The sequence below is a fragment of the Pelmatolapia mariae genome, linkage group LG1 (assembly GCF_036321145.2).
Source record: "Pelmatolapia mariae isolate MD_Pm_ZW linkage group LG1, Pm_UMD_F_2, whole genome shotgun sequence".
In the NCBI taxonomy this organism is placed as follows: Eukaryota; Metazoa; Chordata; class Actinopteri; order Cichliformes; family Cichlidae; genus Pelmatolapia; species Pelmatolapia mariae.
Genome location: NC_086227.1, coordinates 33,465,812 through 33,568,557, shown reverse-complemented (window position 1 = coordinate 33,568,557; position 102,746 = coordinate 33,465,812). Strand labels below are relative to the sequence as shown.

Genomic DNA, 102,746 nt, shown 5'->3' with positions numbered 1-102,746 from the left:
CATGAAAAACAGTCCCTCCTGCATGTAACGTAACACCGGCCTGCTTTCTGAGCCTCCTCTTTAAATAACCCAGTGGTTGCCCTGCAGTGTTGGCTGACATGTTCATTTGACTTTGTGAAATATCAAGGTTCCCTGAGTCGCAGAGAACATGTTTTCTGCACCGCTTGTCAGCATGAATTTACATTTTGCTCTTGACATTTCACCTCCTCGTGCCCTGGGCCTGCGGCCTGCTGGTTACCAGCCATGGGGGGGAATGTGCCAACACACATCCCAACAAGAAGAGGGTGAAGGGCCTTCTGGCCCTTGTGAGGAGTCATCATTATAATCTGTGGTAACGTTCGTACCTGTATTATTCTCTCTTCTGCTGTAAATCTGCAGCGAATAAATGAGGAAAAGCATTAAATCTGCACAAAGATGGAACACTATGTTACAATCAAAGCTGATAGGTGGAGAAAAGGTTACAATTTAGCAATTTTAATGCTCTTTTTAAAGCTGCTCCAATCAGTGTTTTCATACTAACAATCCATCAAATGAATGTAAGATATTTTACTCGCCAAAACAATATGAAATTATCACTCAGCTTTGCAGTGGTCTCTCAGCCCCTGGAGCTTTTTGATCCATTTAAAGTCTCTGCATCTTTTCAAAGCATTTAAATTAATTGTTAAGTTTTGTCTTTTATGTTTCACTGACGCTTTTTCTTTGACAAAAGTCAACCAACTAGTCAACACTGCTAAACATGTAGGTATAGTAAATTTCAAGCAGAGTACACTGAGCTGTAAATACAGAACTGTTAAGTCCTTAAAGTGAGTGAGTGAATTGAACTTTTTTTATACTCGGCCTTGGTTTATCTGCCTGTTCTGGATTATCGGAACTTTTCACCTGCGTATTTGTTCAATTTTGTTTTAATTAGATTTTTCCGAAGAACAAATAGTTCTGCAGAGGCAAGCATAAAGACTCATGGAAATGTTAATGCATAAGTTTAAATAATTAACTTAGTTTTATTGGGATGATTACTTTAAATATGCTGTGTCAGGGCTTTGATTGTTGTAGATGTGTGGTCTCCAAGTTTAGCTAGCAACAGGTCGCCATGCCAAAGAGTCATGCAGCGATTAATCACTTCCAGAAATTAAAACAAAAAACAAAACAAAAGAACAAACAAGTATTTAGGTGTCTGTGCAGTTCTTTGAGCACAGGTAAAAATAAATAAATAAATATGGCATTTTACAGTCTTAAAGGAAATAATAATTTTGTTTGTTTCAATCAGCTCAAGCTAAAATTAAGTAATGCTGACTTACCTTGACAGTTTACGTGACTCATCCTGTATGCGTTCCTAATTAAATTAAGGCGCGACCCTCAAAAAAGAAAGTTATTAAACTCATCATCTCTAATTTTACTGAATTTTTTAAGCAATTGTTTCATAACCATTTTTGTAAGTAAACTAATTATATTTTAAAGTGTAAAGTCCACAGTCGCTCATTTACATAAATTTATCTGGCACCACTTTTGATAATTGATTAAAGTCAAACGTATTATCAATCAGGGGTGTTCAGAGGGGGAGAGGGGCGGGTCTGACTGTGAAAGCGCATGCTCATTGGCGAAATGTCAGTCACAAGTTTAGCCAATGAACATATCCTAAATAATCCATTTTTATTTTTTTTTATTCAGTATGACCAGTATGAGTGACTGCTGAGACCATAACTCAGCTGGAGCGTGTTCACAGAGCTTAAGTCACAAAACTGTCCATACACTTCTATACTTTTGAAAGTCTACTGAAACAACAGCTTTTGCCCCCTGTGGCCATTATAAAGAATGCAGGTTTTAAGTGCTTCTGCGCTGACTTAATTTTTCAGACCTGGAAGCAACGTCTGTGTTTTATACGATCTGTAGTCCTGCTCACCATTAATGCGGCAGTACAAGAGCTGCTGGAAACTGGAGTTATGGTTAGTTTGCTCAGTGATTTGCACCAATAAGAAAAGGTCCTATTTGAGATGTAATGTATTGAAATATTAGTGGGACTGCAGAACGAAACCAAATCAAGGCCTCACAACAATCACTATATCGCATCAACATAAACATACTGCAAAATGTTTCAACTCCTGGAAGAGAAAGAGGAGACATACTAAAATTAGACCTTTTGTCATCCCAGTGTGCCGGCTCAGTCGGTAAACATGAACAAACGGAGTCTAGTTTGCTTGACGTCACCTCACAGGATTTATGGGTTTTGAAGTTCAAATAGTTTCCACGGACGGCTCGTTGCCATTTGGAGACGCTAGTGTGCAAAGTTTGCTGGTTCAGCTTGAAAGACTCTTCTCTCCTGACAGCCTGGCGCCTGGCAGATGATGTGAGGTTTGATGAATCCTCACAGAGTGAGTCAGAGCTATAGTCTGACATTTGCTGTCATTCAGAAGTAGGAGTTTGTTATCACTTTTTATAGACGAGGAGCAGGCTGGGTGGCAGGCTGCCTGAGCAGATGACGTCTTTGTCTACCATTTGCAGTGGGTGTACTTGACAAACAAGACACAGCACCTTTCTATACAAAAAAAAACCCTGTAAGGAACACACAGGATCTACGAGGCACTAATAGGTGCACACTAGTTTCCAAACAGGATTTACAGATAGAATTATTGACTTGTAAATATTAAGCCAGCCATAAAAACATAACTATATATAGCCTAATAGCCCATGTTGACATGCCTGGTGTGACAGTTGCAGAGATGTAATGGATAAACTGAAAAGGAGACGTCTGAACATTTCCTGTCTCGAAAATGAATGCTGTGTCTTTCGGGTTTTCCACCCTCACAAATGACCCAGGCTTTGTTTCTGTGACTTTGTGAGCACCCACAGAAGACAAACTATAAACTATTGTGACACATGAGGATCTGCAGCCAACCGCAAGTAATGTTAAGGTTCACAAAATGCCTGGGAGACTGCAAATAAAACCGTCCAGTCAAAGGCTTGTCACAACTGTATGTTCACAGTTATATTACTGGATTTCTTGGGTGGATGTTTGTAATTTAAGGCCTGCCTTGAGGTCAGGGAGGACATCGGCTCAGTCCTGCAGCAATGTGTATGAAATACCCTCCACTGTTTTCTTCCAAAGCTTGAAAAATGTTAGCGTTTAGGGAAAAAAAACTTTGGCAACTAGACTGATTTTCCTTTGTTTGTGATTACAAATGCATGCTTTTCAACATTTTAAGAAGAGGCCAATTGCCATGTGCGCTCTCAGAGCTCCCACCTTGTCTCCCCATGTACCCACGAGGGTGACCACACACACCGTCTGAATTTTACTCCTGCAGCCTGGCAAGGAGGGAAGGGGGAGGAGAGACACAGATGAGGACTGAAAGCCTGTGCAGTGCTGTTAGCCAGATCCTCCTAGAAGCACAGGAGCTAATGAATGCAGCCAGAAGTCAGTGTGTGGCTCAGCAGCTGCAGCTCTACAGCACACACTACCTCACAGAAACAGCTCTGAAAATGAAAATAAAAGAGGAAAATGAGGAATGGCTTACCAAGTAAAACAAATGACCAGAGATGTGTGTTGGATACAAGGAGAACATTCTTCCACGTTTATAGGCAGGAAAATGTCTGTAAATAACTCTCTCGGTGTGTGTTTGTGTGTGTGTTTCCTGCTCTGTGTGCGAGTGACATAACAGCCCCTCTACGGTGGGCAGGAATGACTCCGGGCTGCTCCAAGCACATTCACATTAATTAAATTGATGCATTGTGGCAACTCACATGTGAACAGACATGTATAATCACGTAGCCGCGTCAAAGCAAGCTGCTAGCAAGCTCACATGTTCTCCATGTTTTGGTTGTTTTTTTAAAAACAAATAAAAGATGGTATGCAGGAGCCTTTTTCTCAAAAGATCATATGGATGATTTGCCTGCTCTGTTCTCTTGTATACTTTACCTCAAACATAAAGTGCACTCGGGGCAGCGCTTGACCCTCCCACTTTGCCCCGTTGTGTTCTTAATTTAATGGATCACTGCTTCAGTGGTATTGCTGTTGTATTCCTGTGCCGATTTGTGGGTCTCATACTGTACTTTTCTGTGGCTTTATTTGAGGATGTGTTGTGTGGACCCTGTAATAATGTGAGCATTGGAAAGCATCTATTTATTATCATGTTGTTGATCATCATAGCATGCTGCTACCTCTGCCTTTTTCTATCAGTGTGTGTGTTTGTGTGCATCTACATTATCTGTCTGGTAGATTTTGCATAATTGTATGATTATAGCCACCCTCATCACTTTGTGAACTGCAGTAATTATGATTGCAATTATTGTGCAGCATTTTGGGATTCTTCTATGCACATCCTCATTATTGAGAACCAAAACAAACAATAAATACCCAACATTTTCTCTTCTCTAGGGCTGAAACTGACAGTTTAACAAAATAAAGGACAATTTTCATAATCAATGACTCTGCAGGCTGCCTTCTTGATTAGCAGACTGATTGTTTAATTTATAAAGCATCACAAAATTGTGCAAAATGCCCTCATGGAAACACCAAGAATTCCAGGATGGTATTAAAAAATCAGCTGAATCCCTGAATATTAAACAAAATTGTGAAAAATAAATGAGTCCATAATCAAAATTATTTCAGATTTGTTTTAATGTCAGTCACTTATTAATTAATTGCTAATTGCTTCAGCTCACTAAGTACTGATTGCTCTCCCGGTCTTGGTGTGATTACTGTGACTCTCTGCCATTCGACCTCTGTGACCTCGGTCAACTAGTACATTTTACCTAAGAGTTACACGCAACCTCTGCTGCTCCTGAAACCTGATCCCAGTTTTACATCATCACTTTTGTGTTGAGTGACATTTTGGTCACGTGACTCAAGAGTTTATTCCTGTCCAGCTATCTGTAATACTATCCTATTATGACATTATGTGAGTCGCGCAGCGAGACGTGATACTCCAAATGTGATCAAATCCATGTTGTACATTCAGATTTTATTCAAGGTCGCTCACTGACTCCTTTACTCTCATTAGTGTTGCATTAGCAGTGTGTTTACCCTGATCTGTGCTTTAATTTTTCCCCACTCCACCGAGATTTGGCTTCAAAAGCTCGCCTTCTGCCTGAGTCCAAACTGGATTACTCATCAGCCCCCCCACACAGACGTAGGCAGTGATGTCTTGCGTGACTCACGTGGCTCCCAAGAATGTTCATTTTAACTCTACGCTGGCTAAAGGAGGGGGGAGTGTTAGTTGTGACCTCAGTGTAAGTTGGAAGGAGTGAGATGAAAAAGGTTCACAAGGTTGGAAGTGATGCACTTTACCTGAAAACCCATTATTAATGATTAAAGTGAACCAGTTACTACTTCCACATTTATACATTGACACTTAGAGCTGCCAAGTCCTCGTCTCATGGCCACTTTCCAACTACATTAGAGAGCACTCATAAGGATTAAAGGGGAATTCATACGTTTCCCAGTTGAGTTTTTTTCACAATCTACCTGTGAAAATATTTTTTCGTGGAGTCCACAGGGCTTCGTGAGTCTAAAAATCTGTGAATCCTTTTTTGACAGTCCAGCCCTCGTGTCGGCTACAAACTGTTGCTTTTACTCCACCATGATCCTCTTAAAACAGATCATGTCATCTTTTACCTCTTCTCCTAGCTCATATCCTTTCTTGACAGGTTGAATCACCACCCTGGCACATCAGCAGCCAAAATAGATCCTTACTCACTGGAAGCTGTTGCAGAAACATTACTTCAGCCATCAAATTTTGTGCTTTTGGATACAAGAACAATTTGTATCCTGAAGGAGGATGGCAGGAGATTGGTCAAATGTTTATCTTTAGACTTGGGGATGAATTTGGAGAAAAATGTCAAGAAAGAGACACACAGAGCGCTTCCATCATCTCTCATAACATGTGACAAGAAAAGCTGTGAAAGCACGGCTGTCAATCATGTTACATATAGCAGCTCTGTGCATACATGCCTCAGAATCCCTTTTTTTAGCATACAAATAACACATATCTATCAATCAAAAAATGACAACTTTTAAGCCTGAAATGCTGCTTCTGCAAAAAACAAAAAGATACTTAAAAAGGTTTATGGTTATCCAGTGTGCCTCGTAGCTGTCTGTTCAAGCTGACCAATCTAAAGTTCAAAATGCAGCCATGTCAAGTTCCCTGTGCTGTACTGCAAGTAAACGATGCCTATATTAGATGCGGCCCTGCTCCTTGGAGAATCACAGAGACGTTATGTTAGACATCCGTGATGCACAGTGCAAAACTACAAACCTGCCCTTCCTGCCCTTTATATCAAGAAAGAAACTTTTGAAATCTCTTCAGATTTCAAAGCATCTTCTTATAATTTTACCGGGGAATAATCTCCTGCTCCTTTTTAGCCATCTTCTTACTTTGTTTACATGATTTGTGTGTTTGTTGTCATGAAAAGTGTTTTGTTCACTTTTGTATTATTCACAGCTACAGTTGGTGCTAATAAAGCATTTTCTTTTTTCCCTGTTGTTTATATAACTGCTGTGTGATGCATCAGCCAGGTGTGCACTGGAGTGCATGGACTGTGACAGATCTCGTGGTTAGCGGGGACAGGTCGTGACGGACACCACTGGCTTGGAGAGAAATCTATGCAGCCTACCTATGCAGTCACTTGGCATGGAGGCCATAGCTTTGGTGGGATCCATGACACCCAGAAATGCTAACGTCTTCAGGCAGCCTGTCACATAAATCCAACGTTCGGCCCTGACTCCTGAGATGTCAGCGGCCTACTTCAGCAACTAACCTTACCTTCACCTTCAGCTGTGATGGGTGCAGTGACGCTCTGATTGAGCTGGAGTTGATTGAATTCAGCTGAGGTTTCACAGGAGGAGAGGGTGAGACGTTAGCGCTCCAGCAGAGATGGAGATGATGAGTTTGCCTTTGGGGTGAGGGCTTGATTCAGTAGAGCATATGAGCTGTTTTCAGTGGGTTTCATCAAAGCCAGCCTCATGTTGTTGGAGTGGAGGGGTGGAGGATTGGGCAGATTCATTTACCAATAGACGGGATTTTATGTAACTATTCCTTGCGCTGTTCTGGGTGAGCTATTATAGAGAAACCTTGCTCAGATGTCAGAGGAGGGCAAAATTCAGTGTTAGAATAACTTTTCTATGAGCAACATTTTAGAGGGTCACATGAATGACTGGTTGGTGGAGGTTTTTTTTTTAACCCACTAGAAAGCACATCACCTAACATAACATATGGTTATCAACTTTCTCTGTTAAGCTGACTTTCTGCTTTGGGTTCGTGCACACTCACATAAAAAGTGATGGTTCATGCATCGTATGACTCTTCTTGTACACAGGATGGTCCCTAGGAGAGCAGCCCATTGGTGCAGCCTGCTCCAATCAGAGGCGTTATCAGATGTTGATGAAAATGTTGAAACAAATAAAAACCGACGAAAAGCATGAAAAATGTAACAGAAAAATGCAACACTGTTGCAAATAACACCAAAGATTAATGGTTCATGTTGTTACCATGGTGATTTAACAAAGTCTCTTCATAAGACAGAAAACTTTAAGCTCAGCTCACTAAGCCATTAAGATTCTGTGAATGCCCCCCCCCCCCCCCCCCGCCCCCAAAAAAGCAAGGCAGGATTTAAACTATGTGCAGTCTTTTGAAATGTAAGTAAGTTTATCTCCGAGACAGCTGCAAAGGTATGTTCTTTAATAAATGAATGACAGACAAGACAGGTGTTTTATAAACCTCCTTAGGGCCCCCATCCACTTAAAATAGTATGTTTTATCAAAATACCCCACAGGAAATGCAGAATTTAAATAACCACAAATAACCACGGGTCTTTGTGTTCATTTTTCCTTGTAAGGAAACAGCCTTGAATAAAACAGTTGACAATAAATTACTTACTCTGGTCTGTGGACATTCAATAATAACTCTGACATTGCAAAGATTACTCATAGTGAAAGTATTTTAATGACCATAGTTATGTTCACTATTGAGGGACTGGCAGAGGAAGAGGACTCTGTGGTCTCTCTATCCTCTTCATTTCTGCTCTCTTTGCCCTCATCCCTTGACCAGTAGTAACAGATGGCTACCCTTCTCTGAGCCTGCTTCTCCCAGAGGTCTCTTCCTGTTAGAACTGAGGTTTTTCTTTACAGCTGTCGCCAAGTGCTTCTCATAGGGGATCATTTGATGTTTGGGGCTTTTCTCTAATATTGTGGGGTCTTTACCTCACTATATACTATATAAACTGTTGTAATGAACTGGCACTACATAAATTGAACTAAAATGAAACTGATTTATAATTGCACTGGTCACTAAATGCTGTCACAATGGACCAAAAATAGAGTACATAGAAAAGTGCAGCATAACCTAGCAGGACAATTCGTGCCCCATTATTGATGCAAGCTACTACATGGCACCTAAAAGCAAGCAAAAGCAAACTGACTGCACTTTATGTAACAGTGTCACTGATATCAAACTTTTGCAGAAAGCAAATTTTCCAAAATTCATGTAGAAGACTCACTTGAAAGTGTGCTGCATTTGATATTCACGAAAATCAGTTTCAAGATAATAGAAAAATAATGGTCTTCCTACTCTATTTGTATTTCTTCTAATTATAGGTCAAAATAACACAAGTCTAATTATCACACTTATTGTGGTGCAAGTCAAAGCAATTATATCTGCTGTACTTTCCTGAAAGTCTGGTCTTTTGGCACATCTAGCAAATCTTTTTGAAAAACAACAGCAGCTGATTGATTTGTCAGCAGGTCTATAACCTATGTACATAGTCTGTTGTTTATCTGTACAGTCGTCCGAGAACCTGTGCAGACAGAGGAACAGAGGAAGTGACAGGATGAGGACGATTTAGCTCCACCTCCGCCCACCATAGTGCATGTGCACACAGACACGCACACTGACTCATACTCCCTCCTCACATGGGGAACAACATAGCTTCTCATTAAATCACTGCGTGTGTGTATTTCGTGTTTACAGATATGAGGCCTCTACGGATAACTAGGATTCAGAAGCAGCGATGTGTGAGGGCCGAGATCAGATGAGGTCATCAGGGATGGCGAGCTTAGAGGGGTCTGTCCTGAGCTGTGTGAGGAAGTCAGTGGTGTTTGTTTATTAGAGGAGCAGAGAGGGAGGGGGAGAGGATGCTCTTAGATGGAGCATATATTAGGATGCCGACATTTTACATTTGACTGCTGATAGAAAAGAAAATGTTTAGGGTCAAAATTCTGCAAAGTGATGACAAAATTTCCTTTTTTTCCCCTCCGTAGAAACAAACTATTTATAGCACATACAGTAAGACAGAGAGCTGTTATCGTGTGAATACACATGTCATCAAATATAGGCATTTTCCGCCTCCACTCTTATCTGTCCTAACTCCATCATATTTGCAGTGGTTCAGCTGCTCATAGATTGGCCATGTCCACTGGGAGCATGTAAACATGAGCACTTGAAAGCTTCCAGTGAATGGACAGACAGAGGCTACACGCAAAGGCAAACAATCATACACACTTGGGCAGTGAGGATGTATTAGTGGAAGCTGGGTCAGTGTGGCAGACAGTGTGAGCTGTAGAGGCTCTGAGCGTCGAATCTTTGCCATAAGGATCTCAAAAAGTCCAGAAAATTGCTTTCTTTCCCGAGGCAGATGCTTTGTCCTCTGCCTCGCTCTTCTTTTTTTTTTTATCTGTCTGAATCCTAAAATTTTGTGTGAGCCTAAGTAACACCAGACCTGAGTGCAGGTTTTCTGAGGTTGAACTGTAAGAGTTGCTGATCACTCTGTAAACACACCAAGACTGTGTTTATTTGAATATAAAAACAGTTCCACTGTGGCTCTTGTGCATGTGAGTCTGGCTGGGAAACGTCATCATGTCAGTGACAGCAAAGCCTTCATGTATGTGTGAGCGTGTGTTTGTGAGAGAAATAGCAGAGAGAGACGTGTGTTACAGACTTGGGGGTCATAACTCCTGTCATAACTTCTCATTGTGCTGGTTGGGGAGGGGCGTTATGTAACGGAGAAAAATGGATGCATGTTGCCGTCATGGCAGCGCATGTGGGGACTGGGTAAATTTATGTGTCTGTGTGTACATCGGAATACTAACACCTCCCTCATAGCTGCTGTAGCTAGATGATGTTGTTGAGAAGTGTTTGCCTCTGTGACTATTTTGAAGTCTGCTTGTCTGTCAGTGTATGTGTGAGAGAAAGAGAAACAAAGCTGGAACTGTGCAGCACACTGAAAACAGATGGAGTGCTTCAGGGAGACCTCAGGGTCACAACAAGATGACAAGATGTATGGAAAAGCTACGGCATGATGCATCACAGGGGATATAAAGTATGCACACAGCAGGCTATATAATGTGTAATGAGTCTGCTGAGGATTGTACTGTGGGTTTGTAGAACCTTTTTGCAGACGGAAACCACACTAATGACATGAAATCAAGAAACACCAAGTTTTAATGGTTAATATTAGGTAGAAAATTAATGCAAATAGGTAGAAATGAAAGAAAGTTTAATCAGATGACATTGGTGTTTCATTTGCACCTGGAATTAACATGCAATCTGTAATTGCTAATACAGTGTTGTGAATATTGTTTGTGCTATTTGTGCTATTATGTAAAATTTGCTTTGTTTTGTTTTTCCCCCCAGTGTCAATCAACGTTATTCCTACTACCTGTAGCTTTATGAGGAAAAAGTGCCAATTAAGTGAATGTGAGACTGATTCTGTGCCGTCTGACAACTTGTCTGGCGATTGCATCCCAGTACATTTGCATGCATTTACACCTTCTAGATCCAGATGTGGGTCACATGTTATTGTCTGAGTTCTGAAAGCTTTATTTCCCAGAATTTGTCAGTAACATAGAAACTTGTAGTACATAAGACTTTTGATGCATACTAATTATATATATAAATATTTCCACAATACTAAGAGAGTAATAAGGTAATAGTTAGCTACAAAGCTGTCTCCATTCCTGTGTGTCATCAGTCTCTTCTCATGTTTTAGCATTCTTCAATGAGCCAAAGCCACAACAGTGATTTTGTGTTTATTTAAGGCCGTTGTTCCCTTTTCCCCAGCTGTAATTTTCTTGGATGCTTCCTAGATTTTTCCATCACACAATTTGAGGGTTTTTTTTTTTTATAAGTGTTTGGGAATCACAATAATTTTTATACATAACCCTGCCCCTCAATTGTTGGCAGCTCAAAATTAATTCGACAACTAATTGACAAGCAGTTTCATGCCCAGGTAAGGACTGTTTCCTTGTAATTTCATGACAAATGATGCAAACATGATATCTGAAGTTGGTTCAAAGTGTTGAATTTGTATTTGTATTGTATTTGTCTTTGTTTGCCCAAAGAGATGTTAGTGGAAGTGAGGGAGACTAACTGAAAAAACTAAATAAATCTATCAGAGAGAGAATGCAAACACTTCAGGAGTGGCCAAATCAATAATGTGTTACATTCTTAAAAAGAAGAAATGCACTGGCAAACTCAGCAACACCAAGGATAAGAAAATCTGCCCTCCAGCTTTAAACTGGACCTCGTATGCTGACTGTTCCTTTGTTAACAGCTCGGCCAACCTTGGGAAGGAGGCAACTCCTCAGGTTGAACAGTCAGACTGTTCAGAAGTCTATGAAAAATTGCCTAAGACTCCCTTGACCTTTGATCTCAGTAAACACTTTCCTGACAGATTTATGGTCTCAATTCTTAGTTTTAAATCTTAGTGACTGAAACACACTGCTCACTTTGGGAGTTATGGTTCATATTAAAGTCAAAAGGAAACAACAAAGCATGGCGTCCTTTATCCGTCAGGGGCCCATTTTGCGATTGACAAGTTGCTATTGTAAAATGGCCTGCATTTGTATAGCGCTTTACTCAGTCCCTAAGGACCCCAAAGCGCTTTACACGACATTCAGTTATTCACCCATTGGCAATGGCAAGCTTCAATGTAGCCACAGCTGCCCTGGGGCGCACTGACAGAACACTGGCGCCACCGGGCCCTCTGACCACCACCACCAGTAGGCAAACATGGGGTTAGTATCTTGCCCAAGGATATCTGGCATGCAGCCAGGATGCAGCCTGGGATCGAACCACCGACCTTCTGGTTAGTAGCTGACCTGCTCTGCCACCTGAGCTACAGCCACCCATTGTTTATTGTATGGTTGTGGGGTCTCTTAATTAAATCTGGTAACAGCATAAATCAATCACAGACAAACTCCACTGACACAGAAGAACATTTATCACATATAAAGATAATTCAACTGGGTTTTAGCGCTTTAACACTGCTAACTGGCATCTAACTAATACTTTTGGAAAGTTATTAAGTACGTTTCAATTAAAGAAGTGAATATATTTAAAGATTATTGACTTCCTTCTTAACAAACTAAGAAGAAAATCCTTTCAAAGCTTTAAAACCTCAAACTCAACATGAAATGTTGATAGTTTATGTGTACTTTGAGGACCTTTCCCCTAAAAATACCATTTACACAAGCACAAGATTATGTGCAGTATATTAATAGTACAGTATATTAAGTTGCAAATGTCAGGAAACAATTTGTTGTCAAAATGACTTCTAGGATGAGTTTCAGTCACTCCTCCCTGCTCCTTCTTTGACCTTCACCCATCTTCAGCCACTTCATCAGCCATTTTTCTTCCATCCTCATCTCACTCTTCTTACTTACCCAGCCCGGTTTATCTCATGCTCCTCTGCCCCGTTCACCCTCACACTGCCGATTGTTTGCATCTATTCATGAAAGAGAATTTTCCGGTTTTCTCATTCCATTTAAGCTCAGCCAGCACTAACCCATTGTGCTCTGATGTTCCTCTCAGGCAAGAGGTCTAAATCAGGCAGGGGAGACGAGGGAAGGGGGAGGGATGGAGGAAGGATGGTAGGGATTTGAAGGAGCGGTGGGGTTGAGGAAAGGGGAAGGAGGAGGGGTGGATAAGAAGGACGGGTTAGTAGAGGGGAATGGGAGTGAGTAAGGCAAGTGTGTGAGAGCAGCAAAGGAGAGGTGTAAAGAAGCATGAGAGGAAAGAAAACGGAAATAAGTAGATTCATTACAGCGCCTGAGCAGGCTTAGCAGCCAGCCATATGCTCATAATGTGAACTCAGAGCTGACCTGTGATCTTTGCTGCTTGCCATCCTCTCTCTGTCTCTAACATCACTTTTAAAATGGCTACTTTCCTTATGTAACATGCTAATATCTGAGTTTTGCATAACATTTCATCTTCACTTTAAGTTTATATAAAAACTGAACAACTAAGGGTCATTTTAACTACAATTAAATATGGATACAAATCCTGACATTTTTTTTAAATTATCTGATGCACATAGAGTGTCTCACTGTGCAACGACTCGGCCTACTCGGTAGCCAAGCAAGGCAATAAAGCCGCTATGCTTATAAGGTTTAAAGCCAGCAGAGCTACTTATACTAATACAAGTTCATGCATTTGAATGCAAAGACTTGGAGCATGCTAATGTTAATACTAGTCGGTGCATATATAGAGATAGGGGTTGCATTTGATGTGGGTTTAAACAGGTTGGCAGCAGTTAAAAGCACAGCACATGGATGAAACAACACTTGTTCAAACATGACTTGTGTGTGTGTTAAGAAATGTACTGCAGGCCACGTGCAAGGGGGAAAAAAAGCTCCAAAACTTCACCAATAAAAAAACAAAAACTGTCTCCAATTTAAATTTTAGACTTTCTTTTAGAGAACCACATGTGTATCTCAGATTACACCACAGACCTCAGATTTGTGCAGAGTGCACACACAGACTTTCATCTTGAGGATCATCACTGGAGACCACACAGAAGTGTCTTCAAGATCCCACAGTGCTTAAGCCTGTGAGGCAGTTCATGAGATCAGTAGTGTGATCAGAAGCATTTTCTTGTTTCTTTTTTATTTTTTCACACTGAGTCTCACTGTAATAACCTGAGATGTCTATGAGAACATTTGGTACACTCTGTCACGTGCGTCAGCAGTGATCCAGATGGTCTGTCGTGGTGAAGAGAGAGGTGAGCATGAAAGAGAAAATAGCAATTCCCTATCTTTACCTAAGGTCATAAGCTGTGGATAGTGAAAGAAAGACTGAGACCACAGATAGAAGCAGTGTAAATAAGCTTCCTGATGGTGAGGTCTTCAGAGTACAGCTGCTACTCAACCACAGCAAAAGGAGCTAGCTGAGGTGGTTCAGGTATCTAACTAGGATGCCTTATATATTTATATATATATAGGGGTTAGGGTCATCACCAATAATGACTTAGACCTTGGACTGACTAACATGCAATGCATGCATTTGCATAAAAAAAGTACAGCCAGAGTTGTTGTGGACTGGCGAGATATTCAGAGGCACCCTGACAGCTATTTCTTTGGCAGAATTGCTTTTTAGGAGGTTTTGGTGCCTCTCTTAGACGAGTGAGAATAGGTGAGAGTTTCCACTGTCAGAATTGCAATTATGTTTGACGTCCTGTTTTTAACTATCTATTGTCATAAGGTGAGGCTGTTTAAGCAGATGGTGTTCTCAGCAGCATCGGCTGAAATACTTTGGCATTGTCTTTGTATCGAAAGGGTTTCAGCTTTTATATGTAATACTGTTTTGAGTCTGCAAAAGACATACTTTTTCATAACAGTAATCACAATGATTTACACACTCCCTGTGATAAATTATCTTCCTAATTTTCAAATGTGCTTGCAGTTTTGGAGGCAGCTGCACACATTTTGAGTCCTTTTTTCTGTTCACACTCAATTTCACAACCTATTTCAGTTTGAATCCTCTGAACATTTGTGTTACATCTTTCTCACTTTTGATCTGCGCCTCCTTCTGCTGTGAATTCTGTCACCGAGTGTGTCTCTTAGCGGCTTCTTTTCACACTTTAAACCACGCCAGTATGTAATGAGAATTCCAGCCTTGGTTCCTGCTTTCAGCTTTTCGTAATCAATATACAGCATTTTCCTTCTTTCTGAATGACTCATTTCCTGGCCATTGTGCCCATGCAAAAGTATTCATGTTAAATTCGAAGGGACTCTATGAAATCTACTGAACCCACAAAGAATACTTTGTCACGAGGTCGAAATGCAAGCAGGGAGCACACATCCGCTGATTTGAATGATTTCATTCACATTCACACAACATGGCACATCCTGGTAATGTGAGTAAAACTGTAAGAAAAAAAATACTTGAAGCTGACTCACAGAATGATTTTTATAATAATATCTTGCTCACTGATGGTAAAACATGCTTGGAAAGCATCTAAGTAGGCCATTTCTTCTCACTTACCCTTTGTGGTTTGTGGTATTGTTACAAGCAGGTATGAGATCGATATGAACCCATGGAGGGTGTGTCAGCTCAAGATTTGGTCTCGAATATTTCTGTCATCCTACTAAAAAGGGAAGTTGGACCAGTCCATCTCTTTTGAGGTGTTTGAAACTCAGAAAAAATCTCCATCGCTTTCCAAAAACTGTGTCCCAATTACCCTGGATAATCCACAGACTTCCCTGTCAACCCTTTCCATCTGAACTACTTTCTACTGAAGAAACAGTCTCTCTGAAAATGGTTGGCAATCTGTTCTGTGGCTCATCCAATTTAGCTGAGGCACAGTTTCTGGAAAGAGATATTTCATTGAAATTTTTAAGGCAATATTTTTGTTGTTGTTGTTTTTTGTTTTTTTGTAAGCCCCACAGACAAAATTCCATCTGCTTCCACTGTATTTGGGAAAAGGCAGAAATCCCAGAGGGAGATATCTATCTCTGACAACCTGAGCAAATAAAATCCAAATTTTCTGCCTGGCTGAACTGATACAGATCGGGCTCTGTGTAGGTTCAAGCATCAAGTTTAAATGGTTTCTTAAAAGGCCATAATATTCACATCATGTGGAAGTAGTTGATGTTAGCTGGTGGGACAGCTGCCATGCTGACATGTGGTGTAGTTCAACACCTTCTAGACAGCCTGCAGTGCATCAAACCACCTCCCCTGGGGTGACTTGCCTTTCCACCATTTGATTCCATGCTTTTGCGACCCCCACTTGTCTGTTTTGATTTCTGGTCCACCCCTGATGCAGGTAGAACAAAAACAAATTCTTGCAAATAGTGTCAGATGCTTGCTTGATACAAAAAAAATAGTTTTGTCACTGAGCACACAGAGCACTTTGCACTTCTAATGGGATTAGCGTGATATTTGTCATCTCACGAGGGGGGCACCACATACACACTAACACGCCCACAGCTTTCTTTAAGACAGGCCTCCGAGTAACTTGCTAATGGCGTCATCTCTGCCTGTGTGCATTTAAAAACTCCCTGAATGTGCATATTGTCTGCTGCAGGGCACATTCGTTTGATGAGTCTAATCCCTTGTCTGGAGAAACAAAGGTGTAACACTCGGCTGCTGAGGATCAGTGAGCGTGAGTGATGGTGTACATAAGCCCATCTCTCCCAATCCCACACAGCCTCCTAATCCTGAAAGATCAAGTGTAACCAGACTGGAAGTGTGACTGGGTGGAAGCCAGCGTGATGCTTTCGATTATGTTCACTCACACCGTGATCACGACAATCACATTATGTCACGCCTGTCTAACCTTTTCTTACTGCTGCCTGAAATTTTCTTCTTATTTGTAATGAAAGACCAAATACTATCCCTACTCCACATTCATTTTACTAAAGTGTTTTTTTCTTTACTATAGACTTTACTATATGGACTTTGTACCACAGATGTTTGAGCAACGTGTGCAACCACGCATGAATTTTATGGTAAACATCTGTGTAGAGGCTATGCATGCATTTATGCGTACATATATAAAGCATGTATGCTTCATATATGTCTTACAAAGACCTTGGGGATTGATTTCCATTGTACAATGAAACATCAGTCAAATCTGAGTAGGCAGTAATACGAACTGAGCACCGGCAGCAGCCAGGGAGCATTAACATGAGTCTATTTTTAAATCAGGAACTGTGAGTAATGTTGTTTTCCTCCATTTGACTAAGAGTGTTTCATTTCAATCCCATATGCTCTTATTTAACAAATACAGCTGATTAGGTCCTTCTTAATGTTTCTCTTTTGCAAGTGAAGGCTTGATAACAGTCTATGATTTGAGATACTTTTACTGAAACAGCAACCACATTTTTGCTTGCTTTTGTTTTCAAGAATATTTTGACAGGATTCAGTGTTGATATGATTTGGCTTTTCTTTAGTGCTAATATTCTCTTCAGTTTGCTTAAGTTGCAGGATACAGTGCTTAAAAAATTTCATGAACATTTGTAGATCATGTATATACTCTAAGTATGAATAAACAATAATATCTACATGCAGCTATACAGGTTTTCTGGATAACAATATATATGCTGACACATCTTTTGCTATGGAATCTTCTGAACTTCTGTCAGTTCTCTCAGTAGCAAAATACATCTAAACTATAAGTGTTTAGGCTTCATTTGTAGTTTCATATGAATGGCATCACCATGAGACTGACAAATTGCAGGAATAAACTGAACTGTTGACCACTACATTGAGGCGATCCTGAGGTTGAGTCTCTTACCACTGTTGTCTCTAGTGGGACTTTCCATGCTACAGTCACAGTAGAGACAACAGTAGTGGGAGACCATATTTGACTTGCAGTCTTGTTACCTGTACACTGGTTGCTTTGAAGATGGAGACCAGGTCCAAAACACCTGCCATCTTCAAACCAACTTTAGTGTGCCAATGATCATAAGACTCAGTCAGTCTGCTATTAGTCTGTGAATGAATGGGGTCAAGTTGGCAATTACATGAAATAATCCCAAATCTATGAAATCTGTTGACACAGAAATTATCATTAAATAGAAATTCACATTAACTTCTTGCATTCAGAGTCCAGCCACAATGTCATAGATTTAAAACAGAAATATGGATATTCCGCTACAAATAGTGGCAGAGCTGCTGCAGGACAGTGGTTTAACTACAAAATGACATAACCTCGCTTTTATAAAGAAATATAACCTGAATGCAATCAGTTGGCAATCAACTGAGTCTTGTATTGCAAAGAGATGTGTCACAGACAAGTTACACTTATCTGCACAGACTGACTCAGATTGGTTACAGTGTGCTGGAAAATCTGTCTGCATTTATAAATTAGATGGCAGCTATTTGTAGACCTTCACCAATCTGTCTGAGAATGAGTCCAGACAGTCTGAGCTGGAGCGAGACTGTTTGGATACAGGTTGCCTCCCACTAAGTGACCTCTGCAATTGTCACTTAAAAGTGTTCACCTAGAGGTTAAGGGCCCTGCATGCTCAGTCTCTGGGTGATCAGTTGATCATAGCAGTTACTTGCAATCAGTTTCTGAATCTGAAAAAATTCAGTGCAATCAAAAAGCAACCACTAATTTTTGCTAGTCGCCAGAAGGTTGCCATCCTATTTTTACTCCAGTGTGACTGAGCCATTATAGTCACTACAAATCAATATGAAGTTGCTGTGAATGATCACATTCAAACTACAACGAAATATTAATTTGAATGAGTGTTTTTTTTTTTCATGTTTTGACCTTTACAGTCACCAGCTTTCAACCCACTACATGAACACCTATGAGAGATTCTGGACTGATGTGTTTAACACCTCCACACATTGGAAAGCTGGTGGTCTATACTCTCAGTAGGCCTGCTTTTTGGGGCCTCTATATCTGCATTATAACTGCTTTGGCCGGTAGATTGCCGGATACCTCGGGAATCAGCATTGAAGATAATATGGGACATTTGGTAACCCAACGCCTTAATGAGACGCTTTATGATTGTGTTTCCTTCAATTTGCACTTGTCTGTAGTTTCATCAGTAATCAAACCCACTAGGTCAAAATAGTGCTATGCTGTGATTTGAGCTACATGCTATCAAATCAGTTCTGGACCCAGAAAAATCGTCATTAATAACCAACAAACTAGCACTGGAATTATGAATTACTGGAATTCATAGCGCTTTGTAAACCAAAATTGTAGTATTTAAAGCATCTTTTTATTTGTAAACATGGTCATTTTTAATCCTGAAAAATCACAATAATAACACAAATTCAGTTCAACTAATTCCATCTATCCTTTTTTTTTAACTGCTTACGTAAATCATGATCATGGGGAGGAATGTGTATAAACTAAACATGTCACCAGTCTATCACAGAGCTGACACAGAGTGAAAAGCAGCCACAGACCTCAATTCAGAATCACCAATAAACCCAATGTGTTTTTGGACAATGGCAGGTAGCCAAAGCTGACTGAACTGCAAACTGAAGAGGAGCACAGACCACAAACATTGCACAGGACAACATAGAAAATACTGAAAAACTGTCTCTCTGTGTCTTCATAACTTGGGTGATAACAGTGATGACAGAGCATCACAAGTATGGTGTGAAAACAGCTGGTGTATTTCTCATAAATTTGTTGTACTTGCCAATAAACACGCCGCCTCGGATCTTTTTTTTTTTTTTTTCACGCTGCTGTGATTGTTCTGTGAAGCTCAGCCACCACATGTCCTCATGAGAGGGATGTAGTCAATCTTTACAGAAATTTATGAGTTTTAGCATTGAGCTATGTATGTCATATATGTTATCTTGGATTAAAAGCTCCTGCTAGAGCACCTGTAGTCAGGGCTAAGTGATAATCCAGAAAAAAAGTGATTGGGACCTGCGCTTGGAACAGATCCCTTGGGTTTGAATATCAAAAGCCGAAGGATATAAATTGATGTTGAAACATGCTGGCTAGGCAAATTCTTTCTTCTTATTCAATTTCACAGAGATTACAGTTTTGATCTTATTCACTATGTTACGTTTCAATCTATTCACCAATGGCAGCTTTGAAGTTGGAGGGAGATTTTAAGCAAGGCAGGTATAGGCTAACGGGGCCTTGCTAAGCCTGTCACAAAAAGACACTGAGACGGGCTCTGTCTCTCCTGATCCACAGGGATGGGGAAAGTAGGCCAGGCTCGGTGTCAGACTGCTGCGAGGATCAGGACACTGGAGTTGTTGACTTGTGATCAAAGTTGCTTTTCACACTTTGGATGTCAAGAATCTCACAGGAAGAGAGATTTAAAGCATCCCTCACACACATGTAGGTCATATTTTTAGAAATGAGGCTTTCTAGTTGAGTGCTACGTCATCTCCAGTAACCTCAAGAAGCAGCCAGCCTTTCACTAAAACACATTATCTGCTCATGGAAGTTAAACTATTCACCCCATCTGCCCCATCAAAGACACACTAACACAGCCAAACAAGCACAAAATACTGACATTACAACCTCACTTGCAAGACTTTGGATCAGTACAGTATTGTGCTGTATTACTGTGATGCAATGGAGACAAATTTACCAACTCTAGTCCAGAGGAATTGATATTTACAAGGGTGCTGAATCTGCCCATGCAATGCACACAGACTCATATTGTTGGAAATGGAGCCTGTTCATGTGCAGCAGACAGAGAGGACTCATCATTTCTAAGCAATTAGACCAACAAACCAAGCTAATGCCGTGGGTTAACAGACAACCATCCCACTAATTTGCAATTAATACTCTGTTTGTCTGTTGACAAACTCTGTAGTAGGCTCCAGCGCGCAGATGACCCTGACAGAGACCAAGGCACCAAAACAGCCAGGAGATACTGTGGCTCGTCACGTGTTGTTTGTCCCCCCACACCCCCTCCGGAAATCTGTCTGAATCCATTGCGAGTTATAATCAGACGGCGAATCACGGGATCCCGCGCAGCCCACGATGCCGACGCGCGCTGTGCAAGCGCACACCGAGTCCGGCGGTGCTTGGGATTGGGTGGAGGGAGTGGTGGCTGCGGACGGAGTCACAGGATTGGTAGAGTTCAGCGCCAAAGTTGTTGACTCATAGCTGAGCAGCTCCTCTCCATCCTTCTCGGCACGGAGCTGTCCAGGGCCAGTGGTGCTGAAAGTCTCAGTCTTCGACGCATCGTCGGAATCATTTCCTACTTTTTACGCTTTGACTGCTCTCAGTCATCCTTTGAAAGTTACAAGTCTCATACTCGTTTAAACGGCACTTGGTTGATATCTGTCCATCATCGCTCTGTCCAAGAGCGCATCGCAACTTCAACTTCTTAACCGAACAAATCGAGGACTCTCCAAAGCGCAGCTATGGCTTTCATGGTAAAACACATGGTGGGAGGACAGCTGAAGAACCTGACAGGAGGACTGACGGAGGAGAAATCCGAAGGGGAGAAATCAGACGCCGCCGCACAGGGAATGACTCAAGAGGAATTTGAACAATATCAGCAACAGTTAGAGGAGGAAAAGTAAGCCAATGATTGAAGTTTCTGATTGTAAAGTTGTGATGAAAAAAGCCTGTGTGTCGGGGGTGAGGGGGTGGAAACGTGGCATGCTTAAACAGTGTGTTTTTCTGTGTAAATAGCAGAAAGCCCCCAGTGCGCCGCGCGCTTTTTTTACGCACCAGTGCAATAATATGAACACTCCACGCGCAGCTGCTCCTCTCGCCCAGGGAGCTCTCCGTCTCTTTGCTTCGGCAAAAATGTGTAGCGCCGTCTTTAATTTGGGATTCCTGGAATCATTCTTCCACGGAAATGTCTACAGGGATTCGTGCCTGTGGCAAAAAATGTTCCTAATGCTGTGCGTGCGGCTGAATAATGAAGCGGACTGTGTGGTAATTAAAGTGGTGATTATTAGAGGGCAAATAACCAACAATAATACAAATTAGTTTCTGCTTTGTATGATTGTCATTACAATCATACAGAAGTAACTATTCAAAATGACAGTGATTTAAACCAGGCGATGCCTGCAAAAATATGTCAGATATTGCCTTTCACTTAAATTGTTTTATTTAAAGTTGTAATTCACTTGATCTTTTCCACTTTATATCATTTCAATCTTTCCCCTCTCACCTTCACCTCACCTTCCAAAGTTCATTCTTTACACGTTGTTTTATTATTATATTTATCATGTAGTTTAATTTCAGAGTGCACTAGGCGAGAATATAAGGCAACAACAAGGTCATTTGGCAGAGTTCACCCAGGAAACAGCAACTCACTATTGATTAGTGTGATCCTCAGAGCAGAACTCCACGTCATATAATAAGCTACTATAAATAATCCAGGATAAGGATTCAGATCTGGTTTTTGCAGAAAAACAAAAGAAATAAACCTGATTTTATTGGTTTCTGTCTGCAAGTTTGTTCAGAACCCAAACAGTACTGCATACTCTGTCCTGTTGTTAAAAGGAAATTATCCAAATGTATCGTCCCCATCATCTAACACGTCTATCCAAAGTGTTTCACTGTACCATGGGCAGACATTTTCAAAATGAGTGGGAGGTGAAGTCCTAACTCTAGCAGTATTAACACTCAGCTCAGCCCACTGAGCTCCATAGGAGGCATGACGAGATGCTTAATGCTCTTCCGTCATAATGTGACCTTCATTGGAAGTGAGTTATTAGTCAGAGGTGCTGAACATGAGGATAGGTCACTGAGAAGCTCGTTCTGCTCAGAATGAAGCAGAATATGGTTTGTGAGGGCAGGTTGGTGATACTGACGTGTCACATACACACATTTTATTACCCTCAACGCGAAGGCCACAGAGACGACCCCGGTCATCTAATGCCCTTGAGAAAGAAAGGCACAAAGCCCCGGTCATTGGTTGCAAGTGAGCACCACATGGCCCCTTGGTGTTTGGCCTACTCACGTTGATATGAAGTGAACTCAGGCTTACATGGACGCCTCCATGAATGCTGCAACGCCACATAAAACGACCTTCCCCTGACACATTGGGTACAAACACTTTGTGAACCATGCCGCTGGTCTTGGAGTGTCCCTCTGCTTTTAGATGATGCTGCTGATCTAATCCTTTTAGGCATGCAATGCAGCCTCTTTCACTGTAGCTTTGCTTTGATTAAAATCATCAACAATGTTTGTGTTTGTATTGCTTTTTGTTTCTGTAATCATGCTATGCTCAACCTCAGGCTGTACACACAAAATAGTAAAAGATTATATCTGCTGACTCATAATTTATAAGAGGCATATCAGCTAATTTAGCAAATGATGGGGGACAATTATGAACTACACTAAAGCCATAAATATTCCAGTGACACTGAATGGCAAAGGCACTGCCAGGAGCCTACAGCCTGCCCTCTGCTGGAGGCCTCATACACTGTATAATGGACTGTTTTTAAGAGTTTTAAGAGATAAATGTAAGCAGGCTAAAAGATATTTGATGTGGCCCAACATTCAGTTTCACCAAGATAAGTATTTTTAAATGTCTTAGTACTTCCTATGTATTTGGTTTAACTACCTGTTTTGCAGAGTAACTCACTCTTTTCAGGTTTTCCTTTACAGACTTAAGGTATTTAACATGAATGAGGCTCATCAGGCAGACCATGCTGTACCGCTTAAGTTAGTAAGTTCAGGACAGACTGACAGCATGTGAGTGGTAATGAGTGTGGATCTAGTAGTCCACAACCCGAGAAAACTGAAATCCCTCAGAGGAAAGCCGGACTGTCAGGATGCTGCATCTGGGGTTTATAAGCATAAGCAAAACATGTCTTGCTTTTCTCCCCATGGCGGCACTGCTGCTGCTCCACCTTCTGTTCGCTGTATGCCCTGTAGTTAGCGTTAGGAGGACACGGGGTAACGCTAGGCTCCAAGGCCTCCATGATCCAGATTCAGAAGAAGCCTTATGTTTATTTTACAGCTGAGATGCAACTTCACTTGACTGTAGAGAAGTACCAGATTTATTTTACGGCATATTTGGTTTGTAATATTTGGTGCGATACCCAATGCAAAAGTAAAGATCTTGGAGTTAACATTTGCATTTTCTATGTCTCATTTAAATAAAAGCGCATATTAAAAATGTATATATTTATGTAGTCACCTCTGGTTGGAACCTAAGCTTCACTTTTTCAATTGTGCCCCAAAAATATTTTTCGTCCTCTCTTGCAGAAAAGAACGAGAAGCTAATTACGCTCAGAAGAAAGCTGAGCGAGCCACAGTTAGAACTCATTTCCGGGAAAAGTACAGACTACCAAAGGTAAATTAACTGAATATCCAATAATCTAAAGAAAGTAAAGATAATCCTCCCCTTTAAAATCTGTATCGTGAATAGGCAATAGGAATAATAGTACTATGTTAATACTACTTTTAATCAATTGCTGAGCAATGTTCTTTCTTTACAGAATATTTAAGTGTTACTGATTCATTAATTTCATGATGTAAGGTGACCTTGAGCATCATTATTACTTATTATTATTTGACAGAAAATCACATATTCATATGCTTTCCAAGGCATGGAAGAGCTTGTCCTTTCTCGTGTTGGTCCTGGTGGACATGGCTATACGTCAAATATATATTATCTTTGTCCATGTGTGTCCACCTCAGAATGAGATGGATGAGACCCAAATCCAGCAGGCAGGGGACGATGTGGTGCTGCCCACAGAGCTTGCCAAGATGATCGCCGAGGACAACGAGGAGGAAGCACACAAGCAGTCGGTGCTGGGCCAGCTGTCCAACATCCAGAATGTGGACATCGACCAGCTGAAAGACAAAGCCCAGGCCACACTGGAAGACCTCAAAAAGCAGACGGAGAATTGCAGTCTGATGTGATCTGGCCAACTCCAAGCCCAGGAGATTAGAGTTTTTCTTGTACAAATATTTTCAGAGGCAGAGCTGCTCCGGGGGTAGACATTTTCTCATTGCTGTAGTGGAATGTCAGTTGGCAGAGCCACATATTAACAGTTTTTTCCTGTCGTGCAAAGTTAAACAGAAGCCTTATAGTACGATATCTTGGCCACATCTTACTAACCTACAATACAATTCTAGCCACAATGACAACTAGGTGAAAGGGCTTAATTTGCTTGCCTTTTGACTTCCCAATATCTTAAAAGGTCATGAATGCCATGCATATTTTTACATAAATTGCCAATTAGCCAAAAATGTGGCTCCTCTCACTGAGATTTAGCCAATTAAAATATCTCTGCCCTTAGAGCAGTTTCACCTCTGAAAAAGGTTTTTCCAGTGTATTAAATCCTTTACTCCCTATAACCTCCCCAGCTCTCTGTACCTCATGTGACCTGTGATAACACAATATGATTCTGCAGCAGAGGTCGCAGGTGTGTGTGTGTGTGTGTGTGTGCAGGATTTTATTGCTTCCAAACACACAGCAACTGATTTCAGTGATGAACACATGCACTTTCAATAAGCGCATCAGTGAGATCAGCTGCTTCGTTGGAATGAAAGCACACATAAACGAGGCTGACACTGATTGCTGTGTTATGTTAAATTTGGGGGAGTTAATGTAGGTAAAATAAAATAAAAGCTCGCTGTGTTTATTTTTCATGTACAAATGCACAACATGGTAGAAATGGGCTGATCTTGGTCAAAAGTAGCTTGCTAATGTTGCTGCATCAATTTTAGATATTTTCATAGACATATCATTTAGATTTTTCTGTACTTCAGTGTGCCTTGGATGTCCGTACAAGGTTGTCTTCTTTTGAGCTCCAAAATCTAAAAGCTACTTTTTACAAAAACACGCCTTCTTGATTTTTTTTTTATTTTTGGAAGAAGTTTCAATTTTTTTCTTTTCTTCTTTCCTGTTCGATTAAAAACCATTAATAATTACCAAGCAAGCACAGATGATGTCTTGCTGAAAGTCCAGATAGTTTTGCTGCATGTAATTCCTGTGTTCCCAAATTTAACCTAGCATCAATATCAACTATACTGGAAGTATTTCTGCACATATGCTGCATTTATAGGTTAAAAGAATAAAAGCTGCTCAGTTAGAAGAAATGTAAATGCTTTACAAGTTGTATGCCAAAGCCTGTGTTGATAACACTCTGACCAACATTAAGGAAAAGGCACAAATATGTCCAGATGTGTAACGACAGTGTGTGTATAAATCCAAATACAGAGTCCGCATTCAAGTATTTATGTTCTGTGAGATGTACAGGTATCTGTTTGCCTATACTGTCAACAGCGAGTCATTCTGTTTCCATCAACTCACCGGGTCTTGCAGTGTTGTCAACCATCAGGTGACCTTTGACCTGTCCTCCATCTCATTGACCCCTCCGTCTCAGTAGTGCTCTTTCGTGCTGGTGGATTTCGTGTTGTTTAGCCAGTGTGATGCGTCAAGTGGTGTCTTTGTAAAACAGAAAAAAAACCCTCACCCTCTAGCCGGGAGTGCTCATCGTAGTGTTACAGAGCACTCAATCAGTGTGGGCTTACTGTGGTATTGTTGATTAATAGCCAAGTGTGAAGGTAGGGGTGACATTAGGGAGGATGCTGTTGATGTTATGTTACATTCATATATGCTACATTTTGCCAGTGTTCAGTTTATGTAGCAGTGGTGATGAAGGTGATGTTGGCTTGATCTCACATCTGTCCCCGATCTCATTCCTTTTATGGTTCTACGGCCAAAATCTTTTTTCCCCCTTTGTGTTACTTAAGATTTTTTTTTTAAGTTTAAACTGTGGCCAAAAACATTTTGTTAATTTACTGTATGAGTTTTAATTTCCTCACTGTAGGTGCCACACTACTACTGAATGAAAACGGAGGCAACATTTTTTCACTACAGTGATTATTGTCATCTGTTAGATACACAAATATATATATATATATATATCTATATATTCAGAATATTTCAGTAATACGAAGAAGAAGAAAAGTTGCAATAAGTCCTTTTATAAACAGAGCTACTAGAATATGTCATGTTTCATCATGAGACAATATTCATGGGGGGAAATGAAGCCATAAAGCAAAACTCTTTGCTTTGTATGAGTGTTTGTGACTTGAAATAATAATTCAATAACTCAATAATAATAACAATATACACATATATATGATTTCTGTGGTGTCATTCTGTGGTACAGATTTTTCAGGAAATGGCTGCCATGACACGCAGTTTTTCTCCTTTGACCTTTTTTTTCTTTCATTGTATCTCTGTCATTCTGTTGGAAAGTATTTCAGTGACTTCTGCGTTTTAACTGCAATAAATTTTTTTAATTATATTCTATTTATTAATTGAATTCATTTCTACTGTGTGTGAGTTTAAATGGCTTCATGGTTTAGTGTGTCATTTGTGCATGTTGTTAAATGTGCAGCAGCTTGAACACCAGGGGGCGATAAAAACACACTCACAATTACAGATTTGTTCATGAGGGAGGCTTCTGGGTGAGCCCCATAGATTGTGACTGACAAGTCAAAGCCAGGCTGTATTAACTAGTATTAGTGTTAAAACTAGTATTAAAAGATGTTAAGAACAGAATGTAATATTTCAAATGAATCTAAAAAATATCCTCATTATCTCTGGCAGCAGTGTGCTGACCGAATGAGTCAAGTAATCCACACATGAAAGAGGAAAGTTTAAAGGAAAAACCCGAACAAATAAGTGGAGAAACACAATGAATGCATTCACATATGCACCAGTTCACAGCATGCATACACACAGTAATAATTTTTAGCTCAGGGATGATTCTCTATGTGAATGCTATGAATGCAGTCATGACTTTGAAATAGGGTCCAAGCACTTAAAGCAGGAGCTTCAATGATAAAAACTACTCAAACAGACACTGTTTCAACAGGAACAGCGACTACTGTCCATTCATCCCTATAGCAAAGACAGTAAGTATCCAAGGACTCAGAAGCTACTTTTAACAGCTATTTGGAAGGGGGTTACCACAACAGGTAACTCTGCTTATTTGATTTAGATGCCCTTCCTGACCCAGCCCCGATGGGATTTGGGGTCAGGTCCTACCATGATTGAACTAGGGAGCTTTTCCTTGTTAGCAAATGTGTACACTACCATATTGTGGAGTCACTCTTCAAGTGATTGAGAAATGTCACTGTAATCAGACTGTCAATAAGAATAATCCGTTGACAGATTCATGGAGGGAACTCTATGGTGTGGTTGAGGGCATACACACATCAGAAAGTTCAAAGGTGCAAAATCCACAAAGACAAAGGATGGCAAAGATGGGGAAAATGTAGAGTCAAATGGGCATACTGCATATTCCAAAGAGTGAGTGAGTGGATGGTGTGCACCTGAGAACCGCTACAGTCATGGAATCTGGTGGCTCTGATATCCTGTGGGGGGCTTTTTAATGGCATGGTCTGGGTTTACTTTGTCCTCTTACAAGGAAGGGTCACTGCAGGTCAATAAACGGGTGCTCTTATCCTACGATGAAATGTTTCTATCCTGATGATAGTGTTATCTTCTAGAATGAAAGGGGGGGGGGGGGGGGGGGTCACTGAGGATTTTAGCAAAAGTTACATTTCAGACTGGTGATGTATCCAGTGTGTACCCTGTATGTCATCCTATTACAGATGAGATAGACTCAAGTTCACCTGTGACCCTTGACTCTTGACCCTGAACTGGAAAAGCAGTTAAGAAGATCTAAAAAGGTGGATGTAAGGATGGATGGTCGTTTTTGGTGAGGTATTATTTATTATTATTATTTATTATTATTATTATTATTATTACATAGGTACTATTATTTTTGTTCACTTCCTTCATTTTAGAAAGCGCCTTAGTATAAATTTATATACTAAAAATAGTGTAGTTAATCACGTTTACTAATCATGAATACTGTTAAAAGGCATTACTATTCATATCATTAGATTATAAAATAGAATTTAATTATATTGCACTATATAATTGATAATAACCCATAACTCATTTCATTATTCCTATTTACACCAAAAAAATTTCTATGCTATATTATATATTTGTTAATGATTACCAGTTGTTGTTGTTGTCGCCGTTGTCGTTGTTGTTGTTGTGTAGGTAAGGTTTCATTAGCTCAGATTGGCGCTGCAGTTTTAAAGTGTTGAAATCTTTGAACTTCAAACATATGCCTTCAATCTGGCTTTTGACTGAGTGTTCTTTTCAAGAAGTTACTTTGTTTTTATTACCTCATTGTGTCTAAGTTGTAGGTTTATTTTATTTTTAATGCTTTCATTTTAACTGCTCTCATCACAGCATTTTTCACAGATTAGAGCTGGCTTGTTCCCGTACATTGTGTTTTATTTTATTTATAATTTGTATTGCTCTTAATTTAACTGACATACTTTTACTTTAAAGAATATTTTCTTTATGTTATTTCCATGATGTTTTATCTTTTTAGTTTATTTTGAGTGGCTTTGACTTATTATACTCTGTTAATCATCTGTGAGACACAGTGAACTGCAGTGATTTGCATGAAAAGTGATATGCAAATAAAGTTTTTTAATTGACTGATCTCATATATATGCACTAGCTGTCTTTTTGTGTGTTGATCTGCATGTTTTCTCTAAAATGTCTGCTCTTGTCCAAAACGTGATCAACTGGTTTTAGTGTATAAACCCAACAAAACAAAATTATATTTTAGCACTTACTTAAACTCGTTTTAAATAATAATTGCCAGTTACAGCTTTATAAATTTCATCCAAACATTCATTTAACACTAAAATAAATTAAAGTAAGTTAAACTAAAGTTTAAAAAGCCCCTAATTTACTATTTAAAGTGTTACCTCCAGTTCCAGTGCTGACTCTGCCCCTGTTAAAGACACAGAGCTGCAATAATTACCAGCATGTTATCAGTTCTTTTGCATTCTTGCAGATTTCAGGTTGGGCACCCATCTGCTCTGTGTGGTTTGTGCAAAACTGGCACAGCTCCTCTGTGAGGGCAGACCTGAAGCTAGAAAAGTTCGTTTCCATTTCAATGGCAGGAACGCCTGGGCTATTGGTAGTTTTCAAGTGTGGTGTGAAAGGGAATAGCTGTAAAATATATTGATGCTGAACCCCTCTCTATTGATAGGCTGCAGTGCGTGAACAATCTTCAGGCTGGAAAGACACTGGGCCACTGCATGGCCAATCTGACACAATTAGGGTGAAACGGGCCAGAAAATACTATTCTCTCCCTTTCTCCTCTATCAATCGAGGCTTAAAAAACTCTGCAGAATGGGGAGACGAGGGAGGGAGAGGGGGAAGCGCGACATTTAGCGAGAACCTATAAGTGAAAATCCTCATCGGCGAGGAAGCCATCACTGAGGTTTGTCCTTGCTCCGGAGGAACAGATTTGTTTTTCTTCGCTGAAATTTGGAGCAGTGAAGTTGCAGATGTGAGCTTCTTGCAAAGGAATGCATTTTGCAAGCTCCCCCTGCCTGCCTCCCCCTTTCACTTATGTTTTGCTACAGGAGGACCACACAGATCCTAGGTTTCATACAAGGAAAATTATAAACAGTTTCATCCAGCCTATCTCGTCATATACTGAGAGGATTTGTGCTCAGAGCTGTGCTGCTGTAGGCCTGGAAATGGGTCCCACGGCTGACTCCTCAGTGACGACCAATCGGTGGCCAGGATTGTAAATGAGAGAAGGGGAGGGAAAGGGGCGACTTTTTCTTTCTTTTTTTTTCGTGGAGGAGGGGTGTTGTGGGGAAATGCTCGGCGGACCGTGAAGCGTAACAGCCAGGAGAAGGACAAAGACGCACATAGCGGGACAAAATGGGACTGAGAGAAATAGCTCTCAACTAAAAAAACACAAAACAACAAGTTTGGAATGAATGCGTGGATGGATGTTAAAAGTAGTAGCCCTGGGAAGAATCGAAACTAGCAATGGCAGGAGAGATGAGTTCTAGTGTAGTATCTGACTTGTGTACATTAATTGTAGTTAGAGCGCGTGTAAACTTTGGATAGCCCAATGGCGCGTTTCAGTGGCCACCTCAGATTTGCACCGGTGATGCGGAGACAGACTGCACTTTGGAGTTTGGATTTCTCGTTTTTGAACGGACATGCTTCCCGGAATGACTTTTCCGTTTCTTGCAACTACGCGTGGTGAATCCCCCGAGTCAGATCCTGACTTCTACTGTTGCAAATCTCACCGGGAGGAGCCAAACTCATCCAAGGTGCAAAAGTGAGTGGAGAATTTTTGAAAGAGCTGCGCTGGTAACAGGTTGTTTGTTGCGAAAACTCGGATGAAAAGAAAACTTGTATGAACTTCAGTGTGAAAGTTTCTGTGCCTGAGTCGCTCTGATCCTAATGTGCTGGTGGAGAAAGTGCACGTCACCGAACTACAACTCCATCCAAGCATGAAATGTTGGTGCAGCGCCCTGGCACTTCTCCCGTGGGTGCTGGTGGCCTTGGATGCACAGCTAATATGCTGGCAGGCGCTTCTCCGGTGCCACGACGAACCCGAGTGCGAACTTGCATACAATCAATACATGACAGCATGTGAAGGTAACATCAAAGGAACTAGAAAGCAATGCCCCAGTCACTGCATCAGCGCGCTGATAAGGCTGAATCACACCCGCAGTGGGCCAGATCTGGAGACCTGCGACTGCGCTCAAGACCTAGACTGCCTCAACGCCAAGCGGGCCATAGAGCCGTGCCTGCCCCGCAGACACCCGAAGGACGCCGGAGGTATAGGGTGCATGGAGGCCCGGCAGCGCTGCGAGGAAGACAGCAACTGCCACACCTCCCTCACAGCCTACTTGTCATACTGCGGGCAGCTGTTCAATGGCCGGAAGTGCTCCTCCAAGTGTAAAGCCACCATTCAGCAGATGCTGTTCATCCCAAACGGCATGCTTCTGAACCGCTGCATTTGCGATGGAGTGGAGAGACCTTTTTGTGAAGTGGTCAAGGAGAACATGAGCAAACTTTGCTCCATAGGAGACCACAGCGTTGTTTCAGACCCGACTAAAGATTATGAAGATCCATACGAATACGATTACCCTAAAAATGACAAAGAGGTGGATTTTAGTGAAAACTCCTCTGCTTCTCAGAGCTTATCCAGAGGCGTGTTGCCCTTGTTTCTTCTTACAGCACGGATATTATACTGAGAGGATGGGTATTTTTTACAGTTTTATGAATAAAATGTACTGTACAAAAGTAAAATTATCCCGTATTTAATTTAATAAGGACTTGGTAACTTTCTCAAAGACACTTGAGCGGGCGATGCTTTGCTGGCAGAGGACTTGAATTCAGGTCTGCAGGATGAGAAAAGTTATTTTTTCGTCCCTGGGCCCCTCAGACTTCTCGTGTTAGTTTCTTGGTGACAGAGAGCACTGTAATGGTTTGTGTAAAATTTCCACAACCTTAGTAATTCTGCATGCACATCTCACTCATGAAGTATTTCCTTTCGATTCGTATACTGTAAATGCTCCTTTTAGTTTTCCGAGTTAAAATTCCCCACCTGTTTAAGTTAAAAGAAAGCTTTTGTCAAAAATATCAAAAACATTTTCATGTGGCAGTGAGAGGAAATTAACCAGACCGTATTTTGTTGAAGCGCACGGCCACTTTGTTTGCCCTCAAACAGCTCCTGTTTATTTGGTTTGCTTTCAATGGTACTTGAAGTGTGGCCTTATTAAGACCTTGGACAAACATTGGACCCATCCAGTCTCTATTTGCTCTGCTCTCTATTTCAGGGGCCTTTTCATTGTTGCAGCAGCCACACTTCAAATATTTGTAGGAACAGTGAGAGGACAGGCAAGGGTGTGTGATCAAGTACTTAAATTAACTGAAGCGCCTCTCCAGCACTCTGTCTTGTTCCCCTCCCCCATTTGAGATTGTTTTATTGAACTTTTCCTGAGACCACCCTCACCCCGTTCTTCCTCCATTCTACTGCCTACCCCATTTGAGGCCTCTAAGGAGACCCCTATCTTTATTACTGCTGTCACACTACTGCTACACTCCAGGAACAACTGCCAGCTGCTGGTGTGAACAAGTCGGCGTACAACATCTACAGTTTGTCCACAAGACTGCTCACATCTACAGGTGGTCTGACAGTGCTTTGCTTTCTTTTTCCAAAACACAATGTTGGATTTAAGCCACATATATGTAACAAACTGTGCAAGTTAAGGATGAGTCCTTAAAGTCAGGTTTTATGAACTAAAAAAAATTTGCTGAACAAAACATCTAAAGTAACACCAAGCAACACTAAAGCAGCAATGCAGTAAATGGTAAACAAAGCAGTGTCATGACAGTGTGTGAACATCAAGAAGTAGTCTTGTTGTTTACTGTGAGCAAACATAGTTATAATTCCTTATATGTTCCTTATTTTATGTCACACAGGTTGGCTTGAAGTTGAAAGTGTTTCTTACTTCATTTTAAAACGTTTGTCAGGATACTTTTAAATTAAATGATTTTACCCAGTTATTTTCTAAATGACACACAGACACACAGATAAACTCAAGTTAATAATATGAGATTTTTACAACTTTTACTATTTCATGTTGGGGATCCTTTCCTCAGTAATTGTACTTTGAAGTCTTTTGTGTGTTTCGAGGCTGAAAACGTCAGAGCAAAACATCACATTCATATTTGTACTTGCACACATTGCTTTGAACAGCTGCTGGGTGGTTGATTTTACCTGTTTGCAGGTCCAGGGACTGAAACCAGCAGATTTTCAGTCTGACTTCTTACTTCCACGTTATGCTGTTTAACAAAAAGGGAAAATTAAAAACAAAGTTTTTGTTAGTTTTGATCACTTTTTCTGAAGTTGCCAGTTTGTGTCTTTGCCACTTGAAATGCAGTCTTAAACAATGAATGTTAAGTGTTAAATTATGAAGCTATAGTATGAAGAATGTGTATATATTTTACCGTCATATGCAGTAAAACAAGTGTTGCTTAAATGCTTTTAATATAAACAAATGTAGCTCAAAGTCTGTTCACAAAACCTGTTTTTTGGATGTAGTTTTCAATGTTTCCTCTCATTTTTTGGGAACATAGCAGTAAACACTTCAGCACATCTTCCTTCCTCCAAACTGGAGGATGTGTTTTATAATAAATATATGACCTAATGTAGCCCAAGAATAAAAAGGAATAAATAATGTTGAACTTTTAACCAATGTGTGCTTGATTTTTACATCATTTTCCTGTCATATTTTGGTGATCGTACATTACCTCAAAGTCAGTGGAGCATTCATGACTGTATGTGCATATTTAATGATAATATTTTTGAAAAAGTAGTGTAGAGGATCCATGCTGTAGATTTCAACCCATTCACCTTACACACAAAAGATCTGCGGTCCAACACTCAGAGGAAACAAACTCAGTTTCAGGGGCTCGCAAGCTAATGTACTTAATGCTAGTCCCAAAGCTGGATAAAAGGGAAAAGGAAGGGCATCCGGCATAAAATCAGTGCCAAATCAAACATGCAGATTCATTCATTGTGGCAACCCCTTGGGAAATAAGGGAGCATCCAAAAGTGCCTAGATATTTCAGTGGTGTATGTGGCATGAGCTAAATTTGCATTAAAGTGGCTATAATGTGTAAACCTTCACATACTAGCACTTATTAAATTTTCATCATATTTCTTCACATTAAAGTTTCACTATAAAATAGTTATATGACGTTACCATTTTGGGTTCCCGGAAACAGTCATCCTCAAGTCAGCTAAGGGACTGAGTGGGTTTGTTTTTTCAGTATTGCTTTCAGTACTGGATCCTGTGTTAATTTTACCTTTTGTTAATTTGAAATGGGCGGTAATGGTCAGGTTGTAAGAGTTAGGAAGTTCTGAAGAGTATTATATTGCATTTCAAACACATGAGTCACAGTCACGTAGATGTAAAGCACCAAGCCTTTAAAAGGAAAAAGGTAGAGAAAAGCAGCTAAGCTGATATTGGAAAGCATTATCATATAGCTTCAAATTTTCCCAGTGTCAGTGTGACTTTGCTAATGACTGAAAATATAATGACCTACTTCAGAGCAAGCCACCATTTGGTGCTTCCTCCACAGTTACTGAGGTATTTGCAAGTCATTAACAAACTGTGAAAAGATCATTAGCATTAGCAGTTAGGTGTGAGCTGAGCTGCACACCTGTTCTGCAAATGTTACTTTAGTCATGTCCAAATGGTACAAGCAGTGGGACAAACAAAAAAGGAATAAACTGAGGAGTAAAGTTTTTCCACTATACTTGCGTGACAAAACAGACCTACATTTGTTGAATAAATACGTTTTGGAAGTTTGTTACTTGAGTTAACAGGTGGCAAATTTCAGTAACATCCCCAAGCCTGGAGAGAACTTCTACACAGCCTTTACTGATTTTTTTTTTTTTTTTGTAAACCACAGGAATTCTCAAGTAGGTCCAACTGTCTGCTGTCATAAAAACAGCGAGATAGAGAAACAATGCAGCCTACAGCTACAATATAACACGACTCTGTCTCATGTAGTTAGACTGTCTTTGGTTCAGTCTGTCTTAACCACTGCCATGCATCTTAAAGTCCTCCAAAAAAACCACCCTGTCCCCCCAATTCTGGGAGCAAAGTCAAAACAAACATGCACAGAGGAACCTTGGGGATTGTGTGTGGAGGAGAATGGGGGGTGGGGTTACAGAGGGAGCAGTGTGCTGGAGCCCATTTTCTAAATTATCTTTATTCAACATTTCTTTAAAACAAACCCCCCTGTTCCCCCAACTCCAAAGTGGGGTGACCCATGGATTTGGGAGGTTCTTATGTCACACGCATACAATGTTCCATTCATGACAGCCATGGAGCCATAGCAACTAGCCGACCTGCTCTCTATGTAGAGGGATGATGGAGTCAAGGTCACCCAGCTCCTTAGGGACCAGAACATACAAACCCCTCTTTATAGGCAACAGTGATACCAGCACTACGTGTGTAGCTTTAACAGTACCAACAGAAAAAGAGGGGAGGAAGGGAATATGGAGACTGATCGAAGCCACAATGCTGTAGGTCGTGGTTTAGGAGAGGAGGATCGGTGATGTTTTGGAGGATGGGGTGGTGGGATAAGTTTTCCATCTAAGAAGCTCCCATTCTGGGCTGCATTACTGTAAGGTTATTCAGCAGACTTTTTAAGAAGGCAATATAAATTGGCAGTACTCCCAGAAACAACAAAGCAAGCACAAGGGTCAAAATCGCATCCAAAGTTTTCCTGGCAGCAACATGCTCGCGCTATGATTAAAGCAAAGAAACTGAGCCAACACCACGGGCACCGACAGCCAATTACAGCCCCCTCCATAGCACAGCCACAAACTCATCACCCAATGGTTCTTCATCCCGTTGCTTCGGGGCCATGCTGTTTCTGCTCTAACCATACGGTCTGGTACTGATTTACACCTGGCATGACCAGGTGATTGTTATTAGCTAAATGAGAGCACAGAAAACAAACATTAATCTGAGTCCTGGTTTTGAAGGCCGCTCGTAAACCTATGACAACCACAGCTGCAGTTTTTTAAGATATCAAAATACATCTCTTTCAGATTTTCACAAAACGTTGTTGTCTTTTGATCTACTGATCCAGTTTTTAAATGGGCAATTTAATATTGGAAATAAGTTGGAAAAAGTGAACGTGACAGAAATAAAAAAAAAAGAATAATCAAAGAACTGTGGAAATCAAAATTCTTGGCTTTTAGAGTTTAGCATGAATTAAAAACACACACACAGAATCATACATTTCCATTAATGGAGCAGTACTGTGTTTCACTGGAAACTGCATGGTAAACACATCTTTCAAACTCCACACTTTCACTTTGTAAGACAGGCCTTGTTTTCCCCCCAAAGAGGCAAAAATCTTATTTTGGGGGTGAGTGGGACAAACTAAGTGATCTTTGTGTGTACATTTTACTTTTCCAAAAAAGATAACAGTAAGCCAAAGCTTTACAGAATAAAAATGTGGATCTATCATGTTAGGTCTTCAACTGACATAATTCTGTGAAAAAACCTGGCTGTAGCATTCTTGGTAAAACAGATTGTGCAGATGAAATAAATTCCTAACCATTCTCCAGTTTTTGTGACATTTTCTGTTTCAGTTTCTGTAGTTTCCAGTCTTCTATATGAATCATATTATTAACAAGTATTCTTACTTTTCCCTTCCCTGTCTCCACCCCTCGTGGACACGAGCCAGCTGTTTCTACAGAGCGCACTTCCAGATGATGACGGTGGCGAAGAACCAGAAGCGCTGTTCACACGAAGACAAATAAATCTTTGCAAAGATTCTGAAAAATGAGCGTTTGCGACGTGCTGCTGACAAAACTTCAGACTGCACAATTTTTAAAGATTGTGATTTTATTTTGAGACAGAACTGTCATTTGTGATTTGTCATTTAATAAATACATATTAAAATTCACACTGTATAAAGAAATTAAATAATGAAACAGTACAGCAGAATGAAAATCTTGCAAACAAACATACAGTATAATATTTTTGATAATTGTATTAAAGCTCCCTTTTGGAATATTCAAATAAATGAAATCTAAACGGTCCGTGAAGACCTACAACAGCGAGGATCATTGGCTTGCCACCATCTATTAAGTTTTTTACCGTTTCACAGAGGCCCAGTTATGAAGGCTTTACTTGAACTCCACAACTCAGTGTATCCCTCAAATATAAAGCCAGTGCCAAACCTAAGAAAATGCATGTCTAGTGTAAATAAGGCAGAGGCCGCACCTCTCCAGTTTTCCCCTCATAGCGGTGGAGAGAACTCCATCAGTGGAGAGAGCATGGTGAGTCTGTGGTTCACCCACAGTAAAGGCAGTGGGGGGAAAAGGGGGGTGCGGAGGAGTATGTACATGTTTGTACAGGCCTCTATATCATATATCGTACATATATCATCTATACTATTTGCTGAAAATGCTTTTGAAACATCTTAATGTCACAGCTCTGGCTTATTTGTATTTTCAGTTTTTCGCAGGTTTAGTTAAACTTCAAATACATTTGAATGTTCTGCACCAAACCAAAATGCAACAGTGCCAGTTGCGTTTTGCCGTGACAGTGTTGTATTGTCATACAAGCTGTCCAGCATTTACATATCAATGGTGTGCCAGTAGGAGGGGATTCAGGCTAAGCAGGGCAACAACAGTGTAAAGAACAGGGAACTTTCACATTCAGCAGTGTGCAAATCCAAAATTCAAGAGTTTCTTACCAGCCAATGTTTTTTTTCTGAAAAATAATAAACAGAAGTTCACTACCTGTCCAATCATTTCATGTAAAAACTTTACAGCATCAGCCAAAACATTGACCACATTTGGCTGGCAAGTGCAATATCCCACCCAGATAGTGTACTCAGTTGGTTAGGATGTGGTGTGATTTGGCTACAGCAGAAACCTGGTCAGGTGAAGGCTCTGTGTCCAACCTGTACACTGACAGACAGCCGAGGAGTTCCAGTCTTCCCACGGTGGCTGTCCTGTTTACTGCAAACAGCAGGCTGAGAAGACAGAAATGTGTCAAGCTCCACTTTTTCAAGATTACAACACATTTCCTACAACATTTGAAATAATTATTCTCTATGGGTTCGGTAAACACATCTGGCATTCAAAAAGATGAATAATATTTTCCAGAGTTGCTTAGGAAACTTTTATGTTATTCATTTCGACTGATTAAAGGAAAACAGTGTGTTAGACTAAACAGCTTCAACATTTTTCTAAAAACAACTCTTTATAAACATTTAAAGTTTATTTATAAATTAATTATCTAACTTAATGCGCGTTTGTGTTACTACCTATGAGCTTAAATGTGATGTCTTTCTCCTTCTCCTGCTGTGTACAGAAGTGCACATCAGCAGCCCAGGTGTTCTTTCTGTGCCACTGCATACTTAGCAATCACCGTTACACTACGTAGATATCACTTCATCAATCAGTTTTCTGAATCTAAATTCAATTGTGAAACTTTAATGAAAGTACAGGCAGATTAAAGACCAGCTAATGTCCGAATTGACTGCATCAGATATTCAAGTCCTCACATGCGTCTCTGTTAGGTAATACTTAGGAGAGTCCAGGGCTGCAGTGCATGTGTGAAAAGTGCTTTAGTGTGTTGCCTCCTGTCCACTCTCCAGCATAGACAGACTGGCATCCCACCAAATCGTATATGTAGTTTGCAGTATATGTATACTCTTCTTGTGTTTTTAATACTGATGTTAAAGCAGTGACAGAAACTAATAATCAGCTGCATTTAGAATAAAATGTACTCTATGCTTATTAGGCCTGCATCAGAATTCTGGCATGATCCCCATGTTTCAGATTTTCCATGAAAATCCAATTGCTTATACTTGTGTATTTTTTTTCTTGCTGATATTTTCTGCATCAGGGTAACAAAAGAAGCTTTGTTATAGAAAATAATTCAATCTTCTTCTGAGGTGTTACAGCTCTAAACCAACTCATCTTTGAACAAAGCCAGTACAAACAGCCACTGACACTGATAAAATATAATTATTTTTGTAAACACACTAAATTGTGATCTTGGAGGAGATACGAGTCCTCTTTTACTGTTTGTTGCTGCATGAACTAAACAGAACATGTCCAGTCCTTTTCCATAAATAAACCTTTATGTAAATGAAATTATCAGATATTCATCTGCCAAGACCTTCATTTCTATCCCCTGCTGGGCTACACTGATCATGCATATGATGCCAGTTTAAATATTCAGTGCTCCAGGCTTGTAAGAGGAAGGTACTTTACATGGACTACCAAGACAGTGCGTACAGTCTGACATGTGAATTTTCAGAGGATTTTAGAGATCTCAGTTCTCAGCAAAAGTTGGTTATGCTTATGTTGGTGTAGTCTAAGGTCACCAGACATACTTGGGCGTAGCTGCGACCCTCTCTACTACAGCTGCTGTTGGATTAGTGCCAGCCAGGCTGACTGTGGTGTGGTTTTATTAAAATAACACCAGCAGAATAAGAAGCCACATTCTTCATGAAACTTAAACGGCCTCTAGAGTCATCAGTTGCCTTCCCCCGTTCCTGTCTTTTTTTCTTTTTTAAATTCATAACTCCCCAGGAATCCCTAGCGGAGAACAGGATATTGTCCCGACTTTAAGTATTTACTATCCATCTAGGAGCAGAGCTTAGAAAATATTAGGAATTAGGTTTTGTCTACAAAGGTTACCACCAGGGAAATTTGCAGATATTAAAACTTAACTTTCCATTAATGATACACTGGTTGTTACAGTGGAGATGTTTGACATGTAGCGACACAAAAGGAACAAAAAGCAACCCTTAAATAGAAGTTTTGAGTTTAGATTTTTTAAAGTTATTATTTTTTTCTTTGACTATGTCTCACTTTCACAATATAGGCTATACGGGAGGACAGGGCTGCATGGAAATAAAATGAAAGAGTCAGGGAGCCCAGCAGGGCGGCCAGAGCAGCAACAGAATGGCTCATATTTTACTAGTGGAAAAAAACTTCAGTGAAAGGACATTTCATGCAACTTGAGATGTGTGTTCCTCACCTACAGCAACTTCCACCACATCCCCTCACTAACACTACATATACTGTAGCTACTTATCAGAATGGCTGCAAGGTAAAATCAAAAAAGTAAAAACACATTCATGGGCAAAGTAATGATTACACAACACAACAGGGAGACTCACAACTTCTGACGGATTCTGCGAGAGATTCTCGATCCAGAGAAACGTCCCTCTGAGTCTCCTGCATCTGAAAAATTAACAAAACATGTATCTTAAGATCCTTGCCTCTGGTTTTTTTTTGGGGGGGGGTTTTGTAAATCAAATATTTTCTCATACAGTCTGGGGGTCTTTCTTTTCCTTCATTTGAATGTACGCTGAAGGAGTGCATGCTTACCTTAATATGCTTTTTGAGGTATTCAGCTCTGCTCATGAGGCTTTTAATCTGATGAGATACAAAATTCCAATAAATTTGGTAACAGATACACAGTTACAACACAGGCTTTTGTGCTTAGTGGCTTTCATCTTAAACATGTTTTCTACTCAGGATTTTAACTGTGCCTGCAGCATGAATCCAGAAGCAAGGCTGGCTAGTTAAAATATAATCCATCCCATAGTAGATGAGATAACAGATTGTACAGATATTCATAGTTTCTAGACTTCAGTGATCCCCCTTTTCTCTGTTTTTTAATAAAAAGTCTTCTTTGTTATCAAAAGGCTGTAAAACAAAACACATTAGTACAACCCTCAGCTGTAGTTTGTGGTTACATAACACTAGTAATTCTCAGACAGCTTCCAGTATGACCATATACTCTAATTCTTTACATTTTATTGTGACTTAATTGCCTTTAAGTGAACTATACAGATGGTTAATTGTTAATTGTTTTTTGTTGTGTATTATGTATTTTATTTATTATTTACTCTACACTGTGCTGTTTTTGTGCAGTAAACAAACAAACAAACAATAAATTCTGGATGCATGTGGTAAAACCTGAATTAAATCAGATCAAACCAATCATCTCTGCAACTTAGTATTTCTATTTTTTGAAAAGATTTCATATGGCACACACGTGCAAGCGGTAACTGCTGTCATCACAAGGCTCGAGGGTGCTCTTTACTGTGGTAATCAGTCCTTTGGTGATGAAGGTTCTTGGCTGCACCTAATACCTAGCTGTACCCCCGCTTTGTCACAATTTAAAGCCAGCTCTCTCAGGTCTTACTGGAGTAACATCTGAGGATCGTAATGACGGGAGACCTAAATTGATGACGTCCATAATGTCCCTTTAAAACACCAATCTTTGGAGCCAAATAATCATTCTGACCACAGGTTTTTAGTATCCGGCTCTGACCCCAACCTTATGTAGCCACAAAACTTTAATCACAATCCCTTTAATCACCAACTACAATAAATGTGGAACAAATCTACACGGGTAAGCAAAGTATATGGGGCATGCTGATAACTTGCAGAATTTTTATTACCAACAAAGGCTACAAGACAAAGAGATCCCATGTATGCTCAGCCATAATGACACTATGTCAACATACACTAGCTAGATCCAAGCTATGACTCACTACTGAGAAGCCAGAATATTGAATTACAGCTTTGAGAGACCGAAGTGTGCTCAACAGTAGATATGAACGCACATGGAGGCCAGCCATGGCAGCATGTGTTGGCTTTTTTAGGTTCTCACATACACACATGCTTTCAATCTAATACCCCAAACTCGCCTCCCTAATGCTGCATTAGATTATTACAGCCGCAGCTGAATTTACTTAAGACAAGCACCCATAAAACTTCAAATAGGGAGGTCTACACGGCCCATTCAATCCCCCCCCCCTTTTTTTTGGCTTTGTTGGTGAAATATGGCTGTCTGTTGTTGGATCAGTTTCTGGATTAACAATCTTCACAAAAACAAAAGACCCCGAAGCTTTAACAGCAGACATACACAACACCTCATCAATGCAAGAATCCAGGATCCTAATTCCTCAAAGTTACAGTAAGCAATCTTACAGGACTGCAGAATTTAGGGTTTTATTCAGCTTCGTTGAGGATGTTGGAAAAACATGGCTATTATTCCCCCCAGGTTCTCGCAAGTGCAAGAAGATTAGAAATAAATAAATGGATGCTGACCTTCTTGACATTTTAGATTCATCACATCCCCACATGTTTAAAAACATTTCATTTTTAGCTAACTGACTTTAAAGTTGACATTACTCATTTGCAACAGAGGCTTTCCAGCCTCTACAGTAACTGAAGTGGATTATAAAAACCAATAGTCTATGAATGAGACATCTAGCTAAATTTTAGCAAAGTTTTTAAATTGTAAAACCAAAAAAAAAAAAAAAAAAAAAAGAGTCAAATGGCACCATAAAGCTTTATCTAACTGATAATTTGTCAGTATGTGTACCTCTGCAAGAGTGGTCATGTGACACACTGGTAATATAAGATATCCAATTATCTAGTGGACCGTGATCTATGGGTATGTTACAGGAACTATAGATGATGAATTATATTATTTGTTCTTTACCAAAAAACAAAACAAAAACAAAATCATATTTGATGAGTGGAAAAAATGCTTGCAGGTCATGTGATGGAGTGTGTATTGTGGAAGGTGATCAGCTGAGGGCTCAGCGAAGGTAGGAGATTGTCGTTCCTACTGTGAGCACTGAACCAGAATCCCTTCCTCACACACTCACCTCGCTGTGGAGCAGCTCCCTCCTGCGGCCCTGGGGCTCGGCTGGCTCACCAAGAGGAGAAAAAAAAAAGACATAAGGATAATGAGGAAAATAATGAGGAGAGGAAGGGAGGAGAGAAGTCCAATATCTAATTACTTAGTTTGTTCTGGGAGAGGTCAACTACAAGCCTGGATTTCACTAGTGAGGTTCAAGATGGGATTGTTTCTAATGTAGGCCAGTGTTTTCACCAACTACCATCCAAAAGAGAAGACTCACAGAAAATGGAGAGAGATGAGAAGTAAAAAGAGGAGTCTGTGGTAGTTAGGCATGATGGAAAGCTGTGTGGCAAAGAGCTCCTAGACAGTCAAAGAACCAATCTTTTCCCCCGACTATACTCCTCATGGTATCCTCTGCCACAACAAGGCTCCCTGACACTGGAGAGAGAAGGTGGTTGGGACTGCATTCACCAACCAACTAAACCATTATAGCATAACAAATCTAACAAAAAGCTATCAGCGTTATTCTACACGTGTAAAAATTTTCTTCAGACAGCTTTAGAAACTAATATGCATTTCAAGTGAAAAAGTAACAGTATTTTTTAATTGACCAGATTTGTTTCAAAAGCAGTATCTGAATGCTTAGAGCTCTTGTCTATTAGAGAGATAATAGTTTTTGTTTGTTTCCAGTGTGTAAACACAAATAAGTGAAGTGTTCTGTCTGAATGGGAAGCAGATGGCAAGGCTTTCATACCACACACAGGGTGCTGGCACGGGTCTCATCCCAGCTCAAAGCCACATCTGGATCACTCTATTCCACCTCTTCCATTGGGCTGATCTTCCAGATGAGCTCATGAACCCAGCCTAATGGACGCCAGGCCACAGACAGAGTCACTGGAGTCTGTTCTGTTACTCTGTTTGTCTGTCATACTAAGTGTCCCCATCTCTCTCCAAGTCTGTGGTTTCACAGTCTCTTGTCTTTCACCCTTTCAGATTACCTTTCACTCTCCCTCGGTCACCCTTTCTTTGCATCCACCTCTCTAAAAGACCCTTTGTCATGTTTAGTATCTTTTCTTATTCTAGTTAAACTACTCTTTATTCACTCTCCAAAGTCTTTCCCTTGAGGATCATTTTTTCTTAGCTATTTCTTGACCTAGCTGTAGCCTCAACTCTAACTGAATTTCCTGAACTCTGAGTCCTAGCCTACTCATTAATACCCCACTTTACATAACTCTAAGTGCCAAGCTGCCTTTTAAAATTATTTTTCTTCAAAATCTTTCTTATTTTTCTCTCTCTAGTACCAAATATTTGCAAACACACCAACAAAGCTGCTACAGTCTCAGTGTGCAGAGAAAGTACCAGATACAGGACTACAAGATGGTTTCATTGTCTTTGGTGACACTTCAGCATTCCCTATGCTTTAGCACTTTAGCTTACCTTAAGAACCGGTGAAGTGGCTCAGCAACCAACATCTATAAAAATCTGAATAAATGATGTTGTAACAAAAGAAATATATTTGTCTACCTGCTAGTGCCAACAGTAGTTCTCCTAAACACTGCTGGTACATATCCAGTGCCTCAAGGTCATCTGATCCACTCTCCTCCTATACAGGAAAGTTAAAATTAGGCATAAATTCTTTGAGCCAGTCAATTAAGTAACTAAAAACTAACTAGCACCACTACTACTACTACTACACAATGTATTCCCTTCTTGTTGGCTGCTGAAACAACAGACACAAAACTGAAAAAACAAACAAACATTTGTTTGGTTCACAAATGAGCTTAAAAGATGTGGTTTGGATATCAATCTAAGAGAAGGGTTTGGTTTTTTACTCTTCCACTTAGGTCTTATTCTCCATTATATTGCCTTTACTTCACTCTGCCTTTATGTGTAACTACAGTGATGTCATCATCCAGTAATAAACCCATCTAACCTTAGCAATGGCAGTAGAGGCCATCTCCAAAGCAGCTAGCAGACGTGGCTGATCTTTAGACATTTCTGAAAATGAAGAAACACAGAAAACTACTTTGCATTGCTGTATAATTTAGATGGACACACAGCAGAACTCATTCTACTGAAACATATGCAGAACTTTGAAATTAGCATGAAATATTGTTGTATCTTATGACAAACCATATTGTGGACATAGTGGTTTAGTTATATATTTGAGTAATTTTTTGAGCTTCAGACTGAAGGAGCTTCTCGATGAGAGGTAAAACGTCTTCAAGAAACCTAAATAAGTCCAGACACTTTTCTTTCCAAGCTCTTTAGACTACGATGACCTGGATGACTGAGAACCTTCACAGACATTTCACCTCCAGGACAAAGAGAAATGAACTTTTTTTCCCTTCTAATACTGATTAAAGTTTTACATGTTTCATCTTTGCATGTTTGCTATTCTACAAAAACCCATTTTGAAGTAAACATCCAATTATTTGATCTAAGTTAAAAGAAAAATGATACACAGTGTGTGGCTAAACAAGGCTCAAGTTTGATTCATAGTGCAGCACTAAGTGAACCTGGACCTCACAGACATGTTGCTTGAATGAAGGCTGCAAAGACTGGTGTGTGGCCTTGGTAATAATGTGTGGTGTAAACATAGGATATTGATTAACAAGCACAGTGCTTATGTAAAACAAAATATAGCAAGCTACATCCAGCTTGGGAGCCATGTGGTGCCTCAGCCTCTGCCCGGAGATGTATGTTTTTTCTTTTTCTTTTTCGTTTCTTTACCTCGGAGGATGTCCCTGGAAGTCCGCGCCTGCTCGAAGCTCAGTCTGTTGTCCGAAGCTACCAGGGCTTTCAGCTCCTCAGCTCTGGACACATACTGCCTGACCTGTGGAAAGGCCGCTTACATTGACTTAACTTAATTACATCAACCACAACATATGGTTCTCATGCTCTCTATACACACATATGGTTTTCATAAAGAAGAATTCATTACAAGTGAGAGCCACTGGATTATAGGGGAAAAAAAGCAACTGAAAATAGAGGGCAATCCACATGTGAATGTGAGGATTGTTTTCAGGCCTACCTTTTGCCTGAGGGCCTCTTTACGTTGACAATTTGTTTCATCTAGGGAGGGCAAAGAAAAGAGATGTGTTGGTTTTTCATTTATTGAGTTTCCTTTGCCAGTTTATTGTGCTGGAACAAAGACAGTGCATCATAGTGGGCCTTAAGTCATAGACAGGATATTAAGGTGGTTGTTGCTCTTACAATAAATAGCAGGGACAAAGTGCTCAAGAGCACTGCAGTAAAGCGAGAGTGCTGCAGACCTCTCCCCCTCCTGGTCCTTCTGAACGGCCTGTAGGACCAGCTTTTTCTGGAAAGAAGAAACAGAAAGTGGTATCACTGATTGGAAACGGATACAAACGTCTATTCATTAAGCGAAAGTATGTTTACAGACCTACAAACACATGTATAAAAGTCAGTCACATACAAACTTTTTCTTGAAAATCTGGAATATTCCTAGTCTCTTACCGCTTTCACTATACTTTCTGCACTTGGCATGTGCTCCATATCCACAAAAGGGTGGGTGAAGAACTCTGCAAAGGTAATCCGGGCATCTGGATTTCTCTCCAGCAGCCGCAACAGAAGGTCTCTGCAGTCCTTGGATACCCTGGCCCCGGGAGGGAGCTGATACAAAACACAACCTTATTGCATTGCATCCAATCGGCATGGCGATACAAGGAAAGGACAGCACATTGTTACCACAGACCCTCTGGTCTCACGTTGCTACTTTCTGTCAAAAGATGACCTTTAAACTCTCCGTGTGAATCCCTGGATAATGGGCCATGTGCTAATGCAATCCATTAAGTCTAAGCCTAATGTTTGATTCAAGAATCCTAGTGTTTTGAAAGTCCTCCAACATTAAAGTGCACGGATCTCGGACGCCCCAGTAGCCCATCACGTACAAAGGCTGGACAGAGGGTTTCATTACTGTCATGGGACCTTTGCTGCATGTCATTCCGCCCCTCTTTCCCCTTTTCTTGTCTCCATTAAAGAAAGGGTAAAACGAGCACGTTTTCTTGATAATTCTTCTAATCTTAAGCCTGATGTGGTTTGCGCATGTGGCAAAAAATAGGACAAAGACACAAATAGAGTTATTAGTTACTAAGCCATTTAATTAAATAATTATCTCTCTCTGTCTCTTATTTAAGAGATCCCAAGCCCTTGTTTGCTGTATGTAAACACAGTTTTCAGTCCCAGACTGCCCTCTTAAATCAGTATTTGTCAAACTCTGGGGTAGACCACAGAGCCACTGCAGGAGAGGACAGAAGGGTAAAAGTGTGGAGTGAAGCTAAGAGAGGATAACATTTATTTAGGGAATAAACAAACATAAGTTTACTTATGCTGCTGTCTTGCTGTTTATTTCACTAAAATTAATCTAGTATCTTTTATTATTTCTCATCATTTAAAAGGTCATGTTCTTCAGCTTCCTAGAAGAGACATGTCAGATTGTCTTGAATGTTGTAGCGGTGATTTAAGAGGACCAATCATGTTTCAGTAGAGCTTCAATTGCTGGTTCCTCTTGAGTGTAATAGTTTGCCATCTAGTGGTTAAATCCAGTACATGAGAGAAAAATACTTGCAACTGTTGTGTTTTCTACACAGGCCACCTACAGCATGTTTCAAATTTACTGTTAGGAAATTATTACTATGCTATCTAATTTGAAGAAGATGTAATGATACATATTGATCTGAAAAACCTGATCAACCCCAATATACTATGGAGATACTGTACAAATGTAGCAAAATGAAATGCTTAAATTTGTGCCTTTGAATACTGACGAGCAATTTTTATAAACATAAGAAACATAACTATAGCATTCAGCAGGATTTCTATATCCATAGTTGGAATAATCATTGTCATTTGCACATTTGCTCATAACCAGTTCAATTCAAATTTTTCTAACACATTCACCAGATTTCTCATAACTTACTTCAATAGGTTGGTTGCTCCTGATCTTCTCCTCTAATTCAGCATATGACTTTGATGCAAATGGTGCTCTGCCAAACATTGTCTCTGTGTGCACAAAAACAATGTTCAGTAGATTATTACAAAAGAATAATTATGCAATAATTACTGAGTACTTCATAATAAAAAAATAAAGAAAGTGATTCAACTGAGCAATCTTAATAAACTCTTGCACACACACACATATACACACTAATATATATATATATATATATATATATATATATATATATATATATAAATACAGTGGGGCAAAAAAGTATTTAGTCAGCCACCGATTGTGCAAGTGCCCCCACCTAAAATGATGACAGAGGCCAGTAATTTGCACCAGAGGTACACGTCAACTGTGAGAGACAGAATGTGAAAAAAAAATCCATGAATACACATGGTAGGATTTGTAAAGAATTTATTCGTAAATCAGGGTGGCAAATAAGTATTTGGTCAATAACAAAAATACAACTCAATACTTTGTAACATAACCTTTGTTGGCAATAACAGAGGTCAAACGTTTACTATAGGTCTTTACCAGGTTTGCACACACAGTAGCTGGTATTTTGGCCCATTCCTCCATGCAGATCTTCTCGAGAGCAGTGATGTTTTGGGGCTGTCGCCGAGCAACACGGACTTTCAACTCCTGCCACAGATTTTCTATGGGGTTGAGGTCTGGAGACTGGCTAGGCCACTCCAGGACTTTCAAATGCTTCTTACGGAGCCACTCCTTTGTTGCCCGGGCGGTGTGTTTTGGATCATTGTCATGTTGGAAGACCCAGCCGCGTTTCATCTTCAAAGTTCTCACTGATGGAAGGAGGTTTTGGCTCAAAATCTCACGATACATGGCCCCATTCATTCTGTCCTTAACACGGATTAGTCGTCCTGTCCCCTTGGCAGAAAAACAGCCCCATAGCATGATGTTTCCACCCCCATGCTTCACAGTAGGTATGGTGTTCTTGGGATGCAACTCAGTATTCTTCGTCCTCCAAACACGACGAGTTGAGTTTATACCAAAAAGTTCTACTTTGGTTTCATCTGACCACATGACATTCTCCCAATCCTCTGCTGTATCATCCATGTGCTCTCTGGCAAACTTCAGACGGGCCTGGACATGCACTGGCTTCAGCAGCGGAACACGTCTGGCACTGCGGGATCTGATTCCCTGCCGTTTTAGTGTGTTACTGATGGTGACCTTTGTTACTTTGGTCCCAGCTCTCTGCAGGTCATTCACCAGGTCCCCCCGTGTGGTTCTGGGATCTTTGCTCACCGTTCTCATGATCATTTTGACCCCACGGGATGAGATCTTGCGTGGAGCCCCAGATCGTGGGTGATTATCAGTGGTCTTGTATGTCTTCCATTTTCTGATGATTGCTCCCACAGTTGATTTTTTCACACCAAGCTGCTTGCCTATTGTAGATTCACTCTTCCCAGCCTGGTGCAGGTCTACAATACTTTTCCTGGTGTCCTTCGAGAGCTCTTTGGTCTTGGCCATGGCGGAGTTTGGAGTCTGACTGTTTGAGGCTGTGGACAGGTGTCTTTTATACAGATGATGAGTTCGAACAGGTGCCATTCATACAGGTAACGAGTGGGGGACAGAAAAGCGTCTTACAGAAGACGTTACAGGTCTGTGGGAGCCAGAGATTTTCCATGTTTGAGGTGACCAAATACTTATTTGCCACCCTGATTTACGGATAAATTCTTTACAAATCCTACCATGAGTATTCCTGGATTTTTTTTTCACATTCTGTCTCTCACAGTTGACGTGTACCTCTGGTGCAAATTACTGGCCTCTGTCATCATTTTAGGTGGGGGCACTTGCACAATCGGTGGCTGACTCAATACTTTTTTGCCCCACTGTATACACATACATATATACACACACACACACACACACACACACACACACACACATATACATATATATATATATATATATATATATATATTCTTTTCATTTTGCACTGTACAGTGTCACACCCATTGCATTCGTTACTTCTGTGTGCTATTACAATATTATTGCACAATTACTGCCCTAAAAACCCATAAAGGGCTCTTCACCACTCTGTCACTTGATGATTAATAGTTCAATTCTACTTTTAGCCTACTGAGTGAGCTCTTTCAAGCCTGCAGGGTCAGTCAGCTGATTAGCCTTTTATTGCTGGAAAAGGAGTGGTGTCAAGATATTATAAATTACTGTTAGAAGTGAGACACACAACATGGCACAGAACAGATTACACCAGATTCTGTGTACCCAGAACCACATTAGTTGCCAAGATGTCTAACACAAATCCATTACAAGTGACAAATGAAGCAAAGCATTATTCATGTTGATGGCATTTCACATTCACAAGAGATAAAATATGTGAACATGCAGTACTTGCCATAGAGAATAACTCCTACAGACCACAGATCCACCCTGGAGTCATACTGCCGACGACACACCATCTCAGGAGCCATGTAGAGAGGAGAACCTCTCAGGACACTCTGCTCGTCCCATGGGGACATGTATTGTGCAAAACCAAAATCTGTGGGCAAATTAAGAAGTAAATGACATCTGAAACTATCTGTGTATTCTCTACCAATTGGCATGTTTACAGTAAAACATTAGCTTCTACTACTTAGCTTCCCGTGCTTGTTGTTTAGTGAGTGCATGTGATCACCTGCTAGTTTCAGGATAGAGCCGCTGAGCAGAATATTCTGGGGTTTCAAGTCCAGGTGTGAGATATTTCGCTCATGAAGAAACTGGAGGGCACAAGCTGTTTTTGTGGACAGATGTAATAGCTCAGGATAGAATATGAATGCAATTTTATTCCACAAACAAGTATGAACAGCGGAAAAAGTTTTCGAATTGGATTTAATTTCCAGACTTCCTAAAACAGGTATGTAAAAACCTGCTTCATGCTGATTACTCTCAAACAAATCTCTCATCAAAAACATTCACATAAAACTTCAACAATATTGTTTGAAATGGGAATCACCCACCAATCTGCTGCAGGAAGCGCCGAGCCACACTCTCAGGTAAAATCCTGCGACTGCGAATGAAGCGGGAGAGATCACCACCAGAACACCACTCAAGAATCAGGTAAATATTTTCAGCATCCCACTGATGAAAAAGAAAAGTTCAGACACTGAGGGACAGAGTCAAAGCAAGAGTACTAGTTTTATTTCACATTTATTTCGTTAAAAAGCTGGATGGATAATATGGGACACAAAACTCTGCTCATCAAAAAAATCCTTGCATAAGTGCCAGCTATACTAAAACACATGTATGAGCTTACCTGGAAGTCTTTCAGCTGCACTATATGAGGATGGCGCACAGTCTTTAGGATTTCAATCTCTGTGAGCAGATTTTCTGTGGAAGCCTTGTTAAGAGTCTTCTTTCCAACTACTTTAACTGCAACCACCTCTCGACTGTTCCCCTGCAAAAAAAACCAAACAAACAAAAAAAGGTTTTAACAGGACTGCATAGTCATTTGAGAAATCAAGTACACTCCAAGACTCAAAAGTCCACAGAACCAACTTCAGCAGCAATGACTTGTGATTGTTTTCTGCATGGCTACGGTTTCTCACAACATTATGGAAGAGTTTTGGCCCACTCTTCTTTACAGTGTAGCTTTAGTTAATTGAAGTTTGTAGAAATTCATTTATTCTCAGCTCTCTTAAGGTCTTGCCACAGCTTTTAAATCGGGTTGAGCTCTGGACATTAACTGGACCATTCCAACATCTTGCTTCTTTTCTTTTTCAACCATTCGTGACCCAATTAAGGCAACGCTTTAGCTATAAGTCAAATAGCCTCGCATTTTACTCTAGAATACTTTGGTGCCGAGATCCTGTGGCTAAAAAACAAGCCCAACATTACCACTCCACTACTGTTGTTGACAGTTGGCAGGTGTTTGTGTTGATATGCTGTGTTTTTTGCTAAGTAGGGGCTGTACATTATAGCCAAACATCTCCACTATGGCTTTGTCTGTCCAAAGGACATTGTTTCAGTCTTTTGATTTGTTATGTGCCATGTTGATTTGAGAGATAAGAACCTTTCTCCTGATAACCCATCTCAGCAAGCCATATTATTCAGCCTTTTTCTAACTTTATCATCATGAACTTGAACATTTAACATGCTAGCTGAGGCCTTTGGAGTCCTCCGCTAGGCTAGGACTCGGAGTTCAGGAAATTTAGTTAGAGTTGAGGTGACCTTCTAAAAACCTCAGCTTTTTTAGAAGTTGTCACACATGCAGATGATCAATTAATCAAATGCACAGGGTTGCATGGACACCTGTGTAAACTTTCTTTTTGACATTATTATGCATAGTGCATAACATACTCTGTGTGAGCCTTAAATGCAGAAAGAATTAGGAATGTAAAATGCGTGGTATATAAATAAAATGACTAATAACACCCACATTTACATATCACAGATTAACTCACCTTCCTGTAGGCTTTGTAGACTGTAGCATATGTACCACTGCCCAGCCGCTCTGTGAGAATAAAGTCTGACAGTTTTGGAGGAGCAAAGCTGGAAGTTGATGCCATGTTGCCTCCAGCATGAGATTCTCCCACACAGATCTAAGCTGGAATTTAAAATCGATATGCTGTTAATACCAAATATCTCATTTTAACCAGCACGAAGGGAAGGAAGGGAAAGTCGTCAGTCTGACCACAGTCATATCGCTTCAGAACTATTACAATAAAGCGTATTTCAAATATTCTATCAAATACATGTTTATAGTATAAACATTTTATTGAGTTGGCGTCACTTATTCTTCTCTATCCAGGCAGGCAAATCAATAGTTTGGTGAAGACTATAGCTTCAGTTTACTTTCGGTTGTTGTATCCTGAATTCATGCCAAATTTCAGACAGGCTAATGAATGCTCGTCTAGCAAGTATTTATAATCTTTGTACACAAAAGAACCGTAAACAGTTTTTTTTTCTTTAAAAGTGCACACATTCCTGTTTACCCTGTTAGCTTCAGAAGTTCTAGCAAGCTAACTTAGCACTTTTACATTATGCTAGTATGTACAGAGCCACTAGATGTACTCGAAGTAAACCAATGCCCGGATTAAAAACAGAGTATATGCAGGTTTCCTGGTTCACACAAAAATAACAAATGGACCAGGAAATATCTGTCACGAACCCGTAGGCCAGCCGCAGAATATGAATGAGGAAAGTAGTGTTTACATTCCTGCTGTTAGACTGTCTCATGCTGTACAGCAGCTGACGTCAACACGTATTAAAAATATGTTACTGCCTCCTAGTGTTGATACTCCGTTACTGCAAGTCAAGGGAGAGATGGCTTTCTATGAAAAAGTCGTTTCTGATAGCGGTTTAGTATACTAGGAAATTAGGATTGTAACACCCACAAAAATATTACCCACTTCTCGAGGAGAGCAGTTAAAAGATCTGCTTAAAACTGAATAAATCAATTTTTTTACACTAGTATTAATGTAAAACATGTTAAACTCTATATCAAATCTAATTTGGTTAGAGATAGATAATTTTTTTGGTTTGTCCTTTTACCACAATTTGGAGTCGAGGCTTTTATTTTCTATAAAAACTCACCGGAAGTCAGCTGTCATTGGTGGTCATTTAAAGATGGCGGAGTGCTTGGCTGCACGTTTGGCCGCCCAGGAGGAGCAAATTTTGCTCCTCACCAGGGAAATATCCACGCTCCGGGATGGACTGGGTCAAGGTCTAGACGCCGCCGGTCTCGCGGTGGTCTCTCCGGAGCTGGAGAACCTGCGGACGGAGAATGAGAAGCTCAGGTATCGGCTGCTGCACCTCCGGCGGGGTCTTCAGGCGGAGTTGGAGCTGGAGGAGGCGCGGGGCAAGAGGCAACAAGGAGCCAAGTGTGACAAAGCTCCGCAGAAAAATACCAGCAAACCTCAGCAGACAAACAACCGAGCTGACAATAACAAGGTAATTATACAGACCGGTGTAGTTTAAATCGTTTTATTTGTAATATGAGTAAGCTGTGAGCCGTAGTAGTCCTGTATCGTTATGAGTAGCGGGCCTCTGTCCCGTGAAATGGCAAGCTATGCTACCCCATTTCCAGAAATAGCAACCCTAGTCAAGCCCATGTGTTTGCGCTCTGTAAGCGGTGAACAGGCTGATAATTTGGCTTGGCAGAAATCGTGATAAGAGGACATTACAGGTCTGAAGAAGCACACTCTTTTCTGATTAACAGGTGGCAGCTGTGAGTACAAAAACAGGTGATGGGAACAAGAAAGAAAAGAAACAGGACAAGGTGCAAGGAGATGGAGGCATGAAAGAGGTGCTGATTACAGGACCTGCAAGTTATCCTGTTCATCCAAACGTTGATACCAAAGTGTGGACAATTTCTTGACTTCGATTGTCTTTATTTTATTTTTTATCTGCTTCAGCTGAATCCCTGGCCTGAATACATTGCAGAGCGTCTCAGTCTTTATGAGGAACTAAAGAGAGAGAGCGATGCCCTGCAGTCAAAGAAAGCTGCAGACAGTAAGCCCATTACAGTGGAGCTCCCAGATGGGAGAAAGGTGGAGGGCAAAGCTTGGGTCACTACTCCATATCAGCTGGCCTGTAATATCAGGTTAGTACCACTGATTTCATCACTAATGATCAGCTAATAATTGTGTTACTTAATGTGGGTATTTACTAATAATAACAACAGGGAATGTTGCCTCTGTGTTCCTTTATGCTTCTTTTTTTTCTGCAAATATTCTTAATTCTCATGCTTTATCATAATGAGAGAAACCACTGACACAGATTTGCATTTGTCTTTCAGCCAGGGTCTTGCTGACAATGCTGTGATTTCTCGGGTAAATGGGGAACTGTGGGATCTGGACAGGCCTCTTGAGCAGGACTGCTCACTTGAGATCTTGCGCTTTGACAATGAGGATGCTCAGGCTGTGAGTACTCTTAAACCTTTAAAGTTGTCAATAATATTTTAATATTGTTTGTAAATACAGAATTTGGTGGGACACAACATAAATGCACTGCAAATCAGTTCCTGATATCATTCAATGAATTTTATTCTTAAATATTTTCAGTATTGTACAAAACAACCTTATGAGGACATCCATAAACATACACTGAGTTACTGTAACTACTTTTTTTTTCCTCACAAGAATAATAACAAGTTAATGTTATTTAATCCCTAGGTGTACTGGCATTCCAGTGCTCACATTCTGGGGGAGGCAATGGAGCGCTTTTATGGGGGTTGTTTATGTTATGGACCTCCCATAGAAAACGGTTTCTACTACGACATGTTCCTGGATGGACAAAAGTGAGCAAGTATTGCCATTAATAACTCAATATTTCCATACATTTTTTTTTTTTTTTTTTGTATTTGAGTTTGAATGTTCTGGTATGGCATTCTGGCATTAATTCATGTATATGCATTTGAGATTTTTATTATAGACTGGTGGTCCACAGCATCCTCATGTCAGACTTGACTAACCTTGAGTCCCTTAATCTAATGAAAAGCGGCTAGACTTCTTTGAGTTTCTTGAAGACGTTTCACCTCTCACCTGAGAAGCTGCTTCAGTTCTAAGACCAGTTGGTGGAGAGTTCCAGATTTTAAGCGCTATTGGGAGTTGTCCCTTAAGAGGATTGTTGACCCAGTATTGATCATGTGCCTAATCACATGAGCCAAGGTGTGGGTCATTATCAGCAGAGGTTTCAGGTGAAACCATTGTGAGACCTTGCCTCACCCTATCATGTGACTTATTGAGATCAATTGACACAAGATGTGAGTGGGCGTCTGGGAAGGGATCTCAAAACTGGATTATAGGTTGCAGATGGTTGGTGTCGTAAGCCACCCCCTCTGTTCAAGGATGGTTGTTCACAGTGGACATAGATGGCTTCTTTCACTCCTTTTACAACGTCTGTCTTTGTCCAAAATGAAAACATTGGCATCCTCAAAAGAGTGATCTTTATCCTTCAGATGCAGATGTACAGCTGAGTCTTGTCCTGTTGAGGTGGCTCTTCTTGTTGTGCCATGGGTTTATAGAGTGGCTGTTTGGTTTCTCCAATGTAGAGGTCTGAGCACTCCTTGCTGCACTGCACAGCATATACACTATGTTGTTTAGTTTGTGTTTGGGTGTTTTGTCCTTGGGATGAACCCGTTTTTGTCTGAGTGTGTGGCTGTGTCTGAAGTACACTGGGATGTTGTGCTTGGAGAAGATTCTCATGAGCCTGTCTGATAAACCTGCTACATAATGGATGACAATGTTGTTTCTGTTGCTCCGTAGTTGATGTCTGCCTTTGTTTACTGTGCATCTTTGCCTATTTGATGAAAAACCAGTTGGGATAACCACATGGTTTAAGAGGTTTCTTTACATGTGTGTGTTCCTTCATTTTCCCTTCTGGCTTAGAGGAAACGTTTTCTGCTCGGTGTTGCAGGGTCCTGATTACTCAAACTTTGTGTTCCAGAGGTGGGTTTCTGGTAAACTTCAATGCTGCACTCCTCAATGCATTCTCCTCAATGTGCACATTGAGGAGTCCTTTGTATCTTCCCAGATGAACTTAATTTTCCCATCTACTGACTTGATGTGAGCTGTGATGGTTTCTACTTCTTGGGTTTTGATTTTAACCTACGTGTCATCCAGATTACTGTGCGAGTTGGCTGTTCCTTTCCCTTGAGTCTTTTTTAATATGTTTGCTGTTTCCAGGGGCGTGTCCAGCATGGAGTTTGGGGACCTGGAAGCTTTATGTAAAGCTGTGGTGAAGGAAAAACAGCCCTTTGAGAGACTTGAAGTCAGCAAGGAGACACTACTAAAAATGTTTAAGGTGAGTGAAAGAGGTAAGACTTCTTCTGCTTCTGCTTAGACTTATATATCTTACTAACCCCAACTGTTTCCATCTTCCAGTACAACAAATTTAAATGCCGCATTCTCAATGAGAAAGTCACCACCCCAACTACTACAGTCTATAGGTAAGATGTTTATTTTTAACTTTAATTGTATATATTTTATATTCTGATGCTGTGTTTTTGAAATGTCCACTGTGTTACTGTTATTATTTTTAAAGTTCTTGTAATGCTAACTTTTGTAAGTCACAATTCTTTGATAGATGTGGACCCTTGATTGACCTGTGCAGAGGTCCACATGTCAGACATACAGGCAAGATCAAGGCCATGAAGATCTACAAGGTATTTCCAACTCCATATTTTTGTTCTTGGACTCTAGTAGAGTATCTTTACATGATTCACAGTTAAAAATAAGATCTGAGATTGTCTGAGATCAACCACTGTAAGCAAACAAGCCTTTCCCTTTAAGCCTGTTTTCATCTAATTCAGTTTCTCAAAAACAGAAGATTTTAACAGCAAAATCTTTATGCCCAAGATGACTATAGCAAGAATACACCCTCTCTACAGCATCACACTGATGCTGTGTTCCAGATACCTTGGAACTGGGATGTCAGAACTTGTTAGCGGATTCCAGAAAAAAGCGAGGAAAATCAAGATTTGTTTTGGTTCTTAGTAAGGTAGAGCAATGCAGCACAATGCAGCTGCTGCACATTCGTAGATAGAACCCGATCAATGCTCTGGGTAAGTCACAAATAAATAACAGTGACAGTATAGATTAAAAGTTTTACAGTTTTACTACCCTTTATGGTCAGTCCTGCCATCTTGGCTTGATAGCTCTGGGCTGCTGAGTCTGCTCTGACTTTCTGAGTAGGAAATTGGACTTGAGAGGGCACTTTAGAATCAAATTCCAACTGGGAATATGAAATGCACCATTTAGGTGCAAAGTAGGAAAAAATCCTGTCTGAAACCAAAGATTTGGAGGGATTACTTGTATGCAGACTTTAGGGATTTTTCAAAATGTTGTCATAGGCTTAAGCACCTAACAAACTGAGTCAAAAAGCATTTTTAATTCTGTCATCAGAACTCTTCCACCTACTGGGAGGGACGCTCTGACATGGAGACTCTGCAGAGGATCTATGGGATATCCTTCCCAGACTCAAAGATGTTGAAGGAATGGGAACGTTTTCAGGAGGAGGCCAAGAACAGAGACCATCGCAAGATTGGAAAAGTGAGTCATTGTAGGTAGTAGTGTTTTAGTGTGCCTAGTTGACTCAGGCCTAAAACCAAATCCTAAACCCAGTACAAAGTGTAATTTAATTTGTAATTATGTAATGTGATGGCAAACAGATCCACTTTGAGGTTTTTGTAGAAGTTTTTCCTCACTAGTTTGTTTCGGTGGTTCTATAGACGTGTCAAAACACTGAAACAAACCTGGACCAACACTACAACCATTAACTGTAAACATGCACACAACAACCGGGAAATGAAATGCATTTATTTGAGAGGTTGAAGAGGAGTTCTCTAGTTATGTAATCCAGCAAGCAGAACTCGTTGCCAAACCGATTTCTCAGCTTCTCTATATTTTCAGTGCCATACAAGACTGATCGAATGTGAGGTTTTTCACTTGAAAACCAGATCGCCTGTTGCTGCTATGTACCAGCTGAGGGCACTGTGTTTCCTCACATTGGCACATTCGGAACAAGTGTGAGTGAGTCATCAGAGCGCCCCAGCTGGTTACCCAGCATGGGAGACACAGACGGCAACACCTCAATCAGCACTTATTACAACGCAGTTTCCATATTAAACACAAGCTATAAGGCTGTCAAAGCCAGTTGGAGGGAGGTGGCAAAAGTGACATGTTGTGTTTAAAAACGGTGTTCGGTGACATTTTTCTAATTTGACCCCCCCCCCCCTTTTTTTTCTTTTTTTTTTTCTTTTTTTTTTTTTCATTTGGTCAGTTCAGCATGGAACCAGTACATTTTAAATCTCTTACTACAGTCTATTCTTGTAACGCGAGTAGTTGGTCTTAATGTAACTCTTCAAATATGTTTTGGCACACATAGAGATGAGGGTGTGTGTCTGTGTGTCTTTTCATAAGAAAAGATGCTAGGCGCCAAGCCTTTAATCCCTGGCATGATTTGAATTTTAAATTGGTCTGTAATTGGGGTCTTTCTAGAAGTAAGTGCCAAGAAACTGAAATCTCACAGCCTCTTTTCAAAGGAAAGTGCAAAGTTTATTGTCATTAATACAATATTTATTCAATTGGATTTAAAAGTGCTTACCATAGTGATTAAAATGTGTCTTAAGTCTTTTTGATAAAAGTTTATTCTGTTCTCTTGTTAGGTTGTGGGCAGTCATTCACTGACAGATGGTCTGATGTGTGTGATGATTGGAACACTCTCTGCTGTGCATGGAGTTTATTGCTGGCTGTACCTGCAGATAATGATGATATGAAATCATTTTTAAAATTTGTCTGCTTCACAGGATCAAGAGCTCTTCTTCTTCCATGATCTCAGCCCAGGCAGTTGTTTCTTCATGCCACGGGGAGCTTACATCTACAACACACTGACAGAATTCATCAGGGTAGGAGATACAGCTAAATGCTTATTTTATCTCCAATATCTGTATCATTTTGAGAAAATGTTATAGGAACATTCAGATAATATTAATTGAATATCAGTATTACAAGCTCAGTAGATGTGAATCAGTGTTTAAGGTCAATGCTTGGATCATTACTGTTTGTGTATAATTGTATACCTCAGATCCAGAGTATTCATATATACATTGTGTTTTCATATTACACTGAGTCGACTTTTAGGATCGTTTGTCTCAGTAAAGTTTTGGTTGGAAGGACTTTACTGAACCACAGAAACCCTTACAATCATTTTACAGTCCATGAGGACTGTGCTTTGCATTTTCACAGTATCAATTGTGATTGCCTTCTCAATGGCTTGCAGACCACTAGCTGTGACTTTTCCAATCACAGAAGCTCAAAAATAAGTAGCGTAACTGTTAGGTCTGCACTTCGCAGGCCCCGCTGGTTTAGAGACTTATTCCCGTGAACAAAGCAAGACAGAGCTCGATCCATTTTAACTTTCAAGGGGAGCGGATTGGACCAGGGTCTTGGAGCTGCAAACTCCTCACCTGATCCCAGACAACTCCAAAGAGCCAGCCTCCCCTGCAGCCTTTTATTAACTCTGTGGTCACACAAACATCTCATTAATCATGTAACAGATAAAACACTCACATGTGAACATGTGTCATGTGTGTCTGCAACAGAGAACATCTGATGTGTGTGTGTGTGTCTATGAGCATGTGATGTGATCAGTGATATGTGTCTGTATAGGAAACAGAAGTCAGCATTCATGCTAAAGATCTAATCACTCTGCTAAAGATCTAATCGTCCTGTTAATGATCTAATCATCTTGCACAATGACAATCATATTGATCCACAATTCTCTAACAGTAACACCAAGTGAAAGTTTTGTTCAGCTTTGTTCATCAATCCCTTAGAGCTTCAGAAAACTTTGGTTGTACCCTGACCCCTGTGCATAATCTGAAATGTGGCCTGGTCCTTATGAAGGCCTTTTTACCTACACATAGGTCAAACTGAATGGTACATAAACTCAATTCTGAACATTTTGGGAAGCTGTGTGAAATGCAAATAAAAATAGACTACAGTCTTTTGCAAGCCCGTATTGTATTCACAATATATGATTGACGACATATCCAATCGTTAAATTGAGACCTCTTACTATTTCATGAAAAATATTTGCTCAATTTAAATTTGAGCAACAAGTGTCAAAAGGTGGGAAAACAAAGTGGTCAAAAAAGAGCTGGGTGAATATTTTGCAACTAGTTCATTGACAACAGTAAGAGAATCTTGGAGCAACAGAGTTCCTCAGAAGTAAACAATTTCAAAATGATTTTCTCCAACAACAAATTGCAAAGACTTTGAGTATCTAATCTGCAGTGCATAATATCATCAGAAGATTGAGTCTGTTATTCTGGAAACTTCTCTGTATGCAAGGGACTGAGGCATGTTGATACCATCAAATTCAAAATGAGACAGTATTTTTTTGAAAGTGGTACGTTTTCTCAGTTTCTACATTGTACAACCAACTATCTGTACTACCATACAGATAGTTGGATTTTGTTTTGTTTAAATTTTACACAGCTTCCCAACATTTTGGAATTGGGGTTGTAAATTTAGCTGAAGATAAAACCTGTATCCAGTCCTCTCTGCACATGTTGTCAAAGTAGGAAAATTCATATTACTTGTGAAGCTGCAGATTCTCTACATTTGGAAGTTCTCAAAAGGTCTTTAAAGTTCAGTCTTCAGATTTCAGCGCAACTTCAACTGCTCAGACAAGTTCACTGACTCTACAGGAACTTGTCTCTGTGGTGTATTTGGAAAGACATGCTAACATCTTGAAGACTTTCGCAGCACACCCCCCCAAACCAAGCCATGCCAAGACAAACTCATACATTGCACAGACAGGGTGTAAGATCATTATCACATCACTTATATCTGTTAAAACTGCAGAAAAAATTATACCAGCATGCTATGCATTTCCCTTTCCAAGATATCACCAAAACATTTAACAGTCAGAAGTTACTTTGCAGGGAACCCAGCTCATATTTATAGACAACAAGTGCTGACTTTAATGACTGAAGTGTCATGAGTTTTTCAGTACATGCACTCATTTATTTCCAGGTTTTGAAATTCTCCTTTTCTGGTAAATAATACTGAGGAAAGCTGAGTGAGCAAGCATTTTCTTTTTCAGCAACTTCCTATTTGGTATTCACAGTTTCACATATTCACAGAAATTCTTCCAGTTAGTGTCTTTGTACTGTTGGCTGCTAAACGGCTCAACAGCCTGTTAAATGTTTTGCTTAATGGCAACAAATGGATAAATACAGCCCACACAATGTGATTTCCATTGCTGCAGCTTAAGGTTGCATGCCAGAAGTCATGATTCAGTTGAGTACCTGTGCAGCCTAAATGGTGTGTTTAGCCATTGTGGTTTGTTGTTTTTCTAGGATGAGTACTGGAGAAGAGGCTTTCAGGAAGTAGCCTCCCCCAACATTTATAACAGCAAACTGTGGGAGACATCTGGCCACTGGCAGCACTACAGCGAAAATATGTTCTCCTTCTCTGTGGAAGATGACATATTTGCTCTGAAGCCAATGAACTGCCCCGGGCACTGGTAAATGTAGAGCTCTCAGGAAAGAAATATTGTATTTTTTTCCTTCTCAGGTTTGTATATCAAAATCACACACACTACTTCATGCATATAAGTAATTTTAATTTGGTTTTCCTGCAGTCTGATGTTCAGCCACAGGCCTCGCTCATGGCGAGAGCTTCCGCTGAGGCTGGCAGATTTTGGGGTCCTACACAGAAACGAGTTGTCAGGAACACTAACCGGGCTGACCAGAGTGCGCCGTTTCCAGCAAGATGACGCTCACATTTTCTGCACAATGGATCAGGTCACAACATCAGTAGTTTTTAACATTTCTGTGGGATGTTTTTTGCGTCTAACAAGATGTGAAAAACATCTTTTAAAAACATGTACCTGCTTATTATGAGTCATTTCCTAAATGCTGAGTCATATGTATATATTTTTTTTCAAACAGATCGAGTCAGAGATGAAGGGCTGTCTGGACTTCCTCCGCTGTGTTTACGATGTATTTGGATTCTCATTCCAGCTTCACCTCTCCACTCGCCCAGACAAGTATTTGGGTGACATTGCTGTGTGGAATCAAGCTGAGAAGGTAAACTGTGTCATGAGTCACAGTTTAAGTAGTTAAACGTGTGAAAAAAGGAAATCCAACTACTGAATTATAAATCTAAAGGGATAGCAGAGATTTAAGCAAATAAAAGCTCATGTTGACACAGAACTACTCTGGATGATAGTATCGGTCTCCTGCCATGTAATTATGCAGTAGTAGTGTCAAATCTGTGACGTTTCATGATTTTCTGTGGGTGGTGTGTTGTCAATAAAAGACATTACTCATTTTCTTGGCTTGATTCCTTCGAGTGTCCAGCTGTAAATTGCATAAGAGCACCAATTAAAACTGAACTCTATACCCAAGTATGGACTTTACTGTAGTTCCACTTGGCGTGATTTACAGTAATTGCCTTGTATTGTTTAAAGTACATGCTAACATCTACCTCATACTTGACAGCAATTGGAAAACAGCCTGAATGAGTTTGGAGAGCCATGGAGACTGAACCCTGGTGACGGTGCTTTTTATGGACCCAAGGTTCTGAATGAATCTTTTTATTTCATTTTTTTTTTAATCTCCTTCCAAACACTTGCTCAGTTTGAATCTCCTTCTGTGGTCTGGAAAGAAGTATAATTCTTTCTGTGCTATTGCAGATTGACATTAAGATCAAAGATGCTATTGGACGTTACCACCAGTGTGCAACCATTCAGCTGGACTTCCAGCTGCCCATCCGCTTCAATCTGACCTTTGTGGGGTGAGTCACCTAATAAAAATATTGACACACTGCTGAGTCTGTGTGCTTTACAGCGCCAAGGATTACGCATTAAGCCCCTCCTGGATAAGATGTCTCAGCCTGTGCTGCTGTATGTAAATCTGAACTCACTGTGCAGGTGGCAGGCTATAGACTCACAGGGAACTTCAATTAATATACGCACCATGGGGAAAACGATGCACGTACTGTGCAGCAATAGACAGCAGGCATTGCATGGCTAAATGGTGTTTATAGTTGTATAGAAGTCTGTGTCAGAAAAGTATTGTCTATAGAAAGACAATGGGAAGGTATGAGAATGATTACAGGGTTAATAATAAAAGAGTGCTTGACATTAAAACCAGTTTGAGCTGCCAAGTCAGTGTATATAACAATACATCAATAAAGTGTTTTTATTCAACCATATTTAACATAAGTGTTTTTATTTTTTTGTTTCTTTTGCTACAATTACAGAAAAGATGGGGATGACAAATCCAGACCAGTCATTATCCATCGGGCCATTTTAGGCTCAGTGGAAAGGATGATTGCCATTCTGACAGAGAACTATGCAGGGAAATGGTAATGTGTTGTTTTTCTGGTTACTTTTGTATTCAACACCCATTATTCTTGGTACTTTCTGTCACAATAGTGGATGCTCATATTAAACAAGGTTAAAATTTTAAATGGCAGTCCTGGTGAGCCAGCAGTTCAGTCTTCAAGCATTCAGTTGTCCTGTGGTGATACCAGGCACACATCTGGCTGTAAGACCAGAAGCCCCACCCACCTCATGCAAAGCTATTTTACTAGAGTTCAAAATAGAGATGACAATAAGCACAATGTGCCTACTAAAACTACTAACATACAGTGCTATTATGACCCACTGCTTTGATCTGTCTTTTATTTAGAAATAAGTTTTGGTCTTTATAATTATTGTAGGCATCTTGGCTTACTATGAAATTCTACCTGTATTGTCACTAACAGCTCTCCAACTATGGCATGATTTTTACCTCCTCAGATCATGATTTTAGCTCATTTTTGTTGAGGAAACAGATCTTGTCATGTTTCTATCTGTTCACTATGTGAAAGTTGTAATACCCATGTTTCACCCTCCACCAGGCCTCTGTGGCTCTCTCCACGTCAGGTGATGTTAGTGCCTGTCAACCCATCCTGTGAGGATTACGCAAAGAAGGTATGACTTCCCCATTGTGGCCTTAATCTCTGATTATTTCTTTCTTGTAATGCAGTAGTTAATGACAATAAGTATGGAAAGTTATTGAAATGTACTGAACATTAACAAATACAATTTCTACATGTCAGGTGTGTAAGCAGTTTACAGAAGCTGGTTTTATGGCAGATGCTGATCTGGACTCCAGCTGCCTTCTAAACAAGAAAATCCGCAATGCTCAGCTGGCACAGTATAACTTCATTCTTGGTGAGGAAAAAATAAAACCCCCACGTTAGATCATTAAGCAACAAACTGTACAAAAGTGTCGTCTATAACGGGTAATTGAGGATGCTTGTACATTTGTAGTGAGTGAAAACGATGTGTCCATAGTTTAACATGGTACAAAGTAAATTAAATTCTCCACAGTTCTTTGGATTTAGGCTGTGTCAGTGTCTTCTGTCTCTTCATGTTTTCCCAAACTGAATCACTAATGTTGGTTCTGAGCTCTGTGGGGGCCAGGCCATCTGCTGCAGGACTCATTGTTCTTCTGGTCAGGAAAAGTGGTTCTTTGTCAGTATGCTTGAGGTCATAGTCTTGCTTCAGAATGAATTTGTGATGATCAGATCCTGCTTAATGGATAAGAATTCAAATAAAATACCTGAAACTTTACTGAAAAAAAAAAGATAGGAAGCTAAGCTGGAGGTAGTAGAGTCAAGATTTCAAGTGGGAGTGACCAGGATGGACAAGATTAGAAATGTGTATAACAAAGGAACAGCTCAAATTAAACGGTTTGGAAAGAAAGTTAAAGATTGAAGGTTAAGATGATTTGTACATTCTCAGAGGAGGGATAGTGGATACATTATCAAAGGGTGTTTGAATATGGAGATAACAGGAAGGAGAAAAGAGGTGTGTCACAGAAGATTTTTGGATGTAGTGAAGGAAGAGAATAAGCGAAAATCTGTCAAAGTCATCAAAATAAACATTCTTAATTGACTGATTATAAGCCAAACAGACCTCCAAGCTGGTTAACCACCAACAGCTGACAAATTCAGCACGCAAAGTGGGAGTGTGTGGTGAAACTTGGCCCGTGTAAAGTTGTTGTTGTCTTGTGTCTTGGCAGTGGTTGGAGAGAAGGAGAAGATGACTAACAGTGTCAATGTGCGCACAAGGGACAACAAAGTCCACGGAGAACTACCGGTGTCCGAGGTGATGGCACGCCTGACCCTGCTCAAACAGTCTCGCTGTCAAAATGCAGAAGAGGAGTTCTGATCTAGGCAGACAGCTTGGATTTTAATACTTCAAACATGAAACAGCAACAAGGGACACAAGATGGTTTTTGGGAAAGTGCAGACAAAATAAACTGATACTCTGTAAGTGGATGTAATGATTGGGCCTGCACAACTACTCTGCAGTGCTCTTGTGATCGTCAGTGAACGGGGGAAAACTGTTTGTAGGTAGCGTGGGTTTGAAATTATGTCAAGGTAATCTAAGTGTATCTCAAGAAAAGTTACTCAATAACTTAAGGAAAGGACGTGAAGACAGTGACATGAAAGTTGTGTGAATTTTACACTAATCTATTTTCACCAAGATCTGCCTCTGCCTGGAAATTCAGGAATAATAATAAAAAAAATTCTCCAAATGTGGGTGCTTTGTTTCTTTATTTTCACAACAGAAGATGTTAATCTTTAAGTAGAGTTTGATATCATGACAAACTACAATAGGTTTATTTTGTAGAGACAGCCTTCACATTTTTGTTAATTTTCTTTTACTTTTTTATGCTTCATCAGTTTATTTGTTCCAAAGTAATAACTATTGATCATGCTGTTGCTTTGGAATGAAGCCTGTAGATTAATAGGTGGCAATAATGGGAATTCCAGCTGTTATTGTGTAATAAGCAAGACTGAGCCAGCTCCTCATACAGCATGTAATAACAAATCAGGAACATACCACAGTGTCAGGTGGTAAAATTTATTTTACCCATGGTTTTACCCACTGTTTTCTAACAACTCACAGCATGCAGAACAATGTGATAGACTCGCCAGAAAGGTGATTTCCATAAAAAGTTAAGAATTTATAAAACAGAACAGACCAAAATGTTGTTGCTAAAACATGCACCAAGCAAGGTGAAGACGGGAAAGGTTTTTGCTGCATTAATCTTAATGGGAAAGGTTCAAACTTTTATTATCGCACATTTCTGTTTAGCTTTAGATTTATTCTAGTTTTACACTAAGGTCACAAGATCAGTTAGTTTTGAAGATTACTGTAAATATTTTAAGGCTTGTTTTTATTTTATCGGTATGATGCAGTAACAAGGTTGAAGTTAAAATGGCTGGATTTCTTTATAGATTACGATATAAATGTGATGTTTAATAATATTTTATGTTTTTAATGTTTGTTTTATACGTTTGGTAACAGGACTGCAAATCGGTCCTAGTATTTGTATTTTCTTAGAAAAAGACTCTAGCAGTGTAATTCCAGAGACTTTTGAATAATAAAATGTAGATGTTGTGGTGGACCACTAGAGGGCTCCACTCACACCCAGTGTTGAGGAAGTGTGTTCCCTTTGTTTTGTGGCGCGATATGTGCAGTTGATGTTGGAGACGAATAAAGAAGGAGTGAGAACTGAGAGCACTGTGTCGTTGATGCTTACCTCCACATTGGTGACCCCTGACTCGAGCATGCAACGGGCCGCAGATGACGCAGACTCCGCTATGGAGGCATCAGCGGCCGCCGGACCTCCGCCTCCTGTTGCAGCTACGTTCGCTGTGGCGCTGAAACTGCCGGACTTTTGGCTCCATGACCCCCCGTCGTGGTTCGTACACGTGGAGGCTCAGTTCGCCCTTCGCGGCATCTCGGCTGACGACACGAAGTATCACCATGTGGTGGCCTCGCTCGACCCGCTGGCCACCCGTCGCGCGATGGCGCTCCTCCGGGACCCACCCGCCCAAGGGAAATACGCCGCCCTTAAAGAGCTGCTTCTTCGGCGCTATGCCCTCTCCGACGCTGAACGAGCCGAAAAGCTCCTCAACTTGTCAGGCTTGGGTGGCGGTACCGCGCTCGAGCTCATGGAGAACATGCTATCGTTGCTCGGGCCGGATGACGGGGGATTCCTCTTCGCCCACCTCTTCCTCCGCCAGCTACCGGCCGCCGTGAGAGCTGTCCTCGCAAACTCCCCACTTCTGCCGGCGAAGGATTATCGCTCCCTGGCTGAAGAAGCGGATCGCATTCTCCTGGCTAGCCGCACTTTCAACGTTCACGCCCTGGCTACGGACTCGCCGGCGGCGCCTTCCACTGCTCCACCTGCCTCCCCCGGAGCATCCGCCCCCTTGCTGACGGCAGGGATTGCTACACGCCGGCACCGCGGAAAGAACATCTGTTTCTACCATCAGCGTTTTGGCGACAGAGCGCGTCGCTGCCTGCCGCCTTGCGCTTTCACGGCCCAGGGAAACGGACCCGCCAGCGCGCCGTAGCAGCCGCGACCGCTGGCGACACAGAAAGGCTGCTCTTCATAGAGGACTCGCGCTCCGGGAGACGTTTTCTCGTGGACTCCGGCTCCCAGAAGAGCCTCCTTCCCCCTACCGCTGCCGACGGACTAGCAGCGAACTGTGGGCCGCAGCTCATGGCAGCTAATGGCTCTCCCATCACAACGTTTGGGGAAAGGTTGGTGACTGTTTGTTTTCACGGCCGGGATTTCCAGTGGAACTTTGTTGTTGCCGCTAGCTCTGTACCTATTTTAGGTGCTGATTTTCTGTGCGCTCATGGACTGCTTGTCGATGTCGCTAACAGATGTTTAATTGATGCTCTCTCGTTTTCTTCCCTACCGTGTTTTACTCGGGCCGCCGAACCCGTAATTCGGGCTAATGTAGTGACCTCCGGGGATGCTTTTCAGCGTTTGCTTTCAGAGTTTCCATCGCTGTCTGTCCCTGATTTCTCTGGCACGGTAACGAAGCATGGGGTTGAGCATTATATTCCCACGGTCGGGCCCCCGGTGTTCGCGCGCGCGCGTCGCCTCGACCCTGCGAAACTGTCCGTCGCTCGGGAAGAGTTTGCTGCCATGGAGCGCCTTGGCATTGTACAGCGTTCGAACAGTGCATGGGCCTCTCCGCTTCACATGGTGCCCAAATCGGACGGTCGGTGGCGGCCGTGCGGAGATTTCCGCCGTTTAAATAATGCCACGGAGAATGACCGTTACCCCATCCCCCACATTCAGGATTTTTCTGCCAATCTCGCCGGAACGTCGATTTTTTCTAAAATTGACTTGGTGCGGGGGTATCACCAAGTTCCCGTGCGCGCCGAAGACGTTCCTAAGACCGCTGTCATTACCCCGTTCGGCTTGTTCGAGTTTTTGCGCATGCCGTTTGGCCTGAAAGGTGCCGCCCAGACCTTTCAGCGGCTGATGGACTCAGTTTTGCGTGGGCTGCCGTTCGTTTTTGTTTATCTGGACGATATATTGGTGGCCAGCTGCTCGGCGAGCCAGCACGAGTCCCATCTGCGCCAGGTTTTCCAGCGTTTGGCAGCGCACGGCCTGATCATCAACCCTTCCAAGTGCCAGTTTGGGTTGCCTGTTCTGGATTTCCTCGGGCACCGCATTTCCGCTGAAGGTGTGGTTCCGTTGCCCGACAGAGTCCAGGCCGTTTCAGCTTTTCCGCGCCCCACGTCGGTTAAAGCGTTGCAGGAGTTCTTGGGGATGATAAATTTTTACAACCGCTTTCTCCCCAGAGCTGCCCACCTGTTACAGCCACTCTATGCTGCCTTAAAAGGTAAGACAGCCAAAGATCCGGTTGACTGGCTGCCAGAACGCCTCCATGCGTTTTCCGCAGCCAAGTCTGCGCTGGCTGACGCCGCCCTGCTGGCACACCCGCTTCCGTCGGCGGAGATCGCGTTGACCACCGACGCGTCCGACGTGGCAGTGGGTGGGGTGTTGGAACAGCGGGTTTCAGGTCTCTGGCAACCGCTCGCCTTTTTCAGTCGTACGCTACGGGATGCCGAACGCAAGTACAGTGTTTTTGACAGGGAGTTGCTGGCCCTGCACCTCGCGACACGACATTTTCGTTTTTTCCTCGAGGGTCGCAACTTTACTGCATACGTTGACCACAAACCTTTAACGTTTGCGATGTCCAAGGTCTCTGACCCATGGAGCGCACGCCAGCAGCGCCAGTTGGCGGCCATTTCGGAGTTTACCACAGACATTCAGCACGTGGCTGGTAAGTCCAATCACGTCGCTGACTGTCTGTCACGTGTGTTGGTTTCTCCGGTGTATGTCGGTGTCGACTACGCTGCTATGGCCGCCGAGCAACGTGCTGACCCGGACATCCTGGCCCTTCAGTCAAGGAAAACGGGCCTCGTGCTGGAGGACACCCCGGTGTGGGACGGCGGTCCGCGCCTTCTTTGCGACGTTTCCACCGGCCGCCCCCGCCCGGTGGTTCCCCTTTCGTGGCGTCGTCGTGTTTTTGACTCGGTGCATGCCCTCTCTCATCCCGGCGTCCGGGCCTCGGTCAAGCTGGTCAGCGCCAGGTTCGTTTGGCCGGGCCTTCGCAAGACTGTGAAAGAATGGGCGGCGGTTTGTATCCCATGCCAACGCTCGAAAATCCACCGGCACACGCAGGCACCCCTCGAACCTTTCCGTATCCCCGGTAGGCGTTTCGATCACGTTCATGTGGACCTAGTTGGTCCCTTGCCGCAGTCACAGGGTTTCACGCACCTTTTGACTGTGGTGGACCGCACGACCAGGTGGCCGGAGGCGGTGCCCCTGGCGTCCACGACAGCGGCGACGGTGGCCAGAGCATTTTTGTCGACGTGGGTTTCCCGTTTCGGTCCCCCTGCTGACATTACCTCAGACAGGGGCCCCCAGTTTGTTTCTGAGCTTTGGTCTGCTATGGCTGACGGCCTGGGGGTCAAGGTCCACCGCACCACAGCATACCACCCGCAAGCTAACGGGATGTGCGAACGGTTTCACCGGTCTCTTAAGGCCGCGCTCCGGGCTTCCTTAACAGGTGGTGACTGGGTCGACCGTCTTCCGTGGGTTTTGCTGGGATTGCGTAGCGCGGTTAAAGAAGACCTCGGGGTTTCCCCGGCTGAACTGGTCCTCGGCCAGCCCCTCCGGGTCCCCGGGGAATTCTTGCCTGAGAGCCCTCCCCCATGTTTTGATGCCTCTTTGTTGCCTTTTCGCCCCCCGAGAGACTCATTTCCTGTTCCCGGTCCTGTGCACCACTGCCTGCCTGACACTTTTGTTCCGAGTTCGTTGGACTCTGCTCGTTTCGTTTTCGTCAGGCACGATGCCCATAGGACTCCGCTGCGTCCACCATATGACGGGCCATACAGGGTTCTTAAACCAGGCAGCAAACATTTCATTTTGGACTTTGGCGGTCGGCAGGAGGTTGTCTCTGTTGACAGACTTAAGCCTGCACATGTTATGCAAGAGGATCAGGTGGTCCCGGCCCAGGCCCCTCGCCGCGGCCGCCCACCTGCCACCGGGCTGATGGATTCTGTTTTTTCCCCCAGGAGCGACGCGCAATCAACGGAGTCCGAGTCGCCTGCAGCTTTTTCTGACCGCCAGTGCCAGCCTCGCTTCCGGGCTGGGTTGCCCTCTGTCAGTTCCCCACCCCCCCGGTTCAGCCGTTCCGGCCGTTTGCTTAAGCCCCGGGTCCTGGACTAGTTCTGCTGGGTGTTCGGGGGGGGCATGTGTGGTGGACCACTAGAGGGCTCCACTCACACCCAGTGTTGAGGAAGTGTGTTCCCTTTGTTTTGTGGCGCGATATGTGCAGTTGATGTTGGAGACGAATAAAGAAGGAGTGAGAACTGAGAGCACTGTGTCGTTGATGCTTACCTCCACAATGTATAAATAAAGGCAGCAAACCCTGAAATTAATTTGTTTGCTTTTAGTAATATACATAACAGTGTCACTTTAATTGGACACATTGACACAGTTCAAAGAGGACTGACCTTTTTCAAATTCTTTTTCAAAATTTTCAAATTTATGGGTTGGCAGAAAATGTCCTGCATTTATGGAATGGCATTAATACACAATGTATTTTGTCATGGGTAAAGGATTAAACTAATGCAGTCCTCTACCAAACACTATATACATATGAAATTTAATATGATTTCCGTTGCATGTTCACAGCTTTAACTAAATAACCAAACAACCTGATAATAGTTTTGCTTTTTTCTTTTTACTTTTTTACATTAAAGTGGCTATTCTTCTTTTTCTTCTTCTTCCTATTATTATTATCATTAGTCTTTTTTTTCCTATTGCCTAACCTTTAATTTGAATTAGAATGACCTCAAATGAAAAATATTTTCAGATCTTATTTGGGGTTTTATTTGAGTGATTTTTGTTAATTTAAAACAAAGAAAGAAAACAAAACAAAAACTGCTGTATCTCCGTGCTTGAAACTATCAGAGGACTATTAGCACTCCAGTTTCCTACATGACGTGAATGCACCTCTCTTTAGCTCTGCGGTAACAATGGCTACTGTCTGTCAGATTTGGAGACCGGACAGAGGACGGTGCCTTAAAAGCTACGGAATTATCGCCGTATTGTTTATGGACCTCATGTTACAGTGTGTTAACGGTATGCTTACAATAATACACTTATAGAGCAGTTCGCATATATCTCTCGCTTTGGTCGTTACCTTTCCCCAACTGAATTAGCATGAGGTGGTTAGCTAGCAAGTTAGCATAACACTGGTTTATTTAGCTAGGTAGCAATGAAAACATTGGCTGTAGTGAGCAACACGGATTCAAAATCCATTTTACAAATACACAAAAACACCTTTTGTTAATTGTGTCGTATTTAAGTTAAGCTATGACAATTAACAGTTCATTGTTTATGCTAATTTGTAGCATTGACAGAACATGTCAGCGAGTAGCTTCTGTGTAGTAGCTTCCTAAAATTATTGTAAAGCAATAACTAGCATGTTTTATTAAAAGAAAAACCAGTGTCTCTAGCTGCTTACGCGTGTTTAGACTTCTAATTTCTGTTTAACCATATATGACCTGTCCGCTTTGTTGTCAGGTTCCCTGAGCACAACTAATGTTGAGACCCACTACACAAGAGATGGACCTTTCATCACTAGCCCGGTGGTCCCCGATGCAGCCTCAGGTAAATATTGCAGTCAGTAATCAAAATTAAACGTACTGACTGTAACATTATTTATTTAACTGTTTTTTTTTTATTATTAATAATGAATTTATATATTGTGTGGTTTTTAGTTTACTGTTTGTAAACTAAAAAACAGATTCACTAAGGGCCACATTCACAACGGTTGATAATTAGAGTTTCCTGAACTCCAAATTTAAATCTTTGAGCCAGAGTTTTTGAATAGTAGTCCAAAATGAAACTAGAAAAACAAGTCCTCACTTGGTTCAAATAGAAATTGAAGATTCATTTGTATAAAGAAGTTATGTGACAAGATATGACATGTGCATCAAGAGGACGTTCTGTTTAATATTTTTTCTAGCACTTAACAACAAAGAAATGCAGCTCTATTAGGCAGTAAGCAAGCTCAGTTTTCCATTAATAACCTGTTGACCAGGAGTTTCAGTTCATGCCTCACGAATTGAACTGAAACCCTTTTCTTTAGAGGGATGATGGCTAAAAGCTGCAGACTCGGGCAAAAAGCATGGCGCAGCTGTCACAGGTTGATGCTGGATTATTTGAAATGTATTTTAAAGGTAACATTTTCTTAAAGATATTGGTAAGATTTCATTGTAGCACTGCTACTATTGATTTTGCTCATACATCAGGATTATTTATCAATTCCCCAATTCAGTCTTATTTGTAAGGGGGGAAAAGGGTAGACCTAGACAATTTTGCAGCATCTATACAACATTATTATTTCTGAGTCTGAACACAGGATGGAAACAGCATGAGACTTGGGGGTGCTGAGTTGTGCTGTAACATGGAAGCACTGATTAAATAAACAAAACAAAACAACCAAGCTTGGAGAAATACAATTGTGATGGACTGGACATATTTGAAGTTGGTTATTTACCATGCTTGAGGGTCACTATGAATTTGTATTTCCTGTATGTAATGAGATTGTAAACTGCAGGTTTTTACATATATTTAAGAATGTCCATCCTATCTGGGAACCTGAATAAAATACAGTGCGAAATCAGAGTAAATCTGCCTACTTCAGACATAATTAATTTCCATTGTCTAAGTATTGCATGTTTTTTTTCTTTGTTAACCTGCGTATCATTAAGTAAAGTCTTGATCTCAACCAGAATTTGTTAAGTTAATTGCTTTTCAACAACAGCAGCAACAGTTTTCCTTTACTGCCCAGCATGCAGCTATAATGTAGCAATCAAGACTAAATAGCTTTGCTCAAGGACTCTTTAATGGCCTGCCCTCTTTGAAAGCTGAGTATTTTTAATTTTGCCACCACAGTCTATTATCACAAGTCACAGCCTGTTGCCACAACCAGCAGCCAGATTTAATGAAAGCCTGCTTACTTTGCATAAAATATTTGTTATTCATGCTTGAAAATGTCTTAAAATAGATAATGCAACTTTGTGGTGGACTTTTTGTAGTGTTTCCTGCAGATGAAGACACATCCAAATGTCCTAGTGGGGGTTTGTGTCACCGCCTGCCAGCTGATTGCATTCAATGCGATTACCATCTCAAGTGCACATATGGCAAACCAACTTTATTTACCTGTAGACCCAAAAAAGGCGTTCACTGCATAGTGAGTAACATTGTCAAATATTCTGGCCTGTAGTAATTCTGTACCATCTTTATCTATTTGTTAAGAGGGTTAGTAAGGCTTTAATTTGGGAATTGCTGTGTGGTGAAATTTATTTTCTTCTTTGTATTTACAGGGAGAGTCTGGACAGCAGCAAAACAATTTTTCTCTCAATATCACCTGTCAGTTCTGTTGGCAGCTGGACCCTTCCCAGTATCGCTGTACAAACTCCACCAACTGTATGACAGTCTCTTGCCCACGCAAGCGCTACAATGCCACCTGTGATGTCTTAGATCATGTACATTGCTTAGGTATGATCAAGGATCCACTATAAAGCCTAATTAGGTTCTAAAGTCATCAGTTAAAGTCATGCAGTCTAGAGCAGCGACTGTTTTGTCCACAGCATGAAGTTAAACTGGTATTCATTCATGGTTGCTATTAAAGGAAAACTCCTATTCAGTCAGGACAATCTTAGTCAAAGTATGATTGTTATTTCATCTGCAGTAGAGCTATGTTTGGGTTCTGTCCAGAGAGCCCTTATGGTTGCTCGGCCATTTGTGAAAACCCCACAGGCAGGTAGAACAGCAGAGCAGGACCTCTTCACAGAATAAAACATCTGTGACAGCAGACATTTAAGTCAGAAACACCATAAAGTGAAGAAGCTGGGGTTGGGGTGGGTTGCAAAGCTACTTGCAGACACAGCAGCATTTGTATGCAGGCTGAAGCTGCTTAAATAGGATAGCCCCATATGCGAATTATCAGCAGGATGGAAACACATCAGCGGATGTGAGCTGGCATTAAGATCAGCTGATTGGCGAGGATTTATTTAAATTTCCACATGTAATTTTTTATGTAATGTTTGTTGTATTTTCAGTCAGCTTGTTTAAATTTTGCTTGTTTGTGCATGAAAGCATTCACTATGTCTTCACTTCTTTTTAGGTAAAAGACGTTTTCCAAAACGTTTATTTTGTAACTGGACTGGTGGATACAAATGGTCAACAGCGTTGGCACTCAGGTAAAACAGTAATATTAAAACCATTACAACAAGCTTAAATAATGGAAATGTAAAGACACGTTATTGATTAGGATATGTGTTGAAACTTGTTTTTTCTGGTTCCTTCCATAGCATTACACTTGGTGGTTTTGGAGCGGACCGGTTTTACCTGGGCCAGTGGAGAGAGGGTCTGGGCAAACTGTTCAGCTTTGGAGGCCTAGGCATTTGGACTTTGATTGACGTCCTTCTAATAGGGGTTGGTTATGTAGGACCCGTTGACGGTTCTCTCTATATCTGAAGCAAAGCCCTGGGGACATGGCTGGCTCTGCTCTTCACACTGCTTCACTCTCAAAAGACTGAAGAGCTGAGATGCTGTGTTCTTAGCACGTTTGGCTGGCTAAGCTCGCTGTGCAACACGTCTTCATCCCATCTGCTAACAAGCAGGAAGTGTTTTCCTCATCACACAAACGATGATTCTACCCACACAACCATCAGATTGATCCCAATCATTCTGCGTCCATGTCCTGTTGAGATTGCGCAGATGGTGCTGTGCAGGGGTATAAGGAACTGGTAATTACCTCTGTCCAGTTTCTTTGACTTAACTAGTGGTTAGGCTCTGTCTTGCTGATAGGTAGCTGTGGTTTCCTGTGGAGCAACGCTTTTCCGTTGGAGTTGTGCATTGCTTCTCTCTTGTTGCAAGTTAAATGCTTCAATAGGGGTCAAATGGTAACCATGGCCATGCAGAATTTTATGGTGTCACCACACAAAGGACAAATTGAAAGGTGATATTTATATCCTGAAAGTATGAATGTGCAGAAGGGATTTAAGGTGGTTTTTTTATCGATTGTCATTTCAGTGGACAACCTGAACAGTTATTTCAGCATGTACTTTATTTCTTCACCTACATTCATTCAGCAGTGCAGGTCACAACTGTAAGAACACTCTCCAAACAGGGGTACATTTTATTTTATAAAAGTTAATATGTTTAATAAATGAAAGCTACTATAGTCTCACAACAGAATTGGGTAGTAAACCAAAAGGTAAGTAGTGTAACTGTCTCTTCCTGCAGCATGTAGTTGGATTTCAGTTGCAGAACAGATAACAATCGGTGTATGATTGTGTTTGTGATAAATATTGAAACACTTGAAATGTGCTGCAATAGCAAACTCGGCTCCTTGTGATTTCCGTGTTGGAGATATCCTCTGCATTTAAGTGGCAATTTTCTGTGAAATCGTCATCATCCTTTACAGAAGTCTGTGTACTAACACTGTAAAATCTTTTAATTCACCCACATTATGTAAATATGTTTTGTGTCAATTTAAGTTGCTTTTTTTCCTCTCTAAGGGCACTGTAAATTTTGTTTTTTAGTTAAGAAAATAAAATTGTGAAATATTTGTTTATCAAATGTACACAGCACTGCTAACCAATTCCCTGTGCATGTGTGTTTTTTAAATGTATTTATAGTGTATGGTAACACCAGAGAATTTTGAAAGAAAAATAAGAGGTGAATATTGTCAGTTGAAGGGTCACACAAATATACTGACATACTCAATTGATTACAGCAGAACTACAATTACTTGAACAGGACAGTTTCTTTATATATAATCGCCATACAGTAAGTTTAAGCATGATGCCTGAATTCTTTTCTCCCTGCAGGCAATAACAGGTACTAGGAGGTATGAGTTGAGGGCATTTTCACAGATGTCTGTTTTTTTCCCCCTCACATTAAACAGTGAAAGGTGCCAGTAACCTTCATTACCCACAGGTTTGTGACACCAGGAGGGTAATGCAGTGGCCAAGCAATGTTCCCCTTTTAATAAAATATCATTAAAGAGCCCATAAACAAGGCACTGAATAGCTGCAGGGGACTGTAGCTAAAATGTTTATCCAGAGGGTAATGGTTATTTCAGTTAATGCATTAGGCTCTAATTCTAAAATTGATATAGATATCTATGCAACCACGTTACATAACGAGGTTTGAAAAAAATGAAAGAAAGGGAAAAAAACATTTCCTTTCTAGCAGGTTCTTGGGCTTTGATACGAGTTTTCCAATTGGTTGCTTTGCTGAGCGTTGTAAATTTACTCCACCCTAATTCTAGTTCCTCAATTTTTACTCCACCCACTCATAGTCACTACAGCTCCCTCCCACAGACTGATGTAAGTGTTTGTCATCTTCTCTGAGTTGAGGAGGAGACGTCTAGTGATTATTTCTTCTTGGAGAGCTGTAATTTAAACACCAACCAGAGGCTTTTCAACTCTGCATCTATGATATACTCTTAATAATATTTGTTCCTACTGACTGCTCCAGCCTTACCTCAGTTTGAATCATGCAGTGCTGTTACATACTCACATTAATGGATTTATCTGGACTGTGAACCTGATGGGTACAATCAGTCAGTGGGTTTAGCATAGATAGGTAATGTTGTAAATGTGTGCAATATGACTACATGACTATATGGTACAGGCTTTTAAAACCATGTAAAATAACTAGCAATGCAATGATGGAGTAATTGAGCAGTATACTGCTTAATTCACAGTGGTGTTACATAAAGTCATACAATACTTAATACATATGGAAAGCTGTGAAGTTTTATTCTTTAACAAATGTACTCTCCACATCCTTCTAATTCTCTCAAGTCCTAAATAAATAGCGTAATGACCTTACTAAATAATTTTATTCATATGTAACTGCACACTGCCCAATTACAAATAATGGCCCCTGTGATAGTCGGTTTTTCTATTATCTGTCTTTATGTCCTATTTGGTGTAAGTATGAAACTCTCCCTAATGGTTATTATAGAGAATCATCATATGAGAATAATAGTTTAATCTTGTGGTACTTTTCTCAAACAGTCATGATTCTCACTGCTAACATTAACAGTTACATGGAGTTGAGCCAAAATATTATCTGTTTAAGGCAGACAGTATCACGACTTCCTAATTTTGAATTGCTAATCATGCAAAGAGAACAAAAGTTTATTCATCCCTCTCTTACGCAACCCCACTTAGTCCCATTGCATCTCTGAATTTTAGAGCATGGTCCCTGAACCTCTGCATCCAACACTGCCTAAGAGCTTGTGTCCTCCCATTGTGCTTACTCCTACAGGAAATAAGATTTCTAACAAAAAAGTGGATCAACAGAATGATGCAACCACATGAATTTAAAAGTCGTAACAGCTCTACGAGCATCCAACAGCACGCTCCCTTCTTTCATATCTGAATGGTTGCTCAGAACTATTGGAAACCACCTGAGGACAAGGCACAAATTACATTGCTCATAAAAAGTAATACACACTATTGTATCTTTTCATTTGGCTTTGCAACAACATGGGATCACAATGGAGTAATTAGTTTTATACAAATGAGCAGAGAGGATTTATCTGTGCAAAAGGGAAAACAAAGCTCTGAAATGTCTGAATTGAGGACAAACAATTGGTTTTGGCCTCCTTTGTTCTGATATTTCACTATTGTGGTAGGAAGTTGTTTTTGTAGTCATTGAGTGGGTAGCAATTTTCAGATACATAAAATCTGTATGTAAAATGCAGAAAAGGAACATCTGCAGGAAAAATGTAAATGTATAAGGAAAGCAACATGGACACGCTTCTCCATAGAAGACCCTGAAAGGCTTGTAAAAGAATGTTTACATAAACTGAGCAAACAGACAAAATCGGGAGGGGGGCTATGCTGCAGTGTACAAAGAAGACAGATGTGATATTCCCCAGCAGACAACACCAATCACCAAGCCAAATTTAGACAGGAATGTACTAAAACAATGATCCTGTCCAATAGTCACTTCAGAATCCAAACCTCAATCTAATTAAGATGCTGTGGCAAGACTCGAGAACAGCCGTTCACTTGCAGTCGCTGTGCAACCTGACAGAGTTAAGTGCATGAATGGTATGTGTACGAAAGGTTATCCTCTTAATCTAAATTCAATGGATAGTTTGCATATTACCATAGCAAGATGCAATAAATGATCAGTATTCTAGTAAATACATGTTGCATTTTTTAAAATAATCCCCCCCATGTTTCCTTTTCTCAGATGGTTTGTTATATATCCAATATATCCATCCAATGATAAAGTCATAGGATCAAATAATCCAAAAAATGTCATCATCCTCCCATCTGTGCAATTCATTTAAAAAAACAAAACAAAAAAAAAAACAAAAAAAAAAAAACCAACAACTTGAATGAGCCAATTTTGCTTTCCAAGTTTGGAATAGCTTCTACAGTCTGGGCACAGTAACAACATCTCACTTAATCCTGCTTACATATTGAAGTCAAAAATAAGATTAGTCGTGTTCATTGAAATGACCAAAAGTAATGTCACAAAAAGAACTCAGGCAGAGTGCATATTTAGTGATTTATTTGTACAATAGGAATTGCAGTGTACAAATACCCCAGCTCAGATGTAAAGGCAAGAACATAAGAGCATCTATTCTGCCCGACCTGAAAATCCCTCAAACCTCATTGTGGGCTTAGACTGATGAAAACATGGCAAGGAGAAGTAAAACTTAAAACAAACAAACAACACAAAAAACAAAAAACAAAACAAAAAAAAAACAGCAACAATCAAGCAGCTAACTGCTGAACATTTATAGGGATAAGGAGAACCTTTCCAACCAAGTGTACCAAAAATAAAAATAAAACAAATTTACAAAAATAATGTCCAGTTTGAACATTCCAATCTTCGTGGCAGTGGAGCAATTATGGCCTCAGTTTAAGTAGTTTGTAAAAATGAAACTCACATTAGACAAACACAGAAAAGGCATATGGCGATATCTCTATCAAGTCCATGTGCCTGTGAGACTTACACATTTATACGCCATCCACAAACAAGATCTTTTTTTCCTTTTTTAAACACATACAAGAGGACAAGACACCCCCCCTCCCCCCAACTTAAAAAAAAAAAAAAAAAAAAAAAAGTAAAAGAAAAAAAATGGAATTCTTTCCTCCAGGTCACCCCAAGTAGAACAAGCTCTCATACAATGGAGGTGGCATGGTTCATGTCAGTGGTGTTTTCAAAGTTCTCTCTCAAAACAATATTAATTTACATTCACTCAAATTTCCATTAGTAAATCACTAATGTTACCATGGTAACTCAAAACGTTGTATAAAAATATAACAGACTCAAAACTGATGCACTCAAAAAAAAAAAAAAGAAAGAAAAAAAAAGTATATATCTACACAGTCTCAAATGTGGGGTGGGGCTTGAGCAACATGGCCAAGAACTGTTTAAATTTCCAATATCTCATTTTATTTCTGGGGGGTCAGCGAATACATAATGAGGCTCCACATATCAAGTCTGAGTAGCAGCAGTCTTTCCCCTCTCAATCGCCACACAGTGAAAGCCACGAGTTCCATCAGGACCCCTTGGCAGCCTCGTTACTCCTGGCGGCAGGCCATCAGCATTCTGGATCTTTCTACCCAGCATCGGGCTGCCGACCGGGCTGCTTTCCTGTGATGCCACCTGCTTCCGCCGCTGAACCCACGGGCTCCCTGAAGGTGTGAGGCTACTGTCTGAGGAGTAATCTGCCCAACGACGCCCAGCCTCAGGGCTCAGTCTACCCTCAACAGCTAAGGGAGACTTGTGGGAATGAGGAGATTTGCGCTGAGAACACGGGCTGGCACGAGGGCTAGACCAGGGACTGTTACGTGGGGACATACTTGGACTCAGGTGATTATTCTGGAAGCTAATGCCTGCAGTGGTGGGGCTGAGCTTGTTGCACGACTGGGATTTTCTAGCCAATCTGGGAGATGTAGGGGTGCTCTCTGTCTCTGAAGAGCTGCAAGCAGAGTCGTCCCCATGATACTGAAGCTCTCGTACCCGGCTGTTTAGAGAGCGGCTTTTCCGCATCCCTCCTTCCTCACGAGGTCGTTCTTTTGGTACCTTCTTTTTAGGCGGCTTGGTGCCAATCAGAACCACTTTCAACCCCAGTAAACTGGGTCCTCCGTTCTCACTCCCCGCAGCTTCGTTGGCTTTAACAGCAGCCTCCACCTCCTCAAACTCCACAATGGCACATTCTTCAGTGCCCAGCTGAGCATAGCGACCACTCAGCCTCTTCAGGTCAGCCGGCAGGTCCTTCCCAGGTTTCAAGACTCTAACAGAGGCAATGGCACCGTATGTTCCAAATGCTTTCAGTAACAGTTTCATCAGCTGCTCCTGTTGAGTGGCTCCTCCTTCAGCACTTCCATTATCCTTAGTGAGAGCAGCCAGCTCTGGCCACCTCTGCAAATCACTTAATAGTAGCATGCGGCTGGGCAGTGACTCGCTGGCAAAGACTGGTACTGCGGATTTACGTCGCACCTTACGCCCCTCATCATTCAGCTCAAGGATCTTTGAGTGTCTCAGAGCATAAGCAGTGGTTCTCCAGTCACGAGTTAAGTGTTTCACCTGGGGAAAAAAAACAAAACAAAAACAACATCTTTGTTACAGTCATATACCCAGTGACCATCGGGTCACAATTTCAGTGAAACTACCTTTAATTATGAGTTATTAAGCTTCAGTAAAAATTGCCATGCTAACTTCAGTCTGTCACCAGGATAGACTACGAATGTTTCAGCTTCTTGTTAGTCATACTTCCTAAATCTCTAATTATACCCATTAATTTAAGCCAAAAATTCTGACTTTACTATATTGCCCAAACTTATGTTTTAGCTCAGTGATTCTGAGCTCATGGTTGAATCAGATTAAATCACCAAGTGCCCATCCCTTACTATAGTCAGTTTGCCATATAGTGCATTCCAAACGTGTAGTGACTAGTACTCTGTTAAAGTATCCCACTATGCCTTAAACTGCTCTACAGCTATCACTACCCAAATACTGTACATTGCTTGATACTGCACCGAAGGAGAAATTAAACTGACTAGAGTAAGGAGTATGATGTTCTTTATCGTCTGCCACATGTACTGTTGCACAGGTCTATACTTATTACATAAAAAACCAATAATGTCAATTAATATGATCCTCTCAGGTACAAGTTTTGGATGTCATCAAGACAGTCCCATCCACCTGACGTTCAAACTGTTTGCAAGAAGCAACCAATCATGACAGTTGGCTTTTCAGAACAGAGAGCCTGCACCAAGTGCAAGGTAAATAATTATTTTGAACTGTAGCGCTATTCTGTTTGAGTCTAAAAATATTGAGCTGGAAAGATTTTTATTCATCAAATTCAGAAAATATTTTTTAGAAAATGCACATCAGTATTTTTCTTCTGGCCAATGTAATCTGCCACAGTTTAGTCTTCTATACAGAGATATTGAGTAGGGAGTAATAAATGTGTGAATGATCTTGAATACAATCTAGGATTAATCTGTGCAAACAGATCTAAAAAAAAAAAAAAAAAAAAAAAAAAAAAAAAAAAAAAAAAAAAGCCAACAAATTTGAATTGAGCTGAAATTAGCACAAGCTGTTGTGAATTAACGTGAGAATATCACCAAACAGCAACAGCTAGTCATGCTGACACTAGAAGCAGCCAGTCATTGTTATTCAGCTCTCACAAGCCTCTGTCACTAGGAGATAAAAATGACTTTCATCTTTATCCATATTTCAATTTTAAGACTACCTTTTCTCTCAGCATTACTTAAAAGTTAATTTATTCATTATGGTCAACTATAAATCACAATGTGCATCGCAACATTGTGACTGGATTCCACACACACTGGCTAATCTATAGTAATACAAGACAAAATTCTGAGTCTCTAGTATAAAATTTAGAATGTGATGTGCATGTTTTAGCCAGCAGCAGAAGAGCGTGTGTACTTTCCCACCTTAGTTTGATGTGTACTGAAATGAGACCTTGCCGTGTTTCTAGACTACCCCAAAATTTTGCCACCATTACCTTTTTGAAGGAGGTGAGCAACTTGACGCTAACAAACCCGAGTTTGTTACGTCTGACATGTTTAAGCAGGAAGGCATCATGCTCCAAGTTTTCATCAGACAGGTAGTACTCAATCTGAGTAACCAACTTCTGGATAAGCTCTGGATCCGGCGGCTGCCAGCTCTCCTCCTCCAGTTCTCCTCCGCTGGTCCCGGCACCACTGTGTGTGGGAAGATAACGTGCATCATGGTCAGAGAACCTTTTTTAGTGCGTTACCGAAATAGCAGAATTTTTCATATCCTCAACCACCAACATTACAACTGTTACACATTTTGCTTTCATTAATACAATAAGCCAGAGGCTTACAAGTTTTTGGCAGTAATACAATCTTATCCTGTCATTTCTCCAAGCAACATGCTGGCATGAGAAGCGTTTGACCGTTTGCTTCCCTTCTTCCTGATTTTTCTTGCAGCAGTTGACAAGCTGCGTCTCTAGCCACAGTCACCATGCCTCAGTGCCAGACCTTTACACCAGTGTCCCACCAGTCCTGAAACTGCCAAGACCTCTCCATCTGAAGGCCAGAGTCACAGGCTCTCCCTCCCACATAGAATATGGTGGTTCACCACATCAACTTCACACAGTTTACAAAAACTGGTATCAACAGTGCATAACTGAAGCTTTGAGGCATAATTTGACAGCAGCCTGACAGCTGCCGTAAAGCTGCACAGTCAGGTAGTCTTACAGATTAGTGTGAGGGTCTGAATGAAATTTTGTGGATGACTCATCACCTCCTTCAGCCTCCTCCCTCACACACCCTCGCTCAGCAGCTTTCCAGCCCACTGACCATACAGCTGGCACGAGCCCACATCTTCCCCAGGATGTCAGATAAAGCACGACAAGAATTTAGAAGAGAATACCTTCCTGCATTCCTCAAATAATAGGACAAGAGGCACGAGCAAAGACAACGCAAGAGATTATTAGATAGTTATACATTTTCAAATCACTCTACACAAGTTGTCTGGAGGAATGCAGGAGGAATATTAGACTAACAAACCAACAGCTTACATTTAACCCGTCCTAAAAACGATACCTAGACCTTAACCAATTAAAATACCAGCTGTGTGAAAAACGTGCTGTAAAGCAATAGCTTGCAGGCGTTACCGAGCCCTTTGTCACTCAGGTCACACCTCAGTAGCTCCAAGTAAACAAACGCTTGGTATGAAGAAAGCGATTTATTTTCCCCTTTGGCCTTTCTATCACTGACTCACTCTTTGCGCATGTAGTTCAAGTAGGGACCTTATAGGCCAGAGGATAAAAATAGCAGGCCATGACGCAGGGGAATTAGATTAAAGTGAAGGTGCCATCCTTTATCTCTCCGTCTCAGGTGTCTAGCTTTATAGCTATGATGCTGCCTACAGGTGGTTAAACACTTCCAACCCAAAAGACAATAATAATAAATAATAATATCCCTCACCCGTGTCTGTGAGGATTTACACTCCCAGTTGTAAGCATCTATTTTCATCTCTCGTACTGCACTCGTTGCCGGGTTTTGTTGTGCCTGTGATGCACCTGTTGGAATTTGTGACATTTCTACAATAGCCTTTCATGTAAGTGGCATTCTTTCACTGAAACAAAACAGTCCAACTGTGCCAAAGCTGCTCCCGTGCTGTCATCATCAGCTTAAGAATAAAATTCAGAGCGCAAAGACACTCGTGGGGCTCCAGTAAGAACTAACACAGTCACTTGTTTTACTTCCAACCTTGCTGAACTTCTTTGGAGGGAATTGAACAACTAAACTAACAGGTTTCACATAAACGTGTAGGATATGATTTAGTTACAGTTTGAGTTTTCACAGCACTAGGTATTACGGTAATTAACTTAAAGTAGCAAATAACACAAACCTCGATTTGTCATGTCTTCCGATTTCGTCCTCGCTACAGCTACCTCCGAGGAAGTCAGCATTATTGGATGTCACTTCCTCGGGTTCCTCGTCCTCAGCCGCTTGAATGGCCACTGTTATCGTCACCGTCCCCATCTCCTGCGAGAGCTGGTCCACGGTAATTACCTCATCGATGCCCTGCTCCGCCGACGCATCCGAGGCGCATTCCGTTGAGTTCACACTGGGTACCCCCACGGACCCGCTCATATTCTTCGAATAAGTAAAGGTGGTTTCACCCGGTCCCTTCACGTCCACGATTTTAGCAGCAGCAGCAGCGCCTCTCTGGAAGCTTTTAATCTTACCCGACTCGAAGGCACAGACAGGATACGGGGCGCCCAAAGCTGCACGTCGCCTTTTCGGGCACAGGTGATGGCGGAGAAGGACCCAGGGGGCTCCGAAGACGCGCTCCACGGCTCGCCAGAGACCCCCGATCCAAATCAGACCCGACGAAGGGCCCTTAGGAGCAGCGGGGCTTGTAGCAGCCAGCGAGACGCAGTCTGGACCTGGTGAGACCGACGGTCTGGAGCCTCCTTGTGCTTCTGCTGCTGTTGCTGCTTTTACTTCCTCATATGTAAGAGGCTCTCTGCTTTTGAAACGAGCTCTGGGATTGGGCCGCTGTAGCGTCTCTTCGCACTCATTCCCAACCCACAAGCAAAAGCTGACACAAAGCCAAGAAGGAGGCAAGAGAAAGGAGAGGCAACGCATGAAGGCGTTCACCAAAGCGTACATGTTTTGGTTTTTAGTTTTCCCCCCAGACAGAATGTTGTCTAAGTCTGCGAAAACACGAACGTCCCGGCCACATGTCTCTAAGTAGGGGAGCAAATTCACGTGTTTCTAATTGGGAAATTGCCGTGCCAAGGACGACCCCCTCCGCTAACGCTGCTAATTGGATAATAGGGTTTTAGCGTGTAGTGGCAAGCAGGAGGCAAGTTTTACAGGTACATGTCCCCAAAGCAAGCAGGAAAGTTGAACAACAGTAGCCGCTCGGGAAAGGTAGAGGCGGCAAGGGGTTAAAAGTACAGATAACTAAACGTTATATTCGTTTTATTCTGTTATACTTTATTCAAAAACGATGTATTTAAGATTTGTATGCAACTGGCCAAATGTACGGGCCCACTGAAACCGACCCTGAACTGGCAGTTTAAGGTTTAAAAAACAGTTTGATGTTCTTGTTATAGAAATTTTTTTTCCTGCTCAGTTATTGCAATATACTGTTTCGAAGCCATGTCAGGATTTTTACTTTTTGTTTAATTTTATTTGAAATAAATTAATCCAAAGAATATTAATTCCAAAAAATGATTGCCAATATCAGTGACCATTGTTGATGTAAGTAAAAAAAAAAAAAAAGTAAATACTTAACATTTTTATTTAAAATATGTGCATTTTCTACCAAACCATACTTCTGTTGTAATTTTTTCCTTGCTTTCGCTTTAATGAAACTAGCAATATAAAAGTGAAACGTTTTGTTCTTTGACTTAGGCCCTGAGCCCTTAATAAGAATAAAGTATATTTTCAGAGTCACTGATTTCATTACTGTTGTAGAGGAAATGTATGTAGGTGTCCAGCTAGAATATTATAATTATAATCATATGGTCACTTTTTTATAGGCTTTACCTGAGGTCCGTTTTTGCAGCTAGCCATTGGCTTTCAGCTAATAACCCTGCAAATCACCCACACCGATGTCATGCAGCCCTGCGTGAAATATCTTTACTCCTCCCCACTGGCAAGCCAGGCTCACAGCTGGTGGGCAGTCTGACTCATTCTCTGCACCACATGCCATACAGTGCTCCAGTTTGTGTACAATGCAACATGGGGAGAGAAGGGGGGAAGGAGAGAGACAATGAGTGAGAGAAAGGAAAGAAAAGTTTGCCAACAAATAATCTAAAGCATTTAGTGTCTTATTGTATGCTTATCTGCTAGGATCAACTGAGAGAGCCTGCCAGTTTGTAGAAATACCCAGGATTGCATTTGTGTTTTCTGTCTTTTTCGGTTTGTAAATCTAGTGAATTAGAAAAGTTTTCTGTGAAACAGAAGTCAGAAAACACTGTTAGGGTGATTGTGTTCATGGTAAAAACCTCGAAATAATCCCGCAGTCCACTTCCTCTTAACTATAATTGTTCCTTGGCATACATAGCCACTTTCATTTCTTTTTTCAAACATCTGTTCATCTCTTTATAGTGTTTACAAAAAATTTACAATGAGGTACAAAAAAATCTTGTTTATGTGATTGAAGTGGCTCTGTATGATTCATCTGCATCTCATAACAAAAACAAAGTAAAAAAGAACTATGGGGAGTTTAAAAAATCAGAACTCTTTGATTGGACTATTTGCAGGCACCTTTTTTGTCCACATCTTACTCTTTCATCTTTCATGATCAGTATTTTCTACCTCTTGGACCAAGAAAACTCTGAACATTAACCATGAAAGAGGGAATTTAAAGAGTTTTTCACTCCTTTTTTTCCAATTTTATTTGCTTTTCTGTTTTCAATTTTCGTTAGGTGTTAGATTGTTTGTATAATCCCACTTGGGCATTTAAATTAGTCACAAACAGAGTGTATAAAGTAATCTAATGCATACAAAATCTGGAAACAATTTAAAAGATACAGACATATTTATAGATTGCAAAACTGCACAGTTATTAAAACAACATTAAGAGCATAACAATGAAAAGACAAAATGTGCACTGCACAATAGCAGACTTAATATAAAACATGTTACTGAAATACCCCAGTGAACAGATATGCCTTTAGCTAATTTTCTGAAGTCTGTATAATCAGCAAATCTCAGGTGAGCGGGAAGAGCATTCCATAGGTCAGGTGCCATGGCCTCAAAAACCTGCATGCCCACAGGCAGGTTTGTAAAACAGACAATAATTTTCTGGTATTCAGTTATAGAGTAATGATGGTAGTTTAAAAAAGGAAAAGGTTCGGCTCTGGTAAGGAAGCAAATGTGCTGTCACCAATGATTAATTGTCCAGCCTTTGATTTAAATCCAATCAATATGGCATTGATTTTATAAAATAAAGCTTGAATTCCTGATGCTGTATGAGTCCTTATTAACCAGTCATTAGGACTGAAACCTCTCAGTTTTAGATTTTTACAGATTTACTTTCAGAAGACAAATGTTAACATGTTATTAAAATATATGAATGTATTATGACCTCAAAGCAGAGGTCAGTCATGCTCATTCCTTTAACATTTCCTGTTTGGTCAGTGTTGTTTTGTCAGTTTCTGGGTTTTATTACTTTGGACTAAAACATCTCAACAGCTCTAGGATGGGTTATGATGAAATTTTGAACTGACATTACCCTAAAAACTTGTGTAAACCCATGACCTTTCCCCTAAATCTATGACATTTTGATCCACGTTGCCTGTTCTTTATCTTTATTGCTGGTGCTAATGTTACTATATTTATGTTAGCACAGCAGTGCAGCCTGACAGCCACTCGCAAATGTTTAAAAGCAAAGGAACCACTTACAATGACTCATTTAATTCAGAGAAAGCTTTCAGATGGGCAGTATATCCAGCTGAGTTTAAGATTCTTAAATAGAAAGAGTACCACTGTGAAAACCTTATTTGCTATTTTTTGATGTTGCTGTTTTGTTGTTGTTTTAAGTATGTAAGGATGTACACTAATGCTCGTCTCTTTAGCAGACCCTGCCATTATTGGTATGATTTCACATGATAGAACGAATGGTGCTGAACAACCAGGCAAATTTTCCCCTTCATGTTTCTATTTTACTTTCCTGTTTGAAGAAATGAGTCACGGTTGTAACCCTGCTAGTCCCCACTTATTCCAATCCACATGACAAATAAAGTGTTGTTTGGGCATGCATACATTAAAGTAATTCTTTCAGTTTTGTTCCACTGTGTGTTTTCTCTTATTGCACTTTTTTTTTTCAAACACTGACCTTGTTATGTAACATATGATGATACTGTGGATCATACAATCTGTCTGTAGGCAAAAAGACAGAATTACAGTTATACTTAAACAAGCACAAGGAAATAAATGTTTAAAATGATTAACCCTTCGTTGTCAAGTTCATTTAATTTCACACAAACTGTGATGGGACATAAAACGTTTCAGCTGTTAAGGGTAAGTCAAAAATGTTTGCTAACTGATTTGAATGACAAGAAAAACTGGAGCAAACTCAGTCACCCCTTTGCACTCTTTCTCTCTTTTTTTCTGTCTCTCTGTCTTTAACCCAAGTGTTCGCCCTACACTGTAACCATGTACACGTACATGGGGGTTGCTTTTTGTCCCTAGCAGGGAGGCAGATCAGTTCAATATGACTAAAGGGGATCTGTTTTATATCCCCACAGCATGAGAAATGCAGGCATACACACACTTCTTTCTTTTTTCCTTTTGAATGTTTAGAAATGATGTTTGTACATCTAGATTTCATCTGTCAGTCAAGGCAAAGGCCATGCTGTGCTTTTGCCAACAAATCAGCACTGCTGGTACAATTACACTATATTTTGATTATTTGTTGTTTCATGATGAAAAAAACATCCCCCGAGGGTATACGTTTCTCTGGCAACCAACAATATATGTCCCTTTTGCTGTGTTGTATGTCAGACTTATACAGAATGTGATATTTTCAGGTTCACATTTCAAATGTTTGAGGGCAAGCTGTACTCATTTCATATTTATGTGTGGACGTATCTACCTCTTTGATCTTTGTTAACTATAATTATAATCTTTTGTAGTTGTTTTTTGGCCAATTTAAACTTTTGATGTATTAACAAAATATGTAATGGCAGAAATTTGCAAAACAAAAATTTGGTGCTGTGTCTGTTTTCTGTCCAGGAAACTCTGAATTGGACCAAATATCTGTCTATATAGAGCTAAATTTAAATAGTACTTTGTCAATATGGCCTGCCACTCAAACTGTTGATCATCACCTCCCATCATATGTGTCAGCCTGTGCTTCATGAATAGACAATGACAGGCAGTGTGTGGGATGTCCCTTTTGATGAATCTGGACTTGTCTTCACTTAGCAACAGCTTATTACTGCCAGAGTAAAAAGGGCTGAAAATACATCATAATCTATTTTATGACAATTGTTGTTTTGGCAAGGCTGCTGACTAACTACCCTCTGGATTAAATGGTCCTTAGAGTGAAAAGACTGGTAAATCTATGGATAAAGACAAGGTGCAAAATACCCTCTGTTTATGATATTACAAGAATAAAACAAAAATATAACTTGTATTCCGACTTTGCTCTGTACTTTGTTGAAGCACCTTTGGCAACAATTATTGCATATGATGCAACGAGCTTTATATGCAAGAATGCACACCTATTTTGGGGCAGAACCTCTCAAACTCCATGTGGCTGGATGGGGAACAGCAGTGCACAGCCATTTTTGGATCTCTCAAGAGATGTTCAATCAGGTTCAAGTCTGGGCTCTTGTTCTGATAGGACATTCACAGAGTGGTCTTGAAGCCACTCCTTTATTATCTTAGCTGTGTGCTTAGGCTTGTTGGGAGATGAACCTTAGCCCCAGTCCGAGGTTGGGGGTATTCTGGAGCAGGTTATCATCAAGCATGTACATTCCTCCATCCATCTTTCCCTCTACCCTGACTCAACCCTCCCACTTTTGCTGCCAAAAAAATATCCCCACAGCATAATGCTGCCACCACCATACTTCACTACAGGGATGATTTTGGCCAGGTGATGAGTGGTGCCTGGTTTCCTCCAGACATGACACTTGGCATTCAGGCCAAGGTGTTCATTCTTTGTCTCAGACCACAAGATTTCGTTTCTCATGGTCTGTGAGTCGAGTCCGCACAGGGTGTGTTTTTTTTATTGAGTCCTCTCTACAATACAAACCTGGAAGAGACCTAGTGGTTCCAAATTTCTTCCATTTGATGATGGAGGATGGAGGCCACTGTGCTTATTGGGTCCTTCAGTGCCACAGAAATTTTTCTGTTCCCTTCCTTGCTTTGACAGGGAGTGTCGAGTATGAGACCTTACATAGACAGGTGTGTTCTATGTCCAATCTCATGTCCAATCAACTGAGCATCCTACAGATGGACTCCAGTCAAGTTGTAGAAAAATCTGACAAAATGTGGAAATAGGATGTATGTGACCTCTATTTGTTTGTGTCATGGCAAACACTGTGAATACTTATGTACTGTATGTTAATGTTTAGTTTTTTATTTTTAAAAGATTTGCAAGAATTTCAAACAAACTTTCTACACATTGTCATTTTGGGGTATTGAGAATAGAATATTGAGGTAAAATGAACTGAATCCATTTTGGAATAAGGCTGTAACATGATGAAACAAGTGAAGCATTCACTGGACTATCAGCAAGGGTTCTGCATCATTTTCTGTGAACAAGTGGGTGTTTTCTGGAAAGAAACACCGTGGATGAATTTTTCAAAATTATTTTTTTGGCCTTTGAGCACCACAAGGTCATCTAGTTCATTGTATTTAAGAGAAAAAAAACTGTACATATGCTCTCCAAAAATACACCAATCAATAATAAACCCTCTCAATAATAATAAATTTGAAATAGTATTTTTCCATGTCTACGTGACAATGGTCAAGTAGACACTAAAAAAGCAATTTGGGAATAGGGCCAGTGTATTTTCTTATTCTGATTCTACAGTCATCAACTCAGTATAGCAATTTGCATTTTTAATTCAGTTCCCTTTTTTCAGCTTAGTACTCATACATGTCGTGTACTTTCTGTAGCAGCCATATAAAGTATGGCTATGTCTATAAACTAGTTTAGATCTATTAGGCCTGTGTTACATAAACCACAGACTTTTAACTAACTAACTGTCATTCTAATTCAGGTAGCTGCACAGATAAAATGTTAAGAGGGTACAGGAAGCTAATGCCGTGGATGAATCAGCATTCTGAGAAATTCCAAAATTGCTGTTGACTCACTGCTATGACTTACTGACACAGCTAAATAGAACATAATTAGTGTTATGTGTTGCACCTGTGCCTTTTCTTATACTTACAGAGAAAAACAGTGCAGAAGGTCTGCTACGAGTGTTTTTGTGCGTTTAATTTTATTTTTTTGTCAGCACTGCATCAATTATATGGAGTGCAATAAAGTAGTGAAAAAATACTCAATATTTTCACAGGTGCAGGTCGAAGTAATTACAGGGTTTTGAAATACTTTGGTTTAATTGTATTCAGAAATGTGATGGGAGAAGTGCATACAATACACAGTTAATGTGTTTTATATGCAAATGTTGTTTAGTTGTGTTACATATTACACATTACACCACAATTAGGATATGTTGAAGATACTGCTGCTCATATTCTTTCGACCTATCTAACTTTCTTCTGTTGGTTGGCTGGCTTGAAAACACTGACTCTACCTCAGTCTCAAAAGTTGGTGTGACTGACCAGGGCAAAGGTTAATAGTCTTTGCTTGGTCTAACTCTATGTCAAAGCAGTGCTTTTTTCTTCTGCATTAACTTTGAGATAGGTGTCTTCTGAGAGGGGATATTTGATTGGCTGAATGCTATCCCTGACCTGTTTAACTGAGAATGATTTTCAGTGTGATGTAAAATGCAAACAAGACTCAATACTCTGTAAACACGGATAGCCCCAAGTGACCCTCGTACTGCCCACTCTCTGTTATGTACGTACTTTGTCAGATGCAGCTTATACAGTGAAAGACTAATTACAGCAGCTTAGAGAGCCAGTGCTGCTGCTTTGGGATACTACTTTCAGTACCCCAGTTCTACTGTTTCATGATAATTTGACCAAAAACAAATTAACTTGTGACATAACCTTGATGTAAACATGGTATGAAATAATAGCTTACAAGGCAACAATATATTCTATTAAAAGATAAACAAATTAAGCACAGGGGTGTTTAGTAATGGATTACATGTAATCACAATTATATAACCCAAATACAAAAAATGTAAACATAATTAGCCTGAATTAGATTTGCAAGATGTGAGACCAGGTTATAGTTACAGTACTTGATTGTATTTTGATTACTTAGTAAGTAAGTAAAGTTTATTTATATATTGTTTTTCACAGTCAAAGCACTGTACAACTGAAATTACAAAAGAATGTCGACAGAAGGAATGATTAAATAGAAAAGGTTTTAACAGTTTTTAAAGAGTCCACAGTCAGCTAAACTGAACTGATGCGGTCAGCTCTTACAGAGTCTTGGTTCTTTATATATATTATGTATTCTTTCAAAAATGACAATTTGATATGGAATCCATTGTTTGCTATTTTTAAGGGATTTTTTTTTTTTTTTTACCAACTTTAAGTATCTAGATCAGGATATATGATTTTAAGTTAAAAATTGTATTTATAATTTTTATGTTTAATGATTTGGCAACATTTTAAACATATGTTTAAACAGGAGAATGACAAAAACACTTACATAACACTAAATGATGGCCGGGTCTTTTTTCTTCAACAACTGGGCTTTTTTTTAAAAGACAAAAATATGAATACATGAACACAGCTGAACCTTTTGTGGCAAACTGTGATTATTCCTGACACATATTTTGATAAAGAATATATTGCGATCAAATTCAGAAGCAGCATAGCTGTAATGCTATGTGTATGAAAGCAGAATAATAGCTAAGAAGGAGTTAGAAGGGACAAGGAGAAGGAGGTCTGCCATTAGGAAGTTTTCCCTCAAAGTCTAAATAGTAAGCACGTTGTTAGATGTTGCTACTTTTCTAGATAATTCTAGGTAATTTTGCCCTGACCTTATTGTGTTAGTATAGATTTTTATAACATAGTCTACATCATATTTATTCCTAAAATTATTCCCAAACTTAGGAATGACATGTTTTAAATATGTGGAAAGACTTGAAAGAGGGCAGAATTCTTCCTGAAACAGATATGAGCTGTTAAAAACCGGGAGTTGATAAAGTAATATGAATTGATTTTCCTTGTCATGCACATATTTCAGCAGGTTATTTCTCAAAAAAACACAAGACACAAAAGCATCAATCAGGCAGGATGCACTCTGACACCAGAGCACAGTAAATGTTTTCTATAGGCTATGTATCTTGACTCACTAGCAGTAATATTAAATAAGAAATATTCAGGATCAGTTTTTGAAAAAGGGTAAGGAGACCCACGTAAATTCCCGATTATTAAGTCTTATTACTTAGAAAAACCCACGTTGACTTAACTAAACACCACCGAAGCGGGAAACGTGTTCTCATTTCCTTGCACAGTGCTTATTAGCGACACCGGAAGTGAGTGTAACCAAGCAACGCCCGTCGTTGCCGTGGTAACAGTGTTGCCCTCGGGGAAGTTTGTAGCTGAAGAGGTGAAGAGCTATTCTGTACGAGAAACGAATCTAGGCTATAACTTAGCTGTAGCAGTTGAATTCACATATTTATTTTAATCATTCTTAAATACGAGTTTTCTTTTGTTTTGTTTTGTCAGGTGTGCTTTAACTGCCATCTTCAGTAAACGTTAGCTAGATGGAGCAGGATTTGGCAGAGGGTAAAATCATCCGCTCTCATAAACAGAACACAAGCGAAAAATGGATGTTTCTCACCCCTATGGTAAATACCGTTTTTAATAATTTTACGGACGCTTTCCAAACACTACTTAAAGTGTCGATACACGGTTATGTCTGAGCATATTTGCCTGTGTCTTATTAAATAAACACTGTTCAATATTTCTGTAGATCAGCAGCTGCAAGTTGCACCTCACGACTGTGAAATCTCTCGTGCCAGCGAGAGCACAAGCGATGGTGAGTCATTAAAAGAGCACACTGGAATAGTAATGGCTATGTAGTGCTTATAGTTTTCAAGGCGTTTAGAGGTTGGTCTCTTTATCTTTTTTCAGAGTGACTATCAAGATCATGTAAAAGAAACATTTAACCACTCTGACCTAGGTAGGTTTGACCCACTTAACTCATTCAAGTACTCACCACCCAAGAGGATTTTGTGTGATTCAGCAGCATATTAGCATATAATAATTACTGGGCATGGCTGTGGTTCTCAAACTTTCTCTGGAGATGCCCTGCTTCAGACGACAATAAAGGTCATCTGGCATCCCACAGTTTTAAAATAAATCATCAACAATAATAAGTATCTATTTTGGATTATAGAGAAATAAAAGTCAACATAATAGTCTCAGCAAAATCTGTTTTGTGCATTTTCCCTTCAGGGTCATATTAATTTAACTAAAGTTTACATCACACATTTCTCTGGTTGTCCACAGCCCACTTGCAGTGGCTTAAAGTCTAATCAGTGGGGCCTGCTCCACAGTTTTAGAACCACTGACATGCAGCTGCTGTGTAAAAATGTTTTCTTTGCACTTATTTACTATATTTTATCTTTCGTAGAAAACAGTTTACATGCAGGCATCCAGAAAAGAGTTGTCCAGGAACTATTTGCAAGTGACAAATGTACATATAATCAAAAAGTGCTGCTCAGTGGAGCTGCCGTTTCAAATGCTGCATACAAAGCAGGACACAAAGCAAGGAGACAAACCCAGTGTACGGGGGAAACTTTTGGCCAGAATGCCTTAAAAAATGCAAAACCTGCAGGTACTATTCAATTAAAAAAATGATAGAATTAAGATAACCTTTGCATGCACAGTTTTGTAGACATATTTTATGTTGTGCACTTTGCTTTTAAGTGTACCCTGATTTCAGTTTGTGATATCTATTTCAGGTGATTTTCCTGGATGTAATTACAGTGCTGTGCCTGGTTTTCTCTCCACTCAATTGCCTTTCACATCCAGTTTTCAACGAATTGACTTGGAAAGGTACCCTTTATCTGCCTATGTATTCTATATTGTCTGTAAAGTGTATGTATTGTAGTACAGAGTTGTAGTACATTGTTGTCTAGCTTAAAGTCACTGGAAGCTGGAACTATCTTTAACATGTCATATGTGTCAGCTGTTCTTTGAATCTTTTACCTGCAAAGGCATTCATATTCTTGTGACATGCTTATGCCACTGAATTTTATTAACTCAGTCTGACCTTCACAGTCGTTATTTGCTGTAGGAACCATGAGACTAACTAAAATGGCAAATGCTTAAGATTGCCACAAGGGAGCAGCAGAGTCTCTTTAAATAACTAACCAGTATCTCCAGATAAAATGGCAGTAATTCTGACTAAATATTCTACTGACAGACTGAGCAGAAATCACTTAGTTAATATGTATATTGAAAAGCTGATCTAGTTATTTGAGTCATTAACCTGAGCTGACAATATTTGTTTCATTAATTCTGTCACAAAAATGTATAGATTTTATTTAAAGTCTAAATCTTGTAATATTTTTTTTCTCCCAATACTTTAGACAATCTCTGGAGGAATGCCCACAGTTGGACTTTGTAAAAGAACTTCAGTTTCTCAACCTTCAGCACAATCTAATTACAAAGATCCAACATTTGTCACATTTGCAGCAGCTGGTTTTACTGAATTTGCATGACAATCACATCAGTGACATGGCTGGCATTGAAGTTCTGAGGTCTCTCAAGATCCTCATACTGGGGAAGAACAGGTTAGTTGCCATGACAGGAAGTGCAAACAAATAAAGACAGCACAGATAGTACAATTATAGATACTATGAAGCTTATTTTTAGTATGATAAAAACTTAATTGACTTTGACAATGTGCAGTTCAGTTGTGCTAGTGCAAGATAACCAGTTGAGTAGCTTTATTGTTCTTTTGTTAAACATCTCTAATAATATGCTCAATATGCAATGAAAGTTGCAGCATTTATTAATAGTTAAAAGGGGTTCAACAGCGCTGCCATGAAATGAAAATGTTGTTTACATTTAGCATTTAATACATTTGAATTAACTAGGTACGGCTACATGGTCAGCATCAGAAATGATTAAACCCAGTTTCATTTGAAAAGCAATCATCTTAGTGACATTTTTGTTTCAAAAGGTCAGCAGGTTCAGGATCAAAGTCACATCTTTTTGACATAAAGATCTTACAGGTGAACTCTGGCATTTCTTCCACTTTCTTTCAAACATGACATTTGTCTTTGCAAATCAGTATCTGAGGTCATAGTAACTGAACAGTAAGAAATGCCTCTACTTTATTTGTTGGCATTTTCAAAAGACCACAGCAAATTATTGTTCAGTGTTATATGATCTCCATCCACATGGAGAGCTCTGAACAATATATTACTGGATATTATCTGTACTGCTGCTGTTCCCTCAAAAACTGCAACCTTTTTAAATTTTCCTGTTAGTTTTTCATTGAGCCAGAATTAACATAATACGTGTTACGTAACTGTTGCCACACTACAGACAAATTCTGTTTCATGTTGTGTTTTCCCATTATGTGTCACATTTTTCCTTGTACTTTGCAGAATTCATGAAATCTGCTGCCTGGACAGCTTGTCTAAACTGAATATGTTGGATTTGCATGACAATCAGGTGCTGTTCCTTTACCGTCATCCCTCCTACAGGACATGTATATTAAACAGTGTTAATTTAGTTACCAGTTGTGTAAAGGCTGATCATGGTTGTAGGCTTCAACGTTCAGTATGAGCTGATTGACTCTTCCGTGTTCTAAACCATGTATTAGGAGCAGTTAATTCAGTTTAATACTGAGGTTTGTTTTTAAAGCCAGAAATCTGGCTCGTTGTTTTGGGCACTTAACTTCAGCTTTTCACATAGTTCACAGCACTCTAAGAGAAGAAAGCACTGAAAACCATCAGAACCCACAAGCTGTTGTCTAATACCTACTCCCACATTAATTTCCTCAGTGGCCATCGCATAATTTATCGAACAGATGGAACTGTTTTTTTTATGTTTTCAGCACTGGGTAATGTTTTGAGCTCTTGTAGATTATAGTGTTCCTAAATTAATGTATGTCTCAATCTATTATTATCTATTATTATACTGTTTTGTTCCTTGAGAATAGAGCCTGCTTAATGATATTAAAAGCCTGAGAAATAAAATTATGTCAAATGAGAATTTTAACAGCTAATGGAAAAGGAAGACAACATAGAAAGGCTTCCCTTGGTCAAATTAGTGTTTTGCCAGAATGCCGCCTACATGCCTCCTCAGAGACCTACTCCAGAGCTCTGGTAAGACTTGCTCTCTTTCTGAGGTCGGTTGCTCTTTACATGAGCAAGCATTACAATTGCTATTCAATGATTGGTAGTTTTAAGTTATTTTTCCTGACAGAGGTTTCTCTGTTGCCTCAACAGTGTTGACTTGTGCTTACTAAGTACATCTATATAGTTCATTTTAGCAGTTTTTATAATCTTGCAGTTGAATTAATAATGAAACTTCTTTAGCTCTTTTGCTCTTATTTGTAATGCAAGCACATTATATTTAGGCTCGTACTCTGGCAAACACCTATTGTGAAGCAGATGATAAATCTATCATTCTCACAGGGCCAGTTTGTCTTTCAAACACTGAACTTAAAACCTTCTGTTTTGTCCAGCTCAATAACTGTTCAGTCATATTTTTAACACATTTTCCAAACTCACAAGAGATCTGACCACCCAAATGTATTCTGAATTGCTGCATAATGATAATTCAAGATTATGAAGTGGATGAATTATAGTTGTTGTTTAGTGACTTTTGGCCATAGAACACCAGCTGCTTGTCTTTGTTCCCCCTTTTGACCACAAGCTTTGCATCACTGTTATCCTTTCTTCCCCCATCCTTGAGCTGGGAAGCTCACAAACATCTAAAACTCGGCCATTTTACCCATTTATTGCTGTACCAGCGAGAGGTTTCTTTTCCCGTTTGCTGGAGCTATTCAGAATGAGATATTCTCTCTGGGAGTCGGCCTTCAACCCACTCAGTCTCAGTGACCAAGTCTTGGGGTTACAATGTGAACTGAGATTGTTGAATAACCAGTTCTTTACTTAGGCTGTGATGTTTTCCACTTGAACAGTTTGACTTAAATGTTCTCAAGAAATAGCTGAGAATGCCCTGTGGGGTCACTGAATTGAAAAACAAAAAATATCACTCTCTTAGAGAAGTTGGCTAAAGTCATGTAGAACTCTCACTCCTACAAATGATGATGTTGATTAAGTTTGACTCTGTCTGCCATGTTTGGTTGGCACATCACTCTGGGATGAGGTGAAGTTTAGACAGGATTTCCCCACAAGAATATCCGTGACCAACTATACTTGTGACACATACTTATTTTTCCTATGTCATTTGAAATAAACATACCAAGTGTAGAAGAACAGGCTTTTACCTGTGAGACAGAAGCCTCTTGCCAAACTCCGGGTCCTGACCTTCTTCACTGGAAATCACCAAATTCATGGTCTGTAACTCAAGATTCTCATATATTTTAGAATGGAGCTATCCAAAATCTATTTCAGTGTGGACAGAGATACAGAGTTTATGAATTCATATCCGTGTGTCTGTCCATTGTAAAGGTTATGTCCTTTGATTTTAAAATGTGTGTTACAGAACAATTAGTTTTATCAATTCCCAAAGTGAGATATAGTTAAAAAGTCTACACTTGCCCCTTTGTTTAATGATTCTCAGCAGCATTTATCATGGTGGCTCGATTGTTTAATTTGATGAACACTTACAGAATGCAGACCGTATTTCGGGCCAAAATTCACAATCTATTTATTTCTATTTTAATGAACACCTATCTAAGCTCCCAAAACAAGATATAAATCCGATGCAATTTATGCTGTGGTGCTGACTAAGGTCATACTGCAGTGTTTCTGCTTTATATTACTAAAAAAATGTCTCTTTAGCTTTTACATTTATAAACACTGATATTTCAGACCATCTGAAAAGATATCCTACAAACGTTTTTAGTCTCATGTTCAATATAGATTTTCAATCCATCTGTTCTGTTTACCATTTAAACAGCAGTTATGTTTGGATTTTGTGTTTTCACAGAATCATCAACTCGTAAAGCATTGTCCGCCTTTTCTTAATGTTTATAGTGTGCACAGTAGGAATAGGCAAATACATCACCATCTTGATAACAGCCACTGGGGATTCGTGTGAAGTATTAAAAATGTCACTCTGACAGAGGTTTATAAATGTTTTTCTCCAAGCAGTGTGATGGAGAAGGTGGGGTAAGATTCCACCATTGACTGACTCTTAGTTATTTCCTTTGTTTTCATGATTTGATTAGCCAGACAGCATTATGGAGTGTCATTTTAGAGAAAGAAATTCAAATGTACAATTTAAGTATGTTATACTCTGCTAATCCAGCCTTAATCTGTGCCTCACTGCATAGAATTGGGTAATATGTGATATGATTGCTCTTTTACATGCATTTTTGTTTTGTTTTGAACTAATTTTGTCTCACTGTGCTTTCCTTTAGATCTGCAGGATAGAAAATGTGTCTCATCTGAGCGAATTAAGAGTGTTGAACCTAGCAGGAAACAACATCTCCAAAGTGGAAAACTTGCAGGGTCTTGACTCTTTGACTGAACTGAACCTAGGGCAGAACTGCATCTCTGTTGTGGTGAGGGAACTCTTTTACAACTAATTATAGATTTTTGTATGTAAGTGTTTTGCATGCGTACTGTCCTTTTCCTTCATGTTAAAAAACAAAAAACAAAAACACTTCCTGCTTTTTGGCCTTTCTTTCCGTTCCCTTATTCAGTTCCCTTATTTCCATCAGTACAAAAATGTTTGCACGCTGAGATCTTACATTGTGCATTGATTTAACTTAGCTATATCCGACTTGCAGACCCTAATGTGATGCAGCACACAGCTATATCCCAACACTACAGCTACCCTGTGGTTCTTTGAAGTTCCTGCAGCTACCAATTAATTTTTTTCTTATTACTGTTCAGAAAATGTGCCTCTGAAGATGAAAGCAATAGCAATTGTACTTTATCTTTCATGTTCAAATTACCACTTGTGGACCAGGTCCCTTGGATGGTTACTGTTACCTTTGCTATGGAACAACATATCAGTTTTTACATTCACAAAATAACAAAAATAAAAAAAACATTAATGGAATCTTTGTGAGAAAGTGGTGGTGAAGTATATCACTGTTGGTGTTACCTAGGGAGACATAACTCATTACCCACAACCTCCCACCGACTTTCTGGCACGCTGAAAGAGAAACTGGATATTCTAAACACGGAAACTTACTCCCTTTGGTTTCTATAGTTTTAATCTGATAAACACAACAGTGCATGCCAAAACAGGCCCCTTCATTTGTATGCAAATCCCCTAAGCCCTTTCATGCTTTTTAGGATAGAAAATAAAAACGGAATTCAACATTTTGAATCAGTTGAAAGCCCTTCCCGTCACTCATCCTGTCGTCTGCCTGCAATTTCTGATCACAAAACACTTCCAGTCCTAATTATCGGATGTTGTATTTTATTTGATACACAGGAGAGGAAAAATGCTACCCCTCAGCAGTTTCTCGGTCTCTGTCATTATTGCTGCTTGCTGCCAAGTGCTTATACCTTGCACAAACTAAATAACCACGTTCCAGGTGCTCAGGTTTTCTCTCTGTCATGAAAGGGAAAGCAGATAAAAAGTGAAATTCTTAACCTGAAAAAACACTGACACTGTCTTTCTTTGAAAGCAACTCTTAAACTTGATTACTTTGCACCCAGTCATCCATCCTTCCTCTTAGCTGTTCCTTTCCATTATGAAATTCACTGCATGTCACTAAGGGATCCATTTTATATTTTTGGCTGTGGGAATGATGATTTGTTTGAAAGAAAAGCGCAGTCAGCTTGAGCAGTGATAAAGCAGTCTAAGAAAAAAAGGCATGGCACTGGCAGGCTGACTTTATGCATTAACAGAAGGGTTTGTCTGTGAGCCAAAAGACTATACCATCATCAAAACATAGAAAAATGTAGAAACTCTATAATGCTCTTTGGTAGTTTTAATGTAGAATAATTAACTCAATATTGTGTGTGTGTTTGTGTGTGTGTGTGTGTGTGTGTAAGTGTGTGAGTGTGTGTGTTACAGTAGGTGAGTTTTACCTTTTATATATTGACGCGGTTTATGGGAAAGAGGATTTTTGGATGTTCCTGAGTAAATAGCTTGAAGTGTTTCCCAAAACAGGTCAGTAAACAGTAACAGCAACTTAGTAATGTCTATGTTTTTCCAGTATGACCTGGGAACATGGAAACTGTGTGTTATGTTATATTATTACAGGGAGAAATTCTTAACTTCTACAACTTAAAAGCCAAGTGAGTACCACAAAATGTTTTGGCTGACATGTGAAGTGTCTCAAAGGTCATGCAAGAACAACACAGGAGTGTGCCCCATGTCACAGCATCTGCAGTTATAATGCACAGTCGCATAAACCAGATGAAATCACATCTCAAGCCTGTGCTATTGAAGGAACATCCACAAAACCCACCAGCTTACGGTCTTAGAAACCCCCCCGCCAGCCACATGTACCTGTGTTTACATGAGCAGCTTTCATGCTCTTTTGTGGTGTGTTGGTGTTGCATGCAGACGAGACAGCGGTGATGAGAGGTTTTTCTGTGTTTATTGAATAATGCCTCAGCCAGAGCTGAGTATGAGTGTGAAAAATGAAGACACGCAAGCTGTCAGTAAAGAGAGGGTGGAGCTGGGATAAAGAGGTGAAGGCAGGGGCACACAGATACATAAATACACACCCGCAGGCATACAGGCAAACAAGAATACACACACACACCGCTCTACCCAGCCTCATAAGAGATCCTGTCAGCTGATTGGATCTGATCAGTCAGGTTTTCTAAAAAAGGACCACATTGGTGGGCGATTGTTATGCAGCTCATCAGCTCAGTGATGACATCATTCTGTCTGAGACAGGGCTGCTATATTTAGTTTCAGACAGCCAGGAGTGGCTGCTACTTCACTAGCATCCATACAAAAGCAGGCATAGACAGAGACTGTAAATGTGGTTGATGGTTGAGTGCTGGCTAGCACTGCATAGCATGACTTGCATTTGTCATAGAAGAAAGAAAGAAAAAAACCCTGCTTGTCTATCTATCTATCTATCTATCTATCTATCTATCTATCTATCTATCTATCTATCTATCTATCTATCTATCTATCTATTGAATTATCGCCTTTGAGCAATAGCCCTCGTATGCGTTGTTAGATGTTTTTAGTAGAGTTGTTGTTGGGGGCAGGGATAGCTCAGTAGGTAGAGTGGTGGCCCCATGATCGGAAGGTCAGGGGTTCAAATCCACTGAACGTCTACTCTGAGGTACCCCTGTGTAAGGTACCGTCCCTACACACTGCTCCCCGGGCGCCCAGTGGCTGCCCACTGCTTCACTGAGTAAATGGGATAAATGCAGAGAGG

General features: G+C 40.4%; 7 protein-coding genes across 10 annotated transcripts; 5 read left to right on the top strand and 2 right to left on the bottom strand.

The window, feature by feature from the left end:
* The first annotated feature begins 20,693 nt into the window (after window positions 1–20,693).
* cplx3b (complexin 3b) lies at window positions 20,694–26,936 on the top strand. The gene is made up of 3 exons (XM_063479446.1): window positions 20,694–21,226; window positions 23,878–23,965; window positions 24,313–26,936. Exons 1-3 carry the CDS (start codon window positions 21,069–21,071, stop codon window positions 24,535–24,537), a joined length of 471 nt encoding a protein of 156 aa, XP_063335516.1. The 5' UTR covers window positions 20,694–21,068; the 3' UTR covers window positions 24,538–26,936.
* Window positions 26,937–30,360: 3,424 nt separating this feature from the next.
* si:ch1073-459b3.2 (growth arrest-specific protein 1) lies at window positions 30,361–33,720 on the top strand. Its single transcript, XM_063467964.1, has one exon. The coding sequence runs from the start codon at window positions 30,994–30,996 to the stop codon at window positions 31,741–31,743; it is 750 nt and encodes a 249-aa protein (XP_063324034.1). The 5' UTR covers window positions 30,361–30,993; the 3' UTR covers window positions 31,744–33,720.
* Window positions 33,721–36,939: 3,219 nt separating this feature from the next.
* On the bottom strand, window positions 36,940–52,899 carry ulk3 (unc-51 like kinase 3). Of its 4 annotated transcripts, XM_063467852.1 has the most exons (17): window positions 52,815–52,899; window positions 52,108–52,250; window positions 50,961–51,101; window positions 50,665–50,785; window positions 50,343–50,438; window positions 50,064–50,207; window positions 47,657–47,739; window positions 46,195–46,350; window positions 45,931–46,036; window positions 45,749–45,789; window positions 45,448–45,550; window positions 44,648–44,712; window positions 44,239–44,317; window positions 42,740–42,780; window positions 40,440–40,487; window positions 40,229–40,292; window positions 36,940–38,065 (listed from the first exon to the last, which is right to left on the bottom strand). In XM_063467852.1, exons 2-17 carry the CDS (start codon window positions 52,210–52,212, stop codon window positions 38,049–38,051), a joined length of 1,410 nt encoding a protein of 469 aa, XP_063323922.1. In that variant the 5' UTR covers window positions 52,213–52,250; window positions 52,815–52,899; the 3' UTR covers window positions 36,940–38,048. The 4 variants fall into 4 exon arrangements, 2 of the variants coding, with proteins under 2 accessions (XP_063323922.1, XP_063324027.1); XR_010092202.2 differs by lacking the exons at window positions 36,940–38,065; window positions 40,229–40,292; window positions 40,440–40,487 and adding exons at window positions 42,995–43,152; window positions 43,469–43,578; XR_010092222.1 differs by lacking the exons at window positions 36,940–38,065; window positions 40,229–40,292; window positions 40,440–40,487; window positions 42,740–42,780 and adding exons at window positions 42,794–43,152; window positions 43,469–43,578.
* Window positions 52,900–53,270: 371 nt separating this feature from the next.
* tars3 (threonyl-tRNA synthetase 3) lies at window positions 53,271–65,748 on the top strand. Its single transcript, XM_063479432.2, has 19 exons — window positions 53,271–53,596; window positions 53,865–53,951; window positions 54,061–54,248; window positions 54,444–54,567; window positions 54,820–54,944; window positions 56,332–56,449; window positions 56,530–56,594; window positions 56,732–56,810; window positions 57,550–57,696; window positions 58,953–59,051; window positions 61,512–61,678; window positions 61,796–61,958; window positions 62,106–62,243; window positions 62,658–62,735; window positions 62,852–62,952; window positions 63,421–63,525; window positions 64,063–64,135; window positions 64,264–64,378; window positions 65,232–65,748. The coding sequence occupies exons 1-19, from the start codon at window positions 53,273–53,275 to the stop codon at window positions 65,378–65,380; spliced, it is 2,445 nt and encodes an 814-aa protein (XP_063335502.1). The 5' UTR covers window positions 53,271–53,272; the 3' UTR covers window positions 65,381–65,748.
* A 155-nt stretch (window positions 65,749–65,903) lies between these two features.
* Window positions 65,904–70,710, top strand: LOC134621268 (uncharacterized). Its single transcript, XM_063467729.1, has 2 exons — window positions 65,904–67,771; window positions 70,613–70,710. The coding sequence occupies exon 1, from the start codon at window positions 66,703–66,705 to the stop codon at window positions 67,579–67,581; it is 879 nt and encodes a 292-aa protein (XP_063323799.1). The 5' UTR covers window positions 65,904–66,702; the 3' UTR covers window positions 67,582–67,771; window positions 70,613–70,710.
* An 838-nt stretch (window positions 70,711–71,548) lies between these two features.
* tm2d3 (TM2 domain containing 3) lies at window positions 71,549–77,349 on the top strand. The gene is made up of 6 exons (XM_063479417.1): window positions 71,549–71,684; window positions 72,129–72,215; window positions 73,649–73,803; window positions 73,937–74,111; window positions 74,740–74,815; window positions 74,927–77,349. The coding sequence occupies exons 1-6, from the start codon at window positions 71,579–71,581 to the stop codon at window positions 75,090–75,092; spliced, it is 765 nt and encodes a 254-aa protein (XP_063335487.1). The 5' UTR covers window positions 71,549–71,578; the 3' UTR covers window positions 75,093–77,349.
* Window positions 77,350–79,149: 1,800 nt separating this feature from the next.
* larp6a (La ribonucleoprotein 6, translational regulator a) lies at window positions 79,150–85,696 on the bottom strand. The gene is made up of 3 exons (XM_063479406.1): window positions 84,516–85,696; window positions 82,636–82,834; window positions 79,150–81,188 (listed from the first exon to the last, which is right to left on the bottom strand). Exons 1-3 carry the CDS (start codon window positions 85,280–85,282, stop codon window positions 80,094–80,096), a joined length of 2,061 nt encoding a protein of 686 aa, XP_063335476.1. The 5' UTR covers window positions 85,283–85,696; the 3' UTR covers window positions 79,150–80,093.
* Window positions 85,697–102,746: the final 17,050 nt, after the last annotated feature.

What these genes read in the sequence shown, in the direction of transcription:
- cplx3b (XM_063479446.1), top strand. Translation starts at nt 21,069, where the DNA reads ATGGCTTTCATGGTAAAACACATGGTGGGAGGACAGCTGAAGAACCTG. An exon ending in CAACAGTTAGAGGAGGAAAA is followed by an intron (nt 21,227 to 23,877) that starts GTAAGCCAATGA and finishes CCTCTCTTGCAG; the next exon opens with AAAAGAACGAGAAGCTAATT. An exon ending in AAAAGTACAGACTACCAAAG is followed by an intron (nt 23,966 to 24,312) that starts GTAAATTAACTG and finishes TGTCCACCTCAG; the next exon opens with AATGAGATGGATGAGACCCA.
- si:ch1073-459b3.2 (XM_063467964.1), top strand. Translation starts at nt 30,994, where the DNA reads ATGAAATGTTGGTGCAGCGCCCTGGCACTTCTCCCGTGGGTGCTGGTG.
- ulk3 (XM_063467852.1), bottom strand. Translation starts at nt 52,212, where the DNA reads ATGGCATCAACTTCCAGCTTTGCTCCTCCAAAACTGTCAGACTTTATT. An exon ending in CTCTATCCTGAAACTAGCAG is followed by an intron (nt 50,208 to 50,342) that starts GTGATCACATGC and finishes ATTTGCCCACAG; the next exon opens with ATTTTGGTTTTGCACAATAC. An exon ending in CCTCTACTGCCATTGCTAAG is followed by an intron (nt 44,318 to 44,647) that starts GTTAGATGGGTT and finishes TTTCCTGTATAG; the next exon opens with GAGGAGAGTGGATCAGATGA.
- tars3 (XM_063479432.2), top strand. Translation starts at nt 53,273, where the DNA reads ATGGCGGAGTGCTTGGCTGCACGTTTGGCCGCCCAGGAGGAGCAAATT. An exon ending in GAGATGGAGGCATGAAAGAG is followed by an intron (nt 53,952 to 54,060) that starts GTGCTGATTACA and finishes TATCTGCTTCAG; the next exon opens with CTGAATCCCTGGCCTGAATA. An exon ending in CCAACTACTACAGTCTATAG is followed by an intron (nt 56,595 to 56,731) that starts GTAAGATGTTTA and finishes ATTCTTTGATAG; the next exon opens with ATGTGGACCCTTGATTGACC.
- LOC134621268 (XM_063467729.1), top strand. Translation starts at nt 66,703, where the DNA reads ATGTTGGAGACGAATAAAGAAGGAGTGAGAACTGAGAGCACTGTGTCG.
- tm2d3 (XM_063479417.1), top strand. Translation starts at nt 71,579, where the DNA reads ATGGCTACTGTCTGTCAGATTTGGAGACCGGACAGAGGACGGTGCCTT. An exon ending in CATGTTACAGTGTGTTAACG is followed by an intron (nt 71,685 to 72,128) that starts GTATGCTTACAA and finishes CTTTGTTGTCAG; the next exon opens with GTTCCCTGAGCACAACTAAT. An exon ending in TCAACAGCGTTGGCACTCAG is followed by an intron (nt 74,816 to 74,926) that starts GTAAAACAGTAA and finishes TTCCTTCCATAG; the next exon opens with CATTACACTTGGTGGTTTTG.
- larp6a (XM_063479406.1), bottom strand. Translation starts at nt 85,282, where the DNA reads ATGTACGCTTTGGTGAACGCCTTCATGCGTTGCCTCTCCTTTCTCTTG. An exon ending in GGAAGACATGACAAATCGAG is followed by an intron (nt 82,835 to 84,515) that starts GTTTGTGTTATT and finishes TCCCACACACAG; the next exon opens with TGGTGCCGGGACCAGCGGAG. An exon ending in TGCTCACCTCCTTCAAAAAG is followed by an intron (nt 81,189 to 82,635) that starts GTAATGGTGGCA and finishes TTTTTTCCCCAG; the next exon opens with GTGAAACACTTAACTCGTGA.